Source organism: Panicum virgatum, chromosome 9K (genome assembly GCF_016808335.1).
Source record: "Panicum virgatum strain AP13 chromosome 9K, P.virgatum_v5, whole genome shotgun sequence".
Classification (NCBI taxonomy): domain Eukaryota; kingdom Viridiplantae; phylum Streptophyta; class Magnoliopsida; order Poales; family Poaceae; genus Panicum; species Panicum virgatum.
In genome coordinates, this window is record NC_053144.1 from 70,346,520 (window position 1) to 70,479,546 (window position 133,027).

Below are 133,027 nucleotides of genomic sequence, written 5' to 3' on the forward strand. Positions count from 1 at the left end.
CCAGGCTTCGAACCCCTGATCAGTAAGGCCTCGAAATGCGATTCCTTCGAGGGTAAAGAGACCCCATGAAGGAATATTCCGTCGTGATCTGAAAACGTCGCAGAGTCGCGAGCCACGCGCGTGCGCGGGTCTTCCGCCGGTAGCGGGCGGCGTGGCCCGATTTGTGCGGCACGGTGTGGGCGCGCCTTTTCAGGCGACAGCCTCGGGCAGACGAAGCGGCATGGGCGGCGGCTGACGGATGGGATAGCGCAACAGTCGCACCGCGCCCGCCGGTTACCGTGCCGCATTTATTGTGGCGTGCGCGCGTGGGAGACTCCGCGGTCATGGGGCCCATCCGTCAGCGATAGCAAAATCTACCGCATTCAATCCGGTAGATTTAGGCCGTGGCTACGGATGCGCCTGACTAGGTGGATAAATATGAAGAGAAAGGGGGCGTTTTGGGTTCACCTGGCCATTTGCCTTCATCCTGCTTCGCCTTCTCTGCCTCCGTCGCCTCCTGAACCCATAGCCAAGAGCGAGAAGGAGAAGGGAGAAAGAGAGAGAGAGACTTAGCCATTTCGGAGCCTTCCTTTTCGCATCCCCCCTCGACTCTCGGAGATGTCGGACATCCAGGAGCCCTTGCCATGGGGGAAGTCCTCCGCCACCGTGGCGGTGCTGGAGCAGCTGGTCGCCGAGCGGCTGCTGCCGCGGAACCCGGACTTGGGGGCTCCGGCGTGGATTTCCCCGCGCCCGGACGAGACCGAGCCGAAGCCCCCGCTAGGCTATGTCGTGAGCTTCGTGCGCCTCCACGAGCGAGGCTTCGGCGTTCCCGTCAGCAGGTTCATGCGGGCCCTATGCGACTACTACGAGGTGGAGCTGCATAATTTCAGCCCCAACTCCATCTCGCAGGCGGCGGTCTTCGTCGCCATCTGCGAGGGGTACCTCGGCATCGAGGCCCACTGGGACCTCTGGATCCATCTGTTCCGCGGCGAACTCTTCGTCGAGAACGCGCGGAACCAGCCGAGGCGGTACGCGCGCGCCGGTGGCCTGAAGTTCCACGTCCGCCCGACCCGGAGGAACTTTTACATCACAAGCAAGATGACGACGAACAACTCCGGGCGGAGCCGAGGGTGGTTTTACCTTCGGAACCACAAGGGCGCACTTCCGGAGTTCACCAACAAAGTTCTCCGGGAGCGACCGCCGAAGTGGGACTGGGGAGTGTCGCCCCCAGCGCAATATGCCAGGCTCGAGGACCTTACCGACGCGCTAGCACGCTTGGCGAGGAAGGGGCTGACAGCGGCGGCCGTCATCGCAAACTTCCACCGGCAGAGAGTTATCCCTCTCGTGGAAAGGGCCCTGCTGATTTTCGAGCTCTTCCCCGGGAGCAAGGTTGAGGGCTCGAGGACGTCGAGCAAGCTTCTCTCCCACACCAACGCCGCCCGGAGGGCGAAGTACGCGGTGGCAGAGTTCCCCAAGATCCCGCGGATCTTTGGAGGATCAAGATGCGCCCCGAGCAGGGGTATATTTCCTTGGTAAGTTTTGGCTTCGAACCCGTCGTGCGTCGTGTAGTTCCTCTTTCCTGACCCCATTTCGGGTGTGTTGTACAGGGGTTGAGGTGCGGCACCTCGAGGCCCCCGGTCCCAGAACAGCGCCTGATCAATCGTCTCCATGCGGAGAAGATGAAGAGGCGGAAGGACGTGGCGGAGACGAAGGCCGAGAGGAAAAGGAAAAGAAAGGCGAGGCATGACAAGGCGTGCAAGCTCGCTCGAGCGGAGGGGAAGACACAGCCCGCCACGCCCGAGTCCTCGGAGGAGGACGAGGAGGAGGCCTCGGACGCCGAGGACCACGCTCCGAGGAGGGACGGGGAGGACGCGAGCCCCCCTCCGTTCTACCTGTGGGACGAAGAAGAAGGAGCGACCGTGGCGCCAGAGGAGCCGAGGGCCGCAGGGGGGTCATTGGCAAACCTCTCCCTCGAGGGTGCGGCGCGGGGGTCATCCTCGCCGGCGGCCGGCGAGGGGTCGCCTGCGCCCCAGGTGCTGATCCGTGGCCACGAGGCCGCGGCGGGAGAGGAGTCGTCCGTGCTGGTAGCCTCGAGCCACCGGGCCGACACGAGGGGTGCAGCTTCGGGGCAGTCTTCGAGGGACAGCACGATGCCCCGAGCCCAGAAGACCGCCACGAGGAAGCGGAGTATGAGTGCTCGATCTGGGTAAATATTTCGGATCTCGTTTTTGTTACGTATTTGGCGGATTTCTCGATCCCGCTCAACTCGCGTCTTTTGATTTCCAGCCCCGGTGCCATTCCCAAGGATGCGGTGCGGCTTGCCCCGGCCAAGGCTCTCAAGACCGGGTCTCACAGCACTCCGCACACTGCGCCGCTGCCCCCGCTCGTCGTGGATCTCGAGGCGGCGGCCGCTAGGCTACGGGAGGCCATGGCCCGTGGGGCCAGGCGGCGCAGCAAGCCCGGGAGAAGGAGGGTGACGCTGGTCAGAGCGACGCCGGCCAGCGTGGCGCCGAGGCGGCTGCTCAGGCGGCCGACGCCGAGGAGACCGGTCAGGGCGACGCGGACAGCGCTGCCCGACCGGACATAGAAGGAGAAACTGGCAGGGGCGCGCAGGAGCGCCCTGCCGGCCAAGCAGCGGAGGAGACCCTCGTCTTCGAGCCCTCGAGGGCCGAGGGCGAGGGCCTCGCAGAGGACATGGCGCAAGAGGCGCCAGAGATAGAAGGAGCCCCCATCTCGGAGCCCACCGAGGCCCGGGACGAGGGTACCGTCGCGATAGTGGCCGTGCCAACGTCGCAGGAGGGCGCGACGGCGGTGGTGGAGCTACCGGACAGCAGCGAGGAGTACGGGGACTCGATGGATATCGACCCCGCTGCTGCGGCGAGCGCCGCCGCACACATTGCCGAGTTTGCGTCGGCCAGCGCGGGCGTGCTCGAAGCGGGGGCGTCCGAGGGGAGCCACCTCGGGGTTATCGTCCCGTCCGGTGTCCCCTCAGAGTTCCTTCGCAAGGAGCAGGAGGAGGAGGAGGCCTGGAACAAGCAGATGGGCGTTGGGCGCGAGATCTTGCAGGCCCTCGACCACGCTTATCAGCTTCATCAGAACGCGGATTACCAGGTCAGCCAGGTAAATATTTCCCACCGAAAATTTATCGGATTTGGTTTTAGCTTTTGCGCGTCTTCACCCACGCCGTCCCCCCTTTGCAGCAGCTGAGGGAAATCTCGCGCGAGAAGAGCGCCGAGATGAACCGGCTGTATTCCCAGATGAGTCAGCTCGGGCAACACAACGCCAAGCTGGTACTCAAAAATATCGATGCCAACACAAAAATGGCCGATCTGGGGGCGCGTCAGCAGGCGCTGGAGGAGGAGCTGGCGCGGGTTGCCGATGAGCGGAACGCCCAGAGGGCGGCAGTGGAGCAGAAGGCCCAGGAGGCCGAGGTGCAAGCTGCCGAGCTGCAGCGCCTTCGGACGGCGCTTGAGGAAAGAGCTCGGGAGGCTGAGGCACAGAGTGCCGAGCTGCAACGCCTCAGCGCCACTCTCGAGCAGCAGAAGGCCGAGCTCCTCCACAAAGAGGTGGCCGTGGTTGCGCTCGCCGGGACCCTCCAGGAACAGGGTGTGGCCCTCGAAGAGAGGGAGGTGGCCCTCCAGAACATGGGGGCTAGCCTTAAGGAAAAAGAAGCCTCCTTGTCCTCGCTCGAGGAGGCCGCCCGTACCCAGATGGAGGAGGTGCAGAAGAACATGGCGGGTGAGTACCTTCGATTTTCCGTCGATTTGTTTATTTTCGTAGCTAATGTTGATTTCCTTTACTCAGAGCTGAGGCAAAAGGTGGCGGACGAGACCGCGGCGAAGGAAGCGGTCCACACCACGCTCACGGCGGCACAGATGGAGTTTGCTGAGCTAGAGCAGACCGCCGTGAGTGTGTGTCAAGAGCTCGAGGGGGAAGGTGCCGTCTCGGGTAGTTCGGTGATCAGCCGCCTGCGCGCGCTAGGCGGCCGGATTGCCGAACATGCCAAGAGTACCTTCCGCCTCGGTGTCCTGCGGGCTCTCGCCGTGGCCTCGACGCATTACCTCATGGATCTCCAGAGGGTGTCGTTGGGGTACGTCGTGCCCGATGATGCTGACGCGGACGCCGCATCGGCCATCATGGATGAAGCCGACGCGGCCGCTGAGGAGTTCGCCACCGTCCTTGCCGAGAAGCTCGAGGCGGACATCCCTCCCATCGCCGAATTCGACACCCCTGAAGACCCGCAAGGGGGGATGGTAGACTGTAGGACAGTTGGGCCTTGAAGCCCATGTAAATAGATTAGTGTTTATGTCATAGTCGCACTTTGTAATCGCATCCTATGAGTATATGAGTATAAGAGATTTTATTTTCATAATTTGAATGTGTGGCCCGTCGAGGCCTCGCGTGTTCGAGCCTGTGTTCCTTTACTTTATTCTCGTGTTCTTGTATGCGACTTGGACGAACGTCTGCGGGCAAGCTTGCGTTCATAAGCAACGTAGGCGTAGGGTTGTGAGGGGGGTGCCGTATCCCGGAGGCGTAGGCGGCCCCATGACTCGGCCGGCCCCGTACCGTAGTTGCTTACGCCTTGCGTCCATTTTTTCCAAGGATACGAGAAACTTAGGGTCGAGACAGAAATATTTCAAAAAACAGTGGCGACTTTTTGGGGACATTCGGGGGTTCCCCCCGTGGTAGCCCCCGAGGGAGGCTCGGCTTTGCCGAGGGTAAAGCCGAGCGTACCTCAGAGTTCACGCGCATCGTAGCCTTCGAGGGCCCGGATGGTTCCCAAAAATAAACCAGTAAAGCGTACTTTATTATTTCGGGGAATTGAAGATGCGAGTACAGGCAAATGTACAAAAAACTTGAAATTTCTAGGGATAGAAACGACGTAGCTGTTGTATATTCCAAGCGTTGGTGAGGACTTCGCCTTTTTCGTTGGCCAGCTTGTACATGCCGGGTTTGAGCACCTCGGCGATTATGTACGGTCCTTCCCATGGAGGTGAGAGCTTGTGGCGGCCCTTGTTGTCCTGTCGAAGCCTTAGCACCAAGTCCCCTTCGTTGAGGTCTCGGCGCCGGACCCTCTGCGCTTGATACCTTCGCAAAGACTGCTGGTAGCGCGCAGAGTGGAAGAGCGCCATGTCTCGAGCCTTGTCCACTTGGTCCAGCGAGTCTTCGTGAACTCGCTGGTTTCGTTGCTCTTGATATGCCTTGAGCCTTGGCGATCCGTATTCCAAGTCGGTGGGGAGGATGGCCTCGGCGCCATAGACGAGGAAGAACGGAGAGAAACCCGTAGCTCTGCTTGGGGTCGTCCTCAGGCTCCAGATGACCGAGGGTAGCTCCGTGAGCCACCTCCGGCCGAACTTGTTCAGCTTGTTGAAGATTCTTAGCTTTAGTCCTTGGAGGATCATGCCGTTGGCACGCTCCACTTGCCCGTTCGTCTGTGGGTGTGCCACAGCCGACCAGTCCACACGTATGTGGAAGTTGTCCCAGAACGCCAAGAACTTCTTGCCTGTGAACTGGGTGCCGTTGTCGGTGATGATCGAGTTCGGGACCCCGAACCTGAAGACGATGTCAGTGAAGAATTGGACTGCTTGCTCGGATTTGATCTTGCCGATGGGTCGAGCCTCGATCCATTTGGAAAACTTGTCGACCGCTACCAGCAAGTGGGTGAAGCCCCCCAGCGCCTTCTTCAACGGACCGACGAGGTCCAGCCCCCACACGGCGAACGACCACGTGATGGGGATGGTCTGCAGAGCATGGGCCGGAAGATGTGTTTTTCGAGTATAGAACTGGCAACCCTCGCAAGTTCGCACAACGTCGGTGGCGTCGGCGACCGCGGTGGGCAAGTAAAAACCTTGCCGGAACGCGTTACCCACGAGGGTGCGTGGCGCAGCGTGATGGCCGCAGACGCCGGCATGGATGTCGCGGATCAGCTCCTTGCCCTCGGGGCTGGGGATGCATCGTTGCAGGACACCCGAGGGGCTGCGCTTGTGTAGTTCGTTGTCGATTAGAACGAAGGACTTGGCCCTCCTGGCGAGGCGCCGCGCCTGAGCTCGGTTCGAGGGTAAGATCCCTCGAATCATCCAGTCAAGGTACTGGATGCGCCAGTCTCCCGAAATGGGGGCCTCGTCGACTTCCATTGCTTCGGCTTCGTCCGCGGAGGTGGTCCCCGAGTCAATGTCCATGGGCTCGACCCCGTCCGCCGGGTGGTTCCCGTCGGGGGACCCGGTGGACGAGGGGCCCGGCTCCGACCGGTCCTTGAATTCGGCGGAGGGCTTGTTGATGTCGCGGGTGAAGATATTCGGGGGGACGGTGGTCCGCCCCGAGGCTATCTTGGCCAGTTCGTCGGCGTCCTCGTTGTACTTGCGCGAGACATGATTGAGCTCGAGGTCGTCGAATTTGTCCTCGAGGCGGCGTACTGCGTTGCAGTACGCCTCCATCTTTGGGTCGTGACAGCTAGACTCCTTCATGACTTAATCGACGATGAGTTGAGAGTCCCCGCGTATGTCGAGGCGCTTGACGCCAAGTTCGACGGCAATGCGGAGGCCACCGAGGAGGGCCTCATACTCCGCCATGTTGTTCGAAGCAGGGAAATGCAAGCGGATTACGTACTGCATGTGTTCTCCGAGGGGTGAGATGAAGAGGAGGCCGGCACCGGCGCCGGTTTTCATCACCGACCCGTCGAAGTACATAGTCCAGCATTCGCCCTGGATTTGTGATGGGGGTAGCTAAGTGTCCGTCCACTCAGCCACGAAGTCAGCCAAAATTTGGGACTTGATTGCCTTGCGAGGGGCGTAGGTGAGTGTTTCTCCCATCAGCTCCACAGACCATTTGGAAATTCTACCCTCGGCCTCCTGGTTGCGGGCTATCTCTCCCAAGGGGAAAGATGAGACCACGGTGATGGGATGAGCCTCGTAGTAGTGGCGCAGCTTGCGCCGAGCCAAAACCACTGCGTAGAGCAGCTTTTGAATCTGTGGATAGCGTGTCTTAGTTTCAGACAACACCTCGCTGATGTAGTACACCGGTCGTTGGACGGGCAGAGCATGGCCCTCCTCTTGTCTTTCGACCACGATCACCGCGCTGACCACTTGGGTCGTCGCGGCTACGTACAGGTAGAGGGGCTCGCCGTCCGTAGGCGGTGTGAGAATGGGAGCTCGAGTGAGCGATGCCTTCAGCCTTTCGAGGGCTTCTTGAGCTTCGGGGGTCCACGTGAAGCGCTCGGTTTTCCTCAAGAGTCGGTACAGGGGTAAGCCTTTCTCTCCGAGACGCGAGATAAAACGGCTAAGGGACGCTAGGCATCCCATGACCCTCTGTACCCCCTTCAAGTCTCGGATCGGTCCCATCCGAGTGATGGCCGAGACTTTGTCAGGGTTGGGTTCGATGCCCCGCTGGGAGACAATGAAACCCAAGAGCATGCCACGAGGCACCCCGAACACGCACTTCTCGGGGTTAAGTTTTACCCCTTTGGCTCGTAGACAATCGAATGTGATCCTGAGATCAGCAACCAGGTCGTCCGCCTTCCTGGATTTCACGACAATATCGTCGACATACGCCTCTACGCTCCGCCCGAGATGGTCTCCGAAAACGTGGAGCATACACCGTTGATAGGTGGCTCCGGCGTTTCTGAGGCCAAAGGGCATCGTAACGTAGCAGTACATGCCGAAAGGTGTGATAAAAGAAGTCGCGAGTTGGTCGGACTCTTTCATCTTGATTTGGTGGTAACCGGAGTAAGCATCAAGAAAGGACAAGAGCTCACATCCCGCAGTAGTGTCTACAATCTGATCGATTCGTGGCAAAGGAAAGGGAACCTTCGGACATGTCTTATTTAAACTAGTGTAGTCTACACACATCCTCCAGCTTCCACTCTTTTTCTTCACTAATACTGGATTAGCTAGCCACTCGGGATGGAATACCTCTTTGATGAATCCGGCCGCCAGAAGTTTCTGCAACTCCTCGCCGATCGCCCGGCGCTTGAGCTCTTCGAAGCGTCTTAGGCGCTGCTTCACCGGCTTGGAGTTGGGGCGGACATCAATTGAGTGCTCGGCGACCTTCCTCGGTATGCCAGGCATGTCCGAGGGGCTCCACGCAAAGATATCTGCGTTGGCGTGGAGGAAATCGACGAGCACCACTTCCTATTTGTCGTCGAGGGTGGCGCTGATCTGCAACACCTTGTCGTCGGAGTGGCTTGGGTCGAGGGGTACTTTCTTGATACCCTCGGCGGGCTCGAAGCTCCCGGCGTGTCGGTGCGTGGAGTCCAAGGCCTCGCTCGCCATTTTGTCGAGGGTGGCTGCGAGGGCCTCGTCCTCCGCTTGAGCTTCCGCGCGCTCAACGCACTCAACGTCGCACTCGTAGGCGTGCTCGAACGAAGAGCCGATGGTGATGACGCCCTTTGGACCCGGCATTTTGAGCTTGAGGTAGGTGTAGTTGGGGACGACCATAAACTTGGCGTAGCAGGGATGGCCAAGGATGGCATGATAGGACCCTCGAAATCCCACCACTTCGAACGTGAGCACCTCCTTGCGGAAGTTGGCTGCTGTGCCAAAGCACACCGGCAGATCGATCTGGCCGAGGGGTTGGACTCGCTTCCCCGGCGCGACGCCGTGAAATGGCGACTTGCTGGGGCGAAGCTTGTCCAGTCCAATCCCCATGAGCTCCAAGGTGGGGGCGTACATGATGTTGAGGCTGCTGCCTCCGTCCATGAGCACCTTGGAGAAGCGGGTGTTGCCGATGATGGGGTCGACAACGAGCGGGTACCGTCCCGGATGCGGGACGTAGTCGGGGTGGTCCTCGCGGCTAAAGGCAATGGTATCCTTCGACCAGTCAAGGTAGGATGGCGTGGCTTTGGTGACGGAGAAGACTTCGTGGCGCTCATGCTTGCGCTGCCGAGAAGTCATGTTGCTCCTCCAAAGATGAAGAAGGCGTTCTCCACTGGGGGGAACTCGTCATCTCCACCTTTGTCGCCCGCATCCTTCTTCTTGTCTTTGTCACGATGCGCGACGCGGTTATAATACTTCTTGAGCATTTCGCACTGCTAGAGGGTATGGTTGACCGGCCCCTTGTGATAAGGGCACGGTTTCTTAAGCATGTCGTCGAACTGGCCACCACCGCCTCGAGGGGGGCCTCGAGGTCCCTTGCGGTCCGGGGCGGCTGCGAAGGCCTCCTCGGAGTCCTCTGCCTGCCCCGAGCCGCGCTGGTTCGGTGGGATCGGCCTCTTTCCCTTCCTCCCCCGCTTCTGTTTCTTGGCGGGGGCGTTGGGCTTGACGTTGCAGCCCTCCGCGGGCGCATCGTCCTTGCGCTTGCTCGATTTGTCGTCGAAGATGGCACCAACAGCCTCCTCGCCGGCGGCGAAGTTGGTGGCAGCGTTGAACAACTCGTTGGTGTTAACGGGTCGGCTTCTCGCGAGCTCATGCACCAGATTCCTGCACGTCGTACCTTCGAGGAAAGCGTTAATGACCTCGACGTGGGTGATGCTGGGGAGCTCGGTGCACTGCTTGGAGAAGCGTCGCACGTAGTCACGCAGGGACTCGCGGGGCTTCTGGCGACACCCCTTGAGGTCCCAGGAATTCCCGGGGCGCACGTACGTGCCCTGGAAATTGCCCACGAAGATGTGGACCAAGTCGGCCCAGTTGTGGATCTGATCCGCAGGCAGATGCTCGAGCCACGTTCGTGTGGCGTCAGCAAGATGAAGAGGAAGGTTGCGGATGATGACCGCGTCCTCCATCGCACCGCCTAGCTGGCACGCTAGTCGGTAGTCGTTGAGCCAGACTGCAGGGTCAGTCTCGCCCGAGTACTTGACGAGGGTGTTAGGTTGTCGAAAGCGCGGAGGAAAGGATGCAGTTCGAATCTCCCGGCTGAATACCCGGTTGCCCGGGGGCTCCGGGGACTCACCCCTGTCGTGCTCGGGGTCGAAGCGTCCACCCCGACGAGGGGTGTACCTCCTGCCGTCGATGATGTTGCGGGCGTCGCCGTCGCCAGCGTGCCCGCGAGTGTCGCGGATTCGCTCCCTTACGAGAACTCTTCCGATGCGCTCATGCACCGAGGGTGCCCTCGCACCGGGTGTTGCGTCTGCCTTGCCCTTCCGCGCTGGTGGCGTGTGCACAGAAGCCTCACAGTCCTGATGCGCAGTCCCACCAGGCGGCTCCGGGGCCTTCGAGCGCATACGAGACGCAGAACTCTCGGCCTGCTGCACGGCAGCTTGCTCGATGAACTCCTGTGCCTCGCGGCGCAGGTTGCGGTCCGAAGGCGTCGATGGCTCGGGCATAGCTTGAAGTAGATAGGCCGCAGCGACGAGTTTTTCGCCGGCCGTTTGCAGTTCCGGAGATTTGTCGACGTCGGCGTCGGCCAGGATGCGCTCCCGGGCAACACGTCCCGCCGCCTGGGCATGTGTACCGCACGCGGTACGCTGCTGCTCGAGTGCGGCGCGCAGCTCCTGGGTTTGTTGACGCTGCTCGTCGAGCTTGGCTTGAAGCTCTTTGAGCTGCGCCAGCTGGGCTTGTCGCGCCGCCGAGCTTGACGAGGAAGGTGCTGCAGGCGGGTCCGCCGGTTGCTTTGCCCGCGCGTCCGCCCCAGCGTCCCCGTCGTCGCTTGGGGCGTTGTCGTTCTGCTCGTCCGCCAGGTCCACCATAAAGCACTCCCGGGAAGGATCGAAATCCCCCTCGCTGGAGCCTTCGGAGCAGGTGAGGCAATAACCCGCCGCCAGTTGGAACGAGCGAAGCGCGTCGGGGTCGCCGACCCCGGAGAAGTCCTTGGCCTCCTCGGCCGTGAGGTTGTTCATGAAGAAGTTGACGTCGTAGGCGATCGAGCTCGCCGTCTCGGGTAGGATTCGTCGAGGGACGACGCGATGAGGTTGCGGACCGACAGGAGACGATGACCCGGCAGATCCTCATACTCGGCGAAGTTAGTACTGATCGAAGAGGCGTAGGTGCGAGCGGCAGTGTTGCGCATCCCGAAGGGAAAGGGCGAAGGCGAGGTCGATCCCACCCGGGGAGGCGCTAGCGCCGCTGCCGATGACGATGCCGGCACAGATGATGCCGAGGCACGTGATGACGGAACGGTAGCCCCGTTCGCCTCGATGCTGAGTTGCGACATGCCAGCCTCGACCCACGTGGGGGAGCTGTGGCATGCCGCACGACGCCGCTCCGTGCGTGCTTGTCGCGAACGCTGACCCGAGCGCCTGTTGCGCCGGGCTGGCGTAGTCAGAGCGATGGGGTTGCGTCTGGGCGAGAGGAGCCGCATGAGGTAACCGTTGCCGGTCGCTCTGAACTCGAGACTCCCGAACCAGATCACAAACCCAGCTGGGAGCGGATCCGAGACACCCGTGGGGTATGGGTTGGATCTGCTCGCCATCCCTGGTGATCAAATGGAAAAAAGAGAAAATGTCACGCAGCGACCCCCTACCTGGCGCGCCAACTGTTGGTGTCCCGACCCGGGGGCCCGGATCCAAACTAGTGAATGCTGCGTGTTTTCTCGTCCCAGATGATGATGCAAGAGGCAATCACAGTAACGCACGGTTTATCCTGGTTCCGACCGCGGGGCCGTACGTCCAGCAAAGGGGGTGTGCGAGGGCACTGTATTATCTTGCACCCGGAGTGCTCGTAGTAGGGGATACAAGCGAGGCGAGAGAGGGAGGGAAGCTCCCAAGTCTCTGCTAGAAGTGGAGTCGGTTGAGATGAGTGTTCAGCAGTCCTGAGCGTTCTCTGAGAGAGAAGCGAAAGAAACCAGAACCGAGAGCCCCCTATTCGGCCAGCCCACCTCCTCCTTTTATAGTCATAAGGAAGGGCGGCGTACATGAGTGGGGGCATGGAAGTCGTCGTTTTCCCCTAAATCGTGGGGGTACAGTGGTCGGACACTGTAGGAAGTACACTGTGGGAAGGCGGCGTGCGTCGCTGTCGCCCTGGACATCGTCCTTCGTCCTGTGAGGATTGCGCCGCTCGTCCTGTAGTGTTCCGGCGGTAGTTATGGCGCGGGATGGCCCCGGACCACCTGGTCGGGGTGCAGGCGTGCACACTAGAAGGCCCGGGGGACACGTGGAGGTCCCGGACCTCTGAGAGGAGGGGGGAGGTCCGGGACTCCGACCGTGTGTGATGAGCGCCCCTTCCGGAAGGACGCGTGACATCGCCGGACCCCTTCCCCAGTGGGAGGCGAGTCCGGATGGTCAGAGTCGGCAGAACAGGAACGGGAGCAGTGCCGGGCCCGTCTTATCTCGCACCGCGTGTCCCACAGTGTCGCTACAGCCTTCGGGATGGCGGAGCGGTGACCGAAGTCAGCGGATGGGACCCCGGTCACATCCACTGTGGGAGTGGCAGCCTGACACCGTCCACCCTGGGCGTCGTGGCGAGACGGCTGGCCTTTAATGCCTTCGTACGGCGAGCGGTTGGGCGGCGGAGCCGTTTGTCCCTTGTGCCGAGAGACGGCCTCGAGCGAGGCGGAGATGGGTCACCGCTCGAGGGTAGATCCGCTACCCTCGAGCGAGGAGGAGGTGTGTTGCGTGATCGAGGGTCCCGAAGGGAGCCCTTGAGCGAGGCAGAAAATGAGTTACCCGCTCGAGGGTATATCCGCTACCCTCGAGCGAGGCGGAGATTGGTCACCTGCTCGAGGGTAGTTCCGCTACCCTCGAGCGAGGCGGAGATTGCCCAGCGGACCCGAGAGGGACCCTCGAACGAGGCGGAGATTGTTCCGCGGGTTCGAGGGGAATGTGAATGGGCCGCACGCTGGGCTTCTTTGAGTCATTTCCTTTCTTCCGGATGGGAAGCAGGCCGTGGGCCTTCGTGGGCCCAGTTGCCTTTAGCAGGTGTTTGTGTTTTTAAAGCGATCTTAGTACCCTGATTAGGGTGTCCCTAATTGTGGTATCCGACAATACTATATATATTCTGCTGTGATGCCTCAACTTTGATGCATGCATGCATGCTCCTTGTAGCTAGCTAGCAGCTTAGTAGAATAGATAGTGCGTGTGCTTTGTTACGTTGTGAGGCCGATCGAGCCGGGGTGGTGTTACATCCCTCTCAGCCTTGCTAGCTAGCACCACCAATCATTATCGCACCATGCAGAACATGGACGAAGCTGATTGGATCGGTGCTTTGCTGCCACCTGGGAATCACATTACATATATATATGCTCTATTCTATCTTCAATTCCTTCATTCACTGCCCAGTTATTCTACCACCCATCCATGCATAATAATACACAGCAACTTGCTAGCTACTTAGTATATCAATTAATACCACCACCAGCATATATATATATATATATATATATATATATATATATATATATATATATATATATATATATATATATATATATCATTAAGTGATGATCTATAAATCCTTTTAGTTTTATACATGCATGGCATGCATGTTAAACTAGGAGTGTTAACTTGTTTGATACACAATGCGCCTATATATACAGTGCCAAATATTTACTAGTTACGTATATATACTGAGATTATAATACCTGTAACCATATATACCGATACCGCACGAGGTCCGCCCGTATGTTAATACCCTATATATAATAAGTTCATTGTTAATTTCGTTTAACAAAAAACCATGTGCATGCATACATGTATACAGCCTAACAAAAAAAGTTAATCAAGTGATGATCAGGAGAACATGCATCGCCTGCTAGCTAGTTGTCCTGGTAAAAAGTAGAGAGTTTTTATTCCCGGCCGGGCACGCGCGCGCCTATGTGGACAAGCGCATGTGCATCTTATTTCGGTGCCGTAACCTTTACTGCACTAGCTATTTGCTCAAGGTAGTGATATGATGGTTCAATGCATCTTCCTTTCCTTGATACACAATTAGTTCGTTTAATTTGGCCCTCCAGGGGCACATATATGTATGTCAACAACTTTGGCTAATATAAGATCGAGTCATATCTTTCTATGCTTCCTTTGGGAACAAAAACTTTTAATTGCTTAGGCCATCTTGATTATAGCATATATATCCATTAAGGGATCGGAAGCGGAAAATTAATTAGTTGGGAGTTGCATTGCCAACCACACTGATGATCCGATAGACTGTTTGGCGGCACACACACATACATTTCCATGATCCAAATAAATATCCTACCGCGCGCATCATATGTTTGCCCTACACGGCTCTCGTTTATATATATATATATATATATATATATATATATATATATATATATATATATATATATATATGTCGGTTAATGTCTTAATGACACGTACAGCCGTACACGCATCACTAACTCGGCGCAAACTTTGTACAAAAAATAGTGGATTTCTTATCACATAATAATAATAATAGAGTGTAAAATCATTTAATTACTTGTGAAAATCAACTCACCCACCCACCAAATCCAAATGACAATGCTGCCATGCTGAATGAAGCAGAGGCGAATGGGCGTGTGGATTTGCTGGGTGGGGTTAGCGGGGGCGTGGACATGGACATGGACATGGAGGGGGGGCATGCACGTTGCGCGCCACCTTCTTCTCGCTACCCTGCGGGGCCCAGGGCACAGCTGTTATAGTGTGGCCTTGTCTGGGCCTTTGTTTTCCTCCATCTACCACGCCTACAGCTACTAGTGTACAGTACATTCTTGGCTTGTGAATTTACAGTGAAGGAATATGCATGGCTTGTGAATTTACAGTGAAAGAATGATCTCGATGGATCATCTCTTGTGCAAAACATTTTTCTGTCAGAGTTGTGGCGGCCCTACAGATGCCTGCTAGGATAGATCGATCGATTCGATCGTGAGGGCAGGGCTGGCACGGGCAGCGACAAACCACCTGTGGCAGTGGCAGTCTGCGCCCCCTCCTTTGTTTTCACTCTTGTTCACATATGGGTATTTCGCCTGGCCTGTATGCCTGCCTTTTCTTCTTCAACTACTCCCTCCGTCCCAAAAAAAAAAATATAAATCTCATTTTCGAGGAGTCAAATAATTTCAACTTTAATCGAATTTATACAAGATAGTACTAATATATATTTTACAACATAAATAAGTACTAGTTGGGACGGAGGGAGTACTAGTATTTTTCACTCTTCTTCCTATATATGTACTAGTTCCAACAAGCGGTAACTATTTTTCACCGAATTACCAACAAGAACATGATAATTACTTACTATACGACCATCACGCTCAGGCAGCAGCCAATGCAATCGTATACAGTATATAGCACAGGGGTTAATTTGAGGTAAAAAAACATAACATGGAGGTTAATGAATTGAGGTATAAAGCTAGGGTAGTTTTCTAGAAAGCTAGGTCGTCGTCTCTTTGAATAATTTTACCGCGCGTGGTAGGAGGACATAGAGTACAGTAGTATATCGGAGTATAGCTAGGTAACCCTGCTGCTGATCTCTCTCTCTCTCTCTCTCTCTCTCTCTCCCTCCCTCCCTCCCTCCCTCCCTCCCTGCGCGCGCGTGATGACCTCAACTTGGATGATAGCTAGCTAGATCGATCACCACCGCCGCTGATGATCTGGGGATGCCCATGCTCACCGGTCCTCCTACCTCTTCCTCTCCGCCCCCCCCCCCCTCCCCCTATTATATTTAGTGCTGCTAGCCCTACTGCTACAACTACAGTACTAGTACACCCCTTCTCTCTCTCTCCTCTCGGCTTGTGGGCAGCAGCATCTGCATCTCTTGCCAGCCAGCCAGAGCCAGAGCCAGCCCAGCCCAGGCTTGTACTGCCGCCACTCCCAATCCTAGCTCTAGCTCGAGCTCTCCCTTCTTCTCCATCCTCACCCTCCTCCTCCCTTTTCTTTCCCCTTTTCCTCACACCCCCTCTTTCCAGTTTGTGCTGTCTGCTGTGCCTCCAGCTACCTTTTAATTTCTCCCACCGATCCACCACTCGCCTCATGCGCGCTCATGGCCGCAGTCTTCCCCACCTCAATTCCGCTGTAGCACAAGCCTACTACTGCCGCTGCTGCTACTAGCGCCAAGGACACCAAGCCGGCCGCGCGGCATGCAGCAGCCGGGCATGCCTCCATTCTTCGGGACGCCGGTGGGGGTGGCCCAGAACGCCGCCACGCCCGCACCAGCTCCAGAGGGACAGCAGCAGCAGCAGCAGCAGCAGGTGGACGCCAGCGGCACGGCCTCTGCAGCAGCAGCAGGCGACCATGAAGCGGCAGCAGGGATGTCCATGTCCGCGGGCGGCGACGAGGGCGACCGCGGCGGGCCGTCGGGTAACCGGTGGCCGCGGCAGGAGACGCTGGCGCTGCTCAAGATCCGGTCGGAGATGGACGCCGCGTTCCGGGAGGCCGCCCTCAAGGGACCCCTCTGGGACCAAATCTCCAGGTGAGGTGCATGCATGAAATCTCGCTGTCCAATTCGAGCTCATCTATTCCTTCCTCTTCATTTTCATTCATCTTGCGCCCGCGGCCGGTGCCCATGTTGCACAGATCACGACCAACACAGTGAATTTATTTCCCAATTAAAAATCATACACACATCGCTCTCCTCCTTCACTTTCCACATCTTTTTTCTTTCTTTTAATCCTCTCCCCCGTTGTGTTACCTCATCATCCGTATATCAAAATAAAGCACACTACTAGAGTAAAGTAATAGTTCAGATCTGAGATGGCATCCCAATTCCCAATTCCTCATATATCCAAGCAATTTTCTTCCAAATTGAGTAGTAACTTTTTTAAGAAAAATCTCCTGTTCTCAAATGGAGTGGAGTGGAGCGGTAAAAGGAAAGGGGAAAAGATGGAGCCCGAGCTAGCTAGCTACAAGTAGTAGATGAATGAATGATGCCTCCTTTTTCTTTGAGAGCTACATGTGCGTGTGCATGGTGATGGATGCAATCCCATCCTAGCTGATGGCAACGTGCATGCACGAGCATGCATTGACGAGGTTAAGTTAGTTTGTGCGTGGTGGCCACCAAGAATTCCATATGCTGCTGCTGCTGCTGCAGGAGGCTGGAGGCCATGGGCTACAAGCGCAGCGCCAAGAAGTGCCGCGAGAAGTTCGAGAACGTCGACAAGTACTACAAGCGCACCAAGGACGGCCGCGCCGGCCGCGGCGACGGCAAGGCTTACCGCTTCTTCTCCGAGCTCGAGGCCCTCCACGGCGCTTCTTCCTCGCCGGCGTCCTCTCTCGCGCCGACACCCGTGGCTATGGCGCCGCCGCCCACGCCGCTCCCCGTTCTGCCCGCGCCCGCCATGCATGCCGAGCCGCCGCCTCGTGTCGCCGCCGTGCCGCAGCCGGCGCCGCCGATGAGTGGCACCACCGCCGCGCCTGCAGCGGCCGCCAGCGGCGCGGCATGCATGATGACGACGCCCGGCGACGTGATGAGCTTCTCCTCGGGCTCGGATGGGGAGGACACGGAGGACACAGGCGACGGCGGCAAGCGGAAGCGGCATGGCGGGGACGACGTCGGCGGCAGCAGCAAGATGATGCGCTTCTTCGAGGGCCTGATGCGCCAGGTGATGGAGCGGCAGGAGGAGATGCAGCAGCGCTTCATTGAGGCCATCGAGAAGCGGGAGCAGGACCGGATGATCCGCGAGGAGGCGTGGCGGCGCCAGGAGGTGGCGCGCCTCGCCCGCGAGCAGGACGCGCTCGCCCAGGAGCGCGCCATGGCCGCGTCCCGCGACGCAGCCGTCGTCTCCTTCATACAGCGGGTCACTGGGCAGACCATCCCGATGCCCTCTGTTGCGCCGCCGGCATTATTCATGACACATCCGCCGCCCTTGCAGCCAACGCCGGTGGCTTCCGCCGCCCCGGCGCCGGCGCCGGCGCAGCACCAGCAACGGCCCTCAATAATTCAGCTGTCGCCCAAAGCCATGCCGCCGAAGCTTGCACAACCCCAACCACAGCATCAGACGCCGCCGCCGGCGCAGCCACAGAGCAAGGAGATGATCGTCCGTGCGCCGGCGGCGGAGTCGCAAGATACGACGCCGTCGCCGTCGCCGTCTCGGTGGCCCAAGGCGGAGGTGCACGCGCTGATCCAGCTGCGCACGGAGCTGGAGACGCGGTACCAGGACTCGGGGCCCAAGGGCCCGCTGTGGGAGGACATCTCGGCGGGGATGCGGCGGCTGGGGTACAGCCGGAGCTCCAAGCGTTGCAAGGAGAAGTGGGAGAACATCAACAAGTACTTCAAGAAGGTGAAGGAGAGCAACAAGAAGCGGCCCGAGGACTCCAAGACCTGCCCCTACTACCACCAGCTCGACGCGCTCTACCGCAGCAAGGCGCTCGCCTCCTCGTCCGGCGCCGGCGTTGCCGCGGAGGCGGCTCCTCCGCGCCCGGCTCATCATCAGGCAGCAGGTGGTGGTGTCACCGTGCTGGCCGCGGTGCCACTCTCCCAGACGGCGCCCCACAGCCACGGGGGCAAGCAGGACTGCAGCAACGGCAACGGCAACGGGTGCGCGGGCAGGGGCAGCAGTTCGGACAGCGGCGGCAGCTCCGTCCAAGGCGCCGGCGGCGGCAATGGCGTCGCGTCGAACAACAAGCTGCTGGTATATATGAAATCAATCAATCAATCAATCAATCTTGTAGCCGTATGCTGTAGCATTGCGCCTTGCATCACTTATATACATATTGTGCTTGCATTAATTGTTACATCAGCAAGAAGAAGAAGAAGAAGAAGGCATCACCATCACCAAAGAGACGGCGGCGACGGAGCCGAGGCCGCCGCCGCAGCCGGTGTCGATGAACGACAGCTACGTGAACGACACCGTGGACAGCGACAGCAGCATGGACGACGACGACGACGAGGAGGACGATGAGTTCGACGACGGCGGCGAGGGCAACGACGTTGTTGGCGGCAACAGCAAGATGCAGTACGAGATCCAGTTCCAGCGGCCGCAGCAGGGCCAGAACGCGAGCGGCGGCGGCGCCGGGTCATCTGGCCCCGGCCCGGCAGCGGCAACAAGTGGGTCATTCCTGACCATGGTCCATCACTAGCTGCTAGCTAGGACACACACACCAAAGCGTACAATACGCGCGTGTGCTCCTTGCTTGCACAGGTACGGTAAAAGTGGGCATGCATGAACATCTACCGGCGACATCGATCGAGAGCTCTCCAAAGTAAATTCCGGCTACATATAGCTGTTCATCATCGTTTTCATCACCTGCTCATTCCCCTGCACATACACATACACCGTACATATACAGATGGTACTGGGGTGTACACTACACTGTCGCGTAGATACTATACTACTGCGTGTTAATTTTACCCTGCTATATATACAGTTACCTTGTATGGTACAAAAGCACAAGGACATTGCTTGTCTAGAGCTGAGGGAGAATAATGTGCTCTTGCGGGAATTTCTTTATTTTTTTTGGGTATACTTTTGGGCCTTTCTTTTTTCTTTCCCCTTTTCAGAAGAGTTACTGAACTGTCCATTATGTAATTTATAAATTCGTTATTACATATACTACTGTGGTTATATTAATGACTGTTAAACTATATATATGTACACTTATTAGTTGGTAAATGTAAATTTCTTGAGGTTCTACATGCATGCATGCATGTAACAGCTGCTGATTATTTTTAACTATTTGTATTGAACCTGCCTGCGGTTAGAGTCTCTTGTGATCTTTCAACTTATTTTGATCAGGATGGATGGCTGGGCAATATGGGTACATATAGTTGCATTAAAATACAATCCGAGTTGTGGTTATTCTCTTGGGATCCCAAGTGAGGTTATTCTCTTGGGATCCAAAGTGATCAGTTTAGTTTATTGTCAACTACTACCTTTATATTAATATTCCCCTATAGATCTCAGTACGTAACAGCTCTTGTTAAATATAAACTACTCTAACCATTGGAGCATGGCTTGATCTCAGTATTTACGATGAGGTGGTAATTGTATTTTTTTCAATTTATCTATTTATTACTTATAGGGTTTCCAATGCAAGTAAGCTACAATATTAGAAGAAGAAAAAAACACACACAAGATCTGAGATCTAAAACCAAATTGTACTCGAAATACCCTTTGATTGAGTAAATACTTACTAGTGCGTGACGTGCATGTGAGCGCTCTGGAGGAAATGGAATGCTGGGGGACCTCGATGTTAGTGCCAGGTTAGATTTGGCAGCCTTACAAAATTATAGTTCCGGGTCAGCGCCGGATCCGTATAAACGGCTGCAGGCCAAGCGAGGTGAGGTCCCTGCCTCACCCTCTGCTGCCTCTCTGGTGTGGTGGTGTCATAATAAAAGTGGTTTTTTAATGGCCTGGGAGGGGTAGCTACTAGCTGTGGGATCGGTGCTCGCTAACCGTCCCCGACGCATGGCATGCGCACACTACCTTTTGGAATCCAGCGATGCACAGCATGCAGATGTTAGCAGCACAGCGAGGAGGCCAGCTACAGTGTGCATGGATCGGTAGATCACAGCATGCAGTGATCTACCGATGCCATCTATCTGATGCGAGCAGCGAGACAGGATCGGAGCTAGCTAGAGAACGAAGATGCCCCGATCCGACCATATCCAGCTTCTGCTCTCTTTTTTCCCCCCCTCAGCTCTGCCTCACCGGCACAGTACAGTACTCTCCTGCAACAAGAGATGGTTAAAAACTTACTCCGTAAAAGCCATGCACACATGCTCTCTCTTCCGGCCGGCTGCAGCTTCACGCCTCACAAGCCTGCCTGACATGCATGCATGCTCCAGTAGATCCGATCATCAGAGTATGAGTAGGTACGCACTGATCCATGGCATGGTCCACTGATGAACGAATTCCAATCCGGTGAAAATTCTTCACTTGCCACTATAGCTAGGGAACTGACTGTACAAGTGTACAGCAGTGCAGGCGCTTTCTTGATTGCGTGCGTTCCAAATAAACACGTACGTACGGCTTGATGAATTCGATCGGAATTACTTACTGATCGATAGCAAAGTCTTCTCAAGCACAGTACGTACGAAATACATGCATATATACCGGCCAAAGAAAAGAAAGTAGATATATCCAAATTAATTAAGGTCAAGAATAAAGGCCCGTTTGGATCCACCAAGTGCTAAACTTTTTTTCGTTTTTTGAGAAAGACACCAAAAAGATATCTCATATCTGATTCATATCAAGAAAAACAATTGGTGTTACAAATGAAGAATAACTTGACACAAAACGACATAAAAGAAGTAACTAATAAGCTTCTTTATATGTCACCATTACGTGCTCGTGTCGTGACTCGTGTGGCGCCATCACGCATTATATTGCTGCAACTAATAAGCTTGCTTGTCATGTTCAAAGCATTATATATAGTTGCACTTGCCTCGTTTATATGTCACCAATCACGCACCACTATATGTTAAGCCGCCAACGCTAGCTGGCTTTACTGCCCTTCTCTGCTCGGAAAGCTACAGGCGGACAACTGTTTCATTAACACACTCCGTTCTGCTGGCTGACTGTGGCTGGTACTGATTTGCTGGGAGAAAAAAAGTATTGCTGACTGGCTGGTGGCTATAAAAACTCTGTTTCAAAAGAAACATGGAGCGAGGATTGATTCGGTCTATCCTATCCTAGGTCGCTGGTGGTACGGTGCTGATGGTATCCTCTCGTTTAATGCCGTGCGGGTCAGTGAAAACGATGCGCTCTTTGATTGCAAGGGCAGGATTTGGCAAAAATCAAAGTGTCCCATCTGCCATGATGCTTCCTTCAATTAATTGCCACACATAGTTGTTCGAATAATTGTCCTCCAACGTTGCCCCAAATATATTACTAAGGCCCCATTTGTAGGACTAACTGTCGGTTTGGATCCATGGATTAAACTTGTAAGAAACTATTTTAAACATATGAATGGGTGTGAAAACTAAACTTTAGTCCAAGTTATTAGGTGGATTTTATTGACTAATAATGGACTACACTTTAGTTAGGATGGAACTAAATTTTAGTCCACCTATTTGCATCATCTAGTGGACTAAACTTTAGGCCTAAGATTTAGTCCATGGATCCAAACAGAGCCTAAGATAGCAGTAGCAGTAGCGGCAACAGATTTACCTTGGTGAAGCATCGAGCAAAGGCATAGACAGAAAGGCATCTCGCATGGCTGAGGCGACAAACTGGTAAAGGAAAAGGCCATCGAGAGGAAAAGGTGATGCCAAAATGATGGGGTCACAGACAGCGCAAATGATAAGAGACGAAGGGGGCGAAGCAGCTTGATTCGGCAGCGTGTAAAATTGTACGAACCTGGGGAGCTACTAGTGGGTCTGGGTTAACACGCGCTGCCCGAGCTGCAACGACATCATGATGCATGCATGAGCTGCTTCATTTCATTTTCATCTCCACTGGGATGGGATCGGAGTGCGGCCGGTCATCCCACGCACCTCTCTAGCTGCGCCGCCAACAAGCGTTGAAACACACTTGCTTTTGGGCACGCTGTTGCGTGACTTGCAAGGCTGCACCTGCACATACGGCTGAATGATATGTGTATGCATCTGCCCCAAAAGTACAGAAGCAGATGGTTTTAACCACTATCACAGTCTGTTACCAAGACATACAGAAAAATATAATACTGTAGTAGAAGGTAGCATAGTGTGAATGCTATTAAAAAGACAGTAGATTACAATCGAAAGGTTCGGTAGAATTGAAACATATGATACATTGAAGATCAATAATGCATTTTTACAATGAAGAAGCGCAAAGAGAGGGAGACTGTACCAAGCAAAATGAATGCAAGGGCGCCCATGCTGTAGATAAGCCGTGGCGATCATTCACTTCAGAATAAAACGCCTCAAGGGGGTCCATTTCGGTGCTCGTCCACACAGTACAGCCTAACAAGTGAACCATTATTATTATGCATGGTCCCGTGATGCTGGATGGAGCGCTGAATTATAAGCGCCGATCTGGACATATCTTTCTTTTCTTGTCCTGTTTCAGCGAGGAAGTAAACATGTACAGTCTTGCAAGGAAAGCTTTGTCCATCATGGACCACTAGAGCAGAGATTACTACACCAGTAAATCTATCTGATCTGACCAAAAGGAATCAATAGATGGAACTACAAAGTAGAAAGACTGATAACGGGGTGAACCTAAAGGAAAATGATCTTTCAATTTGCAATTCCATTGAAGCCTGCCTAATAGAAGCTTTAACGACAACCATTAGCATAAGAGTAGATCTCCTTCACCTTTACAAAGTGTTAGGTGCACACTATTAACAGCATGACCTGCTGTGCTTATTAAGTGATGTTAGGAGTTAGGAACAATTGTTCGTTGTTGACTGGGATACTTAAGCAATATCTGTGAATGTTGCTGGCCAATGTATTTGCCATCTGTGTACTTTTATATGTTTGATAAACCTAATGATGTAAATGTAAAACCAGCATGACTGTCATGCAGACATTCTTGAATGACGCTCTATATCTTCCCAACTTCCCCTTTACTACCTGTGCTCTTTTATATGGAATCTGCATGCAGTTCAAGTAATAGTAGTGTTTTCAATACAAGTGGATCTTACAAACACTAAGGTCCTGAAAATCTAATCCAGTCCAAGTAGATCTTACTAGTTACAATACTCTGTTTCATACAGAATATGCCAGATCCCACCCATTTATATGGGCCTCAGTTAAGAGATAGAAGCAAAGTTTCTTATGAAAATATGTGCACACCTATCATTTTCCTCGACATGTAGGACTTGAAATGTTTCACATGTATCCATTGCTCTCTACCATTATTGACTTGGACAGGTTCACTCTACATCTGCAATAAATCAATGATAAATGCTGTTCAGTATTTGTTAAGAGTACAGATGAAAAGAAACGTTCTGCAGGAAGCAGACACCATCTTAGGAGCACAGCTTAATGGTCTAAACTGAAATAGGTAAAGTTGCAGATGGACAGGTTAACTTAACTACTGCAACAAATTAATGATAAATGTTGTGCAGTTTGTTGGGATTACAGTTGAAGAGAAACATTCTGCAAGAAGCCAGCACCATCTTAGGAGCACAGCTTAGTGGTCTAAATTGAAATAGGTAAAGTTGCAGAGTACACTGAAGCAAATTAAATATGCTACTAGCTCACCAAACGAGTAATGTGTTACCACATCTTAAAAAAGAAATGCCCACCCTGCACCCTCCCAATATTCTATGAAGATACCTAAGATGCATGAAACTTGATCTCTCAAGTCTACCAATAGACTGGTGCCCAGCGTTATTCACAACATTTAGAGGCTTCCAAAATGATAAGAGTTGTCCTCGTCCAGGTCACAATAACTGCCTAATCATGCTGTGACCACTTACTCCCTTTTTCTTCTAAGGCCAAAGTGCAAAGGATTTCTCCAATACACACAGATGCTCTTGTAAAATGTAAATGAACCTCCATTCCCTACAGCCCACTTAATAGTACTATTATGATACTATAGTAGAGCATACAAATAACCAGTCCATAACATCGCCGGATAAAAATTTATCTCACCTTAACAACTGCACCAAAATTATTACTGTGGTTGTCATGCATCCTCTGGCAGCTTTTTCAGATATTCACCCTGTTAAAAGCAGCGCAAGATACTCAATCAATATGTATGTAATTGATGTTGCCCACGCAATAATAAGCATGGAAGCCCTTAACTGTGAATCAGCTAGGTTCAATATGAAAGAGACACTCAAGCATTCTTGGTAGTGTTTCTCCCAATTTCATAAATGAAAAGAAAGAAAGGCATCACTGTAGCCCCACTGTTATCTTTGCCCATGGAATAACATAAAAGGATAAAGAGATAAAGTGGAAGTGGGGATATTAAGTTGGTTGTTGTTATTCCCTTGCCAGAGGAGTCCAGCCAAGATTGAAAGCTATACAGAAATACACACTAAGTAACATGGACAGACATTGCTCCAATCCCATGTTACCCCCATCCAACTGTTGCTCCCACTTGTGTCGTTGTGCCCTTCTTTTGCACATGGCCTCATAACTAACATCTTCTGCTTTTCTCTTCTCCCATCGTTAACATTGAATTTGCAATTAAACAGATTGCTTGGAAGTGCAACAACCACAATATACTCCCTCTATTTTTATTTACATGTCGTATTAAGTTTGTCTTAAGTCAAACTTAGCAAACTTTGACCAAATTTATAGAAAGAAATAATAACATTTACAATACCAAATTTGTTTCATTGGATCCACCATGAAATATATGTCGATAGTGCATGTGTTGGATAGTATAGTTGGTGCTATATTTTTCTATAGACTTGGTCAAAGTTAGCCAAGTTTGACTTAGGACAAACCTAATACGACACGTAAATAAAAACAGAGGGAGTAGTAAATAGTTTTATAATGTATGCACTAATTGACTAGTTTCTCTATGAACTGAAACTAACTACATGATAGGAAACAATTCCAAGAAGATCAACTTCAGTGTAAACTTCAGGGAATCCGCAAGAAACAGCATATCTCACATCTTAACTCAGAACAACATGTTAGCTGAAGGGTGATGGCAATGCATGATATTACATACTTGTGGGAGTTCACATTTGTATGAAAGTGACAAGATTTATCACTTCACTTGGATGCCCATCTGTACCATCCTTCGTTTTCAGGCAAACTTTGAGAAGTTGTCATCATGTTACCCATAAGATGTGACAAAAGTGTGTTGGGCAAGTGGGCCAGGTGTTCAATTAGATAACTACAAAAGTACATTATAAGACCAAAAACGGGTCACATGCCACGGTTACAGCAGAGAAAAGAATCCGAGGGTGATAAAAAATATGGCAACACTACAGTAAACAGTAAGAGGATGTGAGAACATTGATTCTGTGAAATTGCTGGCCACATGAGTAGAATAGCCTTTGGTACGTCATTTCTTATGCGCAAACTCAGCTTTCTTGTAGCTTTGATGGAGAAAATGCAAATCATATTATATAAAAGTAGTATCGGATCAAATGTGTTGGCCCAGAACGGACATATCTCACTAAATTTTGTGTGATGGATGATGGGCTGATATGTCCATGTTTCCTATGTAAGCCCAAGTAGCTTCTCAATCAGCAGATGCCCATCTAAGAATATTCATCTGAAGCGAACTTTGGAAAAAATATATCAAATTATCTAAATATGAACTTGGTTGGTTCTGAAAACAAGAAGGAAAAGGTCGAAACATGATAGCTATGTATCCATTGATCTTGATAAGACTCAGTGCATGCTGAGCCAGGAATGCTTTCGAAAGTGTGTCACCTTAGTTTGACACTCCAAACAAAAGTTGGCAATCCTCTACTTGGCATTCCAAGCAATTAGGGAATTTGAGGTCTGAGTATCAAAATTTATATGGAAAAAATCAGATGCAATTGTGCACCCCTTCCGCATTTTTCAGAGCCCAGTTAACAAGCATTTCTAGGAGGTGCGTACCTCAAGAAAGGGCTCAATCAGTAAAGATTCTAATGTTATCCAATAAGAAAGCATTATAAGGTTGTGACTATGTGCCAGATTCAAGAGAGAGACGTTAAGATCCTGAACATAAAACTTGGGTAAAATAAAACAGCAGCAATTCTTATCTTATGTATCGAGCAAGAAAAGGAGATAGTGGCAAGAAGCAAACTCTAGATACATAAAACTTCAACAGATCTATAATAATCTACTGACAATAGTAATCTACTGTGTTGCCAGTATATGATTGGGATTAGACTTGCGTATTTTTCATTTCTTATCAGCAATAAACTTGCCGTAATATTTGAAAAAAAAGAAAGAGAAAATGTGCTCTCTTAAGTTCGAACATGTTCTATGAAATTTAACCACTGCCACTATCCTATACTATAGGATCTCAATTTTTGAGCTTGATGGAAATTTCATAAAGCATCCTGAAGAGATTATCTTCAGAGAGCTTGCTCGCTTTCAAGTTCAGATTCATCTTCAAGATTGCAAACAAACAAAACCATGAATTGGCAATACTATGCAGCTGAATAACAAGCGAATCAGAGCCAAAGTTTCAAGCAGAGGTTCACCTAATATATGACGCTAGAGCTGAATGTTTTTGACTCAATATAGGATGTGTTTTTAAAGCGTTAAGGCGAGGTAAGGTGAGCCACCGCCGCCTTATTGCCTGGGCGACGCCTAGGCGGGCTAAGGCGACACCTTAGGCAAGGCGAGCCACCACCACCTTGTCGCCTAGGCGATGCCTTGAAAACAAACTGCATGTTTTTGTTCATTCCCGGCACATCTAAACTTGTGGATGTCAAGCGGTACTGCTAAATTTACACCGCTCAATTTCGAGGAGAACCCCCAAAAGACAACTGGACTTAATTTTATGAGGCCTCAAACTGTGTGATGACTTCACCGGCTACAGAAATTTGCAGGTCTGGCTAGAATCTTGGCGGAGACACGCAGCAGCCATTGAAACTGTCAAGAGGGGCCAAATAAAGGCTTAAACTGAATGACCATGTAATGCAGGTGGCACTGTAATAAGGATGTCATCCTAAATACATAAGTTTTCAATTGAAATCAGTACGTAAATTATCCATTCAGCAGCTCAAGCGTGAGTTATCCATTCAACTTAGCAGAATAAGCACTGAGTGAAAAGAAATTAAAACAGTGAACATTGTACAGGCCAGCGAGGACAATGTTGGGAGCATAGTGGCATTAATCAACACATAAATGAGGTTACTGATGTCATTGAATACATGAAAATTCATTACTATAGGGAGGTCGCATTGAACCTACTATGCCGTTGCAAGACCGAAATTAGATTGCTAGTGCAGGACTGCAGGTCGGAAGCATAGTGGACGATTTGGAGCATACATGATTCATTACCATTTCAAACGTTTGAAATGTTGATGTATTGCCTCATTATACTTGCAACATAATGAGGCAATACATCACCATTTTAAACGATCCCAATTCCCAATCAAAACTTTGGTAATGTAAACATGCAATGGGGAGAATCGATATACCAAAAACACAGATCCGCACAAAATAGGAACGTCGTACTGAATTCCCGGGGATAAAAAAAATTAACCCTAGATTTGCTCATCAGAAGCATCGAATCAGGGATGACCTCCTGCCTTCATCGACGGCGGTGGTCTGTTGCTCACCTCTGTGCCCCTTCCAAACGGCCCAGGGGTAGGGGCCAGTGAGGATGAGAAGGGGATCGCCGCCTCGCATATTGGCGCGGCCCGCCGTAGTTGGCGCGAGCAGCCGCAGAGCGCCTCAAGCCTAACCTCACCTCACCATCTCCGTCGTTGGAGATCAATCACCTCTCGCCCTCGTTTTTTTTATCCATTCATCTCGCCCTCGTTTTCGTTTCCAACAGAAAGGAGGAGACGAGCTTGCCGTTACCAAGTCATTGGTGGGCTGGGCTGGTGATTCTCTCTGCTGGGCCAATTTCCCTGCTAAAAAAGAAGGAAGAAATCTTGCTATAATGGGCCGCAGCATGATTGGTTTCAAAATATTCCAGTTGTTCTTACAGAATATACTAGAAAACAAGTCCATATTTTCTCAAAAAAAATGACCATATTTGAAAAAAAAGAAATTTCTGTATTTTTAATGGAATAAACTTACATACAGAGCTTGTCTTCTCAAACAAAAAAGAAGATAAAATAAAAGGTAATGACTTCTCTACAACCCAAACTTCTCAAACAAAAAAGAAGATAAAATAAAAGGTAACGACTTCTCTACAACCCGCCGTAATTTCGTTCGATCGTACGGCACCCATCCGCATGCGTGACCCGGGGAACATTATCTTTCTCACCTGCTCTATTTTCCTTCACCCACCTCATCGGCTCTCTCTCCTCTCTCCACCACAAAACATTATCTCCTCACCTTCGTTCTTTATTTTGCTTCCTGCACAGCACCAGCCCTCTCTCTCTGATGCCGCGGCGCATCCTGGTGGCGGTAGCAGCGGCATGGGCATGTGGCGCAGCGAATCTGCTCCCTGCATCGCCTCCCCAACCTTCCATCCTCTACACGTTGGCCCCTTGCCGGCCTTGATCTGCTCCCATGGCTGGGCGTCTAGGTGCGGCTCTGGTTGCGCTCGTGCTCGGATCTCGTGGGGCTTATCCGCAGCGGCGCGACGCGGTCGTGACGGCAGATACAAGCGTGGTGGATTTGTGCCGACGATGAGGTGTAGGGTCACGACCCACGAATGAGGCTGTGAACGGGAGCGGTAGGTACCGGCGCACCATGAGGCCATGTACATGGAGGATGGGGCACTGCTCTTTCACACATCAGCATCGAGGTATATACCTCCCTCATCTCTCTCTAATTTCCCCCAATTTGACTTGGTCCCTATTCTAGGGTTTGGGTTGGAAATGGGTGTCGTTCCTGGGTTCATCTACCGGGATTGGATATCCTCGGGATTTTGGGTTCTGATCCCCTTTGACTTGGTTTTTTTTCTTCAAAATCAGGTGTGTGTGATTTGTTGACAAGCGGAGGACTCCCTGCACAGGAAAGAGCGTGCAAAGGTGAGTCAACTCGATCCCCCCTCCTTAATTTAGCAAGCTCTTTGTGATTGTTGTAGTAAGGGTTTTTTTTTTGTACATTTTTGTCTGTGGTTGGTTGGGGAGGGGGAGGATATATTGGGCTGAATGATAGTGCTGATGAAATAGCTTTGTACTGTTGAAGAATGTTATACTGTGTATAGCTCTTTGAACCATATTAGCTCTTTTGGTTAACAAAATGCTTGGGTTCATATGTTGTGACTTTTTTTACCGACTATATTTTGAGTGTTTTTTGTTTTGATCCTTTGATGTTGTGTGCAAAGTTTTGTAGTTAGCAAAAGGCTCCCTAGTAGAGGAAAAAGCATGCAAAGTTCAGCCAAATCGGATCCAAATATGATTCTCATGTTGGCAATAAAAATAAATTTGTTCAGGAAATAATTAAAAAGGGTTTTGGATTATCCAAAACAATATACTTCACTGTTTCTGATTAGGCCATAATATGATTATGTACCATACAAAATAGTTTACTTGATTAGGCAATATTTAATTTATAGTTTTATAATTTATTTTTCGTTGGCTGCCTAGCATTGGTATTTATCACATAGTATGTGATTGGATGGGAGCTAGTATGTTTATTTTTAGACATGCTCTCGTTTCATCAGCATAATGATAGCTTAACTAAATGATAGCCATGATGAGACAGTTTGGATACGATAGCTAAATAGTGATTTTTATTGGGGAGGGGGCTGTAGCAGGGATACTATAGCTTGGATATTTTGCATATGCAGAAACCTCATACTTGCTTTTTTAATTGTATATACCTCTAGTGTGTAGACAAGACTTTTTAAGTATATTTTTGTGATTCGCCTGATAACCTGGCCAATGCGATTCAAATAACCATACCTAGCATTTTCCATGCAGGCAACATCATCATTTATTGGATATCATGTAGGCAACCTATGCTAAATGAACATGCAAATTATTCATTTTAGTTTAGCATTTTTTGTGTTATGATTTAGCATTTCTATGTGTATATTTCTACAAGTGAAATAGACATCTCACTAGTATTACTAGAAGCATTTCAGCATTTTTCCAGTGGGCAACTTAGTGCATTTATCCAGATAATAATGGTTAAGAATATGGCAAACTCAGTGTATTTTATCTGGGCAATTCTTTTGATTTTTCAGATATGCAACTCAATATATGTATTCAAGCTATAATGTGTTAACGACTAGGCATAATAATGCAAGTCTTTAAGCAGTTTTTATCCCTCATGCCACATTGTGTTTCCACTTGTAAGTTCTCTAATCAAACCATTGTTTTGCTGGTATCCAGCCAGAAAGGAGGAAGGATCGAGGAGGCTAGTGCGGATCTTTCAAGTGCATGATGTGCGCAAGTAATTTCATTCCATTTATCTCTCTATTTCTCTCACAGCCCACTTTGCATTGTTTCTAATTCTCCTATCCATTTTTGATGCATGATGGCGATGAGTTAGCAACTAGTTTCCTTCAACTATTGCAAATTGCAGCTCTTAGGCTGGTGAGCAACTCTATCCCGTCAGATTGCAGCTCTTAGGATGGCGATGCGCTGTTGAATAGATTGCAGCTCTTTGGCGCATATCCATTCCCGTCATGGCTATTAGGTGCACAAACAATTTAATCCATTTTCTCATCCATAGCCCTCCCGACCCTCTCAAATGCCCTTGAGCATACCCTTTTTGCAAATCGAGCACTTATATATGCTCATCATATTTTTGCATAGTACTGGAGATGAAAAATCTGAACTGAACAAGTATCTGATATAGATCATGGTGCACATAATGTGTTTTAGATTCTCCACGAATCGCATGTGATGCATATAATGTGTTTTAGATTCAATACTTTCAACTAATATCAATCTAGACAAAAATTCCTAGGTCATTTTTACAGATCTCAATTGATCATATAGGCTAGACCCCTAAAAGAAATTCAGAGATGACTTTTTTAGCTTTGGATGAATTTTAGATCAGGTAGATTTATGTTCAGTAAATGAACAAGCAATTTATTTATTCTCAGTTTTGGCATGTGTGTGTTTTGACTTTAGCATTTTTTCATATTACGACGTTTAGCCATTTTGGATATGCTTATCAATTTTTAAGTAAATAGTCACATTTAGTTTAGTATTTTGTGTTCTAATATAGCATCTTTTATATTCTAATTACCTGCCTACTGATTCAAAGTCTTGCTTAGTTCTAGGTTCCAGAGGAGGCGTGAAGACTTGTTTTCAATATGTTTAGATGACAGTCACTTTTTTGGTTCATAATGCATTATGACATCTAGCTCTAGCATTATGTGTTCTCCACTGCATGCATGGATTACAGTACTAGCTAGTCATATCTTGATAGGGGCTGTTTGAGGGTAGAATAAATGTTTTGCTTCATACGTTCCTACATTGACTCCTAGAAAATCATAGTTAAATTCTAGTGGGAGTTCATTTAAATACGTAACCCTTCAGATCCTATTTTTTCACCTACAATTCAGTAAGCAAAACAGTGTTATTCAGCAAGCAAATTAGGGGACTATAGCAGGCAAATAGGTGCTATGTAACTAGCAAACAATAAATACATTCAAGACTAGCATTTGATCACAAAATGGGGGGGGGGCAAAATTGTATAATTAAATTCGTAAACTAGTGATTTGCGGTAAGCAAAACAAGTAAATTAATTGGCATTTTTTCTCAGCATATTCATGCACTTATATTGGAGTTCAGTAGTGAAATCTTGCAATTTTTTACTACATCTCTTTTTTCTCTTATGTGGTTGTCACTACATGGAACCTTTTTACTGTCTGCTAGAGAGGAGTTACCTTGTGTAGTTAGTCTTGTGCAATTTCTTCAGGCAATAATTTGTTCATATAAAGGCATAACAGAGTACTTTGTGTAAGCAATTTTCACGACATTACTGCTAGAATCCACAAAAGTAACATGCTGTTTTTCCCCAACTACATTTTGCAGCTTCAACACAAAGGACCTTTTGGTGGGGTGTTTGGGGGGTGGAGCTGGACCAGCAGCTTGCAGGTGGAGTATGGGTGCATGATCAAGCAAGTTCTATTTTGGATAGATGACAACTATTTGTTGCAACATTGTACTGGTTGAGATTCTATTTCTCTTGGGGAAAGGGGGAGTTGCTGGGGACTGGGGAGGAAAACTAAAATCACTGCAGATGAACGCAAAAACTAGATCTGTAGAATCATTTTTTTCTTTGGGAAGTGGTGAAGATGTACTTACTCCTGGTGTAGACAGTCAATTTTATGGCCCTATCTTCGTTTTCCTTCGCATCTGCTTGAGCATTTTTTTTCTTTGGTTGATGTTGTCGGCAGATGGAATTTAGCAGTTTTTAAGCTTCTTTCTCTGTTTGGCGGCAATGGGTATGAGGGAGCCAGCTAATTTATCTTGCGGGCAGGTTCATTGTGCAGGGAAGAAACAGGGCACGCAAGTTAGTGGATGCCTGGCGGGGCCCAGGTAGGAAAGCGACAGTTGTACTTTTTTTCAAAAATAGAGCGGCCGTACGGAAGACTGGTTTTACGGCCGGCCGTAATATATATAGCTGGGTCCAAAATAAAATGTTTGCTTCTAATTCAGCACCAGTTGGTTTGGTAGCCCATCATCATCTTCTTCATCATTTAAAAAAGGCGGCCAGTTTAGCCGACAAAGTATCGTGGCCACAAATCATCCAGGTATGAAATCTAAAGTCGGCGTTTATGATCAATACATTCTTCTAGTACGTACTATATATCCATCGCATCAAACTTTGGCAATCAGTAGCCATTCGATCGATTTTTAAAACCCGGTGATGATTCTTTCCCTCGTTCGATTGGAAGGCGACGCCATTTGAGTATACACTGCTGTTCTTGCTCTGCCTCTCTTTATGAAATTATATCTATAATAATTAAAGAAAACGGAATGCAGCTAGCTAGCACACTGCATGCGTTGCGTTAGGATAGATGTCCTCTTCTGGCATGGGGCCCGACGAGTTTGTACTAATGGCCGGACCACGACTGGAATAAGTAATCAGAATCCTCCTCTCGTCTCATCGCGATCAGTGGACTTCATTTTGTACACGCCTGATGGCGACGCACGGCCCGAAACCTAGCTAGCTTAGAGCATCCACCTTCAACTTCTTATTTGCCTCCGCCTTTCCTTTCCTTTCCTTTCCCTTTCTTTTCTTTTCTTTACTTTTCTTTCTTTTGGGTGTGAGAGAGATGGACAGATCGATGAGGGCCTCATCAGTCGGTTCTTGTTGTGATTGCGCGCTTTATTATCACTTTCGTTATTGGCAATTAGTTTTTTTAATTTCACAGTACAACTGAAACACTCACAAACGCACACTCACCCGTCACTCCTATGCACGCACGAACGCAAAACCTATCTCTATTAGTATCTTCGAAGATTGAGCTGACAAATCTGCTGTTGACAGGAACGTCGTCTACCATTAAAATAACAATACCATTAAATTCAAGAATATTCGCTGCAACGGAAAGTTGAACCGTAGACTTGAGGTGCTACGGAGATTCTTGTAGTTATTGGCGTACAGCCCCTTTCGCATAGGCGGTTAGTTAGAGTTGTCTCTCACTGATTTTCTGCACTATTTTGTAAAAGTACTAATATATAATTCATGTGAATTTGGGCATGCATAATTCTCACATTCTGAATTTGCCTACGCGATTGCTGTTGTTTATCCTATCGATACCCTCCCAAGTCCTAATGCATGCATGTCCGGCGCCAATCAAACTAAACAAATGTTTATAATCCCCATCTTTGTCAAAGCTACTAGTTGCTTATCTAGCCTTTTCAAAGCCCAAAAATACCTGAATGAAGGTGGTTACCTGTACCTAACAAAGCTCTGCAAAACGCCAACGCTCTAGCAGCATCGCCGCTGAATTCACATGATGCTCTCACCGATCTGCTACCAATTCAGTTCAGGTTAGGTCAGTGTAGCTGACGATGACTCTGCGGCATCCTCCTCTCCGCTAACCCAGTACGAACGGATCGAAGGAATCATCAGATGTAAGGTTGGTGGATGCAGGCCCGATCGAAACGAGACATGGACGATAAGGCGATCGTTTAATTTGGATGCAGGCAGCTGCTACCTCTCTGCTGCTCCCCGGTCAAGTCACCGCAGGTCATGTGGTCTCTTCACCTGACCTCGCAATCCCCTGCTGCTTCCTTGTTGCGCGAGCAAGGCTGGTGCTCGGCGCGAGGCAGCGGCCAACCGGCATCAGAGTGGAAGCCATCGCGCCAAACACTTCCAAATAGTAAATTGAAGCACCCTCTTTTCAGTTTTCAGGCTGTGCGGCTGCTTTTGTGCAACGCTCCAATAATGTGATTCGGGATCACCTACCAATGCAAATATGCAATGCCAGAAACAGGGGCTTCCATGAACAATGATTTTTTTCTTCTTCTTCAGATCACGGCGAAATAAAGTTTTACTTGTTACCTAATCCTCACCTGAGAAATAAGTAAGCTCATAAGCATGGTTATGCAGGCATCAACCTGCTTGTTCCTGCTTGCAGTGACTTGAATTATTCTACTATTAGGACGATACCCCCCACCCATATAGCATGGTCGAGAGCTTCCTTAACTTTCCCTGACCGCCGTCATGGGTCAGTTGAAAATGTACTGATAAACCAATTAATCAATCAACTGCGTGCGTGCCCAAGGTGTACACTCTCTTTTTAAATTAAATACTAGTACATCCAAAGAACAAACTAAAAATCGTCTTTTTACACTGGCCGCTGCCGCTCAATCATGGCCCGGGTTTCTACTCGTTCCAAGCTGTTGCTGCTGCTGCTGCTGGAGTTTATATACATATAAATAAATAAATAAACGCTAGCTGCAGCATCATACAGTATATATCACGCGCGCGGGTCCAATAAACCCGCACCGCTCCAACTCGTACGTACGATGATGCTGCTGCAAAGGCGCGGCGGCCTCCTCTGCTGCGGGTGCGGGGGCGGGGGCGGCGTGGCCGTCGGCGGGCGTGCAGCAGCAGCAACAGCCGCCTTTGGCCGGGACGGGGACACCGATGATGCCAAGAGCACGGCGGCGGCGAGGCAGCTGTCGTGGGCGCAGGTGGAGGCCATGACGGGAGGCTTCACGTCGGCCGTCGTCGGCGAGGGCGGCTTCAGCACCGTGTACCTGGCGCGCCTCGGCGGCTCCCTCGCCGCCGTCAAGGTCCACCGCAGCGGCGAGCGCCTCCACCGCGCGTTCCGCCAGGAGCTGGACGCCCTCCTCCGCGTCCGCCACCCGCACATCGTGCGCCTCCTCGCCTTCTGCGACCAGCGAGGTAGTACGGGCGGCGTGCTGGTGCTGGAGTTGGCGCCGAACGGCAACCTGCACGACCAGCTCCACGGCGGCGACGGCGGCGGCAAGCCACCGATGCCGTGGGCGCGGCGGGTGTCGGTGGCGCTGCAGGTGGCCCGCGCCCTCGAGTACCTCCACGATCGGTGCGTGGTGCACGGCGACGTCAAGGCTTCCAACGTGCTGCTGGACGCCGGCATGGCCGCCAGGCTCTGCGACTTCGGGTCGGCGCGCGCGGGGTTGTCCTCGGCCCGCCCGCCGCGCGCCGTGCCCGTGCTGCTGGGCTCCCCCGGCTACGTGGACCCGCACTACCTCCGCTGCGGCGTGGTCACCAGCAAGAGCGACGTCTACAGCTTCGGCGTGCTGCTGCTGGAGCTGCTCACCGGCGTGCAGGCCTTCTGCGACGGCCGGCTCCTGACGGCGGCCGTCGCGCCCAAGATCGCCGACCCATGCAAGCTCGTGGACCAGAGGCTGGGGTGCCGCTACGACACCGACGAGGCGGCGGCCATGGCTGCGCTGGCGGCCGCGTGCGTCGGGGACAACCCGACCCTCCGGCCGTCGATGGCCGACGTGGTGCGGACCCTGGAGGCGGGCAGGCGCCCGGGAAGCAGCACCTATACATCGTCGACCCTGTGACGATAGATAGTACGTATACGGTATACATACCACAACTCCTGCCAGCTGGCTCCTGCAATCAGCACAAAAAAAAATGTATAGATTCTAGTATAAACCTGTTGGATATATATAATGGACGAGATCAAATTTGTTTATTGTTGTCGTGTCACAAAATTGTCCAATGAAAAAAAGTATCGCAATGGCAATGTTCTACCTAACAGTTTTGTCACGCGTGCAGCTCAGGCTCATGACCGAATATGGCACCATCAGTGTCTTGTCATCATACGTGTAGTATAGCTTCTCTCTCTCTCTCTAAAAAAAACTACTAAATGAGAACACAATCTTTAATTCCCAGAAGAAAAACAGATTTAGTATGTGCATAAGCAAGTTTATCATTTTAGCTCCTCCAAAGTCCAAACAGGTCCTATGACGAAGCACTTAACGAACAGAATATATAACCTAGCTAGGTTTGTCTGCAATCCGACCAACATCCAAATGCATCGTACAAGTGTTAATCATTACAACACAGCAGATTCGACATCCAGTGATCATTAGCATTACACGATAGTACGATTAAACTTGGCACAAAATTAAAGGCGCAACCAGGAGCGAGCTTGTTCGATTGCTACACTGTGTTCGGCTGGTGGTTCCAGCTCCAGCTCTACAGTGTTTCCCTCTCACATCTCTCCAGCTCCAGCCTCCAGCCACCAGCCAGATAACAGTGTTTTTCTCTCACACCACTCCAGCTCCAGCCTCCAGCTCCAGTCTGCCGAACAAGGTTAGCACCTGCTGTGCAGTGCAGTCAGAGCTTGCCGATCCCCTACTTCTCTGTCATTAGCATCTGCTACGACAAATAAAGACGCAATTAAAATTATTCTCAATCCTCCATTCTCTTTTGATATGACAGTCCTATCCTATTACCAAAAGAGAATCTGGAGCGTTTCTGGCCCAACTCTTCTAGCATCAGGATCTAGGACATAGTCAGAGTAGATGTAGTCATCTTCAAGATGACCCAGCCTGTCTAGGGCTTTGTCACACCCTGAAATTTTTGAATTTCAGGATGTGATTAAAATTAAAAAAACAAAACAACAATTTTCTCATAATTCTAAAATTTTCTCAACATTTATTTTCTTCACAGGGAATTTAGTAAGAATAAAAATTAGTTGTTTTTCTAAGTCTAAATGAGGTTGTTTGTTTGCACTCATGCCGCTTTGCATTGTTTTATTTTCTTGTGGTTTGATTTGAATTTGAATTCGTGGAGTTTAAATTCAAATCAAATTTGTTGAATCTTTTTGCAAAAAAAAATAGAAAAAAATCTTTTCGGCCCAAACCAGCAGTCCGGCCCGTTTCTTCCCTTGGCGCGCAAGCCAAGAACTCTCGACCACCCCTATATAAGCACCGCCCCTCCCCCTCCTAATCCCCTGCTTATTTTTCCTTGCGCCGTGCATCTGCAACGCCGCCGGCCCTAGCCCTCCCTTTTCCTCCTGCGCCCCCTTCTTCGCTCGGGCTCTCTGCTTGCTAGCGCCGCCGGCCCTAGGCCATCGCTCTCCCTGCTCTCGTCACCCCCTGCTCGCCGGCGTCCACCCTCCCGAGTGCCACCCCTGCAGCAGCAGCGCTCCCTTGCAGCCGGCCTCTCCCTGCACGCTGCTGGGAACAACTCAGGCTGCCGCCTCTCCGATCGATCGCCGCAAGGGCGAGCACCCTCCGTCACGTGCCTCCTGGATCCCTGCAGCTGCGCCCCCTCCTGCTAGGCCCCTGCTCACCTGCATCGCCTCCCGCGTGCACAGCAACAAGCCGACCAACAAGCAATGGCGCTGTCCCTGATGAACTCTTGAAACAGAGCCATCGTCGAAACTTCCAGCTTCGTTTTCTATCTCCACGATGAGTCTCCGCGATGGGTAAGCACCAAAACGAGTTCTCCTCGATCTCCTCTTTCTTTTCCTCCAAATCCCAAGCCCTTAGATGCCCTAGAACGCCGGGAACTCGTGCTACAGTACCCGCCGCCCTCCATGGGTGCTGTTCCGAGCTTTTGCTATTTGGTCCCTATCAAGTTCTGTAATATTTGTAGATTCATTTGAGTCTACGGAAATCTGCAGAAAACCTCCTAGATCTATTAGTTCTTTTCAGTCCAACCCCAACCCTAACCTTTTTCAGATCTAACCCTCTCTTTTATCCAATTTGTGAGCACTATTTTCAGTGTCTTGCCAAAGTTTCCTGCTAACCCCTAAGGTCTACGGTTAATTGCAACCGGGCCCCTAGATCACCGTTTAGCCCATAGAATCTTCATTTTAGATCCGTTTTTGATCGTTCTTGTTGCGTTAGTTTTGTTTTAGTGTAAGCTATCGTTTAGTAGTGCTTTTAAATCATAGATCTTGTTTTAAAGTAAATATAGATTTAATTTGATTAATAACTATTTGAAACTAGCCTTTCTAATTAAAAGTAAATTAGAGCTCTATACCAGTTTTCACTAATTAATGTTAATTCGATTAAATATCAACTTAAATGCATCTTTTATATGACATGTTTAGTTCAAAACCACGTATCATAAAGTTTTACACTTAGATGTTCTCACTTGTCTTTTATTTGCTAGTAAAATAATTAATTGGTATAAGTTATACATAAACTTTATAAATAAAACTTGATTAAGTTCAACTTCATCTTTGTGATATAAATTCATATGAAATATTTATAATTTGAATATTTCTTTCAAATATCCTTTACATGTATTTTTTTTCTTAATTAAAATAAATCCAACTTATAGTTTCTTTCTGTTATAATATAAATCTTTCGGTTGTTGTATCTTTTCAACCCTAGTTTCGTTTTTAGCGTTTCTTGCGCTTTCGTAACCGTAACAGCGAGCCTTGTCTTTTAGTATGTTCTTTTTGAGTTTTTTTTCTTTGTATTGGTGTATTGTTCTTAGTTGTACTTGTTGTTTTGCTTTGTATGGTTGCTCGTTGTTTGCTCCGAGTAGAAGGATCGCTGTCTGAAGATTGAAGATCAAGAGTTTCAAGTGAGCAAAAGCTGAAGAGCAGTAAGAGTAGCTTTTTGTTGGAGAAAGGCAAGTGACCCTAACCATCTTTCTGTCTATGCTTATTTACAAGAGTATTATGATGATTTAATTGGAACATGGAGAACCACCCAAGAAAACCGTACAACCACAATACTAATGGGCTCTGGTCTTGGCTGAGTAATTAGATGAACTATATGTTGTGTTGGGGTTGTTCCGCTTGGTGGTTATGAGTTTGTGTTGTGGAGCGGGTGAAGGAAGCTGCGTCTTCTGAGGGACCGCACGGCAGGGACCAACACATACATATAGGGATTCTTTGTAAAGGCCTCGTAGCGTCCCTATGCAATCACACCTCGGAAGTGTGGTATTGTGCCTAGCTAGCACATTGCGTGGTTGGGTTCAAAGTTCTTCGGAACTTTTACGCGAATTGTGGTGAAAGTGTACAACCTCTGCAGAGTTAAAACTAACCGGTTAGCCGTGCTCACGGTCAAGAGCGGCTTGGACCCTCACATGATTAATAAACTTAAAGATGGATTTAAATCATTTTCTGGTTATTTCTTGTGGTCTTGCTGAGTACCAACCATAAGTGTACTCACCCTTGCTTACTGCTGCTCAGAAGGAGAAGGTGTATAAAGATTTTTGAAGATGATGCTGAGTTCTAGGCGTACGCAATCCCCCAGTCGATTGCCTGTGAAGTTTGAAGCCTTCGTTTCCAGGATAAGCTGTATAACTCTGATAGTCTTTTATTTGTTTTATTTACTCTTTTACGTGATACTGTTACTGATTATTCACTTATGATGTCTCTATATGTATGAAACTTGATCCTGGCATACATATAGTTATGCATTCGGTTTTCTTCTTAAAACCGGGTGTGACAGGCTTTGACATATAGATGATTGTTGGTGTAGGCGCATCCGTCTGATCCACGAAAAAGACGTTCTCCAAGCAGCACCTTCTCAAACTCTATGTCACGCCCATGAAAACCATGGGCAGCGGGATGCACAATCCTAGTCCCTTCCTTCTCGCAGTAAATGCAACGAACATGCTCTGCACACATACAAAATCACAGCACATTAGATAGCATGCCTCACATTCTGGTGATGATAATTTTTCATCTCAAGACAATTTCCGCCTCATTTACACACTATATAAATAGGAAAGTTGAAGGTTTATTCTTGCCTGCCAAAATAATAAATAAGCTTACTTCCTTAATTTTGCATGTTTTTTACTGCAAATTGAAGAAAGTGCCGTGGCATTCAGATTTTAGATCTAGGGGTAATCATCATATAAAGAGCATTACTATGCATTCTACAATTATTCAACTGAAATTAATGTATTGCTACACTATGATTGTTATTTACTGAAAATCTCTCTTAATTTCGTGGATGAACCAGAGCACAAGGTTCCTTGAGATGAGAGTTGATCGTATCTCTGAGTAGCATATCTCAAATTCTTACTATGATTTATTCTGCTTATATTCAGGGTATGCCCTTTCATTTATCCTGGTTACAATGCCGATAGCATCTTAAGCTTGTCAAAATGTCAACTGTTCTCTAATTAACATTTCTCTAACAAGAAAATTCTGTTCTGCACTTTTTACATGGCTAGGTACATTGGTGTTGAAGGCTTTTCACATTGGTGTTTGGTTTGAGGAATGGAATAGTTTGGTCCATCACTACCTCATCGTCATAGGAATATAAATAGTACAACCATGAGGAATGTGGTCATTCCACCAAATTTATGGAATCAACTCATGATGCATCACCCCATCTAGTATGAGAATGAGATGACGTCTCAAAACATGCATCGAACCCATAAATGTTTGAGAAAAGCAGGCAACCAAAGCTGCACTGCTGCGAGCACAGGTCCGCAGCATAGCTTGCTGAGGATCGGAGCAGTTTAATCGTCCGGCAAAACAGGCAACGATTCAAAGTGCTAGAACTGCATCCGGCAGGAACGACATGCGCCCCGCCGCGCCCATGTCTGCTACGGTCGGAGTCAGGGCGAGGCGCTCTTAATCGGGTCATCACCTCATGCCGGAGTCTGCTTTGGGCGCGGTTCAGCGAACATGGCTAGGGTGGCAGCGCTAACACTGGCAGCAATTATGGCGTGATGCACATGGATTGCGGTGCCAAGAAGAGACGTAGGGAGAACAGATTTTGTCCAAATTCTTGTTCATATTCTTATTGAAATGATGCTGAAATAGAATGATAAACAAGCACTACGGGAAACGGTCAGTTTGCCGTGTGCAAATTTTCGAGCACACGGCAAACTTAACCTTTCCCGTGTGTCAAATCAAAAACACTTGGTAAAATATTTGCCGTGTGCCCAGATCTGAGGCACACGGCAAACAACTCCCCCCACCCCCACTTACCCATAATTATTAACCCGCACCGACTCCTCCCTCAGATCGATACGCCACCTCCCTCCCTCCCTCCCTTCCCCCTCCTCCCTCAGATCCGCCGCCGCCCCTACTCTCCTGCCTGCTCGCCGTCTCCCTCCCATGCCTCCCCTCCCCTCCCCCCTCCGCTCGCCCCTCACCGGTAGTGAGGAGCAGCGGCGGGGCGAGGAGCGGCGGCGGCTTACCGGGACCGCCCGCAGGGCGCCGCGTGAACTTCGGCTCGAGCTCAGGCAGCGGTGGCGGACGGCGCGGCGCGAGCTCCGGCAACGGCCGCGGACGGCACGGCGCGAGGTCCGGCAGCGGCAGCCCCTGCTCCTCCTCCTCCGGCACGGCGTGGCGGCCCCTGCTCCTCCTCCAAATCCGGCGCGCGGCCCCCTCCCTCTCCTTCCCCGGATCCGGCGCGAGACCCCTCCCTTTCCTTCCCCGGATCCGGCGCGTGGCTCCTCCCTCTCCTTCCCCGGATCCGGCGCGCGGCTCCTCCCTCTCCTTCCCCGGATCCGGCGTGCGGCCCCGGACCCTCCTTCCCCGGCGTGCGGCCGCACCATCACCGTTAGGCGTGGCGGCGAGGCCGGATCCGGCCAACTCCTCCTTCGGTGCTCGACGTCGACGGTGGAGGGGGAGATGGCTCCAACGGGGGGGGGCAGTGGCTTCCAGTGGTGGCGGTCTGTTGGCGGCGGCGGCGTGCGGCGACCGGCAGGGAGCAGTGGCGGGGTGCGGCCGGCGGTGAGGCAGTGGCCGGGCCCGATTTTTTTATTTACTGTTTATTTATTTTGCCGTGTGTCGGAAACTATGCCGTGTGCTATGAGCACTTTACCGGCCGAAGTATGCCGTGTGCACGTTGCCGAGTGTTGCACACGGCAAAACTTTTGCCCTGTGCAATATGGGCTTTGCCGTGTGCCCCAGGCACACGGCAAACTACTCGATTCCGGTAGTGAAGGGCATATTCACAAAGTTCTAAAAAAGAAGGGGTATATTCACAAGGACAAAATTGTCTTCTTTAACATTGTTATGTGCTGTTGACGGAGTAGGGGTAAAACAAGGCTTCATATCCAAACAACAAGGGTGGAACTGCAAAGTGAAAGAAAGTGGAGGTAAAATCAAAATTGAAGTTCAAAACAAGGGTTAGAACGCCCCCTTATACCAAACATGATGGTGCCTAGCTTCTAGATAAATAGTTTTTGACGCTATGTCCCTTTCCAAGATAAGCTGCTAATCTTTGTTGCATTTATATTGTGATAATCCAAAAAACAAGCTGTGACACACCAATGCAGATGGCTACCAAACATTGAACTAGCAAAGCAAATTTGGCAAAACCAAATCAAATGATTTTCCAGTGGTTTTTAACGCAACTCCTAGGCATTTGGAACGGGGGGTGGGTATCCACACACTCACACCTAGCCTTTCCACCTTAATAACCGTGGATTTCCCACAAGGGTACACAATTTGTTCCATCCAATGTTTTAACCAAGCTTGAACAAATGTCTCTAAATTACATAAATAAAAAGGCATCATTACAGTATAGCTGGTTGTAGGATTATGTAATATCCTATGTTCAGAATTCAACGCTGCAATGCATATGATGACTCCAAAATAAAATTACTTCTAAATATTTTAATATAACAAACAGTAGTCAACTCTATCATGGAAGAAGCATCTTCATCTTTTAATAACTGTATGTCAGGGGCTAGCATCTACTTGACCCTATACAGATCTACTCTAGCATTTCAATTAGTCAAGCTTTAGCAGTGTCACTATTATTATTTAATATCTCTATGTTACACAGCAACCGGAGGGATTTTCAATTAGAGATAAGTCCTAACCAGCTCTTATGTAATTCCAGAACACACAAACTCCTATACGTACGTACACTATATCACAAACACGTCAAGAAATCGATATCACAATGACTCATTAGGGTACGTATTAGCACGGAAATTGTAAGGTTGATAATAGAGCATGCATACCAGTGTCTTGATCCAGATTCAAAGGTAAGCACCAAGACTCATCAGGGCTATAGTTGCCACACTCTGCAAAAAAGAGCTTTGCAGGAGCATGAACAGATTGAGGGTCTTGACAAGTTGCAAGAAAATTGATATGGCTGTGATAATATTTTAGAGGATTCCCCGGATTGTATCCTATGTTCATGTTGTACTCCGGGCCAGATACGCGTTCATTGACACCACATATAAAATGAAGCTTATACTTGTGCACCTTAAACCATAGAAACAAAGAGTTAAATATATTGGAAGGTTGAGCGTACCACAAGCACAGGGGGATCGGAATCGGATCAATAAAAGTAAAAACTTTAATTTGTAGAGTAAAAGTAAGAGAAGAAATCAACTAACCTTGCTGTTGTTGAATTTGGCCAGTGTTACTTGCACCTTCCTGAGGACTAGTTCATGCTGTGCCCAGAACTGTTGGCATCGATGAGAAGACACAAGTAAGGTTGTGTTGTCTACCTTTCGAGGCTCAGGGCGTGGTTGCTGGTTCAACTCATCATCATCAGCAAAGGGAGGCATGATCAAAGTGGCAATGGTCTCGACATTCTCAGAGGAGAGTATGCGATCGTTAGGCATCACCCTCGTACAGGCTAACTGAAGCATATGCACCGAGTGAGGTAGTCCAAGAAACGCTTGCTGCTGATGCGGCACGGGGTGGCTCGCAGCAATGGCTGCCGCATTATATGCTACTTGGACATCGGGGCCTCTGAAAGACGATGCAGCCTGTCGCAGGGCAGCATTGACCTCTTGTAGGCGCTGCAGAATCTGGCCGACTGTACGATCCGGGTAGCGGGCACACATGAAGGACACAAGGCCATAGAATGACCGGGCCACAATTCGCATCAGGCAGCTGGTGCTCATCATTTGTATTGTAAATTGTTTGCTTGGCGGGTAGGCTTTGTCATACCAAATGGTGTTGATGATGATGTTGGAGACAGGGTCCCGCGGGCCATAGCGGTGGCCCGCCTTGAGCAGGCTGTAGTGGTACCGAGAACACAGCTCGTCCTTGGGCAGCCTGGCCAGCGCATCAAGGTAGAAACCATGGATTCTTGCCATGAGCACACGCTTCCTGGCTGCCCGGGTAGGAGGCAATGCTCGGGGTTTTGCTTTTGCGCGCTCTAGCCTAGATTTGGCAAGCTCCCAGGATGTTTCTAGTTGGAGAACTGGATCTGATGATGCTACATGATCCAGGCTCGGCTGGAGGTTTTTGAGGCCGGGTGAAACCAGCTTCCAGACTTGCACGAGCTGGCGCGGATTTGGGTGGTGTGACAGAATCGCTAAATTAAAACTCAAATTAAGCTAAATGGCCATCATTTGAACACATCAGGCACATTTGGCTTAACGGTTTAATTTGACAGTCCTTTCGAAACCGACATTCCGATCGAAACAAACACCAGTAGTCTCACGCGAAGGTGAGCGCAGGCAGTACAAACATGACGAGCACATATAAATACGATTACAATACCGAGTAGCGTACAATAAGTTCTACAAACCGGGTTTAAGTACACAAATAATATACAAGAGCAACTTACTTTAAAACAAAGTCCGATATAGGAAACCTGACGGCTATACTATATGAAGCACAGTATCGAATCACACACTCAGCCCACGGGTGTGTGATTTGGAAACTAGCAATGACTAAGCATCTGGTCCGGCCACCTCGCAACCATCCGCGCCAAGCTGGATGAATTTAGCACAACAAGGACAGAAGTCTATCTCATCCTGACCTGAAATAGTTTGAGCCACAACCCTGAGTATACTAATACTCCGCAAGACTTACCCGACTATGGGTATACATAGCCCACTATCTAGACATGCACGGCTTTCTGACTGTGGATTATTTGCAGAAAAGCGTCTAAAGGTGGATCCTTACTTTCAATATTTTAGCTCACATTCTATATAACTTAATATCCTCTAGGCATTTGCAGAACCCTTTCTAAAACAAACATAATAGAAAATCAATTAGTAATCTCAACATTTCCTTCAACATATACATTAATATTCCACCTCATTACTACGATGCAGTGCTGTGATCAAGGTGCTCATATCCGAGATGCGACGTACGGCGGATCGATCCGATTTAACCTTGCAAGGTGGACCTAACCAACACGGCACGTATTAGCCCCGTCGGACCATACGAACCAACCATTCCCCTCCCCGCCTCGAACTACAGGAACCAGCCCAACGACATATGGTCAGCCGAGCTCAACGTGAGACTATCAAAAGTAAACATATGCATCCCACTTCTCCGCGACTACTCGACTCGCCCCAGGAGTTGGGTGCGGGCTCCTGTACTTTCGAAGCAATGCAGTACTCGGCTTACCGGTTTCGACTACCTCCTACTCCCGGCATGCGGCTAGTACAATTCAAACTCAATCACAGGGCCGGACAACGAACGGTCCTTAACCGACACAGACGGGCTAGCCTTTCCCCGCCCGGTCTCCATTTTCTTTTCTTTCTCCAACCTATTCCATTATTCCATATACTCAAAATAACGATACATCCTATATCTCGCGAGTGACCAGAAATCACTCGACTTCTACCGAGATCTTATTAAGCATAGCATTTCTATCATCCTCTACATACTAGTATAACTCGAGGAGACCTATGGATCATGCAACTAGGGTTTCAAATAATTCCGGAACCTAATGCACAAGTAATAGAAACATAATATAGGTGTCATAGTTTGAAATAAACGGATGTGCACCGGGGCTTGCCTGCGGGCTGCTGCTCAGAGCTAGTGTCCACTGGGCCTTGGGCCGGGTCTTCACGAAACGCCTGCGGGGCTGGCTCCGTCTGCTCCTGCGGCTCCGCGATCACCTCGTATACGACTTCCTCGGTCGCGGATTCTATATGTATGCATATGAAACAATGAGTAAATGTCATGCATATGAGACAACGAGTAAATGCCAACATGACTTTGCCATTAGATGATAATCATTAAACAAATTAACAATTTACATAAAAGGATGCAAGTATGGTGATAAATAACTTTAACCTTAAGTGCTAGGAACAACTAGAGGCCAAATTATCAATTAGAGCATGATTTACTATAAAATAAAATATGACTCGCAAAGACATTATTATTTGCCTCTTATAATTTGTATAAAAATCTACATGTAAAATAAATATTATTATACCTATACACATATTTAAGTTTGGTTACATATTATATTCATATAATAAACTAGGTCCTATGAGTATGAAAATTTTATGGTGGATCACTCATGTTTAAAGTAAGCTACTGTAAAAATTTCACAATTTGTAGATTAACATATCTAGAGAAACTAATTAAGCAAGACTAAACACAATCTAAATTTTTGCAGGGGTAAAAAGGTCATTTTGTCACTGTGGATATTTTTACTCCATAGATCTTACTCTAAAAAATCCAACAAAATTTATTTTATATTTTTCACATTTTTCCTTGAATTTATATGGAATTTACAATCTACAGCAGAAATTAAACACGAAATAAAAGAAAACAAAAACCCCCCTTAACCCCTGACACGTGGGCCCTACTGGCCAGCGACACAAAACAGAGGGGGGGGCAGGCCAGGCGCGCGGCTCGCGGTGGCGCTGGGCCGAGGCCCTGCGGCGGCGGCGGCGGCCGACGGCGAGCAGGGCGGCGGCGGCGCCCTTGGCTCGCGCTTAGACCCGCGGTGGCGGTGCGGCGCGGGGGGTGGCGCAGAGGTGGTGGCAGCGGCGCGCAGTCGCGCCGGCGGCGGCGCTAGGGCAGGGGAGGCGGCAGCGCGCTTGCGCCGGCGGCGGCGGGGCCAAGCGGCGGCGGTGTAGCGTTGGGTGAGCATCAGCGGCCTCGGGCGGCGCCGGTGCGCGCGCAAACGGGGCGGGAGGTGGTGCAGAGGCGGCTCGCGGCGCACGGCGGCGACGGCGCAGTTCGGCCGGCGGCGGCGTGGTCGAAATCGAGCGTGGAAACTTGGTGAACGTGGAAAAGTAAGGGGAGCATGAGCTTCAATGCATCACCTAGGGTCGATTTGAGCTGCTGGGCGAAGAGAACGGTGGTCGGAGGTGGGTTGTCGGCGTTGAGGCGGAGCTCGAGCTCATTGGTGACCGGCGGCCACGAAATCAAGGATTCCCGGTGCTCTGGTCGAGGGGACTCGTGAAGGAGAGGTCGAGGAGGAAGCTAGGGAGATGGAGAAGCTTCGGGTGCGAGGGATTTGAATTCCGTGGAGCGGAGCTCGCGGATTCGATCGATGAACGCGAGTTGCTCAGACGCCATCCATGGCGAGCAGAGGAACGGGAGCGTGAACGAGAGTGAAGGCAGGTGGCGAGCTCGGGAGACGTCGTGGGCGACTTGGCGGCGTCACCGACGGCCGGGAAACCGGGATCGGCCTCCACGACGGCAAGCACAGCGGTGGGGAGCTTCGGGAGAGCTCGGGCCATTACTGCGAACAGGGAGAAGGGAGGTGGGTGTATGACAAGTGGGGTCCACGTGTAAGGAAATTTCTTTATTTGAATCCAAATTTTTGGATTGTTACAGGTGGCGCGCGGCGACTGCTGCACATCGAGGGCCGCCTCGACGGCGACCACGGTGGTGTCGGAGTGGAGGACGAAAGATTGGTGTATCCCGCGGCGATTGATGATGAGGAGGGAGGCGACGAGGGGGTCTGCCTCGGCGGCGTCGAGGTATCACACGGCCTCGACGGTGGGGAGGTAGGGGAAGAGGCGGGTGAGGAAGGCGACGAGGCCATCGAGCGAGCGCTGGATCATCATCAGGTCCGCCGCAGCAGCCTCATCTCCTCCTGTTGCAGTTGCAGCAACATCTGGAGCCATGACGGAGTTGACATAGATGTTGGAGGCGGGATCCAGGAGGCCGAAGCAAAAGCCGCCGCCGTTTCGGAGCTGCCGACGGTTGTAGCGCTTGCCGATCTTGGCAAGAACCGGTCTACTCTCTTCATTCAGGTTGGCTCGGAGGAAGTCATCCTCGAGGTTTCTGGGCCCATAGATCTGGGGACTGCTGCGGCTCTGGCTCTCGTTGACGACGCTCCGGCGGAAGCAGCACAACATGTATCTCTGGTATTTGTGTGCTTGCGTGCTTGCTGTGGCGATGGCGGCGAGAGTTTGCGACATTGGGGGCGTCCCGATGTTGGTGGCACAAACCTCGGGGGTCTAGAAGGAAGTCGAGACCCTGCCCAAAATTTGGGCGTCCCAAGTCAAGCCGTGCAGCCGCGTAGTCATCTCCAAAAAGTTTGATCGATTTCTATAAAATTTTATAGCATGAATGTGAGACTTTAATTTCAGAATCCGGCTCTTAATGTGGAGCATAAGGGGAGTTCTAGCCACACTGCTTTGCACAAAGTAGTTGTCAGTTATATTGAATCATCTCCAACAAATTTCAGTCAATTTCGATAAAACTTTCTAGTGGGAACGTGAGAGTTTATTTTTAGGGTCCGACTTTTGATGTGAGTACACGTGTAGTTCTAGCCACACTGCTTTGTACAGAGTAGCTGGCGGTCATATTAAGACATCTCTATCAAATTTCAGTCAATCTCTTCTCCATCTCTGTATCTCTATACTACTGAAAAGAGATTAAGGATGATGATTTTTCAGTCGTGTTTGGTCCCGATCGCGGGCCTGCACCTTCTCGTCCGGCCTTGGGTGAATTCCAATTGTCTGATCGCGTTACTTTCCTTCGTCGTACATAGATGACATATCTTGGTCACTCTGTAGGGAAGGAACTGCACAGGGTTCTGGTATTCATACAAGCCTATCATCTGTGCGATCAGACATGGCACTGCTATGCGAACATGATCCGAAGCAGAAACCGTAGGATGCAGCGCGTGCATGGGCTAGACCTGGTCGTGGTCATCCCGGTGGTGGTGCTTGGAGAGTTGATATAGCCAGGCAACAAGCATGAACTCAGAGCACCATCAATACATATATACTCAATGTCCGCGGTGCTACTGCATTACTTGGTCTTTCCTGTCCGCGTCGCTCCTAGGGCGGCTCGGACTGAACCTGCCCCACAAGCGCCGCCGCGCCCCAGCCCCGCTCTCCCGTCTCGCCGCCGCCCGAGCGGTTACCTCCCCTCATCCTCTCCTTTCCTCTCCCTCGCCCTCTTTTAGCAGCTTGCCATCCATGGTGGTGGTGGCCGACCCCAGCGTCCCGCGGCCGGATCCGCCTTGCAGGCGGTCGGATCCGCGGCCTCAGGTCCTTGATCTGCCCTCCCAGGGCCTTGGCGCGGTGCCCGCGCGGCGGTGGCGGCGGTGCCTGCGTGGCGGTGGCGGCCCTCGAGCGACCTGTGCGCGGCGACGGCGGCGGCGCCCTTGGATGGCCCGCGTCTCGACCCCCGACGTTGCCTGCGGCATGTTGGGGACATGCGCCGGCAGCCAGCGGGCGGTAGGTGTCGGGGCGGTGCGTGCGCGGACGGGCAGCGAGCGGCGTGTGCGTCGGGCTACGGCTCGGCCGGTGCGCGACATCAACCTGCAACGGGTGCGTCTGCGTCTGTCGACGTGGCTCAGCGCGACTGCTGCCGTCTGTTGACGGCTCTTAAGTCAAACCTGAGCGTCAACTCTTGTGTACGATAATGGCACAATAAATACCAAAACTAGAAATAGGAGTATTAATTCTAACCATTTCCACAAGTTTTGGTGAACTGTTGATTTCAGGAAGCCATGTTTGCAATCGCACATAAAGGGGCAAGAAACACAAGTGAGCAAGGGAGAAAACACACCTTCGATGAATCAGAGGAAAGCACACGGATTCAAGGGCTCACAAACACAAGGAAACCGCCTAAACTTATAGCCAACCACCATGTACCCACTTGGGGACCCACCTGACAGTGTCCTGGATGAAAGAAGGCGGGAGACGTGGCACCCAAGGGTCGGCCGATCCACAGGGTCGCCCGAACCAAGCCTAAAGCCCGTCCAGATGCATCTTGGGGTGGAGGAGCGTATACTCAATCTTGATACTTTCCATATGTGCATATGGCGGGAACTGACCTCCAACACTATAAAAAGGGGAACCTCCTCCCTCTCATTCTACACACCAAAGTTCTCTTCCTCCCTCTCTTGAAGATGTAGTGCTCCAATGCAAAGGCGAGGTCCTGCCTAGGCTAGTGCTTAGAGTAGGACTGTAGGAGGAGGGTGAGGAGTAGTTTAGGGAAGAGCCGAGCCTGTCGGCGGTCTTCTCCAGTCTTGTACCTCTACGGATTCTGGCTTTCTTTAGTATAAGTAAGTTAGTATTTGAGTGAGATCAGTTCTCTTACTCGCGGATTCGTCGCTCTGTATTTATACAGAGTGCTATAGGTTGCTACGGGAATTCATACGGGAATTCAGACGTAGTCAAGCTACGATAGTAATCAGTAGCGTAGACGTGATGTCTAGGCTAAGGGTTACCTTTGTTTGTCTTATATCCCACAGTTTGTAGAGGTAGGCCGCATGTGGTGATAGCCCTGTTGGTCCCTTATAATCCTCCACATTCGGATATAGCGTAGAGCTGTTGGCCAGAGTCTCCTGACCATTTTAGGAGTAAGCCGGTGCCCGAAGAGAGTATTTTTATTCGAGAACTTTAACTCATCCTTAGTGCTACCGCAGGAATCCTCTCCAGTCTTCCCACCTATCCTTGGTGTGTCCTTGGACCGACTAAGTTAGGAGTTAGTGCACACATGTTCTCTGTGGATACGATACCCTTGAATACTCACGGGTGAAAGCTACGACGATATTTGTGCGCTTGCGGATTAATTCACATCGTTAAAATACCCAACAAGCTCTCAGACATCCACGTCGATTGACGGCTGTCATTTTAAGTTGCTTTGCTTCACACGATTGTGAGGAAATGATTGTGAACAAATGGTTGCTTCACACGCTAAGAGCATCTCCAGCAAATAGCCCATACTTTCTTAAGTAGGGACTGGCCCCAACTTTCTGGGGCTATGATTTCATGTTCAACTCCAGCCCCTACTTGCAGCCCCTTCTTTTCCTATGACAAGTGGGACCCACATGTCAGTGTCTATTTTCTTGTCTTTTATTTCTTTCATGACAAGTGGAACCCGCCTGCTTTCCCTCCACTCCTTTCTTCCTCCGCTTTCCTGTGTCCCTGCCCGATCCAGTCCCACCATGGCGAGCTCGGGCGGCGGCCGGCCGGCTCGAGCGGCACAGAGGACGGCGAGCTCAGGCGGCGGCCGGCCCGTGCGGCGGCGCGGATGAGCGGGGGACTGCAAGCTCGGGCGGAGCACGTGGGCGGCGGTTCCATGTCAGCGCGCAGGAACCTGGGGGACAGGGGAGTGGCAGGTCGGCGGCGGGGTGCTCGAGCTCGAGCTCGAGCTCTGCAAGAGAGGAGAAAAATAGGGGCCTCCCCAGGGACCCGTGGGAGAAGGGGATGGATGGGGGAATTTTGGTGCCTCTTTATTTTAGGGACTCGAGTAGAAGTCCTACTGGAGATGAATTTTTAACTCTCAGCTTCTATTTTAAAAGCAGGAATGCAAGTAGGACCTGCTGGATCGACTGGCCCGATCGTCGATGTGTGTGTGTTTTGACACACCGATCGTCGATGTTGGTGGCGCAAACCTCGGGGGTCTAGAAGGAAGTCGAGACCCTGCCCAAAATTTGGGCGTCACGTGCACGCGCAGGAGCGCTGCCGGGTTGCAGGCCGAAGCAGTCAACCCGTGCAGCCGCGTATCAAAATGGCGCCGGCGCGCCCAACCCACCGCCCCTCGCCTCGCGCCGCCCCGAAGCAAGCAATCCAGAAACCACCCGCCGATGGCCACCACGCTGACGCCCACGCAGCGCTACGCGGCGGGGGCGCTGCTGGCGCTCGCGCTCCGCCAGGCGCAGATCCACCAGTCCGCGCCCCTCGGACTCGGCGGCGCCTCCCCCGACGACGACGAGCAGCGCGCCAGCAGCGCCAGCGGGGGCTCCTCCGCCTCTACCGCCACCACCACCTCCGACGCCGCCGCGGACGCCGACCTCTGGACGCACGACTCCCGCGGCCTCCTCCGCCCCGTGTTCAGGTTCCTGGAGATCGAACCCCAGGCGTGGGTTGGCCTCGAGGAGACAGCCGCGTCGCCCGAGGCCAAGCATCACATCGGCGCGGTACGCACTCCCTTGGGTGTCACTGTCGCGGGGCTCAATTTGGGGATTTCGGTGTTCCACTGGGGGGTAACGATTATGCTTGTAACGCTCACCACCACATCAAATTGTTAAAAAAACCCTGCTCTTCAGATGACCATCTCTCTAAAATGCAATACTTAAGCAAGCAGTCCCGTGAATGTTCAACTGACTCTTCCAGTATTGCATTTCACAGTCTCGTTTCACTTCGCGCTTTGCAGTTTCTAAGGATATTCTTCGAAGAAGATGGTGCGAGCTCCTCTGATACATTGGAGCAGGAACACGCCTTGGCCAAAGCAGTTGATGTCATGGTAATGAGCTTGAGCAGTGGTATTGTGCCAGATGACAAGATCAAAAATGAGGGTAAAGACTCGGCGACTTCTACCTCTGGAACCGCAGAATCATCAGAGGCAGGCTCACCTGAGAACCTGCATGGAATTGACAAGTTGTCCTTGGATGACGTTCCTGCTAACCATCACCGGAAGATGGCTTTGCTGTATGCGCTTCTCTCTGCCTGCGTGGCTGATAAACCTGTATCACAAGAGGAAGAGGAGAGGAAGTCGTCTCACTTCAGGAAGGGCTATGATGCTCGGCATCGTGTTGCTCTTCGTTTGATAGCAACTTGGCTTGACGTCAAGTGGATCAAAATGGTCTGTACAACAAACTATTCCTTCTCAATGCAGCAGAGTAATAAATCACTTGCTGTAGAATTTCAACAAACAAAATTGCACTGAGATCATCCAAGGAGGAACTTGATCAGATGCATGTATTTTCATATAGCTTGACTTCTTCTGTAACCAGGAATCTTGATACTGTAGGAAGCTATAGAGGTAATGGTCGCATGCTCTGCCATGGCTGCGGCAAAGGAGCAAGAACAAGCGCAAGAGAGCGCATCACCAAAGAGCAAGTGGGAAAAATGGAAGCGTGGAGGCATCATTGGTGCAGCTGCCTTGACTGGAGGAGCATTGCTGGCTATTACAGGGGGTAGGACTGAGTTCCCAATAATATATCTATTGACGTATAAACACACTGACAGTTCACTTGGACACACTAGCCCCAGGAGGTTGATATGCTCCCAATAATATATCTATTGACGTATGCTCTCACAGGTTTAGCTGCACCAGCTATTGCGGCAGGATTTGGTGCGCTAGCTCCAACACTTGGCACACTTGTCCCATTCATAGGAGCTAGTGGATTTGCTGCTATGGCTGCTGCAGCAGGATCTGTTGCTGGTTCTGTGGCAGTTGCTGCTTCATTTGGAGGTTGGTAGACAAGTTCCTTTGGAACTTCTTTGATGATGTTATTTCGTGCTTCTATTTCTTCATTATATGCCCTGTGCAGTCTAGCACTAAAGATTTAGTTTAGTTAGCTGTGGCCACTTCTCCACTGGTCACAGTTGTTACTGTATTGCTTAGTGAACCTACACAAATAACGAATATGCACACCTCTGTATGAGTACCGGCACATTTTCCAATTAAAATTTTTCCCAGATGAATTCCTTGTAGTAGTTGTAACGTGTTATCCAAAAAGAGAAAGGGAAGTAGTTTGAAATTGTTGTTCTTAGTTGTTTATATTCCCTTTTTTTGATACTTTGTTGTTTATATTCCTTGATTGATTCTTGGCAAATTAGCTGCTGGAGCTGGCTTGACGGGAAGCAAAATGGCGAGACGAATTGGAAAAGTGAAAGAATTTGAGTTCAAACCTATTGGTGATAACCACAATCAGGGTGTGAGTTCCTTTTCTTTCTCTGACTTTCATGTTAACTTTAAGCTGACTAAATGCCATTCACCCATCTTGGAACCAAACTGATTTTGTCTTTGTAAATGGTGCTAACTCTTTCAGCGCCTTGCGGTTGGCATCTTGGTCTCTGGATTTGCTTTTGATGAGGAAGACTTCTGGAAACCTTGGGAAGGATGGAAGGATAACCTAGAGAAGTATCGAATGCCTTCATATCTCTCTCATGAATCATAGTTGCCGTAGTTTATCCATGTGTTTTACATCTGTGCTATAAGGCTGGAGCATTCTTACACTGTCGATTAATGTTTGACAGGTACATCCTTCAATGGGAGAGTAAGCATATAATTGCAGTGAGTACAGCAATACAGGATTGGCTGACATCAAGTAATGCTCAGGGTTTTGTTCTCTACTTTATACTGTTAGTGAACACCTTGTAACTATCACTGTCATTGTTGATGCAGGACTTGCAATGGAATTGATGAAACAAGGTGCAATGAGAACTGTCTTAAGTGGTCTTCTTGCAGCATTTGCTTGGCCTGCCACATTGCTTGCAGCTACTGATTTTATTGATAGTAAATGGTCCGTTGCTATTGACAGGTGCTTGCTAACTCTCGTAGTGCAATGTCTCGTGTGACAGCTGCTTATTTTTCCAGTATTAATATGCTCTGTGGTAATTGCTAAATTTCCAGTTATAATACTTTAGAATACCTATAGTGTATCTACAGCGCACTGGTTGGAAAATGTTACTCTTTTAGGATCACAGCAATTTATTTAGCTAAGCTACTCTACCCTCTCAGATCGGACAAGGCAGGAAAAATGCTTGCTGAAGTGCTTCTAAAGGGATTGCAAGGAAACAGGTAATTCCAGGTGAAGCACTTTTTATCCAGTGGGGTTAGTTTCATGTACATTTTTTTCCTGATTCCAAAATTTTCCCAGGCCTGTGACTCTCATTGGGTTCTCGCTAGGAGCACGAGTTATATTCAAGTGTTTGCAAGAGCTTGCTTTGTCAAGCGACAATGGTATCTGCTCTCTAATTATCTCCACTTAAAGATCATTGCGACTTTGCTCACACATTTGATGGTTCTATAATTATCTCCACCTAAAGTTCATTATGACTTTGCTCATACATTTGATGGTATGAATCAGAGGGACTTGTCGAGAGGGTTGTCCTCCTAGGTGCACCAGTTTCGGTGAAGGGTGAGCAGTGGGAGCCTGTCAGGAAGGTAGGGTGCAAAGCTATGTAATCTTCAGTTACAAATGTCACTAACGCCCTATTTGGCTGCTTCGATCAGTTAACATGCCCTCACGTTTGCTTTGCTGCAGATGGTTTCAGGAAGATTTGTCAATGTGTACTCGAGAGATGACTGGATTCTCGGTGTTACTTTCCGAGCAAGGTAAAGTGGTAAACAAAATAGGATTGATTTTGGATTGGATAGCCATTGCGGGAACAGTTTTGATGTTTTTTTTTCTGTTATTAATTCTCTGATGCAGTCTGCTCACCCAAGGATTAGCTGGCATCCAGGCCATTGATGTGCCTGGTGTCGAGAATGTAAGTATGCTGATGACCATTCTTGTGCCTTTGATCAAGTCTGCTGACCTTCTACTGTTTGCATAACCTTTTCTGTATGATTTCCAGGTTGACGTTACCGAGCTTGTTGATGGCCATTCGTCGTACCTGTCAGCTGCCCAACAGATCCTAGAGCATCTTGAATTGAATACCTACTATCCTGTTTTTGTCCCCCTTCCAGCAGTCAGCAAATAGAAGATGTAGCAATCGCACAGTATGCATTTGGGACAAGATGTAAATATCTCCGTGAGGACAAAAAACTTCTGAATTTACTGAAGTTTTACATATATAGATGTTAAAAGATTTTGGATTGGATATCGACATGTTTGAAGTTTGGATTTTTTGTGATTTCTACTCGTCGTTTCCTGCATCAATCATACGCATGGCATCTGTTTGAGGATTGCTGAGGCGGCCACGAACAGCATGCTGCTATCTACACACGGTTGACGAAGCAATCGCTGACAGGCAAAATGTTGAGTGCATCTGTGGTGCTGAGCCAAGCGGAGCAAGCACGAAGATGAAACCGGGCAGAGACCACCGAATGCACCGATAGCAAGTTCATACATGACAACCAGCTACTCATTTCTCACCTTCGCTACATGGCAACACACAGGTCTACGACACACCACACCTATTTAGTTGGAGCAGCCGTTCTATATTCTATGTAAATTTCTAAAATTCTAAGTGCTATTTCCAAAATAAAGAAAGAAACCATCTTTCCACCAAGTTCGGTGCACAGCTACACTAGGAATCAGAGAATATCATCCAGTAACACCAGAAATATCAGAAGCTAAACCAATCAATCAGACATCACTGTTTCCAACACATCAGGCGTACCAGTGCGTGAAGAGATTGTGGTGGTACAATGGCTGTTCCATCGAACAGTGTCAAGATGATACAGACCATGCCCAAAAGCTGAATCTACTTGTTGGGCAGCACATTCGGTCATACCTCTATGCTAAACATATACTCCTTGCTACAGTTGAGTGGAGCAGATATGGTCATTTACGCTCCGTTGACTACATTGTAATTAGCCTATACAAAGGGGAAAGATATGACAAAGAATTTTAAAACCTATTTCTGCTGCAGAGATCAAGGATGCAGGTAGCTACAAGATGCACCCTTCCTCCCGCTCTCGTCAAATTTACATTAACCCCTAGGTTGCCCTTTCGAAGTTGATCTTGATGACCCACTGCTGCCAAATCTATCAGACCTACTCCTAGAGTGATTTGAACTAAGAAGCCAAGACTCACTGATTTGAGAGTACCTGCCACGATGATGACTCCGCTGGCCGCCCCGATTCGCAATACCAGAAGGTGGGTTCAAGCCCTTTCTGATGTTTCCAATGGCTTCTCCTGAACCAGAAACACTGGAATTTGTGGATTCCTGCTTATTTGTTGCTTCCCAAGTCCTTTTACTTGAGGGCTCTGCCTTTTCTTTGTTAGGCATGTTGGGATTCTGGCTAGTGCTCCATGTAGTACCCTCATTTAAGCTCTGATTGGCTGATGGCTGCCAACCTACAACTCTGGTACTCTCATCTACTGATGATATTGACATATCATGTGGCATTGACGGAACCTGAAGTAGGGAAAAACACAATGTCATATGAAAAGTCATATAGGAGGAAAATGCCATTCAGGTATTACAATACAATTACCTGCTCAGGCAGGACCCAATGTGTGGGAGCACCCAGGTTCACCTGGTTCACACTATCGTCCACTGGCACTGATCCTCTTTGAACAATTTCATCATTACCATGGGCCAGACCTACCTCGTTGATATCATAAGTTTCCTTCCCCTCAGTTCCAATACCTGGTGGAGAGAAAACAGATGATTCCACAATAAAATTAATGGAGAGTTCAGGACATGCTAAGCATTGGCATACAGACTAACCAGATGAAGGTTGGAGCATAGGTCTTGGAGAAAGCAATGACCACATATCGTTGATTGGATCATCTTGGACACCCCATAGTGCAGAATCAATAGCATCACCTTGGTAGTAACTAGGTTCACCCCAAGGAGATAATGGGATAGGGCTAGAGCATTGTGGTTCTTCCTCGGCAGAGGTGGCTAGGAAGTCCTCCAAATCAGTCGTTCCTTGCATGTACGAAGTCCCACACCTTTGTTCTTCCATTAAAGATTCCAAGACATCTGACACATCAATTGACTCAGCACCACAGGAAGGATCAATTAACATGTTCCCTCTTGTAAGAACAGTAGATTCACTTTCACAGTATAGTTCTTTCTGAATATTTTGTTCACATTTAAAATCTGATTTCATGGCATCTAACTCCCCAGTTGGTGGATCAGACTTGGGTGATACAAAAGCATCTGGTGAGTCCATATGATGCTTAATTAAATTTTCAGGTGCTGCTGATGTTAACACAGAGCTGACCACAACAGCCTCAATCTCAGGTCTAGGACCCCCAGTTGGTGGACCAGACTTGGGTGATACAAAAGCATCTGGTAAGTCCATATGTTGCTTAGTCAAATTTTCAGGTGTTGCTGATGTTAACACAGAGCTGATCACAACAGGTTCCTTAGTCTCAGGTCTAGGACCTGTACTAGGAAATTCACGTTCAATATCTAGGACAACAGGAGAAGATACAAGGAAAACCTTGGATTGAGGAGACTGAGTAACCGAACCATTTGTTGGATTTGCTTCAAGTGATCTTTTCTCGTTCAAGAGATCCTCCATCTTGCATATATCAGAAGCAGATGCCGAGGTAGAAGTTAAATTTTCAGGCACTATGAGAGGCTGCTTACTCTCAGATCTTGGAGTTGGTTTAGGATATTCACACTCCATTTCTTGGTTATCAGGACATAAAGTGTCAGTGTGGGGAGGCTGATTAAGTGAAACATTTGATGCATCCGACTCATGTGTTCTTTCCTTATTTGAAATCTCCTCCACCTTGCATGTACCGGAAGCAGGCACAGAAGTTGTCAGTAGATTTTCTGGCCCTACTGATGTTAACACTGAATTGTTCACAATAGGGTCTTTACTGTCAGATATTGGAGTTGGACGAGGAGATTCACACTCAATATCTTGTTTATCAGGAGAAGACACAGGGAAAATGTGAGGATGAGGAGGCTGATTAAGTGGACCATTTGATGCATCCGTTTCAAGTGTTTTTTGCTGATTCACAAACTCCTCCATTTTGCATGTATCAGAAGCAGATGCAGAAGTTGTCATTACAAGTTCAGTAGCTGTCGATGTTATCATTAAGTTATCCAGAAGAGGTTCCTTACTGTCAGATCTTGGAGGACATTCACGCCCAATATCTTGATTATCAGGAGATGCTGGGGAAATGTTAGAATGAGGAGGCTGATGAAGTGGACCGTTCGATGCATCTGTTTCATGTATTTTTTGCTGATTCACACACTCCTCCATTTTGCATGTATCAGAAACAGATGCAGAAGCTGTCATTACATTTTCAGTGGCCACTGATGTTATCACTAAGTCGTCCAGAAGAGGTTCCTTACTGTCAGATCTTGGAGGACATTCACGCCCGATATCATGATTGCCATGAGGAGATGCAGGGGAAATGTGAGAATGAGGAGGCTGATGAAGTCGAGCATTCAAATCATCCACGTCAAGTGTTTTTTTCTGATTCACGAACTCCATTTTGCATGTACCAGAAGCAGGTGCAGAAGTTTCTGGTAGATTTTCAGGAGCCGCTGATGTTAAAAGTGAGTTGTCCGCATCAGGAACCTTATTCTCAGACCTAGGGGATGAACTGGGACATTCACATTCCAGATCTTTGCTATTAGAAGATTCCGGGGAAACCTTAGATTGAGAATGGTTACATGAAGAATTTGATGCAACCGCCCCAGGTACTTTTTGTTGACTCACAATCTCCTTGCGTGTATCTGAATCAGTTGAATTAGTAGTAGTGACATTTTCAGGTGATGTATTCTCAGATCTTGGAGTAGGACTAGGAACCTCACGGTCAATATCTTGGTTATCAGGAGAGGATACATGGAAAATCTTCGATTGAGGAGACTGGTTAACTGAAGCATTTGATGTATCCGCTTCAAGTGTTCTTTGCTGATTCATGATCTCCTCCATCTTGCAAATATCGGAAGCAGATGCCAAAGGGGCTGAATCCGGACTGCAGATTGGAACTCTTTCTGAGTGACTCAGCATGCCGGATGGCGAACTGGAAGCTCTATCTTCAATAGGAGTTGCTGGAGCACAGCTCGTTGGCTTTGCAGAAGCAATAGAAGAATGAAGTTCATCAAGAAAGTTTGGATTGGTTGTTGAACTTAAGCAAGAGCCTTCATGTTGACTTGAAGCGGTCCTAGACTCAGATGGACTCCAAGCAAACACAGGACTGGAGACATCTTTCCCAATTCGTTGAGTAGGTAGATTTTTCGATAGATCCCGCCTTGAATTCAGATCTTTAACAGATCCACACTGTGAACTACCTTTGGAATCATGTTGACATTGCGACCACGAAACATGTTGATTCTGATGAGTTTCCACATTACCACGTCCACAACAACTCATGTGGGCCGTGGCTGGACTCCATAGTGCTCCGCTGCTGTGACGGTGGTTTGATTCACCAGAGTATCCTCCCTGTATTCCACCATGGTGCAAGTCTGTTTGCCCATATGAATTCCCAGGAGATGGAATAAAAACTGAATGCTTTGCCTGGCACTGTGCTTGGCTATTCGCAGTATGAACATCCTTGGGTGGAACCGAACTAGTTGACAGTGACAAGCTATCATCCGGAGAGTACACACTCTCTCTTTCTGGAGCATAATACTTATTAGACTGAACGGTTATTCCAGAAGAACCAGCCATACTATAACCAACAGGGGATAGAGCATTTGTCTGATCCACACTTGGGCTGTTCATTGTATGTCTAGTGCCATCCAATGTTGCCTTGCTACTTGTAAGCGATGCAGCCTGAGTGAAATCTTTCTGCTGTTTCGAAAGCACTTCAGTCAGCAGCAATGATCTCTCTTCACTCTCAAATGTAAGCCAAACTCTCAGATCACGTGGGAAGTAACTTGTCCACTTTGATAGTTGCAAAAGAGTGAATGGGCCTTGAACATTCCCAGCAGGATCCTTGTAGTGCCAGACTTTCTCTGGCTCCGTGTCACCTGACATTGTTACTCCAGACGATGAAAGTGATCCAGCTTCATACATAGCTCTGTTTGCTATGGTGCTGTTCTCAAACTTTATTCCTGCTCCAGATCCATGTATTGTAGCTTCCCAGGATAAGTTTTTTGGATGGCGGCCAGAATCAGAAACTTTTTGTGGATGGTTTTGCATAGTGTATGTATATATTGATTTTCTTCGTGGTATGGATGTGTCTGGTCCTGTCCGATTTATTGACCTTCCAACTGCACATAATAAATAAACAATGCTCAAACACTAAAGTTAATCAACACTTAAACTAAGGAAAGTTTTGTCATGTCAACATCAATGCAAATCTTTTGCCATGTCAAGTGAAATGTTACCGTAATAACAAGAAAAGGTTGCATTGCATCTTTGCATGAAAATTACAATATAAAAACTTATACTAAAGGTTTTACGGACACGTACTGCAACAGACCACAAGAAATTATGCTACAAGTGCCAGATTTATTGGACGCGAGACACCTAGTACATTCTAATATTTATTACTGAACATAAATCATAGACATTTCGGGAAGATATATACCAGCTTTCTTGTCATCCATTTCTTCAGCGGATTCATAATTAGGATCCATATGGGAGTCAACATGCACTTCCAGAACTTCATTTATCCTGCGAGTTCTTTCCTCAGAATTGTTGAGAAGCTGCAGCTTTTCTACACATTCTCTAAGTGTATGATACAGTCAAGGATCACAGATTCATCCAGCGGGGGGTACAAAGTTCAGTGCAATAATACTATAAGAAAAATAAATCTGTCTTTGATCATCATGAATATTCACAATTCCAGACCAAAAGATTACCGGTTATTAGAAGCATGGCCCTAGCATGAACAGACCTACAGCAAAGCTATGACAAGAAAAGGGAGCCGCGAATTGCATAATAAATTATAAACGAAGCCAAAATCAATCTTGGAAGAAGCAAATAATTAGATCCAAAAAAGATAATTCAGCCATAAAGAAGACGAGCACCACAAACATGTAAGTAATAAAGGCGATCACATCATAGTAAAATGGTCTAGAGGATATTCTTTTCTGCGCCCTGTTTCACTTGCACGGTCACGAAGATGCCCCAGCCTTTCCTTTTCATTTTCAAACCACTGTAAGAATAATAAATAGCAGTAAGTTAAATCTGAGATCTTATGAACAAAACAAGATCATTGTATCTACAATTTCATGCAGCTGAGTAGTTCTTACATCATTCACTCTTACAGATTGCAAGATTTTGGCTTTCTCTTGAATATACCCCTGTGTTAATAATACAAAACAAACACAAATCAAACTTACACATGCCTGAGGGGCCAGAAATAAATTAGATCACGAGTGTCAAGCCTCATGTAGCGTACCACTTTTAGTCTGCTAATTAGACCACACTTCATGCTCTGCCTTAAACGTTTGCACTCCTCCTACACAAGTACAAGTAGATATCAAAAGGAGGTGAAAACGAAACCCGATGTAGTTCAACTATGATGCGCACTAGTAATCCGTTGAACAATAACTAGGTCAGAAGTAAATCAAAGAGATAATTTCAGAACATAACTTCTAAGAAAGAACTTGGTGCATGTGAAGCCTTTAATCAAATACTGGGGGAGGAAAACACCCATATGCCCGAAAATCTAGGCATTTGATTATGCTCACCTTACCTTATCATTCTATAACTACCTACTCATAAACGAATGAACATGTGCAATTATAGACCAAGTATTCAATTATACAAACTATACATGAAGGACTTTTAAGAAATGCTAGCAGCACAAACTAAACAAGAAATAGGACACCAAGCAAAAGTATCTAACCTCTGTAAAAGCCTGGTTAGATATTGTATCCATGGTGATAATCTCCTTTTTATCTAAATTTAATATCTCAAGGGCAAAATTTGTCATCTTCTTCCCAATGCTGTACTTTTCTGGAACCTTGTGCGTTCCTGCAAAAAATAAAAAATAGAAAATAGTCAGCTCATGGTTAGAAGAAAACTTTAATAATGCAAGTAAATATCTTACCAACAACTTTTACTAGGCGATATATATCTTGTTTCTGGCCAACACCAGAAATTTTTATCCTCACAAAAGCACCATAAATTTTGTCTGAGAATGTGGCATCATCAATTAAATCCTCCATCAGGCTGCGCCTCACGTAAATCAAATTTATATTATGCATATCAATAGCTGCATAAGCCTCAAGATTAACTTGTGGTTCTCTGTCCATCTTTCTATGCATCCTTCTCCTCTTATCAGGAGACAATTTTACTGCCATGTCACTGTGTCCATTGTTATCTACTTGAGCCAAATTTGGATTGATGGTTACTTGGCTATTATCACTTACTTTTGGAGTCTCATTCATAAGAAAATGCATTTCCAAAAGCTTTAACATCTCAAAGTGAGCAACACGTGATTTCCTGAACAAGCGGTAAAGTCTTGTGTCACAAACAATTTGGCTTTTCCTCTTAGGGTCACGAAGGTTATTCTTCTTAATATATTCCAGCAGAAGGGTCTGAACATCAAATTGAGAAATAAAAGATCGATCGCCGCCTCTCATGTGTCCTACAAACTCCAGCAGCTCTGGTGACGCCCATTTTGTGTCTACTGGCAAGGGCACCCATTCGTTTTGTATTTCCATGTCTACTGGCAAGGGCACCCGTTCGTTTTGTACTTCCGTGTCTACTGGCAAAGGCATCTGTTCATTTGGTACTTTTGTGTCTACAGGCAAGGGTGCCCGTTCATTTAGCACTTCAGTGGGTAGGCCCCCAGCATCTTTAACTGGAAGCTCAACCTTTTTTGCAGCAATGCTACAATCTGAATCTACCTTGCAACGTTTTCGAACCTTTTTCCTTGCAGAATTACCTCGCCTTCTTTTTCTTGAGGAGCAGTCAGAACCAGCATCATCGTCATTATTAACATCGTATAAGTCATCAGATGACTCATCTTTTTCTTTCCTAGCAGAAGTGGTAGGAACATTCCATCTGTTCTTGGCATTAGTAAGTTCTTCCAATGTTAATGAAAGCTTCCCTTTCAGATCTAGCCAATATAGCTTAAACAGGTACTCCCAACTGAGTATGTCATCAAAATCAACCTGTAAGACACAACACATAGCAAAGAAAGGTCACTTGAGTGTAGACAGTGCGCCAAATAATAGGCGAACTATTTAGTTTCGTTACACATGGACCGTACGAGATTGTGATGCTAAGCAGCACATAAAGGCATGTATAGATTATAGAATAAGTGTGAAAGATTTAATCTCTCAAAGAAAAACGGTGAGCAGATGATTGAGTTTGCTAAAAAAATTGCATGCAATAACATAACACCAAGCTGAAATGAAACATACTTACTCCGTTCCAAATTACTTGTCACAACATGTGAATTCCCACAATAACAGATAAATACACTATCAATATATTTTATGGTGGAACTAATGAAACTAATCTGATGTTGTAAATATTGGTACATTTTTCTATAAACTCGGTCAAAGTTAGAAAAGTTTATCTTAGGACAAAGCTAAAGCGACAAGTGATTTGGAACGGAGGGAGTATTTCTGATTTTTTGTCAAATGAATGGAGTATTTTTTTAGATTAATTAGAGGTTTACCTTTGTGGCGCTTTCATCTTTGGATTCTATCAAAAGTATAGTCCCAAAACAAGTGTCGCAGAAGCCCTTGGTCCCCCTGACACTGAAGAATTTACTTTGCTTGATGCAAACTTTGCAGAGGGAATATGTACAAGTGTAGCACATATAGTGCACTGACTTTTCACAGCTGCTGCATATGTGCCAACCTAATATAAAAAATGTCAAGAAACACAGAACAGTTGAGTGGGTTTACTTCAAGTGCCAAGCTATTGAATTCAAGCTTAAAAATTTCATGAAAGTATGTCTCCTATTACCAGCTAAGCCAAACTAACTGAGAATCATTGCAGAACTTTGCATCAGTCATCATCACAACCTCTTACACAACAACAGGATACAATTGAGATGCAAAAACAAACCAATTTCTAGATTTATTTAGATAACAAAAGAGGGGAAAGAACTAAACCACCACAAAGCCAAGTATTGGACATAACCATGCAAAATGCCTACACAGACACATCTCAAAAACTTGTCCAAATAAAACAGGAACTACTTGGAAAGAATAGAAGAAAATGGGCCAACATCTGAGCATTCATTCATACTGACTAAACTAAAGCCTAGTACAACAATCTCTCCCTGAAGAATATACATGAATACAATGAAGCGTGAGAAGGGTGTGATGATCGGGATTTTTTGTTGCCCATAGGATGACACGCAGCAGTTCTCCACCGTACATGACGCATTCGACTTTCATTTCAGACCTCTATCTTTAGTTAGGGAATGTTCTGAATGGGAACTCCAATTGAAGTGATGGAATGCAAACTCATGATGCAAGCCGATTGCGAGAAGGAGAGAGTATTATTGTTCCTCCAATATAGGAGTCTTAACTTTGTTAGCATTCAATGAGGAGGTAGCAGCTCTATATAAACATCATTAATCAAACAGCAGCCCATGATATTCGCCATCCAATATTAACTTTAGACATTTGCTTCCCGTTGGCAAATAAGTATATATATAAGCTAGTAATACAATATCGGCATAGGAGAAGGGGCTTGTTTAAGCAAGGAGGAGAAGAGGCGAGTGCGATGGATGAAGCTCACCGCAGTTCCACTTGCTCCGGGACTGGAAGAAGGCCTCGTCGCGCTTGATGCACGCGGGATGGTAGACCTTAGGGCATCCCCTAGAGCAGGAGGCAAGCAGAAGCAGTCGGGTGAGTGTGGGAGAAAAAGGCAGAGCGCAATTCGCAACCCTGGACGCGTCCCGCGGGCACGGCACCCACCTCCGATCGCAGACGACGAGATTGCCCCCATCGAAGCAGATGAAGCAGACGACCTCCTCCTCGTCCTCCTTCCTCCTGGCGGGCTTGGGCGCCGCGGCGACCAACGCCGCGGCAGGGCCTTCCTTCTTCTTGGGCGGCCTCCCCCTCCTCTTGGGCCCGAGCGGTGCGGGGGCCTCCTGCCGCGGCGGCGCGTCCGGCGGCGGCACCCCCATGATGGAGCCCAGGAACTGCGAATCGTCCATCCCCGGCGCCTGCGGGGGCGGCGGGAGTCGGAGCTCGGGCGGCCAGTCGGTCTCCGGTGGGGTGAGCTGCTGGGCCCCGGCGGGCGCGGCGTCCATGGATCGGGCCCCGGGGGTTAGGGCTGGCGGCGGGGCGGCGGTCGGCGGGGAGCGCGTCGCCGTCGTCGCGGCGGTCTAATCCGGGGGGGTCGCGTGCCCCGACCGCGTGCGTGCCTGTGGGCGCAACGCAGGAAGCAGCTGCTGCTGCTTGCTGCCTGTCCGCCTGGGAAGGGGGAAGGGAATGGGAGGGAGGGACGGGGGAGCAATTTGCAGGGTGGGGAAGGGGGCTTTCGGCATAAAAGCGAGCAGGTGAAGGGTGGGCCCGTCCGCTTTTGTTTCGGGGGGTTGGCTGGCCGGACCGGTGGGGGCGCGCACGCGGACACACGGTCAGCCTCTCTCTTGTGTTTTGCGGTTCAGCCCCTGCTGTCTCGGGGATTTGAGTTAGGCGCGGCGCGGCGCGGCGCGGCGCGGCGCGTGCGGGTTGGCAGTAAAGACTGCAGCTGCAGCTGTCCGTCTGGGCATGGCTGGCTCTCTTTGTTTTCCGCCGCGTGGTTCGCGAGCTTGTTGCGCCTGCGGCTTTGACTGCCTCCTCCCTACTCCTCCGTTGGAACTGCAAGCTGCAAGCTGCAAGGGCACCAGACAGTAGCAAAAGTCATCGATCGGCATCCGCGGAACGGCACCTTGTGGAGCACAGCACCCCGTTGTATAGTAACAGGTCGGCAGTTATTTTTGAGAGGTACCGGTCACAGATAATAAGTTGGACGTATGGGCGCTCGCGTGCAAGTATACAACGGTAGAGATGGCGACGCCTAATCTGTGGTACGTTTTTTTAGGAACTTTCATTCCATTAAACCAGAGATGTGATTATATCACTGGATCCTCGACACCCACCGAAAAATGGTATCATGAGAACACACTTACATCCAAGCGCCGCCACAGCGTGCGCAACTCTATTACATTCTTACGCTAAAAAAAACTCTATTACATTCTCATAATCCACCTGACGTCCTTCCCTCATGTTAAATTAAAAAGAAAACAAGATAAAACAAAAACCAACAGAAATTGGGCCTTGCTAACATTGGACCAAGGCCCAGAGAGAAAGAAAGCCCAGGGGCCGTTAACGAACGCCGCCCAATTGTCCACCAGCAGCATACACACCAAATCTCAAGAATCCCCTCCCACGAACTTCCACCACCAACGCTACCCTCCCATTGGATATCCAAACCCCTGACATTTCCTACTGATACGAATCACTGAAAATTAGAGTATAAATAATTATTAAACAATCGCGAATTTCGCCACATACACACGAGCATAAAGGAAGAGGAAATATGCTAGCGCACAGACCGAGTGCACATAGAAGCACAGTGGCAGCACCAGGCGTACACCCTTCATTTGTTCTCGATGCCAGAGCTTGGGAGCACCCGGGACAGGGCCTGCAACGGTAGAGGCAGCATAAAGGAACAGGAAACCCGCCATGGTAACCTAACCTGATCATTCAGATAGTCCAAAGGATTAAAGCGATGCAACCACAACACACCATGCACAAAACAAGACCTATTAATTTCCTTCCCTATTCCAACCTTATTGGTACAAACTGTAATGCAATGCGCATCAAGGCAACTTTACAATCGGCTTGGTGGAAAATCTAGCACCTTATATAAACGCACAAAACTACTTATATTCACCACCAGACCTGGGCAATCAAGTTTTACAAATAGGCCAAAAGGGGATATGGGATGACAATGACAAACAACAAATTAAGATTACACAATATAGCAACTGCTCCATGGAGGGGCCTTGCAACAGGCCCAAAAGAATCTAGCGCTTTCCCGTTGAAGAATCCGCTCAAGACTACTCCGCCAGCCCTTTCATTGTTCCACGTGTTGTCTTGCCAGAAAGATGCTTGTGGAGATGTTAGATCCTCATATTAAACAACTGTCATGTACATCAAAACTCTCTCGTTTTGCTTTTACTTCTCATTCTCATAGCAATCCAGCAAGCATGGCACCAGGGTCATTGTATGTGGCAGGTGCTGCAGCAGGCAACTGTGGCTGCACCACGGCAGGAGGTGGGGCTGCCTGAGCCCTTGGGATATCAATCAAATGCTCCTTGATGAATTCCTTCAACCTGTTTAGTAAAATCTTTTAATCAACTTTTCTATTCCCATTAGCAAGAAACTATTATTTACGAGATGATGGAGCAAGCTTATACTCGAATGTCAAATATTGGTCGCCAGATGCAACTGTTAGCCGGAGTTGAGTCCTGTCTTGTGGGTCTGTTTCAACTCTTATCTGCAAAGAGTCAAAGATAAGTGACAAAATGTAACATCCTGTCCAAAAAAAAGGTCTTTCTCAAGGGATAAAAATAGGACACCAACATACAAGCATACATCACATGTAAGCAGAAGCTAGAAAAATCATTAAGATATATTGCTGTCTTCACAGTTCATGCTACCCTGGATCCAACTGGACATTTACCCTAGCCGGAAAAAGAACCCTAAATAAAATTTGCTAGGTTGAACCGGCATGTAGTCCGAACAGAGTTGGTTTCGAATCTAATCATATTTTGCTCGCCAGTTACAAGTGGTACTCATATGAGTCAGCTCAACTCGATGGTAGAATATGTTTGAACTGGTATAACAATATTGGGTGAAGGGTGCATTGGAGTTCAGCTGGGGTTCAATTAGTAAAATGGATCAATAGATCAATACCATAATAGCACCAAAAGAATATCAGGCAGCAATCTATTTGCATTCTAAAAATGTAATTCATTATGGAAGAAAAATTACCAAGGTACAAAAACCAAGAATGTAAACCGCAGTCAACCATCATGCTTACCAGACAAAGCATCGCAAGTGTTGCTTCAGAAAAAAATGTAGTGCACGCAACCATATTATTCGGGTTGTTGTCCTAAAACGAACAAGAACTTTAATAGTTTGAAAAAAAAACAAAGGCTCAAATCAAGGAAACAAATATCAGATAACATACAAGTCCAGGAGCGACCGCCAAGTGAAGGCTCATAAAAAGATTAGCCATCTCAGGAAGAGGCATCGGTTTCACACCTTTTACCTGTTTGTTCACATAACAATATTGCAATTAGAAAGATTCTTCCAATAAACACTCAACCCAATAATCATAATGAGATTCTTTCATTTCCCATATCACGCCGAAGACCACTTTTTAACTCGACTTATCATCCACAGTACAATTGAGGTCTTACCACTTCTTGAACCTTCAGCGAATGAACACTCAGTGCTTTCCACTGGGGGAAAAATTCATCAGGGGTAAGAGTTATAGGTTGCAAAAATTTATTCAATACAACAGGGAGTCGAAGTTTGGCATCCACCTGCATAAGCAAAACAAAAAAAACATTGTTACCTTGTGAGGAAAAGAGGAAATGGGTGAGCATTGGGACACTAAGGGAGAAAAATATAATTGCATATAAGAATCACCAGTGCAGTTCCAAACGTATATGAGAAATCAAGAACAGCAACATCTCTACTTGCACGAAGATTCGCAACCTCAAGTGGAACTTGCACCTACAGAAAACAAAAGAGAATTGAATAAGACATGGAAGAAAACATTAAAGGTGCAAAAACATTATACTACATCAAATAATACCTGCGCTCTTGGAGGGATAGTATCTGGAACTGACGAGAGCTCCATTTTTAAATGACTAGGAGGCAAAATCAGAGCCCGCACTGACATTAGGGGCGAAGTATTTTTGTTCCCCAGGAAAAGAACGAGACGGCCATGATGAGCACGCCATTCTGCTTTCAAACCAATCTAGAAACAAAATCCACGAGGAAAAGAAAGTTTGTGTTAATGTTATGGCAAAGCAGATATGCAACATCAGGACTAAAAAAAGTACAGCTATGGGAAGGGAACAAAGTTTATTTATGAAAACCTGAATGTGAGGATCCTCATACAGCACTCCACTATCTTTTGTGCACAATATATGAAACTTCTCCTCAACATTGACAATAGGCTGTATAAAGCATATTTCAGTTCAAGGTGTGAATTGAAGATACATAGTTCAACTTAAGACGGCACTCAATTAGCATACAACCAAAGTGTAGGAGAGAATAATTGCTTGTATTCCTCCAAACCCTAGAAGGGTGGGATATATAGATCCTATACATGGGCCACTATACATGGGCTCACATATACACCAACACCCCCCCCCCCCCCGCAGTCTAAACTACCGGCGCAACGGTGTTCAAGACTGGACAACAAAAAAGCCAACACCCCCCCCCCCCCCCCCCCCCCCCCCGCAGTCTGAACTACCGGCGCAGCGGTGTTCAATCCTTTACAGTAAGGGCAGAAGAATCAAACTCGATGGAACAAGAATTGTCAGCTGTAAACTGACGAATGGAAAGAAGGTTATGAACCATCTGAGGAGCAACAAGGACATTAGAAAGACGAAAGGAACCAGGAGCAGAACCCATGGCGGTGAAAGGAAGGCAAGACCCGTCACCAACCATGATGGAAGAAGGACAAGAGGGGTGTGAGGGTCGGACATAAAAGATGATACTGGCATGTGGTGTGGTGTGGAAGGAGGCACCCGAGTCGGCGATCCACTCGGTGCTGACCGGCGGTGTCCGCCCCATGGCGCTGAAGGACTGCGCCAGTGCGGCCTGGTCACACCCCCCAGGCCAGGTCGGCTGCTGGCTGGGTGGAGTGGGCGGGGTCTAGGACGGCGCAAACAGGGAAGCAGCGGCGGCGAGCATGGCCGCCGGCTGGGGCTGAGGACGAGGCCCCCACCTGACCCTGAAACGGCCACATCGAGATGCGCCCTAGCCATGGGGCGCTGAAGGATGGCCAGGGCGTACCTCCAGGGCCAGAAGCAGGAGTGGGAGCCGGAGTCGGGTCCGGAGTGCCCCGAGCACCACCACCACATCCCAGAGGGCGGAGCCAGGTGGGAGGACGAAGTGCCGTGCTCGGTGAAGGGGACAACGGGTGGGACAAGGGAGTAGGGCTTCTCTGCGGCGACCCGACGAGTGAGAGCGTCGGCCGCAGAACGCTCGCGCTCCCAAGCGAGGGCAGCCGCGCGGGCCCGCTCCTGAGCCGCCGAAGCCTCGGACTTGGCGGCGAGGAGGGTCGCGGCGAGAGTGTCGTCGGCCGTAGCAGCTCCGGCGGCGATCGGCTGCTCGCGGAAGACACGGCGGTGAACGGCGCATCCGCGGGGGGCATACCGAACGCAGGCACGGGCGCCCCAGGCGCGGGCATCGCGGGCAGAGGCACCGCGGGCGCAGCCACGGGCGTCTGCGCCGCTTGCGCGGCGTGCGCGGCGGGCGCTACGGCAGCCTGTGCGGCGTGAGCCCGCGCGAGCTTGGCCTCGAGGTCCCGGAGGGCGGCCGCGAGGCGGGCGGCGGCGGCGCCTGGCGCGCCCGCGCCTGCCTGGAGCAGAGGAGCGGCGGCGGCCACGTCTGCGCCGGCGGCGGCACGCGGCCACGCACCCGTGGATCCAGCGCCAGGGGCAGGCCCAGCTCGCAGCACAGCAGCAGGCCGTGCACATGGCCCCACGCGCGGATGGCAGCCCGACGTGCAGGAACCAGAGGCGGTCGCGCTCGCGCACATGTGGCCAGCAAAGGCACCCGCGGCCGGCTGCAAGCACACGAGCGCGGAGCAGCTGGCCTGGGCGACGGCGGCGGCCTGGGTGGCGACGGCAGGGCCTGCGCCTAGGAGCAGAGGATGCGCCAACACGCGCCCAGGGGCGGCCACGGCGGCTGCATCCGCGCCGGCAGCAGCAATGGCGGCGACGGCCCCGCCTTGGAGCAGGGAAGGCGGTGGCGCGCCCTGGCGGGGCCCCCGCGCCCACGGCCAGAGGAGCGCCAGGGGCGGCGGATCTGGCTGCGCCAGGGGGGCGCAAAGGCTGCGAGAGCGCCCGCGCCGGCCACGGTCGCGCCTCCGCCGGCTAGGCTCGCGCTGGCGGTCAGTGCGACGCCGGCAGCAGGGGCAGCAACGGTGCCCTGGGTCCAGGCGGGAGCAGAGGAAGGGGGAGGGAAGGAGAGGGAAGGGAAGGGGGGAGGGGGGCGGCGGATATACATGTAGGAGAGAATAATTGCTTGTATTCCTCCAAACCCTAGAAGGGTGGGATATATAGATCCTATACATAGGCCTCTAGATGGGCCTCTATACATGGGCTCACATATACACCAACACAAAGGAAATACACTACTACCTGAACTGAGTTGGACTGGTCCTCAAGGGTAGCTAGTGCCAAGTCACCTACTGGACTTTGATTAGCGTCTAATCCTTGGGCAGGATGTTGCTCTACAGCAGGAGGGGCCTCTATTGCAAGAGGACCCAAAAGATCTGCTAGGAGGTCTGCAGGAGAAGTAGAACGGGATGTCGAAGGAGGTTCAACTTTAATCTCATTGTTGATCTCAGTAATGTTTGTGGCATTGCTCTCAACTTCAACGGGACCATTTTCTTTGGGAGCTTCAACAGGTGGGTTGGGAGCTTCTTCATAAGTAGCACTGCTCTCCTGAACATCAGAAACAGTTTGCCTTGGCATCTTCACAAGAGTGAGATGATTAGCTGCTGGAGCTGATCCATTTGCAGAGGGGTGATCAGCTACAACAAGAGCACTGGAAGTTTGCTGCTGACTTCGTAGCTTTATAGCACTTTGCTCGGCTGTGTCAACTTCAGCATCTTCAGCCTTCTTCAGTAAAGCAGACTACATTTAACAAGTAAACCCATAGTTATAAAAAAAAACTTCTCAATGGAATAAATTGACCAAAATATAAGTGTATCCCATCAAAATATAACTATGGAGGTGATAGTTGGCAGTGCAAGTTTTCTTGTTCTTCAACACGCAGGAGAGCTGCGTCTTTCAATAATTATAGAAAAAAATGTTAGGTTATTTGGCCCTAACTGCCTACAAGAATAGCCGGTCATGTATGTTACCTCGCGTTCAGGGAATTTCGGCATTTCGGCCAACACATCTGCCAAAGCAGAGCCTTTCCTGCTTAGTTCAAAATATTCAACTGCTCTCTGTTGTATTTCAACATCAATATAGCTCTCGTACCTAGAATATAATGTAAGAGAAACAAAAGTTTTAACAACACAAAATGTTGTAGCACATCAGTAAGCTGGAACTGAACAATCATTTATTACTTTTTAAATATTGTGAGGATTTGTTGCTGCAATCCAACATCAGGAGGTTGAGTGTGCATCAATATCTTGGCATAGGTTGAGAGAAGAATGGCAACAGTACTTGTCCTGAGGTGAAATTGATAGTACATACATCACAACAGGATAGAAAATGACAAACAAGTTACTCAAGTAGATGCTCTCACAACTTACGATACTGTCGGAAGTTTATCATTTATAATAGCAAACAATTCCTTGGGACTACAACCAGGTCTCCGGGCCAAAAGGTGGCCATACTCCCCAAGAAGGTAAGCACTGACCTGTATTAGTGAGAATGCAAGAAAGAAAATGTGTAGGTACAAATAGGAGGTGTAACAAGATGCCAAACAGATTTCTGTCCATTTTGTAAATAAATAAAAGATAGAACAAAGGTTCCAGTTTAATCAAGGCAATTTCATGTAACCGAAATATGTATCCAAAATAAAGGTAAGCACATCGTAGGAGTGTATACCAGGTTCCAATGAAAATTAATATCTAGTAGCCCTGTAATTCTTCATAATACAACTTGAGCTGATAAAAAAAAATACCTTGACCATTGTCTCATGAATAGCAGGCTTATCAAGATATTCCCTCGCCTTTGCTGCAGCATATGGCTGATAAAATTGCAAAATCAAACCACGAATTTGCCAAACAAAAAGGAGAAGATTTTGTGCAACTAGATATATAAGCCAACCTGCAAATCTTCATTGTTGGTGACAAATTGTACCACTCGATACCATATATCATCACTTACAAAATCTCCTGCTTTATCTATAAGCTGAAGAATAACATCAACATACCTGCACAAATACAATTTAGATATAGCACAAACTAATGATATGAAATTGCACAAACCAAAATGCACATCAAAGATCAAACTGATGACACAATTTGCTACAGTTGTTACCCTACCCTGCATGAAATGTCAAAATCCAGTAATTAAATAACAGGTTGGTCATTGCACAGCTATGGGCACAGTAAAAGGCTGAACTTGATGGCATTAGATACTTCTAGTCTTCGCAAGCAAAAAACCTCAATAACGCCAACAACATCAACAACAACAAAACCTTTTAATCCCAATAAAGTTGGAGTTTAAAACCCCACAAAAGGTAGCATGTTAAGTATGGCACAGTGACAGGAAACGATGTACCCCAATTGTGAAGGAAAGAACAAACCCATTACAAATCACTAATTAGGTATATTCTTCATCAGAGATGCAAGACCCTAGCTCATTCTACAGCTAAGAATTTCAAATCCTAACCAAGATTTTCCTAGTTTTTAATGACTGAATGGTGCTCCTGTTCTAATAAATAAATGAGACCTCTTTCCTGATCTCTTTGCTTCTTAAACATAAGACAAAAGAAGGTAAAATGTGGGAATAAATGAGGACACCGAAATCATTTCATGTTGTGTCTCGATTATTGTGCCAAAAGCTAAAAATGTTTATATTTACAGGGCAGTAAAATAAAACATTTCTATATACTAAAGTTCTAAAATAGAAGCTGAGAATATGTTTCTAACAATTCAAGGCACAAATGTACTAACTTCTAACATGTAATTACATGATTTCAACTGCCACATATATCAGACATAAATAACAATTTGCAACACTAACTGGAAAAACTGGTCTGATCTTGTCATCAAAATATTACCATGAAAGATCTGGAGCAAACTTCTCCGCAAGAATAGCTGCCTTCAGAGAGAGCTCTTCACGCATTGCAAATTCGGCTGTGTTAAGATACTGTGCAGGAAAAAGAAAACATTTTCAATCTAAGGAACCACATGAATGAATCCACAACAGGACAGCGAGGTTAAGTTTTCCCACTGCTGGACCACTCTCACAAGATTAGTTACCTGCAACAACTCCTCAACAATTTCTTTAGCATTTGTAACATCACACATGCCATATAGTAAATCAAGAGCCCTCCGTCTAATGCTGCAATAAAGTATCATACAAATATGAAGTTGCAGAAAAGGCGACTGTACACAGATTATTACAGCAAAGTTGAAAATATGTAGCACTGTTTATTCTTAGTGTGACCTACTGACCTTTACTACCATCCAAAGGCATTCCATGCAAGAGATTGCAGGTGACATCAGACACTCTAGGATGATAAATACAATTGATGGAGTACTTTACTACACTACACCTAAAAATGAATGATTGGTGTAAGATAGAGAATAGGAGAGAATAATGGCTTGTATTCCTCCAAACCCTAGAAGGGTGGGATATATAGATCCTATACATGGGCTTCTAGATGGGCCTCTATACATGGTGTCCAACCCCCCCCCCCCCCCCCCCCCCCCCCCCGCAGTCTGAACTACCGGCGCAGCGGTGTTCAAGACTGGACAAGAAGAAAGCCAACACCCCCCGCAGTCTGATGATATGGTAGATAACAGGATTAGAGGCTACCCGCCCTCACGTTGGAGGCTCTGGGAAGTATTTGGTTCTAATCTTGCTTGTTCTTCATTAATACAAGATAGTCTCTTTTATAGAGACGACTGACTTGACCCCTAAGCAATATCCTAACCGAATCAATCTATCTTATCTCTTTCCTAATAAACCAAATTAACCTAATCAAATAGGATTCGGCACTGTTCACGCACGCGCTACAGTACTCGTGGGCCTAGATCGGCCCATAACACTTCTCACATTTTTCTTCCTCCTCTCATATGTGCGGCCCACAAATGAGTCCACAACACTTCCGCCCTCCTTTCGAAACAGCTCGTCCTCGAGCTGGAATGATGGATAGCGCTCCTTGAACGATTCCAAGGGCTCCCAGGTCGTGTCGGCCGCCGGAAGGCCGAGCCACTGCACCGAAAGCTCCCACACGCCACGATTGAGCCTTGCGCGCAGCACCTTCTGAGTAGGGACAGCCCGGCCGTGGTCGATCGGCGGTAGGGGTACTGGTGCAACAGGAGGATCGCCCACATGCTTCTTGAGGAAGAGCACATGGAAGACGATGTGGATGCGGGCTGAAGCTGGAAGCTGTAGATAGTAGGCGACGTCCCCAATGCGCTCCACAACCTGAAAGGGACCATAGAACTTGTGTGCCAGCTTGGCAGCCGCACTGGATGTAATGCCCGCCGCAGCCCGATGGTTGAGGCGTAACCATACCCAATCTCCGACAGCAAACTCCACGAAACGGCGAGAGCGGTCAGCCGTCTCCTTCATGATGTCTTGGGCTTGGTGAAGGCGATCACGAATGTCGGTGAGGAAGACGTCACGCTCATAGAGCTGGCGATCCAGGGCCACCACCCGCGCCAAACCTAGCCTGTAAGATGCCAAAGTCGGTGGAGAACGCCCGTAGACCACCTCAAATGGCGTGGTCTTAAGCGTAGTCTGGTAGCTGGTGTTGTAGCAATACTCGGCCCATGGCAGCCACCGCAACCATTGCCGTGGTCGATCACCAGCGAGGCACCGTAGATAGACGCCCAAGATTCTGTTCGTGACCTCAGACTGCCCATCCGTCTGAGGGTGGAAGGCAGAGCTGAGGCGCAGCTTGACACCGGCGAGGGAGAAGAGTTCCGTCCAAAACTTGCTGGTGAAAACGGGGTCGCGATCGCTCACGATGGAACACGGCAATCCATGGAGCTTCACGATGTTGTCGAAGAAGGCCTAGGCGACGGAGATCGCCGTGTAGGGGTGCCCCAGTGCGATGAAGTGGGCGTACTTGGAGAAACGATCGACGACAGTGGGCACCACTGTCTTGCCGCCGATCCTGGGAAAACCCTCCACGAAGTCCATGGCAATATCTGCCCAGACCGAGCTTGGCAACTCCAACGGTTGCAGCAAGCCCGCTGGGTGAAGATGCTCTGTCTTGCTGCGCTGGCAGACAACGCAGCTGCGGACGTAGTCGGTGACGAGTCTGGACGCGTGTGGGCTGTAGAAGGATGTCCGCAGGCGATGCAACGTCTTCTGGGCCCCTTCGTTGCCGGTCCCGTGTGCATGCTGAAGAAGAACCGGCCACAAGGATGAGTCGTCGGGGACGAAGATGCGTCCCTTGTGGAGCACCAGTCCGTCCAGCTCTGTCTAGGCTGCTCCGGCCAAGCCGTCGGCGATCTCCTTGTGCTTGGCGTTGAAGGAGGGGAGGGACGCCACCTCCTGCTTGAGCTTGTCAAAGAGCTCAAACTCTGGTCGGGACAGCGCCAAGGCGTTGATGGCGCACTGATCCTCGTCGCGCCGGGAGAGAGCATCGGCGACGACGTTCTGGCGCCCCAGTCGGTACTGCACCGTGAAGGAGTACCCGAAGAGCTTGTTGACCCACGTGTTGAGGGATCGTGGACAGCCGCTGGTCCAGGAGATGCTTGAGGCTGCAGTGGTCGGTCCGGACGATGAATGGGCGCGTCCACAGGTACGGACTCCAGTGACGCACCGCCTGCACAAGACCGATTAGTTCGCGTTCGTAGGCCGCCAGCTTCATGTGACGGGGCGCGACCGTCTTGCTGTAGAACGCGATGGGGCCGTCAAGCTGATGTAGCACGGCCCCGAAGCCCGAGCCGGAGGCGTCGCAGTCGACAACAAACGGCTTGTCGAAGTCAGGAAGCTGTAGCACGGGTCCTGTGGTGAGGGCGTGCTGGAGGGCGCGGAAAGCGTCTGTTGCTTCCTGCGTCCAGCAGAAGGCCTCCTTCTTGAGGAGGCCGGTGAGGGGCGCCGCGATGACGCCGTAGTTGCTGATGAACTTTCGGTAGTAGCCTGTGAGGCCGAGGAAACCCCGAAGCGCCCGTAGTGTCCTAGGCAGCGGCCAGGCCTGAACAGCCGCTACCTTGGACTGATCCATGGCCACGCCATCGCCGGTGACGATGTGGCCCAAATAAGCCATGCTCTTCTCGCCGAAAGAGCACTTAGACTGCTTCAACACCAGCCCGTGTGCCCGGAGGGTGTCAAAGACGGCACGGACGTATTGCAGATGCTCACTCCATGTCTTGCTGTAGATGAGGATGTGGCCCAAATAAGCCATGCTCTTCTCGCCGAAAGAGCACTTAGACTGCTTCAACACCAGCCCGTGTGCCCGGAGGGTGTCAAAGACGGCACGGACGTATTGCAGATGCTCACTCCATGTCTTGCTGTAGATGAGGATGTCGTCGAAGAAGACAAGAACGAAGCGACGGAGAAAAGGGCGCAGTACCTCATTCATGAGCACCTGGAACGTGGACGGCGCGTTTGTGAGGCCGAAGGGCATCACCAAGAACTCGAAGTGGCCATGATGGGTCCGGAAGGCTGTTTTGTCGATGTCGGCGGCGAACATCCGGACCTGGTGGTAGCCGCTACTCAGGTCGAACTTGGTGAAGAATACGGCGCCGCGGAGCTCGTCCAAGAGTTCGTCGACGATAGGGATGGGGAACATGTCGCGGACGGTGACGGTATTGAGGGCGCGGTAGTCGACGCAGAATCGCCATGTCCTGTCCTTGCGCACCAGCAAGACCGGGGAGGAGAACGCGGACGTGCTGGGGCGTATGATGCCTTGCCGCAGCAAGTCCGCGCATTGGCGCTCGATCTCGTCCTTCAGCAGCTGGGGGTATCTGTACGGTCGAACCGCCACTGGAGCCGTCCCGGGCAGCAGGTGAATGTGGTGGGAGAGTTGTCGGCGGCTCGAAGAGGTCGGCGAACGAGTCGAGGAGCTGGAGGTAGTCGATCGCCGCCACGGCCGCAGCAAGGCGCGGTCTAGAAGGAGCGCCCTTGCCCACGAGGCGCACCCGTCGACCGCCGTTCTAGAAGGATAGGCGCTGGCGCGCGCAGTCCCAGTTGAAGGAGCCGAGGGAGCGCAGCCAACGGTACCCCAAGACCAGCTCGTAGCCCTCCAGTGGGATGACGAAGACGTCAATGTTGAAGGGTTCGCCGCCGATGATGACGCAGACCGCACGGCAAACCCCGGATGACTGCAGCCGCTCGCCGTTGGCTACTTTGACATGGACGCCGCTCAAGGGCTCTGGAAATAAGCCCAGGCAGTCTGCTGTGGATGACGCCATGAAGGTGTGCGTGGATCCCGAGTCGACCAGGGCGGTGATGGGGACGCCCGCGATGTCGGTCTCGAGGAGGAAAGTGTCGGTGCTGCCGAGGCCCGTCATGGCGCACATGGACACCTCGACGGCTGGCTCGGAGTCGTTGTCGGAGGCGTCGTCTTCCAGGGGGAAGTCTTCGGATATCTCGATGGTGTAGACCCCCTTGCCCTTGCACACCTTGTTGTGCCCGGGAGCGAACTTCTCAGGGCAGTTGAAGCACAGGCCGCGGGTGCAGCGATCGTCCATCTCCTCTGCGGACAGCCGCCGGAAGCGTGTAAACGGCGGGGCCGCTGGCGAAGGATCTGGCGGCGGTGGAGGGACGGCCGAGGACGCAGAGGACGCCGTCCGATGCTGGGAGGCCGCCGCGGACGCTGGGGCGGCCGGCGACGCCGCTGCTGACAATGATCTGGAACCCCGGGGGGAGAGCGCCACGCAGATCGCGACTCCGTGGCGATCGAAGTCGAACGCCGCTTGTATGCCCGAGCGAGATTCATGGCGTCCTCGAGGTGCTCCGGGTGCTGCATCTCCACATCGATCTGCAGTGTGCCGCCCAAACCGGCCATAAACAGGTCGGTCTGCTGCCGTTCGGAGACGTCATCGCAGCGGGCGAGTTGGGTGAGGAACTGGTCGATGAAGTCGTCGACCGTACCCGTCCGGCGGAGCTGGGCCAGTTTGCCGAGGGGGTTGCTGCGGATGGACGGCCCGAAGCGACGGTTGATGGCCTGAACGAACTCCGGCCACGATGGAACACCGCGATTACGCTCCAGCCGAAAGTACCATCGGGCGGCTGCCTCGTGGAGGTAGAAGGATGCCGTCCAGGTCTTGTTCGCCTCCGGGGTGCGATAGGCTTGGAAGCACTGCTCGCATTTGTGCAGCCAGATTGCCGGATCGTCCTTGCCGTAGTCGGGGAACTTGAGCTTGTGCGCGGGCGATGGGTGGGGGGATGGCGGGTCAGATCCCGAGGCCTCGAACTGGTTTGTGGGAAACTTCTCCAGGACCCGGGTTTGGATCCGATTGACGGCTACGCCCAGTGCTGAATACTGGTTCTTGACTTGGCTGATCTCATGGGTGTTGAGCTCGACCGCGCGGAGGAGGTTGTCGAGCTTGGCGCCGATGTCCGCCGGAACCTGGGCGTCGGCCATGGTGGACAGAGGTGGCGCCGGGTTGAGGGTTTAGCGGAGACAGTGCGTAGGGAGGGGTTGGCGGCTATGGCTGGAGGCGCGGGGATGGTTTGTGTAGGGGTTTTGGCGGCTAGGGTTGGTGGAGGGGTTGGAGGCGCAGGATCGGAGGATCGTGATACCAGATGGTATGGTAGATAACAGGATTAGAGGCTACCCGCCCTCACGTTGGAGGCTCTGGGAAGTATTTGGTTCTAATCTTGCTTGTTCTTCATTGATACAAGATAGTCTCTTTTATAGAGACGACTGACTTGACCCCTAAGTAATATCCTAACCGAATCAATCTATCTTATCTCTTTCCTAATAAACCAAATTAACCTAATCAAATAGGATTCGGCACTGTTCACGCACGCGCTACAGTACTCGTGGGCCTAGATCGGCCCATAACACTTCTCACACATTTTTCTTCCTCCTCTCATATGTGCGGCCCACAAATGAGTCCATAACACTGAACTACCGGCGTAGCGGTGTTCAAGACGGGACAAGAAGAGAATACAAATAGAGTACAAAGGGCAAATACCCCCCCCCCACAGCCACAACTAGCCACCGGCTACGTTGAGGCTGGACTAGAGCGAAACTCCGAGAAGGTCGAGGAGGACAATCACTTGGTGAAGATGTCAGCAAATTGGGAGGTAGTCGGAACATGGAGTACCCGAACATCGCCGATGGCGACTCTGTCGCGCACGAAGTGTAAGTCGATCTCCACATGCTTCGTCCGCTGATGCTGGACGGGGTTGGTGGAGAGATACACGGCGCTGACGTTGTCGCAGTAGACGAGTGTGCTCTGGCGAGCGGGCAGTGGAGCTCCGCCAAGAGCTGTCGTAGCCAGGACGCCTCAGCCACGCTGTTAGCGACGGCCCGATACTCCGCCTCAGCACTGGAGCGGGAGACAACCGGCTGCCGCTTGGACGACCAGGAAACCAAGTTGCCGCCCAGGAAGACAGCGTAGCCGGAAGTGGAGCGACGAGTGTCCGGGCAGCCAGCCCAGTCAGCATCGGTGTAGACCACCAGCTCAGCAGAGGACGAGCGGTGAAGCATCAGGCCGAGGTCCACAGTGCCACGGACGTAGCGGAGGAGACGCTTCAGTGCAGCAAGGTGTGACTCCCGGGGATCATGCATATGTTGACAGATCTGCTGAACAGCGTAGGTGAGGTCCGACCTGGTGAAGGTGAGGTACTGCAAAGCGCCAGCCAAACTCCGGTAGGCAGTAGGATCAGCCACCGGATCACCCAGATCAGCAGACAGCTTCGCCTAAGTGTCAACAGGAGTGGAGCAGGGCTTGCAATCAGTCATCCCAGCCCGTTCCAGAATATCGAGTGCGTACTGCCGCTAGTGAAGGAGAAGACCAGACGAGCGAGGCTCAACAGTGACGCCCAAGAAGTGGAGCTGACCCACATTCTTCATAGCAAACTCCTGCTGTAGAGAGGAAATGACACTCTGAAGCAACTGCTGACTGGAGGCTGTGAGCACAATGTCATCGATATAGAGCAGCAGATATGCAGTCTCATCCCAACGGCGGTAGATGAAGAGAGACGTGTCAGACTTGGCCTCGGTGAACCCCAATGTCAGCAAGAACGTGGCAAACCGAGAGTACCAAGCCCAAGGAGCCTGCTTCAGACCATAGAGAGACTTGTTGAGTCGGTAGACCATATCCGGACGACTCGAGTCCACAAATCCCGCTGGCTGAGAGCAGTAGACAGTCTCTGACAGAGTGCCGTGAAGAAACGCATTCTTCACGTCCAGCTTGTGCACAGGCTAGGAGCGCGAGAGCGCAAGCGAGAGGACCGTGCGCATAGTAGCAGGCTTCACCACTGGGCTGAAGGTCTCATCATAGTCCACACCAAATCGCTGAGTGAACCCCCGGAAAACCCAGCGAGTCTTGTAGCGCTCCAGTGTGCCATTAGCCCGACGCTTATGTGCCCGGATCCACTTGCCAGTCACCACATTGCAACCAGAAGGCGCGGCACGAGATCCCACGTCTGGTTGGCAAGAAGAGCCGCGTACTCCTCTTCCATCGCACGGCGCCAGTGAGGATCCGCCAAGGCATCGCGGACAGAGGAGGGTACCGGAGAGACCCGCGGCTCTCCCTCGGTGGCGGAGAGAGTCGCGACCTGAGACGCCATCCACCGAGTCACCATGGGATGGATATACCGAGGATCCCGATGGACGACGGGCTGGTGGTACACCGCCGGCTCGGCTCGAGAGGGAGCCGGTGGAGGCGGCGGCGGCGACGGCTCCGGTGGAGGCGTCACAGGAGCCTCCGGAACAGGAGGCGGCGCCGGAGTCGGCACCGAACTACGCCGGTACACCTGCACCGACTCAGCGTACCGCGGCGGCGCCGGTACACCTGCACCGGCTGAGCGTACCGCGCAGGTGCAGGGGAAGGAACCGGGGCCGCGCGTGGCGCAGCAGGAGACACCGGGTCCGCGCGCGGCACGATTGGAGGTCCGAGGGCCGCGCGTGGCGCGACTGCGGGCACCGGGATCGCGCTCGGCGGAGCAGGGATCACCGGGAACAGTGCCGGTGTACCGGGAAAACCTGCAGAGAAAGGACAGACAGAAAAAGGTGGCTGAACCACCGGGTCAGTCGGAAACAGAGACTCCAGCTCGGGGTCAGGACAAGGTGTGGAGGAGGTGGAGTAGAGGAAATCCGACTCGTCAAAGACGACGTGTCGGGAGATCAGGACGCGGCGAGAGGTGAGGTCAAAGCATCGGTACCCCTTGTGGTCAGGGGAGTAACCAAGGAACACACAACTAGTCGAGCGGGGCGCCAACTTGTGAGGAGCAGTGGCAGAGGTGTTAGGGTAACACGTGCACCCGAAGACCCGAAGGTGGTCGTAGCGAGGAGGGGTACCGAAAAGAGCGTGGTGTGGAGTGGGAGCAGGAGAAGCAGTGGACGGAAGACGGTTGAGCAAGTAGGTGGCGGTGTGGAGACTCAGCCCAGAAGCGCGGGGGCGGAGAGGCCTGGATCAGAAGGGTGCGCACGACGTCGTTCGTTGTGCGAATCATCCGCTCAGCCTTGCCGTTCTGAGGAGAGGTATACGGACAATACATACGCTGCTGAACACCCCGAGAGAGGAAGAAAGAACGGGAGGTGGAGTTGTCGAACTCCCGCCCGTTGTCACACTGGACGGCCTTAACGGTGAGGCCGAACTGAGTGGACACCCAGGCAAAGAAGTGGAGAAGGGTGGGGAAGGTCTCAGACTTGGCGCGCAAAGGAAACATCCAAGAGTAGTGCGAGAAATTATCAACCACCACCAGATAGTACTTATAGCGACTTGGCGCGCAAAGGAAACATCCAAGAGTAGTGCGAGAAATTATCAACCACCACCAGATAGTACTTATAGCCAGAAAGGCTAAGAACAGGAGAGGTCCACAGGTCACAGTGAACAAGATCAAATGCATGCGTCGCGTGCGAAGAAGAAAAAGAGAGCCGAACATGACGACTGAGCTGGCACGCATGGCAGAGGGGCTTAGCAGGAGCCCTAGTACCAGGAACATCGGTACTACGACTGAGCTGAGCCAGAACGTCGCGGCCAGGGTGACCAAGACGGCGATGCCAGGTGGTGGAAGACGGCGTCGCGGCAAAAGCAGCAGACCAAGATGGCTACGGCGAAGAAGAAGAGAGTGGTGCAGCGGAAGAAGGAAGGCGAAGGGTGTAAAGGGGCCCGTGCTGTCACACCGGAGTAGCGGACGCCGAGAGGCCGAATCCTTTACAGTGAGGCCAGAAGAATAAAACTCGATGGAACAAAAATTGTCAGCTGTAAACTGACGAATAGAAAGAAGGTTATGAACCATCTGCGGAGCAACAAGGACATTGGGAAGACGAAAGGAACCAGGAGCAGAACCCACGGCAGTGACAGAAAGGCAAGACCCGTCACCAACCATGATGGAAGAAGGACAAGAGGGGTGTGGGGGTCGGACAGAAAAGAGGATACCGTCATGTGGGGTGGGGTGGAAGAAGGCACCCAAGTCGGCGATTCACTCGGTGCTGACCGGCGGTGTATGCCCCAAGGCGCTGAAGGACTGCGCCAGGGTGGGGTGGAAGGAGGCACCCGAGTCAGCGATCCACTCGGTGCTGACCGGCGGTGTCCGCCCCATGGCGCTGAAGGACTGCGCCAGGGTGGGGTGGAAGGGGGCACCCGAGTCGGCGATCCACTCGGTGCTGATCGGCGGTGTCCACCCCATGGCGCTGAAGGACTGCGCCAGTGCGACCTGGTCCCACCCCCCAGGCCAGGTCGGCTGCTGGTTGGGTGGAGCGGGCGGGGTCCAGGACGGCGCGAACAGGGGAGCAGCAGTGGCGAGCATAGCCGCCGGCTGGGGCTGAAGACGAGCCCCCCCCCCCCCCGGACCCTGAAACGGCCACACCAGGATGCGCCCTAGCCATGGGGCGCTGAAAGATGGCCAGGACGTACCTCCAAGGCCAGGAGCATGAGTGGGAGCCGGAGTCCCCCGAGCACTACCAGCACGTCCCCTCCACCGACGACGCCCTCGGCCTCCAGATCCAGAGGGCGGAGCCTGGTGGGAGGACGAAGCGTCGTGCTCGATGAAGGGGACGACGGGCGGGATAAGGAAGTAGGGCTTCTCTGCGGTGACCCGACGAGTGAGAGCGTCGGGCGCAGAGCCGCGCTCCCAAGCGAGGGCAGCCGCGCGGGCCCGCTCCTGAGCCGCCGAAGCCTCAGACTTGGCGGCGAGGAGGGCCGCGGCGAGAGCATCGTCGGCCGTAGCAACTCCGGCGGCGATCGGCGGCGGCGAACGGCGCGTCCACGGGGGGCATACCGAACGCAGGCACGGGCGCCGCAGGCGCGGGCACGGGCACCACGGGCGTCCGCGCGGCGGCATCTTGCGCGGCGTGCGCCCGCGCGAGCTTGGCCTCTACGAGCTTGGCCTCGGGGTCCCGGATGGCGGCCGCGATGCGGGCAGCGGCGGCGCCCCCGGCCGGAGCGGGCTCGAGGACGGCCAGGGCGGCGGTCGGAGCACGCCAGGCCGAGATGGCAGCTGCGGCGGCAGTGCCCTCGGGGCGCGCGGCGCGCGCGCGCGTCGGCCGCAGCGCCCGCGGCATGCACAGCACGTGGTGCAGCGCCCGCGGCATGCACGCGGCGGCCGTAGCGCCCGCGGCGGCCACAAGCGCGGTGGCGTTGCCCACGACGGCGGCCACGTCCGCGGCGGCGGCGGCCTCTCCGCCGGTGCCCGGGGCGGCAGGGGCCGTGGCGCCAGCCCCTGCAGCAGGCGGAGGAGGGGCGCCACCCGCAAGAGGGGGGCCGCAGGAGGAGCGCCACCCGCAGCCTCTGCAATAGCGGCCAAAGCGACGGCGGGAGAAGCGAGAGGCGGCGGCGCACCGGCCCAGGCGACTGCAAGCGGCGGCGGCCGCGCACCGGCCCAGGTGGGAGAAGCGGGAAGCGGCGGCGGCGCACCGGACCCGGCGGCGGCGGACGCGCGCCGGCCCCGGCGGCGCCCAGAAGCGGGCCGCGGGCGGCCCAGGCAGAGGAGAGGGAAGCCGGGTCCGGCGGCGCCCAGGCCCAGATCCAGAGCACCCGCGCCCAGAGCAGAGGAGGGAGCGCCAGACGCACCCGCGCCCAGAGCAGAGGAGGGAGCGGCAGCCGCGGCGCCCAGAGCAGAGGAGAGGGGAGGGAAGGAGGAGAGGGGAGGTGGTGCCGGTGGCCGGCGGCCGGCCATGGTGCCGGCGGCGGCGGCGGCTAGAGTGAGGGTGGGAGAGGAAGAAGAAGGCCTAATACCATGTAAGATAGAGAATAGGAGAGAATAATGGCTTGTATTCCTCCAAACCCTAGAAGGGTGGGATATATAGATCCTATACATGGGCCTCTAGAAGGGCCTCTATACATGGTGTCCAACAATTGGATCCCAGTTGCAATTAAAAATAATAAAAATGCATTTAAGTGGTTAATTTGGAACTATAAACGTATGTGGTATGGCGATGCTTTGGTGGTGGAGTGCGCAAGGGAGAAACAAACAAAAGAGCAGATTGAGAAGATGAACAGATGGGGTAGCGAGACGCTGCACGTGGACTGCCCTTGTCGCCGGCGGCAAGGTGCGCCAGGGCGACTGAGGAACAGACCCAGTCCGGGATTCTATTCCTTCGATGAAAATCTCCTAGATACAAACTAGGCTACCTTTATGGAGTAGGTGCCACGAACCAAATCTCCAAACCACTATATCTCCAACTCCTAACAATCGTATCTATAATAAAGGGAAGAATCCCACTTCCTAACTACTACTGCGCCTGATTTGCTGCAGCCGTCTGGACTCTTTGCTGTTGACCTGCTTTTGATCTCCTTCTGTAAACCCGGCCAACAAAGGAGTCCGTAACAGTATGTTGTGATTCTTATGCACTTCCATCTCTATCCTAGCCGAACTTGATTGGGACTAAAAGCTATTGTTGCAATTACTAGATAGTTTAGGTACAGCCTAGTGAAAAAGGTCAGGATGCTCATATTTTTCCATTCAATTCTTTGAGAAGTATAGGAAATTACAGACTGGAAGAGACTCAAACCTGATATCTGGATCCTTCAAAGACGTAATGATCTGAGCCTGGTGCCTTTTGATGATGTCCTGCACATCTGTTACTAGCAGCATCCTAGTCATGTTTTCCTGCGAAGATAGATAAATTACTGTCTCAATATAATTTTCCACTTTCACAGCTTCATGTGGATGCAAGACTGCCAATAAAAGGTATAAATCAAGTGTTAAAAAAAAGGCATGCAATTACCAGACCAAGATACCGAATATTTGGTTCCCGGACTGCAATAAACTTCCCAAGAAGAGCCACACACTGTGACATCATCTCCTTTTCAGCATCCAGATGCATGACCTGTAAGGAAATGCAATACATGCAGACTTTGTTAAAGAAAGTAAGACACCAGGCTAACAATTTTAAATTGGTAAAGCGAAGCATAAACTTCTGCAGAAAGAAAAATGCAAGACCAAATTGCTAGAAATATATATAATTAGCTGTTCAGAAAGTCAGTATAGACTCACCAGAGCAAGAGCTTCAAAGAGAACAGCATGTGAGGCATTGTTCTTGTTAACATTTTTAACAACATCAGTGCCCATCAAAATACGCTGTAAAACCTAAAGAATGACAAGAATATCATTATAGTTCACAAATGTTTGTACAGGTGAGTACAACTGTTAAAAGTAAAGTGTTGTACCTCAAACAAAGCTCGTCTTGCATTGGGATCTTCAATGGTAGGGAAGTACTGAAGAGCTCTCATTGTCTTAACCTGTGAAGATAAAATTTTATTCTTAGTTGAAGGCGAGGACCATTTCCATCTATACACACAGCAGGTATACATATTTTCCTTCAAGGCTTCAACACACAAATGAAGAAGTAACCAGTGCGTGTAAATTCAAATTCGTAAAGGAAATATCTCTACAATTTCAAACGTTGTGTGTTTCTGCCTGATGGACTATGGATAAAAGCCCCCACCCCTCCCACTATAACACCTGGGTTTTATGGTCGGGTTGGCTAGGTGGGGCGCGCTAACATGGTACCAGAGCCGAGGTCCCGGGTTCGAACCCACCCGGCCACGCATTTCCGCTGCGCGATTTCCCCTATGCCTCTCGTGTGCTGAGACCTGCTGCGGGCTACGCCGGGCACTAGAACCTGCTGCGGGCTACGCCGGGCTCGCACGCCGTAGGGGGAATGATGGACTATGGATAAAAGCCCCCACCCCTCCCACCATAACACCTGGGTTTTATGGTCGGGTTGGCTAGGTGGGGCGCGCTAACACTGCCAATGCCGTGCACAGCCTAAAACTACCCTTCAGAACAAGGTTCTATCTCCAATGAAAAAAAGGAATAGGCATTCTAACAATAGCAACTCCACCTGTTTAGTTTCAGTAGTAATTACTAGCAGCTGTTTACTTTTTATACACAGTACAGAATATGTGACGTGGATTTCAGACTTGTAAACCTCTAAAGCGTAGCCTTACATCACAACTTGTCTAAGTAGCTTCAGTGTTACAAACTTGTAGCAACCATTAAAGTATACCATGACTAGTCACTTTTGTTGCTATTTACATATCTCCGCTCACAGATTCACTGTTCTTATTGGTAAAGCATAATAGAAGGTAACGGTTCAATGTCCACTAGTTAAAAACAGATTTGGTCTAATTTTACTGATAAATCAAACTGGATGAAGGAATGACGGCACGAGAAAGTAAAGTACCTGAAGCCAAGGAGATGGGATTCCGTAGTAAGTGTATTCCTGTGGAATATCTTGATTTCTTGCTAACCTCTCCAGTATTCTTACACATTTTGGAAGGCAATTCCAATATGCTTCAGCATTGTTGGATACTAATGAAACAAAAAGGCTCATAACAGATGTCAGCACACCTAGGTCGCGCTCATCTAGAAGTTGTGCCATTCGATCAGCCCTGATATGCAGAATCCAATTAGCATATTATACTAGGTAGAGTATAATATAACACTTCTATATTCTATAATATTAGTACCAGCCATCAATATTCACAACATCAGGATTCTTCCTATAAAGCCGCAGAAGGCATAGAGCAGCCTTCTTTCTGACAACAGGACGGCAGCTACTTGAAATCTGACAACATAAGATGTCTCATTAATAGAATCATTCACAAAACAGTGAAAGAGGAACAGAAGCAATAGAACATCCACTCACAAGAAGTTTCTGGACATCTGGGGCTAGTGACTCAGAAAATTCTTTCCCACCAGTGTTACCTACCTGAAACATATTTTAGTAAAAGATATAAATGGACACAAAATGGTACTAATTGTGCAGGAGAATCAAGTCCAGCATATAAACGTCAAATGTGGTAGCTACTGGCTAAAAGGCGTGCAACGTGCTAATTCATGGAAAGGCTCACGGCCTGGTGGCCGGCGTAACAATAATGACATTTGTCCATATGCCACCGCCTGTTTACTTAGATCACCGTATATAACCAACGCATGCAAAGAAAAGGGCCAACTCGTAAAATAATTATGAAGTTGAAGCCATTAAATTACAACAAAAAGGTAATAAACTAAAGGCGTTCAAATTGCAGAAATGAAATCAGTAAAGTAGAAGCCTTAAAAGCATGCTCTACAATTTCGGCGTACTTGCAGGCTTGGGTTGCTTATTTTTCCTAATGATGGCGACACCAATTTGATGTGCTGAACGCCTTGAGACACAAGTGCTATTTCTAGATCAAATTCGCTCCTTCTGTTTTTAAATATGACATTTAAACTAATTAGCTTGTCCTAAAAAGTGTATATTTAAAAAGGGAATAATGTGTTTCTGCCCCTACTTCAAACCTCAATGGTGATTTTACCCTTTATTTTTAAACTTTGTGATTTTGCCCTCATCATTTTCAAACGAAGCTGCCGTTTACCCCTGGTCAACGCGTTTTTGCCCCTATTTTGACCGTTTTCTTAGTTGATTTTGCCCTTGTTTTGTGAAGACTAAGGGTAAAATCACAAAGTTTCAAAAATGAGGGCAAAATCACCATTTTGGTTCAAAACAGGGGTAGAAACGCTTTTGCCCCATTTAAAAAATGGAGGGTGTATTCGATAGTTTAAAAGGGAAGCTAGGACCAAGCCTGCAGAAAAATTAGAGTAAGATAAGACAGGATGGCATACCATTGTCAATGCTAAGCACTGGAAAGTCTCATTTCGTCCAATTATGTCATTCCGTACTGTATTTATTACCATCCTTAGGAAATCATTATTCTCATTCAGTAAGCAAGATGTCACGATATAGCCAACCTGCAGCATGTGTCAAAGATAGCAATCAAGAAACAGCTAAAACAAATATTTTGAGAAAGAATGCTATGACTAACGATATCATGTTTTACCTGCTTCTCAGGATACTTTGGTGCAGATATCAAAGAAACAGTTTCCGTATGCCCAAAATCAACATCGTAACCCAGCATATATATGTAAAGCATTTTCCACACGTACTTTTTCTTCTCATATGGTGATAAGCCCTGCAAGGTAAGGAAACACAGTGATTTATAGCACGGTTGCAAATTTTTATCAATGATTTGGGGTTTCCAGGCAATTAGGGGGAGGGTTGCAAGCCTACAACAGCATGTTTTAACACCATTACTCCCAGGGAAAGCAAGGTCCTTGGTGATTGAAGTTTTATCTTGAATGGAGATGTTATCTTTGGCATTCTACACTAGGTTAACAGGAACTGCCTACTATGGTCCATATAACATTTGGTGCATTGAGGGAAAAACAAGCGTGTTGTCAACTTGTCATAGACAGGAACACTAGTTATTGGATTTGTCTGTCTTTCCATATGCGGCAGTCTGCGTAAGCTGATGAGATTGACATCCCAACATGAATCAGGTTGTTTAGCAGATGCGGTGCTATTTTAGTTTAGTATAGAACTCCCTAATGCAGATCCATGCATATGAGCACATCTATACATGGCAAGTCTATCAGCAGTTTCATTTCATATGTCTAACATCATGGCAAGTCTATCGGCAGTTTGATTTCATATGCCTTAAAATCATATCTTGTCCAGAAACACATGCTGTTACATCATATCAAAAGTCACAACAATCATTTGCATTCTGTAATCATGCTGTTACAATACATATCTCTCTTTTGGTTATAGACAATATAACTTGTCAAATTTCAACCAAAATTATTCGCAAAAATGCTGCTAATGTAATGTTTTACAAACAGCTTCGTAATTAAACATGTAACTACAAACATGTTGCTCAAAGGAGCAGACAGGAGACCTCAGAGATATGAATGAAAAATATTCATCCCAACATAAGCAGAAGATTTAGCTAGTTGCATGAAACTGTAAATGGAGAGGTAGCTCAAAGCGCACTGGCAAACCCTAGATCCCAGTAGCCTAACTTCCAAGAGAATCCCAAAGTACCAGGTGCGGTGTGAGTTAATTATTGAGCAGTTGGAAACCGTTTCCAATAAATACGAACTGAACCAGAGGCTGAAATGGTTGAAAACCGACCCCTAAATCATTCAAAATGGTCGGACTCCTTGACAGACTGTTGCAATTAGTCACAGTTAAGACTTGAGACAATAGACAGCAATGCTCACGCGACCAAAAGATATAGTTCAACGAAGTATAATCCTATCAGACATCGAACAATTTGAAACTAGGATGGCTCAAAACTACACTGCGGAGCTCCCAGTCCCTAACTGACTAATGACTACCAAGCGGCAATTCAGCACCACGCAGCTCCTCAATCATCGTCCAGCGGGTTATTTGGAGCAAAATCCTAAGCGCCCGACCCCCCACTCACCCTCAATTACGCAAATGCATTCGCAGCTAGCAACCAGCATCACACCAAAAACTCTAAGAAAAGGGAGGGGAACAAGCGTGACCTTCTCATTTTTGAACCGCGTGCGGATGTTGCCCAGCTCCTTGTCGACACGGAGGCGCTCCTGCTCCTTGTTGTGGCAGTTGCGTATGTCGCTGATGAAGACCGAGAGCCCCCGCATCCCCGAGAGCGCCATCTCCTCGTCCCCCGGCCGTCCCCGCCCCCGACGCCGCCTCTAGAGAACCCCAGATCCGCTTACCGCCGCGCGAGATCTGGGGCCCGGATCGGGGGAGTAAAACCCCTCGGGGCGGCGGAATGGATGGGTACCTCCGCGTGTGTAGGCGGTGCGGGGAGGAGGAAGCGGTTTTGATTCGGTCGCCGCGGTCGTCGGAGGTGGACGGCGGGGAGGTGCGGCTGATCTGCCTGCCTGTCTGCCCCGGCGGTGGTGTGCGTGTGCTGGATTGGGGGGCGCTTTTTCGCTGGTTTCTGGAAGGTTTATTGCGTCCGCCGAACAAGAGGAAAAAATTTGGCGTGGCTGCTCGGGTTGAAGTTTAAACTCAGGCCATGAGATTTCAGCAGGTTTGGGGTTGACTTTGATCTTCCGTCCACCAGCGGTTGGCTCCGAGGGTCTACATGCAAACTGTAAACAACAAACATTGCCTAGTTTTGAAAATATATGCTCGTTTGAGTACCAGCGCACATTTGTTCTTTTCTTTGGTCAAAGTTTGGTGCTGATTCGTTTGAGTGTAATCCTTTGAGTATCAAAGTAGATGTAATTGGTTAATCATTTTTTTTCAAATATGTGATAAGGAAATATGTGAACGAGTGGATGCCATACCACTAGCTATATTTTTACAAAATCTACGGCATTTTGAGAGATACTTACTCTATTTTAAATTTTAAGCATGAGAGAAAAGTACTGCCGCTAGCAACCAGCGAAACTAATATTTAAACCTCTGATGTTTAGACTACATAAATAAGGCAATGTGATAAAGTCCAAAGTACCACACCAACTGATGTTTCATTGGGTATACACATTATAGGATACAATTCATTAGTATAAAATACGTTAGTTTCATGCATCCGTATTATTGTGTTGAGCATGGAGCAAGACTAATTTTGTTGGGCTTGCACCGACCGGACAATTCTTAGTGAAATCTCATTTGTCTGGTGATGATCCATGTTGAAGTCCCTAGCTCAAACAACTTTTACTTCAATTCTAGGCATGTCCCTTCTATCGTGCAATACAACTTGATTGGGCGACTCATGTCATGACTCCCAAGGCACCTCAAGCGAAATGTGTACCTCAAATGCCAAACCACATGCACTCATGGGTGATAACAGATCATAGCGCTCTCTCCGTAATCCAATTTGACTCTTATATATTTTTAACTTAAAATTGAATAAAATAAGAGACTGATTCTTTTAAAATCCGACTTTTACATTATCTAGACTAAAATTTAACCTCTTTACCACCGCCATATACACATAACCACATGCTCCATCTTAGTCATATTCACTACATCTAACCACTGATTAATTCCAGTGGTACCCCCCTCTGTCACGTGTAGGAATGTTAAAAGGGCCTTAAAATTTAGCCTAGATAATCTAACAACCGGACCATAAAAAAGACTGGACTATAATCTTATTTAATTTTGAGTTAAAAATATATAAGGATTAAATTGGATTGTGAAAAAAACCACTATGGTCACGATCCGTTACCAACCCTGGTCGCACGACACAATCTACGTGCATCAATCAATCGAACGAACACCTCAAGCGCGCGACAGTAAGCCGGAAAATGCAAAACCGCATGTTGATGACCGTATGCTCTATCTCACGGTACCCTTCAGCACATACACCTTCAACCATTGATGTATAGACATGTGGTTGTGATACACGTGGATGTGGCATTCACTGCCACTAATGATGTTTTTGCTTCAGTTTTAAATGCAGACATCGCGAGCAACGGGTGCGCGCGCTGGCCGGCTTTCGGTTCAGCCGTTTATAATGGGCGCAATGTTACAAACGGCTGTTCTCTACAGAATTGAAATTTGAAACCGATTGGGCTAGAGTCACATTATAAGCCAGCCCTAACCAGAACCTGTGAACCAGCAAAAATCCCCTCGCGTTGATTTCTCCGTTCGTTTAAGCCTTGCCAACAAAACTTCCAACCAGAATTCGTCTCACTAGAGAACTACCATGTACGGATATCCCATGCAAGCACAACGACCCCCTGCAACTATGCGACTTCATAGAATTGCACCATCTTTGTCAATCGTCTTCAGGTGGCGAAAACTCAACCATTTGCATACCCCTCCCAGCAACAGCAATCTGGTAATTTGTCTTTGCTCTGATAAAGACAAACCACCACTACCATCAGAAACATCAAAAGATAGATGTAAGCACACACATTGTTAAAGACTGGCTCACCGGTCATGGAAAACATCTAGAGTTTCAGGCTCAGGCACACTAATGATAGCATGGGAGTATTCCGTGAATTTGCCAGATGATCCTATCTTCCAGCATCTTACTCTTTGATCAAGGCCAGTAGAGAAAGCCCAGGCACCATCTGTCCAGATTCCTAGCGAGAACATGCATATTCAGATATGCTTAACTCCAATGAAACAGAAAGAAAAAGTTCAAGCATACGAACTACATTGATTCGAATGGTGACAAACCTTTAACTGCGGCACTATGAGCTGATGGGACCTTATGTTGATATAGAATTTTAAGTATACCATTGTCATGCGAGTCTAGCCTAGCTGTGGTAGTTGAGCAGTTCTCTAGGGATCCTATTGTGAAGATGAAGCACTGAACAGCCTGATCATCCCCACCACTTATGATGCAGTATGACTTGTCAGGTGTTGAGTATGATATGTGGAGACAATTAACGCCTGACTGATGAACACCAGATAATAATTGTATTGGCCTCAGTTCAGGTATCTCACATGATTGGGTACTTGAAGGAATCTCAGAATTTGAGCCTTCGCTTCCTTCATGCACTACATTCTGAGTGTTATCCACAGCAGAAGTTTCAGACGAATTTTCAGAAACATATGGGGTACTCAGGTTGCTTCCATCAGGGGGTGATATATCTCCATCTCTCTTCTTCAAAGAATGGTTTGCCAGTGAGCTCCACCGGCGACGACCGCCTTGGTTCCCTCTTCCTGTCCTGGGACGCTTTTGACAATCAATACTCACGTGTGGTTGCATCTCTGATATTAGTTGCATAAAACCATGAACTGTCTCTGTCAGGTTCCAGAAAGTAATGCTACCATCTGTAGATCCACTCACAATAAGGTATCTATCTCCAGCATCATCTGAAAATCAGAGTGATAATTTCATTAAGATAAAAACAATGTCACAACAGGAGAAGAGAAAATAGAACTGACCTTTACAGTGGCTAGCATTGATGATAATATGCCGCAGCACAAGAACTGGTGATGCCTGTGGAACCAACAAGGCAACATCAAACCTGTACAAGATGGAAGCAGCAGCTCAGAGATACAGTCAAGAATAGCAAATAAGAAATTTGTTTCAGAAATTTAGAACGTGTACCACAATCGGGAAGGCAACAGAAGAGCACGGAGCACAACTGTTGCGTCCGAGCAAGCAACAACAACAAAGCATACTGTCAACCTGCCACAAAAGGGAAATTACAGGATGCAAAAGAATGAAACAAAGGCCATGCTAGCTAGATTCTGTACTGCAAGCAGCACATGGATTACAATATTGGATCCTACCTGAGAACCGGATGTTTCAAAAGAAATGCTGTAACAGAAAGGTAACGCCAGTCATTTTCCATGTGATCCATAACACCCAGATTTGGCTGCACAACAGAGGAATTTCCTTCCTCACTATGTTTTATATGGCCAGCTTTCAACCTGTTCCTGGTAAGCTTTGGTGGCATGTGGGTAGTCAGCCATTGAAATGACATGGCTAAATCACCACTTTCCAAGTTTTTGGAGCTTTGCTTGGAGTCAACATCTAAGCCATTCAGACATACTTGTCCATTTTCTATCCTAGGTTGCAAAATCCAAGTAGTCAGGACTTGCTTTGATCCAACAGATATGAGTAAGAAAGTCTCGTCTTTGTTTTCAAGTGCAATGTTATCAGAAATGTCGTTCAGACTGTAGTTACATGATTTATCTGTTATTGTGTAGGTCCTCGGGATGAAGCATGTAGCTCGCACAGCGGACCCACCAACATGCTCCCCTAGCAACTTTGAGGAACACCATCTTCCAGAACTACAAGTGAGCAATCTGTAATGGATGTCACTACATCAGTATAAAGATGGAACATACGATTACAAATTGATCACTTAAGAAACAAATTATTTACCCTGTAAGGCGCACAGTTCCATCTTCACATCCTGTTGCTATCAACAGATCTGAGCAATTCTCAAGATTTGAATAACTTGCTGGATCTATGAAGCACAATGAGTGCACTTCTCTACCATGAAACTGCAAATGGAGAACTTGAGGCAGTAATTTCTTATCTTGAGTTGATGCCCAGTGCCTGTGAATGTGAATATCATGATCCTGCTTGAAAGGCATAAACAGCAAAACGTTAAGTATGTGATGAAAAATGTGCAACACAAAATAAACAACAGCAAAACTCAACTATGTGATGGGAAGTGTATAAAATGTAAAATATTGTTCCTTCTAAAGGTTACCCGAGTAAGCCTTAGTCTGTGGCATTTTAGCATTGAGAGTTGAGACATGATTACAGCTCAATACGCAAAAAAATGGAAACTAAAGTTGCCACTCTTGTGACAGTTGGTGTATATTGAGCTCATGTGTATAGAGGCCCATGTATAGGAATTATATATACCCACCCTTCTAGGGTTGGAGGTATAGATCAATTATTCTTTCCATCATGGTATCAATAGCCTAGGTTAGGCTCCTCTCCTCGCCTCCCTCCTCCCAGCCGCCGCCGCCGCCGCCGCCATGCCGGCCAGCCTCCCTTCCCTCCCCTCTCCTCCTTCCCCTACCTCTCCTCCTCCCCTGCTCTGCAGCTCAGATCCGGCGCCGCCGCGTCCTCTGTTCTGCCAGCCGGCGCCTGGGCCGCTCGGCCGCCCTACGCCGCCATCGTGGGGGCTGCAGGGGCCGCCGCCGCCGCGGGAGCCACCGTCCCGGCCGCTGCGGGGTGCGGATCTGCCGCGGCCGCCCTGGTGGCGCTGGCCCAGCTCCCAGATGCCGCCGCCGCCGCCGCTGCGAGCGGGGCCGCGGGCGCCGCTGGCGGGCCGCCTAAGCCCAACGGGCCGCCGCCCCCTGGGCCTCCTCCTCACGGACCGCCGCTACAGCAGGTCCCCGCGGCCGCCGCCGATCCAGCCGATCCGGCCGCCCAGCCCCTGCTGCAGGCGCCTGATCCGCCCGCCCAGCCCCTGATGCAGGTGCAGGATCCGGCCGCCTTGCCTCTGCTGCAGGCGCCTGCCGTCAATCCCGCCGCCGCCGCCCACCGCGCCGCCGTCGCTGCTGGCAAGCAGCCTGCCGCACCCGCGCCCGCGCGGACCGGACTCGGGATGGCTCCCGCAGATGCGCCGCTCGCCGCTGCCGCTCTCCGAGGGCAGCAGGCCGACGCCGCTCTCGCCGCGACCCTCCTCGCTGCTAAGTCGGAGGCTTCGGCGGCCCAGGAGCGTGTCCGCGTGGCAGCCCTCACCTGGGAGCGCGAGCGCGCCACGGCCGACACCCTCGCTCTCCGGGTCGCCGAGGCGGAACGCTTCCTCCGCGTCTCCTCCGGCCAGCCCGTCGACCCCGAGCACGGCGCTTCTATCTCCCACCAGGCCCCGCCCGCCGGATCTAGAGCCCGGTACGACCCGACCGACCCCATGGTCGCCCAGCTCCACCTCCAGGCCGCCGGGGTCCAGAACATCAGGGCCCTGGTCTCCGTGCTCCTCGACCCCGCGTCCTCCTACGGCCGCTGGCGGAACCAGGTCCTCCTCACCCTCCGCCGCTACGCCCTCGACAACCACGTCCTCGTCGACTCGCCAATCAAGGCGCGGGACGTGGCGTGGCTGCGCCTAGACAGCGTCGCCATGTCCTGGATCTTCAGGACCATCTCCCTAGATCTTCAGGACCTCGTCAGGACCCACGGCGGCACCGCGCGACAGGCCTGGGTGGCGCTCGACAGCTTGAGGGGCAGTTCCTCGACAACGCCGAGTACCGCGCCCTCCAGCTCGACGCCACCTTCCGCACCTTCGTGGAGGGGGACCTCTCCGTCGGTGAGTACTGCCGGCGGATGAAGAGCATGGCCGATGCTCTTCGCGACCTCGGGGATCCGGTGTCCGATCGGGTCTTGGTGCTCAATGTCCTGCGGGGCCTGAGCAACACCTACAACCACCTGAAGAGTTGGATCGCCTGCCAGAGGCCCTTCCTCACCTTCCTGCAGGTCCAGGACGACCTCACCCTCGAGGAGATCCCCAGGGGTCTCGCGCCCGGATCGTCCTCGCCCACCCCCGCCGCGCTCGTTGCTGCTCCACAGGCCTCCTCCGCTGCTCCTGCCACCTCCCACCTTGGTGCTGCTCCCGCCGGGCAGACCGGAGGAGGGGGGTCGTGGACGTCGCCGAGGGGGGGGGGACGTGGTGGTGGTGGCACTGGTGGCCCTGCTTCTGGGGGTACTGGTACCGGTGGGGGCCGTCGGGGCGCGCCGACTCCGGCCCCGGCTCCCGCTCCTGCCCTTACCCCTAGAGGTACGCCCTGGCCATCCTTCAGCAACCCATGGTCAGGGCGCATCTCGATGTGGCCGTTCCAGGGTCCGGGCGGGGGGCTTCGTCCTCAGCTCAATCCAGCGGCCATGTTTACTGGCGCTGCTCCACTCTTCGCGCCGTCTTGGACCCCGCCCGCTCAGCCCAGCCAGCAGCCTACCTGGCCTGGTGGGTGGGACCAGGCCGCTCTGGCGCAGTCCTTCAGTACCATGGGACTGACGCCGCCGGCCAGCACCGAGTGGATCGCCGACTCGGGTGCCTCGTCGCACACCACTCCTGATGCCGGTATCCTCTTTTCTGTCCGACCCCCACACCCCTCTTGTCCTTTTTCTATCATGGTTGGTGATGGGTCTTGCCTTCCTGTCACCGCCGTGGGGTCTGCTCCTCGTCTTACTAATGTTCTTGTTGCTTCTCAAATGGTTCACAACCTTCTTTCTATTCTCCAGTTTACTGGTGACAACTCCTGTTCTATCGAATTTGACTCATCTGGTCTTACTGTGAAGGATTCGGCTTCCCGGCGTCCGCTCCTCCGATGTGACAGCCCGGGACCCCTTTACACTCTTCGGCTTCTTGCTTCCGCTGCCTCCCCTTCGGCTTCTTCGTCTACTGCTTTTGCCGTGACGCCTTTTTCCACCACCTGGCACCGCCGGCTTGGTCACCCCGGCTGCGACGTTTTGGCTCAGCTCAGCCGTAGTACCGATGTTTCATGTACTAGGGCTCCTGCTGAGCACCTCTGTCATGCGTGCCAGTTAGGTCGTCATGTTAGACTTCTGTTTTCTTCTTCTTCGCATGCTACGCATGCTTTTGATCTGATTCACTGTGACCTGTGGACATCTCCTGTACTCAGCATGTCTGGCTATAAATATTATCTGGTCATTGTTGATGATTTTTCTCATTACTCTTGGACTTTTCCTTTGCGCGGCAAGTCTGAGACCTTCCCCACCCTCCTCCACTTCTTTGACTGGGTGTCCACTCAGTTCGGCCTCACCGTTAAGGCCGTCCAGTGTGACAACGGGCGTGAGTTCGATAACTCCACCTCCCGGTCCTTCTTCCTGTCTCGAGGTGTTCGGCTGCGTATGTCTTGTCCGTATACCTCTCCTCAGAACGGCAAGGCTGAGCGGATGATTTGCATGACGAACGACGTCGTGCGCACCCTTCTGATCCAGGCTTCTCTGCCCCCGCGCTTCTGGGCTGAAAGCCTCCACACCGCCACCTACCTGCTCAACCGCCTTCCGTCCACTACTTCTCTGGCTCCCTCCACACCACGCTCTCTTCGGTACCCCTCCTCACTACGACCACCTTCGGGTCTTCGGGTGTGCATGTTACCCTAACACCTCCGCCACTGCTTCTCATAAGCTGGCGCCCTGCTCGACTCGTGTGTTCCTCGGGTACTCCCCTGACCACAAGGGGTACCGATGCTTTGACCTCACCTCTCGCCGCGTTCTGATCTCCCGACACGTCGTCTTTGACGAGTCGGATTTCCCCTACTTCACCTCCTCCACACCTCCTGACCCCGAGCTGGAGTCTCTGTTTCCGACTGACCCGTTGGTTCAGCCACCGTTACCTGTCTGTCCTTTTCCTGCAGGTTTTCGCGGCACACTGGCACCGCTTCCGGTGATCCCTGCTGCGCCGAGCGCGGCCCCGGTGCCCGCACTCGCGCCACGCGCGGCCCCCGGACCTCCGGTCGTGCCGCGCGCGGACCCGGTGCCTTCCCCTGCACCTGCGCGGTACGCTCAGCCGGTGCAGGTGTACCGGCGTCGCTCGGCGCCGACCTTGGCGCCGCAGCGGTACGCTGAGCTGGTGCAAGTGTACCGTCGTCGTTCGGCGTCGACACTGGCGCCACCTCCTGCTCCGGAGGCTCCTGCGACGCCGACACCGGAGCCGTCGCCATCGCCGCCGCCGCCGCCGGCTCCCTCTCGAGCCGAGCCGGAGGTGTACCACCCACCAGTCATCATCGGGATCCTCGGCATACCCATCCCATGGTGACTCGGCGGATGGCGTCTCAGGCCGCGACTCTCTCCGCCACCGAGGGAGAGCCGCGGGTCTCTCCGGTACCCTCCTCTGTCCGCGACGCCTTGACGGATCCTCACTGGCGTCGCGTGATGGAATTGAAGTACGCGGCTCTTCTTGCCAACCAGACGTGGGACCTCGTGCCGCGTCCGTCGGGCAGCAATTTGGTGAATGGCAAGTGGATCTGGACGCATAAGCGTCGGGCTGATGGCACACTGGAGCGCTACAAGGCTCGATGGGTTCTCCGGGGGTTCACTCAGCGGCCTGGTGTGGACAATGATGAGACCTTCAGCCCAGTCGTGAAGCCCGCTACGGTGCGCACGGTCCTGTCACTTGCGCTCTCGCGCTCTTGGCCTGTGCACCAGCTGGACGTGAAGAATGCGTTTCTTCACGGCACTCTGTCAGAGACTGTCTACTGCTCTCAGCCGGCGGGATTTGTGGACTCGAGTCGTCCGGATATGGTCTGCCGGCTCAACAAGTCTCTCTATGGACTGAAGCAGGCTCCTCGGGCTTGGTACTCTCGGTTCGCCACGTTCTTGCTGACATTGGGGTTCACCGAGGCCAAGTCTGACACGTCTCTCTTCGTCTACCGCCGTGGGGATGAGACTGCATATCTGCTGCTCTATGTTGATGACATTGTGCTCACAGCCTCCAGTCAGCAGTTGCTTCAGAGTGTCATCTCCTCTCTACAGCAAGAGTTCGCTATGAAGGATCTTGGTCAGTTCCACCACTTCTTGGGCGTCACTGTTAAGCCTCGCCCGTCTGGTCGTCTCCTTCACCAGCGGCAGTACGCACTTGATATCCTGGAGCGGGCTGGGATGACTGATTGCAAGCCCTGCTCCACTCCTGTCGACACTCAGGCGAAGCTGTCTGCTGATCTGGGTGATCCGGTGGCTGATCCTACTGACTACCGGAGTCTGGCCGGCGCTTTGCAGTACCTCACCTTCACCAGGCCGGACCTCACCTACGCTGTCCAGCAGGTCTGTCTGCATATGCATGATCCCCGAGAGCCACACCTTACTGCGCTGAAGCGTCTCCTCCGCTACGTCCGTGGCACAGTGGACCTCGGCCTGGTGCTTCACCGCTCGTCCTCTGCTGAGCTGGTGGTCTACACCGACGCTGACTGGGCTGGCTGCCCGGACACTCGTCGCTCCACTTCCGGCTACGCTGTCTTCCTGGGCGGCAACCTGGTCTCTTGGTCGTCCAAGCGGCAGCCGGTTGTCTCCCGCTCCAGTGCTGAGGCGGAGTACTGGGCTGTCGCTAACGGCGTGGCGGAGGCGTCCTGACTACGACAGCTTTTGGCAGAGCTCCACAGCCCGTTCGCCAAGAGAACGCTCGTCTACTGCGACAACGTCAGCGCCATGTATCTCTCCACCAACCCCGTCCAGCATCAGCGAACGAAGCATGTGGAGATTGACCTGCACTTCATGCGCGACAGAGTCGCCATCGGCAATATTCGAGTACTCCATGTCCCGACTACCTCCCAGTTTGCTGACATCTTCACCAAGGGACTGCCCTCCTCGACCTTCTCGGAGTTTCGCTCCAGCCTCAACGTAGCCGGTAGCTAGTTGTGGCTGCGGGGGGTATTAGCCCTTTGTACTCTCTTTGTACTCTCTTCTTGTCCAGTCTTGAACACCACTGCGCCGGTTGTTCAGACTGCGGGGGGTGTTGGTGTATATTGAGCCCATATGTATAGAGGCTCATGTATAGGAATTATATATACCCACCCTTCTAGAGTTGGAGGTATAGATCAATTACTCTCCATCAGTGACTAATTCAGAATTACCAGCCCCTCAAAAACAAGTAACGATGGCAAGATATAACACATGCAAGTTTTGGAACGGAAGAAATAGTTCCCATGAGGTGTGTTGACTTTCACTAGAACATCAGCTGAGAAAAAGAATCCAGGCGAAAGGGTGCCTAGCTGTAGTGGTTAGGTGGCCTCAGTAGCACTCCTCAGGTCCTGAGTTCGACTCCCCATGGGAGCGAATTTACGGCTGAGGTTAAAAAAATCTCCTCGCCTGTCCCCACACCAAAGCACATGGAGGCAGCGGCCCGAAGGACGGCCCGTTCTCACGAGGGCAACGGCCCGGGTGTCAAGCGGCCTGTGTAAGGGTGGGGGCGGGGGTTCGGGGATTTTCTCGACCTGCGTGAGAAGGCCTCTTCTTACACGTAATGCCCGGGGGGCGGCTTGCCCCTCGCAGGTCGAGTTTTTTTTGAAAAAGAATGCACAAAACATTACTAATTACTAATTACTAATTCAATTTAGAACACAAACCTTTACAAAGGCAAAGCAGTTCTGATACTCAGGAACCATCCCGAGGTAATAAGAATAAGGGCGCCGCCAACCTCCACAGGATACTTGAGCCATCTACAGAAGATAAAAGTTTGATTCTACTGACTAGCTAACTGCTGGTTAAGATTGACCAATTCATACGGTACACGTTGTTCTGTTACCTTTGTTTCATTCTCAAGGTCCCAAATGATAAAATCTGCAGAAGTGAAACCTATTGCATATGTACTCAATTGGCTCTCAGGTGCAAGATTAGTGTAGATGGATTGAATGGTGCCCAATTCTTTTACTTGCCTCATTCCAAAAAAATCAATCTTTCGCACATTTCTACCATACTTAAAGAAGCAAATGCAGCCATCTCCCCCAGTCTATAAAATTTCAAGGATGACGAGCATAGGTCAGAATGAGTCAATAACTTCGCTAATATGAATAACAGTAACATTGTGGACATACAGTGTGAATTTCAATATGATCAGAAATGGAGTCTTTTATATTAACACTTGTGACACTAGAAATGCCATGAGCTCCTTTAAAACGGTCACATGAAGGCATCTTCTGCTGCATCACACAACTGTCATGCAGTACCAATATTTTAGGGAAAGGAAAGGCTGTGATGTTTCCCTTTTTATCACCAGCTATAAGGATCTGCATGGGAAACAAAGAGAGAATTTTCATATCGTATAATCACACCTTTAGTTAGTTTTATGAAAAAAAAAATCAGCTAATTAGCAGTTAATGATACGATGTATTTCGGTCTCACCACAGGGACTGAAACGCCCTGTTCTATTATCTTCATTCTTCTGTTGGATAATCATAGATATATAAACATTAACACTGCTATGATCCCAGAAATTAAAATATAATGTTCCCACAAAGGATTCTAACAATAAAAATTTATGGTTTTCTCTTCAAGTAGAAATCAAACGGGCTTTAAAATCAATACCTCCTCTCGAGGAGATGCATCTAAACACATGATTCGAGCCCCAAATGAGGATTCAAACACTGATATAAGTGGACACTTCTGAGGTGCATTGATAACATCCGTACTTGAGAACAGGGCGTCTCTTATGTTCCATAACTTAAGCACACCCCTAGGATCAGCGGTGAAAATGTGACTGCAAGTGAAAGACAATCTGGTGAGAATAATGATTAGCTGCTAATTAAAATTTTATTCAGAAATTTAACAATTCACGGACCTACATTCGAGTGACTTGCACCAGTATACTCCTAGTAGCTGCCTATCTTTTTCTGCTGGCCAGGTAAAAGATAGTTTCACTTTAGGTTCAATGCTGCCACTGGTTAAACGGACGATAGTAACATTTCCCCGGCCATCTCCAAGGGCAATTACGTCCTCCCTATTCAAAGAATGGTTTGAGTATGTTGGCATGACATCCATGCAGATAATTGGTGCTTTCTCAGTGACCTGAATGATCTCAGTCCATCTTACATCCTCTATGTTAGAGAGTTCAGCATGATGCAGATATCCATTATTTGTGGCAACATACAGAACATTTTCTTCTGCAAAGTGTAGACAACGAACATACTCGCTTTTGCTGTGATTAACCAATGAATAAACAATTTCATTGTCACAACATGAGAGATAGAGATATAAGATATTATGTAAATTGTGGAACCATAAAGAAGTACATCACACCTATCCAGGGGACCACACTGCCCCAAAACTGAAGGAGAAGACAATACGAAGACCTCAGAATCATAGTTCAGACTATTACATACTACTTTGTCTTCCGCTTTGTCATGAAAAATGGAGTCGCGTAGATGGTGCACTTTGATTGCTGAATCAAACCCAGCAGTGACCAGAAGCAGTGAGCTTGGGTCAAATAAACATCGCCATATTCCTCGGCCACTGTAGATTGGAGTAGCACAGTGAATTATTTTCTCCTTAGAATAAAGACTTCTTGGAATTCCAGATAAATAAACAGCAACATGCTAATTTTGCACAAGTTACAACCTAACAAACTACATCTTCCAAACTTACATGTGTTCTCTGAACATCTTGATTAGCTTTCCATCCATTCCCCAAATGCAACAAGTACAATCCTCACCAGCAGTTATAACTATCTAAAAGGAAATTTAGTTATAAACTGTAAGATATCTAAAAAAGCATCCAACTGGATATTTTAGCTAATTACCAGAAAAAGGTTTATTGACACTTTTTCTGTGCTAGAAATACAAGCAGAGCGAGAGAAAAAAGAAAGCACTGCCAAATGATGCAGAGGGAACAAAGTATGACAACTTACAGAATCAGAAACATAGCAATCCCATATCCTCGCATTATGCCCAAAAAGTGTGAGTTTTGGTATAATTTCAACACTGTCTTGACTGGCTGGCTGATTGACAAAACTTGGTGACTTGAAACTCAGCATCCACAGGCGAGCACTGCCACAGAAATAAAATTAAGTGGGCCAACAATATCATAAAAGGCAATCATCTGAAATAAAAAGGTTCCTGATGCAGGCAGTGGGAGCCAAAAGCGAAACAGACCAACCTACGGTCATCAGAAACAGACATAAACTTTGATCCATCAGAGGACCAAGCTATTCGGAATATTGAACCTTCATGTTCCTTGATCCTACCAAGATGAACTGTCATGTACTGATTGTCACCAAGATGTATGGTTTCGCTATCATTTACACCAGAAGTATCCCCTTCATACGAGCGTAAAAAGGAGGATCTGAGATTTTGTGGTGCCAATTTCCATATGAGAATCTGGGAAAGAACATTAACATCAAGAGCTATTTATAATGAAATGTGAACTTCCCCATTCGGATAATTAGGAGATTGTTTAAGATTTTCCTTGAACATTTTTTTTAGGGGTCTTTTCCTTGAACAATTAAAGCGGAGCTAAAACAGAAAGAGCCAAGAGCCTGGAAAGCTTACCTCATTTAAAATGGTTCCGGATGCCACAAGAAGTTGTCTAACGGAGTCACCCCACATTCTCATGGAATACAGAAGGCACTTGTCTGCGTCCAGAAGGCAACTTGATAAGCAATCATGAAAGAGGAATTTAGCACAGATGATGCCATTTGGACGGACCTAGGGAGCACCCAACGAGGTGGTGAACTGAACCAACCTGGAGATTTCACTCGGGTAACCAACACACGCTTGCTCAAATCCCACAGTGCTACTGAATTGTCACTCAGACCGATGGCAAGCAGCCCATCGACCTGCACCGGGAACCGCCGCGACCATTGAGGTAAAATCAAAAAGTTCCAACGCGCGCGCGAGAGCGAGAGAGAGAGAGAAGCAAGCGTGGTACCTCGAGGAAACGAGCGTCGAGCACCCAGTGATCGAACCCCGGGAGCCTCTGGTCCAGCTCCAGCAGCAGGTCGCTGACGTCACTGCCATCAGCACTGACACGTAAGCCGAGGGACAATAGCTTGACCCTCCTCTCGCCGAACACCGCGAGCGAGTGGGTGGAGCAATGGGGCCTTCCTACCCGGAGCTCGATGCCGTGGACGCGCACTCCGTCGAACACTTGGAACGCAGCGAGGAGCCTGGCGGCGCCCACCTCGTACACGAGCAGCTCCGATCCGGTGCCTGCAGCCACAAGGCGAAGGGCATGGATGTTAAGGGTCACCCGCCGCCTACTCATCATGCAGACACGCACGCTCCACAAGCCGCGCGGGCAATCGTATGGGAAGAGGGTACCGGCGAGGAGGAGAGGGCGGGGCGAGGAGGGGAGGAAGGAGAGGGCGGAGACGTCCCCCAGGTAGGAGCCCGGACGGAGGTGGCCGGCGGCGGCCATGGGCGAGGCGGCGTAGCTCGCTCTGCACTGCAATAGGGTTTATTCCGCCGGTTGGGTTGCGCTAGGTTGGGTTGTAGATCCGTCCCTCCATCAGTGATTGGGCCGGGCCGAGCCGAGCACGAAAAATAGGGCCTGCTCAACTCAAGTCAAAGCTGTTACCCCTAAAAAAAAGCCCGACTGGTGAAATGGGCTTATTACTTTCGATTTCTTTTTTTTTTGTTAGTTGGCATGCATGGTCAACGTGGCTCATTACTAGGCTTGGAAAAGCCGAGCTGCAGCTACTAAGGCCTCGTTTGGCAGGGCTTCGGCTCTTCCAAAAACAGCTCCGGCTCTGGCTTCTCAGATGGAGCGGCTTCTCTGGTGGAGTTGGAGCCGTTTTAGAAAATGTTTGGCAAAACAGCTTCACTTGTTAGATTGATGTGTAAGCCGCGTGAAGCCACGATTTCATGGCTTCACCTTGCCTGTGTAAACCGCCGACGGCTTCAGAACCGGTTTCACGTGTGAAGCCGGTCCTGAAACAAACGTTTGGGAGGGCTTCACGTGAAGCCGCTCGTGAAGCCCTCCCAAGAGCCGTGCCAAACGGGGCCTAAGAATACGCTGCGAAAGGGCATGGCCTAAGAATACGCTGCGAAAGGGCATGTAGCCTAGTGATTACAAGAACCTCAGTAGCACCTGAGCTCCTGGGTTTGACTCCCCGTGGGAGCGAATTTTCTAGGATTTAACGGCATTTGTGCTTAGGCGACGTTCCCGTCGACAGCGGAGCGTCTGTGGTGACTTCGTCAATCTCGAGGATTTGCCGGCTCAGTCTCTCAGAGGTGCTCATAGGGGTAGGGTTGCATGCGTGCATTTATAGAGATGAGTGTGCGTGCGTGTTTGTGACCATCTGCATTTTACTGTGTTCAAAAAAAATAGCTACTACGAACATGCAATGGAAGGTCCCAACCAAAAACCAAAATGTTCCGCCACGATTGTATTCTCGCTCGGCCATGATTTTGTCCGGTGCACGATCGTCAAAAGAGGCGGAAAGGAATCTTGAGCGACCACCGACGACGTCACGGTTACGCTGCGCCTGCCGCTGCTTGGACGACCAATTTAAATAAAGTCTTTTCTTCTTCTTCTCCTTCTTCTTTGAAAAAATGGAGTACGGTGTTTCATTTCTTGTGTCCTTTTAATTTTGTGGTGGTACGTCTCATGGGAAAAAAAAGGCTAAAGGTCCCTACAGACGTAGGCTTAGTCATTCTGCAGGCACAACAAAACGTCTCTTGTTCACAATGCAAGTAGTATTAATATATTAAAGAAAAGTCTCTTGATCAGCGGCGCGCCGATGTTGACCGGGAACCCTGCCAGACAGTCTGGCCGACGCCAGGAAATATTGACATGGACATGCTTGTCTTGCCTATGTTTTCGAGAGGAATAACCACCGCACATCTGGATGCTAACCACAGCTTACGCAGGCAGATTAATTAATTTACAGAAAAAAATAATAGATAACACAGCAGCAGCAGCAACAACAACAAAAGAAGAGGGCTACATGTAAGCTCTTCAAATAAATAGCCTAAGGTGAGGCCAAGAGAGGGCGCCCATATGTATACTTAATATATAAACAGTTAAACTCTTCTTGCAAAGAAAAGAGAGAGACAGAGACAGACGGGGCAAGAACCAAATCAACAAAGCGCCTCCTGAGACGAGACGAGCAGTCTCCGTGTGGAAACACCAAGACCAAGACGGTTTTGTTTGTCCTGCTGGTCATCTTGAATGAAGTGGACACATCAACATCCACTCCCTCTTCTCTTCTCCCTATAAGACCGCCAGCAAGGCCACTAGCCAATACTCTTGCCGGGCTCCCGGCCCGCGCGCTGTTCACATTAATATTTCTGCCAAGAAAGGAAAACCTCAGCTCATCTCATCTCATCTATCTAGAGTTGAACCTGAGCAAGCAAGCAGCCAGCAGCCTCTCCTCGATCTGGTGTTCATATGGCTCAGGTAGGTTATTGATGGATGTCTTCTCCTTCCTCAGTTCCTTTTCTGTTTTCATGTCCATGCCCTGTTACTGGAGGCATATGCATGCATGGCGGGTGCAGAGAGCGATTCTAATAATAATTATTAACCGGCCGGTACGGTGTCAGCGCAGAAGGTGGTGCTCCGAGTCCCGGCCATGACCGACGACAAGACGAAGCAGAAAGCCATGGAAGCCGTAGCAGAAATCTACGGTAATTAATTAAGCAATTAATAGTACTAGCATGCATGCATGTTTCTCATTCATTGCTTGCTTGCCAGTTTGGATTATTAATTAAAGAGTTCGATCAGCTGCTGTGTTTGTGTGTGTTTCACAAGCAAGTCTGCTGCAAATTAACCAGCTTAATTAACTAATTAGCTACTAGGGGACTGAAAACGGAGCATGTGAAGTATTTGTGTATACTATATTATTATATCTCTAGTGCAAGTGTTCAAGTTGTGCCGTGTAATCTCAAAAAATTAAAAATCTCTAGAACTGAAACTGCACATGTTGCCTGCTTTCATCCTTCTCATTCACTTGCTCACCTTGTGTTGTGAGTTATGGTATGCTGCCTGTAACTATATTCATCAGAAACAAGATGGCTTGGCGTAGAGACCGATCGGCAGCTGAATTTTTGTGACCATATATAAAGCATGCACGCATGCATGGTCAGAAGCTAATTAGGTTGCTGTTAGGTGGAATCGGATTGCGACGCCTGATCAAACACGGAGCCAATAATATTCCATAGGCTGGCCGGGTCCAGAAGCTAGCTAGAATGCTAGATACATCTGTCAGAGCCTGAAACTTTGCTCGTTTGTTCGATGCAGAAAGTTGGTATCTAGGACGGGACGGGCCGGATGGGCCATTTGCATGCGAATGATCGGCCATCATCAGTTCCTGGCCATCATCACTAGTGGCAAGAATTACTCGATGCTAGAAATACAAATCCGTTGTTCGTGTTTGGTTTTGTTTCAGGCATCGACTCGATCGCAGCAGACCTCAAGGACAACAAGATGACAGTGATCGGCGACATGGACACGGTGGCCATCGCCAAGAAGCTCAAGAAGCTGGGGAAGATCGACATCGTCTCGGTGGGCCCCGCCAAGGAGGAGAAGAAGCCGGAGAAGAAGGACGAGAAGAAAGAGGAGAAGAAGGATGAGAATAGTAAGAAGCCGACGGAGGGGGAGAAGCAGAAGGACAAGAAGTGAAGAAGGGAGGGAGAAAAACTCTCGATCGGTCTGAATATAATGAAGGAAGCCAAGGGGATCACGTATGCAAGAGCACCGTATCCGGCGAAAATATATCTTTTTTATTTTACAAAAATTTATCTTGACTAGTTTGTTTCAGCTGAGACGTACTCCTACTCCTACCTGAGAGTGAGAGCTGATCTCTGTGTGTCCCCGTTATTATTGTTGCCGATCGAATCGCTTTGCCCCAAGAAATCCAGATGTTTACGCTCGCTATCAACGACGGCAGGATTAGAGCCGGGACTTGGCCATGCCATTTTTTAGCAGGTTGCGGCACGATCATTTGGCACGACACGAAATATTTTAGGCCGTACCGGCACAACACGAACACGAGGGCCGTGCCGTGCCTACGGTCTCAGCACGACGGGCTGTATGTCACGGTCCACATTTTGAGCTGTACTTAGGCCGGCACGGCACGAAAACAGCCGATCGGCTGGTACATTGCTCGTTGTTTCACTATGGCAGTTAATATTCCTTGAGTAAAATGCACTGTGGGTCCTTAAACTAGTTCTCCTGTTCTGTTTAGGTCCATAAACTTTGAAAATGCATTTCTAGGTCCAGGATCTATTTAAGTGTGCCATTGATGTCCAAAACGCCCTTGACCTGCTCTGACCGTCTACGTGGATCGCCAAGTCGGCTCTGACGTGGATTTTCTATTTATTGTTCACCCCTCTCTCTCTCTCTCCCTGTCCTCCCCCTCCATCACGCCTCCGCCTCCGCCTCCCTCTAGCCGGCGGCGCCCCCTGCTCTCTCGGCGCCTCCTCCCTCTCCGGCGAGCAGGGGCCCGGCCCTCCCTCCCTTCGTCTCCTCTCTCTCCCTGCCGGCGAGCTGCCCCAGCCCTCCCTTCTTGCCCCGGCCGCGAGCCGTCCCGTCCCCTCTGGCGGCAGGGGCGCGGGGTGGCGGCGAGCGCGCGCGCTGCCCACGGCGGCGGCGGCGCGCGCAGCCCCCTCCTCCCTCCTCCCTCGCCGCGCGGAGCCGCCCCCTCCTCCTCCCTCCCTCCCGGCGCTTCCTCCCGGTGGCCATGGGCTTGGGCGGCGGCGGGTGGGCCGGGGCGCGGCTGCAGCCGCGGCGGACGCGCGGCGACCTCCTCGACCCCGAGCTCCGGCGGCATCCCGACCCCCCTCTCTCCGTCCGCTTCTCCCTGCCCCTCTCTCTCTGTCGGAGCTCTCCCGCACGCCGCCGCTCCGCCCCCTGCTCGCACGCCGCTGCTCGGCCCGCGCGCGCGCACGCTCGCCGTGGCCTCCTCCGGCCTCCCCGGCAAGGATCCGCACAGCCACCACCTTCCTCCTCCCTCGCGCAGCGAAGCAGAGCTCCTAGAAGACCGCGCGCCGCCCCCTTCCTCCTCCGCCGTCCTCGCAGTGCCCGCCTGAGCTCCGCCTGCTCGCGCTCGGCCACAGCCGAGCTCCGCCGTCAAGCCTGTCCTCCGCGGGCGCCACTCCTCCCCCTCCGCCCCCTCAGCTCGCGCGCGCGCGCCGGCCGCTCGCAGTGGAGGCGTGGCGAGGCGAGGCGCGGTCGGCGAGCCGCGAGCTCGCGGAGCTGAGGTAGCACGCGCTCGGGCCACGGCGGGCTCGCGGAGCAGCGGCGGCATGCGCTCGGGCCACCGGCGCACGAGGTCGACGGCCATGTGGTGCTCTCTGCCCCCGCCGGCGGAGGAGGGAGGGAGCAGAGTAGGGGCGGCGGCACGGGAAGGACGCCGGAGGAGGGGATGGGGAGGAAGAGAGAGAGGCAGTCCACGTTGGATCTAAACCCATGTCGGATCCGAGGTGGCCGTCCACATAGACGGTCAGAGGCAGTCGGAGGCGTTTTGGACCTCAATTGACTCACTTAAATAGATCCTGGACCCAAAAATGCATTTTCAAAGTTCATGGACCTGAACAGAACGGCTCAACTAGTTTAAGGACCCACATTGCATTTTACTCATATTCCTTTCTAATTAAGAGCAATCATGGAAGGAAATATTATACATTCAAGTAAATCACATAATTTTTCTACCATTGATAGTTTATGTGCTTTCTAATTGCAATAGTATTATTTCTGCATCGATGCATATAAACACAATTGCAAATATCCGGAGGACCGTGCTTGGACCGGCACGACACAAAGACGTGCCGGCGTGCCGTGGACCATGCTTGAGTTTGATAATAGACTTATCATGTCAGCACGACACATCATGATGTGCCGATCATTCTAAAAATGTAGACACGAGACACGAGAGGACCGGGCCACGCCGGCACGGCCCAAGTCCTAGCTCTAGTCAGGATAACGCTGCCATGAATAATCCTATCCTATCCTACCTACTATAATAAGCGCGTGAATCTAGGGATGGCAACGGGTATGTACCCGACGGGTAGTGGCCACCCATACCTGTACCCGCTAGGACTAAATTTTACCTATCGGGTTTTCCGTACCCGCACACGGGTAGAAAAATGCTTCCGTACCCGGTGGGTAATTTGTACCGACGGGTAACCCGTACCGGAAGTATACCCAAAAATTACATATAAATATTAGATATTTTCATACAAAATAAATCATTCCAAGCTTTATTGCCACAAACTAATAGAAATATGGTAGATGGCTCATTTGACTCATCATCCCAACAAGCTAATAGAAATTGGATTGGGCCAAATTCATGGGCCATAAGGGCCAAAATAATGAGTTAGGCCGCACTTAGGCTAGTTTATTTTTTGCGGGTATTTTTTACTCGCGGGTAGGCGGGTATGGGTAGTATACATCCACACCCGTACCCGCCATACCTGATGGGTAGAAGATTTTATCCAATAATGTACCCACGGGTAGAAAACTCATTTCATACCCATCTTCTTATCGGATAAAACTCGTCGAGTACTTGGGTTTCGGGTACCCATTGTCATTTTGACTTTTTTTTAGTGGAAAGTAGGGATTTTAACATTAATTATGGCAAGATACATTTACATCCAAAAATACAGGAGGGGAACCAAGCTAGACATAACGGCCAGGTCCAAGAGTGCAAACATGTTTTGCAAGACAATGAGCCTCCCTATTGGAATCCCTACTTTCATGTGCAAACCGCACATAATCAAAAGATCTTAGCCTCATATTTATGCCTTGGATGATCATCATGTATGAGCAACTAGTCATTTCCTTAATGTTCTTGATGACGTTTAGACAATCTGAAGCCACTGTCATTTTCTTTATGCCACAGTCTTCAGCCAGAGCCAGTGCTTCTTCACATGCCATTGCTTCCAAAGTTTCAGGTTCAGTTATATTTGGTATTACTAGAGCACTTGCAGCTATGAACTTTCCTTGATCATCTCTACATATAGTCCCAACACTTCCTTAGTTAGCATCCTTGGCAACTGCAGCATCTGTATTTATCTTGCATTGCCCACTTGGAGGTGCTATCCAGTGTCTACTTTTTAATTTTTGTGGCTGATTCTTCTCTTTTAACTGAAATCCCTCAACAATCTCCAATTCGTCTATCAGTGTATTAACCATTGCCATTGTAGACAAAGGACTCTGAAATATTCCATCATAGATTGCTTTCCTCCGTGCTTGCCAAATAGCCCAACAGGTTATAAGAATGTGTATACTATCAGCTTGTGAAAAGTTGCTGCATACAAAGAAAACCCAATGCTTTGGGTCTGGAAAGCTCAGTGTATCCATCACTTCTATTTGCTCCTCATCTAGCTGAGCCCATATACATTTGGATGAAGTACAGTTAAATAAAGCATGGTCCCATGTATCCTCACATGCACCACAAAGTCTGCATTTAGCTGTATCAACCATACTCCTACTTTTTAGCACACTACCAGTGGGCAATGAATTTAAAGCAAGTCGCCAGCAAAAGATTTTGATTTTTGGTGGTAATTTCATATTCCACAATTGTGTCCATTCCTTTTGTCTTTTTTTCACGTTAGAACAGCTTGCACTGCCTTCCCAGTAATCCTCTCTGATTTTCTTTGCAGTAATCATCATTCTGTAAGCAGAGCGCACCGTAAATAAACCATTTCATTCATGATGCCAAGCCCAACAATCCTCTTGTGAACTCATACTTAGTGGAATCTGTAGGATTGATTCACTATCTATATGATTGAAACAATTCTGCACTTTCTCTATTTTCCATGTCATAGTAGTATGGTCAATCAATTTAGAAACAAGTGTCGAAGGGTTTGGTTTCTTTGAATAAAGTGGCCTGAACATTCCAGTTCTTGGAATCCAATTGCATTCCCAAATTCGTGTACTTCTACCATCCCCAATTCTCTTGATCAACCCTTGATTTAGCACCTCTATTCCATCACATATAGCTCTCCAGGTCTTTGATGGATTACTCCCAATAGGAGCATTCAGTAGATCACCAGATGGGAAGTAAACTGATTTTAGGATTTGAGAGCATAGAGATTTAGGCCTGATCAACATTCTCCATGCCTGTCTTGCAAGCAAAGCAAGATTAAAAGTTTCTATATCTCTAAAGCCCAAACCTCCCATATACTTTGGCTGTGTTATTTTGTCCCAACCTACCCAACAAGACTTCCTTTTGCGTTCCTCACTTCCCCCACCAGAATTTCCATATCAACAAATTTAAGTGACGACACAACCCTCTCGGTAATCTAAAACAACCCATGGTATAAACAGGGATTGCTTGGGCAACTGATTTTATTAGAACTTCCTTTCCTCCTGCTGATAATATTTGCTCTATCCACCCCTGAATTTTATTCCACACTTTATCTTTAAGATATTTGAAAGCTCCATTTGTTGATCTTCCAACTTCATTGGGTAGTCCCAAATATTTTTCATTCAGCGATTCATTCTCCACCTGAGTAATAGATTTAATATTATCACGAATAGTTTGCTTGCACCGTTTACTGAAAAAGATAGATGATTTTTCCAGATTTACCTTTTGACCTGAAGCTTCACAATATTTGGTGAGGCACTCTTTGATTGCTTGTGCATTGTTTGCTTCTGCTTTGAAAAAGAAGAAGACAATCATCAGCAAACAACAGATGGTTGATCTTTTTTTATAGGAACTATGGCGGACCCGTTGGGTCAGCCTGAACCATTGCTATTGAAAAGAAGTGTGCAGATTATAGAGAACAGGGGGAGACAAAAGGACAGAAAAATCAATAGGCCTTCTAGAGAGGAAGGGGAGGATAAACTAAGAAAAAAATAAAAATTACATAGAGCAAAAGAAAAGGCTCCAATTATCTAAGCATAGTCGGTCAGTAGCGGAGCATGCTCGGTTGGCCCAGAGCCGAAGATCAGCAGAGCATCGCCTGACCACGATTTCATTGGAGTCATCGAGGTCGCTAAACACCTTGGAGTTCCTGCACTTCCAAACATTCCACAAAATACAGGTGATAATGGTTGAGCGCATTCTCTGGTTGGGGATAACAGGCCCAAGGAAAAGGAGTAGACCAGAGTCGTTCAATGGAGGGGACGGAAGACGAGTCGACGCCCAGCAGGCACCAGAAGCTTTGAGCACGCGGACAGTAAAGGAAAAGATGGGGAACATCTTCATCAGCAGCACAGAAGTGGCAATGACCGGTATTGTTGGCTCGACGGGAGCGTAGGCTGTAGCAGCACCGTCCAAATTAAACCGGCTTAAATGCACTAACCATCATCTTAATACTTAATCAAGTTACTGTGCACTTAAAACGATGTAACCTGACAGGCTGTCGGGTAAAATCCCGATTAAACTACTGTACTCCAGGATCACAATTGCACTTAGACCCGTACGAAGACGAGCACAGGTGTTACCAGCATACAGAAATCTTCAATTTAATTTACAACACAGGTTTTACATAAAAGTCTTAATACAAGCGACAGAGTTTAAAACACAACGGAAGTTTAAAACTGAGTTCGAAATACAATACGATAACTACGACGACGATAAAAGGTGAGCTCCACATCCTGCCCACCGATGTGACGCCAACCTGCCCAACCTTCACGGGGAAGACGGGGCCCACTCGACTGTCCAACCCGGAGGAAGCGGCTGTCCAATCCAGGACGCACAGATCTCCTCGAAGTCCGCAGGGACACAACCTGCTCAGAAGGGTTACAACAACAACCTTGAGTATACTAATACTCAGCAAGGCTTACCCGACTCTGGGTATACTTAGCCCATTACCTAGACATGCAAAGCTTTTTGGCTCTGGAGTTCTTTTGCTGAAAGGCTGCTAGAAGTGAATCCTTACTTTCAGTATTTTAGCTCCATTTAGTATACCAAGTATTAACTAAGTTCGCCTATTCATCTAAAGCACACATGGTGGGACAGATTATCTTTTAGTAAAACCCAAACCAACCTTTTCCATTCCGTATTCATTCCACTTTCTTACTACGATGTGACAAAGTGACCAAGGTTCTCTTAACCGAGAGAGACGGCGAATCGATCCGATTTAACCTTGCAAGGTGGACCTAACTCACACGACACGCGTAAACCCCGTCGGGCCACACACGTCAACTGTTCCCATCATCACCCCGACGTCTGAATCACGCCTGCCAAAACCCGGGTGAAGGGTCCCTCACAGCGAACTCCCAGAGAATTAGGAGGTGACATACACTCCAACACCCGCCATCATCCCACTCCCAGAGTAGCAGGTCGCGATTCAAAGTATCGTTGCAAATCAAGTAATTAGCTTACCGGTTTCGACTACCTCCTACTTCTGGCATGTTGTTAGTACTGTTCAAACTCAGTCAGCACTGCCAACAATGGTACGGTCCTCAATCGACACAGGCGGAGCTTACTTTCCATCCATTCCATACCAAAACCAACTCATTTCCACCCGGTCTCCATTTCTCTTTACTCAACAATTCATTTCAAGCCAAAGCTAAGGGATCAAGATCCTAAACTCGCGAGTGACAGTAATCACTCGACTTCTACCGAAATCCTATTTAGCAAAGCATTTCTATCGACACCAGCATACTAGTATAGGCCCACGGTACCTAGGGAAACATGCATACTATGGTTCCATTCAACTCCTAGAACATAAATGCACAATACTTAAATAAACATTGAATAAATTAAATAATGGTTATGCTCCGGGGCTTGCCTTGCAGGTCAGCGGGGTTACCGAAATCTTCTGCAGCGGGCTCAACGGCGACCTTCTACGGCTCTTCTGCTCGTGGCTCCGGGACCGGCTCAGCGATCAACTCGTGGACAGCTTCGTTCGTGGCATCTACACGAATGAAAATATGCCATGCAACAATTAGAACACAGTGCAATGCATGAGCGCTTAAAGCGATAAAAAGATTAACTCAAATTAGCCTGAAGTGTTTCCTTCCAAAAACAACTACTAACAACCTTTCTATAAAGAAAAGAGCATGGCTAGGGGTAAACTATAAGCAAAACCCTAACTTGCATACATGATCTAGCAACACAATTAATCAGCGTAACGTGAAAGCCGTAAAGCATGCCTCACAAACTTTTCCCACAATTAAAGACGATAGAAAACATTTCTTTTAGCCCTAGAAAAGGAAAACAACACTAACAGATCTACCAACATGCACAGAGGCTATGCACCCAAAACTTTTTCAGTGAATTACACATATCAAGAGTAAACCACTGCAAATTTTTCATAATTTTTAGAGCAACAATATAAGTGGTAATAAATAAACTTGGTTTAACGCAAACCGAATTTTTTAGCAAAGCAAAAGTGATAAAATGCATGCTTAAGTATTTTTCCTCTGAATATCATGATTTTAGAAACCTAACAAAATTTGTTTGGCACTTTTCGCATTTTTCTACTATTTTCTACGCGATTAAGAATTTACAGCCGAAATAGAATAAATAAACAGAATGAAAAACATAAAAAGGGGCTGACGACTGGGCCCCACACGTCAGGGAGCCCAGCCCGCCCCCCTCCTCTGCTTCGGCCGCGCATGGCCTGGCGCGGCGGTGGCGGCGCTGCCGCCCGCCCACGGCTCGCCGGCGGTGGGGGCTGGCCCAGCCGCGGCCAGGGCACGCCGGCGGGGCTAGCGCAGGGCGGAGCAGGGGGCGACCGCGGGGAGGCGCAAGGAGGAGCTGGCGCGGCGGCTCGCGGCGGCACATGCGATTTGGAGTGGTGGCGCGGCGTCGGCGGCGGCGTTCCGTCCACTGCGGCGCAAGGCGGCGGCGGGAGCGGGCGGCGCTAGCACCAGGGAGACCAGGCGGCCCTAGGGCCCGAGGAGGTGGCGCAGAGGGAGGAGCAGAGGGGGCTAGCGGCGTGCGCGCACGACGGGCGGCGCGTTCGCGGCGGCGCGGCGGCGCTTCGACGGCGGCGGCCGCGGATTAGGGTGGGGAGAGGGTCGGGGAGCGAGAGCAGGTTGCGGGGAAGCTCACCGGGGATTTGTTTTGCGTGAAGGAAGGCCGGAAGGGGGTCGTCGACGGGAGGGGCGGAGCTCGGGGCGGAGCTTGACGAAGACAGCAATGGCGGACGACGTCTGGGGCTTGACTTCGGCCGGGGTAGGGCACGGCCGCGCTCGTGGAGGGATGGAGGAGCTTTGGGGCGAGGTCGCGCAGCTCAGAGCGTGAGGAATCGGGGCATGGTGACGATGGATGGTCGGCGCGAACGCCGGCGCGGCGAGCGGCGGTGCTAGGGTTGCACAGCTCCGCTGCGGTGCGAGGAAGGGGAACGGAATGGATTGCACTGGAAGCCTCTCGGCCTAGCGAGGAGAAGAGCAGCGCTCGGACGACGAGGATCGCCGGGATGAACGACGCGTGTACGCGCTCGCCGGCGACCAGCAGCGGTATGGGCGTCGGGGGCGTCACAGTGCCGAGCAGGGGTTCCTCTGTTCACTCGTTTAAATGATTTTTGCCCAAGTTTGACCATTTGAAACTCTAAATTTCCATATGGAAACATGAATTTTGGCCAAAACAAAAGTTGTAGAGGAAAAGAATATCTACAACTTTCGTTTTGGGCAAAAGTTGATTTGGAGCTCGGATCGATGACAAAAATGAGATCGAACATCGCTAAGTAGATGTTTACTAAGCGAACATGATTAGCGCTAACGACGAATTTGAGTCCACACTTAGCGAGTTAACTCATGATTAGCGAGACGATTAACACAGGGGTCTTACAGCCTTCCCCCCTTAAAAGAATCTCGTCCCGAGATTCAGGCATGAAGGAATAAAGATAGATGAGAAGGTTCGAAGGCGAATTACCTGGATGAGCGTTTAAGAAGTTCGGATACTTGGATTTCAGAAATTCCTCCTTCTCCCAAGTAGCTTCATCTTCGGAGTGATTACTCCATTGTACTTTGTAGAATCGGTTGGTTGTGCGACGAGTAACTCGATCCTTGCGATCAATAATCTTGATAGGATGCTCAGGATAGGTGAGATCAAACTCTAATTGAATCGAGTCGCTTTCTACAGCTTCCGTCAGAACTCTAAGGCACAGTCTGAGTTGTGACACATGGAAGATGTTATGAACTGCAGAAAGATTCGCTGGAAGATCCAACCGATAAGCCACAGGACCGCATCGTTCCACAATTGGATATGGACCGATGTAGCGGGGAGCTAACTTCCCTTTTATTCCAAATCTTTGCACACCTTTCCAAGGTGATACTTTCAGATAGATGTGGTCACCGACCTTAAAGACGAGTGGATCTCTTCTTTTATCCGCATAGCTCTTCTGTCGAGACTGTGCAATCTTTAAGTTGGCTTGGATAAGGCGGACTTGTTCTTCGGCCTCTTGAACCATGTCGGGCCCAAAGATAGTTCTTTCTCCGGTTTCAGACCAATTGAGATGTGTACGGCATTGACGACCGTATAATGCTTCAAATGGTGCCATTTTGATGCTTTCTTGATAACTATTGTTATAAGAAAATTCCGCTAATGGCAAACATTGATCCCATTTCTGTGGATAGGTTAAGACACATGCACGGAGCATATCCTCCAATATTTGATTTATCCTCTCGGTTTGGCCGTCTGTTTGAGGGTGATATGCAGAGCTGCGAATAAGATGTGTTCCCAAGCAAGCATGTAATTGCTCCAAAAAACGAGCAACGAACTGAGTTCCTCGATCGGAAATGATAGTCTTTGGCACACCATGTAAACATAGTATGCGATCCATGTACAATTCCGCATATTGCTTGGTCAAGTACGTTGTCTTAACTGGGAGGAAATGTGCCGAATTAGTTAGCCTGTCGACCACAACCCAAATAGAGTCATAACCCTTTTGAGTTCGAGGTAAGCCGACGATGAAATCCATACTTATATCTTCCCATTTCCATTCTGGAATATTCAAGGGCTGGAGAGTTCCAGCTGGTCTGAGATGACTAGCCTTAACTCTTCTATAGATATCACACTCTGACACATACTTGGCAATTTCTCTTTTCATCCGAGTCCACCAGAATCGTTGCTTCAGGTCTTGGTACATCTTGTTGCTACCCGGATGAATTGATAGTCGTGAAGTATGGGCTTCGTCAAGAATTTGTTTTCTGAGCTCAAAATTCTTAGGCACCACTAATCAGTTCTTGAACCATAACACATTCTCAGTATCCTGGTGGAAGCAATTCACTTTAGGATCTACGTCTGATAGTCTTCTTTGAATTTCCTTCACCCATTTATCTTGCTTTTGTGCCGCTATGATAAGATCACGAAGAGTAGGAGTAAGCTCTAGATGAGCCAATATGCCATGTGGTACAATACTTAAGTTCATCTTTTCCATTTCAAAGCAAAGAGATTCGCTTAATGGTATAGCTGAGATGCAATGACAGTGAGCTTTGCGACTTAGCGCATCGGCAACTACATTCGCCTTGCCTGGATGATAATGCACCTCGAGCTCGTAATCTTTAATCAACTCAAGCCATCTTCTTTGACGCATGTTCAAATCAGCTTGAGTGAAAAGATATTTGAGACTCTTGTGATCAGTATAGATGTTGCACAATGAACGTAAAAGATAGTGTCGCCAGATCTTCAGAGCATGAACCACAGCTGCTAATTCAAGGTCATGCGTGGGATAGTTTTCTTCATGACGCTTGAGTGATCGAGATGCATAAGCAATCACTCGGTTCTCCTGCATCAAGACACAACCGAGTCCTGTGCCCGAGGCATCACAGTAGACATCAAATGACTTTGTAGTGTCGGGTTGGGCCAAGATTGGAGCAGAAGTGAGAAGTGTTTTCAATTTCTGGAAAGCTTCCTCACATTGAGCACTCCAATAGAATTTGACACCCTTCTTAAGAAGTTCAGTCATTGGCTTTGCAATTCTAGAGAATTCTGGGATGAATCTTCGATAATACCCAGCTAAGCCCAAGAAACTGCGAATTTCAGGGACTGAAGTCGGGGCTTCCCAATCGAGTACATCCTGCACTTTACTGGGATCCACTGAGATGCCTTCAGCAGATATGACATGATCGAGGAATGGTACTTCCTTCAGCCAGAAGTCACACTTGCTGAGTTTGGCATAAAGCTGGTGCTCTCTCAGACGCTGAAGTACTATGCGAAGATGATGGGCATGTTCTTTCTCATTCTTGGAGTAGATCAAGATATCATCAATGAAGACCACGACAAACTTGTCTAACTCCGGCATGAATACCGAATTCATGAGGTACATGAAATAAGCTGGAGCATTGGTTAATCCAAAGGACATCACCAAATACTCGTATAAACCATAACGAGTAGAAAAGGCTGTTTTTGGTATATCCACCGGTCTGATTTTGATTTGATGATAACCAGATCGTAGATCTATTTTTGAGAATACCTTAGCTCTGGCTAGTTGATCAAAAAGAATATCTATACGAGGAAGTGGATATTTATTTTTGATGGTCACTGCATTCAGAGGTCGGTAATCCACACATAACCTCAACCCGTGATCTTTCTTCTTTACGAACAGAGCCGGGCAACCCCAAGGTGAGGTGCTCGGACGATTAAAGCCTTTATCCAGCAACTCTTGTAACTGGACTTTTAATTCAGCTAACTCACTTGGAGTCATTCTATATGGCCTTCGAGATATGGGCGCTGTGCCAGGCTGTAACTCAATGACAAACTCAATATCCCGATCGGGAGGCATGCCTGGCAAGTCCTCCGGAAACACATCGGGGTATTCGCAAACCACCGAAATTACTTCTAGAATTTTTCCCTCAAGATGGTATATGACAGTGGCTGGTATTGCATGCTGGGAAAGATGAATATCCATAGAACCATGCGTGGGAGAGTTTAACTGAATAACACGAGAGGAGGCATTGATGATAGCACCATGTTCCTTCATCCAATTCATTCCAAGTATGACATCTATCCCCTGGCTTGGAAGGACAATGGGTGTAGTCGGAAAAATCGTCCCGTTCAAGTCAAGGGGCACACCTCGAACGAATTGGCTGGTACTTAAGTGTGCGCCCGGTGCATGAATGATATAAGGTCTTATCATGTGGGTTACTTGCAATTTGAGCCGTGTTACGCATGCTTGACTGATAAAGGTATGAGATGCTCCAGAATCAAACAGCACAGTAACAGGGCAGTGATTAACGGAGAACGTACCCGCCATCACTTGGGTGCCCTCCGGAACTTCCTCCAGAGTGGTGTAGTTCACACGACCAGTCTTGGCAGGTACAACCTTCTTTTTCTGATCTTTCTGGCTGGAACCTTGACTCAGTGCTGGAGTCTTGTAGATATTCTGCCGAGGTGGCAGACGGCAGTCTCGTGCAAAGTGCCCTAGGTTACCACAATTGTAACAGGGGTAGTTGTTGGGGCGTGGAGCTGGTAGCATTAAAGGCCTCTGTTGCTGTATCGGAAAATGGGGTGCCCACTGCTGCTGTTGTGGTGGTGGTCTAGCAACCCAATGGCCCTGCTGTGGAGGACGGTTTGAAGCCTGCTGATTCCCTGTCTGAACCAGCTTGTACCTCTGGGGTGCATTGCTGGAGGATCCAGCAGGTGCCTTTCTCTTCTTATCAGCCTTGTGCGCCAACGTGGCATCTTCCTGAGTGATAGCTTTATTAACCAGATCGGTAAAGTTGTTGCACGTGGTGAGAGCTAGCTTGTCTTGAAGCTTTGTGCTAAGTCCCCTTCTGAAGCAATCCTGTTTCTTCTCATCAGTATCCACATGAAAACCGCCATACTGGGATAACTGATTGAAAGTCTGAGCATACTGGAGCACAGTGTTGTTCCCTTGCTTCAGGGCTAGGAACTTTGCCATCTTTCTCCTCATCAAGCTTGTCGGGATGTGGTGGGCTTTAAAAGCTACCACAAACTCATCCCAGGTGAGACGTGTACCAGCGGGAAGTAGAGCCTTGTGATTGACCCACCATATTTTCGCAGGTCCTCGCAGCTGTTGCGCCGCAAAGGCGGCTTTGTCCATCTCTGTGCAATTGAGGATGCTGAACTTATCCTCAATGGTGCGAATCCAGGCATCAACCTCAAGGGGATCATCGGCCTTATGGAACAGAGGTGGCTGGGTGGCCAGAAAACCGACATAGTCAGTTTCTGCTGGTGCTAGTGGGGGAGCGTGTCGACCTCTGCCGGCATTGACTTGGGATTGCACCAGTTGCCTTATCAATTCCGTTTGTTCGTTGCGATCCGCGATAAGAGCTGCAACGGCTTGAGCCAAAGAGGGAGGTTGTTGGGGCAGTGCTTCGTGATTCTCATTATCATGATTATCACCCATCTGCAAAATAATCATTCCCCCGGTTAGCCATTTCGCCATCAGGACTAATTCATGCAAATAAGAATGTGCATATATAATACGAACACACGGCATGAATCCTTCCCCTCGCGATATGGTTCACCAAGGGAAGATAAATTTACTTGCTTCGGTTGAAACCGTCTCAACTCAACAATTTCCGTCCAGAGTAGCTCTAGCGTAGGTAGCAATGAACATCTCCGGAATAAGATTGTGGATTCGCAGATATCCAAAGCACAGCTTCTCATTGGAGTTCCAAAATTTTCACGTACCCGCAGAATAAATTTTTCAAGAAGCGCAATAGTAAAGACATGGCTATCAAGAATAAGTTTTTATGAAGCGCAACCGAAAGTAACAAAACAAACAACAACTCAGGAATGCAAGATGCAAGATGCATGCCACGATCTAGCGTTTCTCACCCAAACAAGCACCAACATATGGTATACGAGAACAATCGGTGGCACAATTACGTACTCTCCCTATATATAGACTAGTCGTTCCTACGATCAAGGATTTTATAACGCGCTTACGAAGTTAGTTTCCTGCAGAAGAACACAGAGACATATATATTATCCATTTCTGGACCCTTCGTGCCAGCACACACGAACGGCCCCCATGTGTCCTACGCCACACGGGTAACGCATATACAGTTTCTCACATATTAACACATACATTACCATCCACTATAGAGATGGCACCCAGACGTTCGACGCTGAATGGGCAGCGTTGCATATGTCATAACAACGTATTCACTTCCCGTACACTCGCCTTACGGGACATCCAAGGGTAGACGTGTCCCAAGGGTCACGGTCATGGCCAACCGCATGACAGGTTTACATCTCGTAACATTGCCTTACGAAATGGCCGTGATCACAATCACACGGCATGAAATCCGCACTCCATATCAGGCAGCAGATAGCGACAGGCTCATTTGAATTGAGCCTTATCACCTCCTCGTATGCTCATCATACGGGACCCGCGCACGTATGAAACACGTGGGCTATTCTAAGGACTACCAGAATGCTTACCTTGCTTACCTCAACGTAGGTGCGTCGTTATAGAAGTAAGGTTTAACAAAAAGTAAAAGCTGGAAGTGCTGGAATAAAATAGATACTTAGATGCCACCTAACTTATGTAACATAATTAGGGCATACGAACTATCTATCCTATTCCTTAGCACATCTAGCGTCAACTTTTCGAAAAACCCGAAATCATTGCAAGGTAGCAGTTACTTAACGTAATTAAGCACACCAGTAAACACCCCAGTGCAATTTAGAGCTCTGATGCCAGCTGTAGCAGCACCGTCCAAATTAAACCGGTTTAAATGCACTAACCATCATCTTAATACTTAATCAAGTTACTGTGCACTTAAAACGGTGTAACCTGACAGGCTGTCGGGTAAAATCCCGATTAAACTACTGTACTCCAGAATCACAATTGCACTTAGACCCGTACGAAGACGAGCACAGGTGTTACCAGCATACAGAAATCTTCAATTTAATTTACAACACAGGTTTTACATAAAAGTCTTAATACAAGCGACAGAGTTTAAAACACAGCGGAAGTTTAAAACTGAGTTCGAAATACAATACGATAACTACGACGACGATAAAAGGTGAGCTCCACATCCTGCCCACCGATGTGACGCCAACCTGCCCAACCTTCATGGGGAAGACGGGGCCCACTCGACTGTCCAACCCGGAGGAAGCGGCTGTCCAATCCAGGACGCACAGATCTCCTCGAAGTCCGCAGGGACACAACCTGCTCAGAAGGGTTACAACAACAACCCTGAGTATACTAATACTCAGCAAGGCTTACCCGACTCTGGGTATACTTAGCCCATTACCTAGACATGCAAAGCTTTTTGGCTCTGGAGTTCTTTTGCTGAAAGGCTGCTAGAAGTGAATCCTTACTTTCAGTATTTTAGCTCCATTTAGTATACCAAGTATTAACTAAGTTCGCCTATTCATCTAAAGCACACATGGTGGGACGGATTATCTTTTAGTAAAACCCAAACCAACCTTTTCCATTCCGTATTCATTCCACTTTCTTACTACGATGTGACAAAGTGACCAAGGTTCTCTTAACCGAGAGAGACGGCGAATCGATCCGATTTAACCTTGCAAGGTGGACCTAACTCACACGACACGCGTAAACCCCGTCGGGCCACACATGTCAACTGTTCCCATCATCACCCCGATGTCTGAATCACGCCTGCCAAAACCCGGGTGAAGGGTCCCTCACAGCGAACTCCCAGAGAACTAGGAGGTGACATACACTCCAACACCCGCCATCATCCCACTCCCAGAGTAGCAGGTCGCGATTCAAAGTATCGTTGCAAATCAGGTAATTAGCTTACCGGTTTCGACTACCTCCTACTTCCGGCATGTGGTTAGTACTGTTCAAACTCAGTCAGCACTGCCAACAACGGTACGGTCCTCAATCGACACAGGCGGAGCTTACTTTCCATCCATTCCATACCAAAACCAACTCATTTCCGCCCGGTCTCCATTTCTCTTTACTCAACAATTCATTTCAAGCCAAAGCTAAGGGATCAAGATCCTAAACTCGCGAGTGACAGTAATCACTCGACTTCTACCGAAATCCTATTTAGCAAAGCATTTCTATCGACACCTGCATACTAGTATAGGCCCACGGTACCTAGGGAAACATGCATACTATGGTTCCATTCAACTCCTAGAACATAAATGCACAATACTTAAATAAACATTGAATAAATTAAATAATGGTTATGCTCCGGGGCTTGCCTTGCAGGTCAGCGGGGTTAACGAAATCTTCTGCAGCGGGCTCAACGGCGACCTTCTGCGGCTCTTCTGCTCGTGGCTCGGGGACCGGCTCAGCGATCAACTCGTGGACAGCTTCGTTCGTGGCGTCTACACGAATGAAAATATGCCATGCAACAATTAGAACACAGTGCAATGCACGAGCGCTTAAAGCGATAAAAAGATTAACTCAAATTAGCCTGAAGTGTTTCCTTCCAAAAACAACTACTAACAACCTTTCTATAAAGAAAAGAGCATGGCTAGGGGTAAACTATAAGCAAAACCCTAACTTGCATACATGATCTAGCAACACAATTAATCAGTGTAACGTGAAAGCCGTAAGGCATGCCTCACAAACTTTTCCCACAATTAAAGACGATAGAAAACATTTCTTTTAGCCCTAGAAAAGGAAAACAACACTAACAGATCTACCAACATGCACAGAGGATATGCACCCAAAACTTTTTCAGTGAATTACACATATCAAGAGTAAACCACTGCAAATTTTTCATAATTTTTAGAGCAACAATATAAGTGATAATAAATAAACTAGGTTTAATGCAAACCGAATTTTTCAGCAAAGCAAAAGTGATAAACTGCATGCTTAAGTATTTTTCCTCTGAATATCATGATTTTAGAAACCTAACAAAATTTGTTTGGCACTTTTCGCATTTTTCTACTATTTTCTACGCGATTAAGAATTTACAGCCGAAATAGAATAAATAAACAGAATGAAAAACATAAAAAGTGGCTGACGACTGGGCCCCACACGTCAGGGAGCCCAACCCGCCCCCCTCCTCTGCTTCGGCCGCGCATGGCCTGGTGCGGCGGTGGCGGCGCTGCCGCCCGCCCACGGCTCGCCGGCGGTGGGGGCTGGCCCAGCCGCAGCCAGGGCATGTCGGCGGGGCTAGCGCAGGGCGGACCAGGGGACGACCGCGGGGAGGCGCAGGGAGGAGCTGGCGCGGCGGCTCGCGGTGGTGCACGCGATTTGGAGCGGCGGCGCGGCGTCGGTGGCGGCGTTCCGGCCACTGCGGCGCAAGGCGGCGGCGGGAGCGGGCGGCGCTAGCACCAGGGAGTCCAGGCGGCCCTAGGGCGCGAGGAGGTGGCGCACAGGGTGGAGCAGAGGGGGCTGGCGGCGTGCGCACGCGACGGGCGGTGCGTTCGCGGCGGCGCTTCGACGGCGGTGGCCGCGGATTAGGGTGGGGAGAGGGTCGGGGAGCGAGAGCAGGTTGCGGGGAAGCTCACCGGGGATTCGTTTTGCGCGAAGGAAGGCCGGAAGGGGGTCGTCGACGGGAGGGGCGGAGGTCGGGGCGGAGCTTGACGAAGACAGCAATGGCGGACGGCGTCTGGGGCTTGACTTCGGCCGGGGTAGGGCACGGCCGCGCTCGTGGAGGGATGGAGGAGCTTCGGGGCGAGGTCGCGCAGCTCAGAGCGCGAGGAATCGGGGCATGGTGACGATGTATGGTCGGCGCGAACGCCGGCGCGGCGAGCGGCGGTGCTAGGGTTGCACAGCTCCGCTGCGGTGCGAGGAAGGGGAACGGAATGGATTGCATTGGAAGCCTCTCGGCCTAGCGAGGAGAAGAGCAGCGCTCCGACGACGAGGATCGCCAGGATGAATGACGCGTGTACGCGCTCGCCGGCAACCAGCAGCGGTATGGGCGTCGGGGGCGTCACAGTGCCGAGCAGGGGTTCCTCTGTTCACTCGTTTAAATGATTTTTGCCCGAGTTTGACCAGTTGAAACTCTAAATTTCCATATGGAAACATGAATTTTGGCCAAAACAAAAGTTGTAGAGGAAAAGATCTACAACTTTCGTTTTGGGCAAAAGTTGATTTGGAGCTCGGATCGATGACAAAAATGAGATCGAACATCGCTAAGTAGATGTTTACTAAGCGAACGCGATTAGCGCTAATGACGAATTTGAGTCCACACTTAGCGAGTTAACTCATGATTAGCGAGACGATTAACACAGGGGTGTTACAGTAGGCGGACATGTGTGTTGAGTTTATGCGGATGAGTCAACCCGAGGAAAGACCGACAACGAGAGGGGGCGAAGTTGCGCCAAATGAGAGTAGCAAAGGGGTCATCCTCCAAATGGGAGAAAGAAATGGAGTAGCTGACAGCTGTAGAGAAGGGGGAGGAAACTGAGTTACGGCAGAAACGAAAGTCAGCTACAAAAGGATCCAATGTAGTCGAGCTGAGGCAGGAGGTGAGAGCAGCCAGTTCCGAAGAAGCGGCGGACGAGAGACGATATTGGAGGTCCAGACAAAGATTGTCCATAGAGAGGACTCTGGCAACCGAAGCGTTCTTGCGGTGGGAGTGGGAAAAAAGGGCAGGAAAGCGATCCGCTAAAGTTATGTCATCAAGCCAGAGATCAAGCCAGAAGGAGGTAGAGTTGCCGCTGCCCACGGTGACAGAAGTGGTGTCGCGGAAACTCTGGAGTCCCGACACACGGGCAGACCAGACCAGGGTATTGAAATGTTTGATGTCACCCAAGTCACGAGAGGAGGACCAGCCGTAGTTGGTAGTGAACTATGAGTGCCAGGGGGAGGCAGATGGTGTGTGGAGTTTCACCAGGAACTTTTGAAGGAGGCAGCGATTCTGAGTGTAAAGATCCTTGACACCTAGACCTCCTTTTTCCTTTGGGATGCAAACTAATTCCCAAGGGGCTTTGCAGTGACCCCCGGTGCAAGATTTTTCACCCGTCCAAAGAAAGGCATGTCGTTTATAACCGATGTAGTCAATTACCCCTTTAGGGAGAAGGATGGAGCACATTGCGTAGATTGGGAAGCTAGAAAGAACGGAGTTGACCAGGTGTAACACCCCTATGTTAATCAAGCTCGCTAATCACGAATTAATTCGCTAATCGCGGACTCGAGTTCGTCATTAGCGTTAATCGGGCTCGCATAGTAATCCTTGTCTTAGCGATGTTCGATCTCGTTTTTGTCCTTGATCTGAGCTCCAAATCAACTTCCGCCCAAAACGAAAGTTGTAGATCTTTTAATCCTCTACAACTTTTATTTTGGCCAAATTTTATGTTCACATATCAAAATTTGAGTTTTATCCGGTCAAACATGGGTCAAAATCGAGTCAAAATCCTTCGAGTGTTCACTGTGCTCCTCTGTTCGGTACTGTGGCGCCGCGACGCCCATACCGCGACGGACGCCGGCGAGCTCGTCCACGCGTCGACGATCGCGCCTCGACTTTGGCGTCTGAGCGCCGCCCTTATCCTCTCGCGTGCACGGGAAGCTTCTCCTCCCTTCCAGCCTTCTTCTCCCTCGCGTTCGCGTCGCGCTGAGCTCGGGCTGGACGCCGTCACTCGCCGTGCCGGCCAACCCTCGCCGCCACAGCCCGATTCCGCACGCCCCAACCTCCCTAGCTTCGCCTTGGACCTCCTCCACCCCTCCCCGAGATCGGCCGCGCTTAAACCCGGCCAAAATCGCGCACCAGACCGTGCCGCCATCGCCGTTCTTCTTCGGAGCTCCGCCTCTCCGTCGAACTCCCTCCTACGGCCGTCCTACGCCCAAAATCGAGCCTCGGTGAGCTTCCCCGCACCACCCTCGACCTCCCTGACCTTTTCCCCGCCCAAATCCGGCGCTGCCGCCGCCGGTTCGCCTTCGTGCCGCCGTGGGCGCTCGGCGCGCCGCGCGCGCACGCCGCCGACCGCCCTGCGCGAGCCCCGCGGGCCGCGGCCGCGCGCCCCGCAACCGCCGGCCCTCGCAGATCGTGCCCCCGCCACTTGACGCCGCCTCCGCCACCGGCTGGGCCGGAACGGCCGCGCACCGCCGCCGCCGCCGCCGCGCCGCCGCTCCCGCCCGCTTGCGCCGCCGCGAACCGCCGCTCTAGCCCCCCTGCGCCGCCCTTGCTCCGCCCGGCGCCGGCCCCGCCACCGGGATGCCCTGGCCGCGGCCGGGCTGGACCCCGCCGCCGGCGAGCCGCGGGCTGGCGGCTGTGCTGCCGCCGTGGCCGCGCCGACCGGCGCCCTGGCGCTCGCTAGCGGGCAAAAGCAGGGGAGGGGGTGGGCCTGGCTCCCTGACTTGTGGGGCCCGGCTGTCAGCCCCCCTCTTTTATGTTTTCCTGTTATTCTTTTTCAGCTAAAAGTTCATAATTGTGTATTAAATCACAGAAAAATGCGAAAAATGCCAAACAAATTTTATTAGGTTTCTAAAATCATGATCTTCAGAGGAAAAATGCACTTTGTCACTGTTACCCCTGTTAATATTTTGTTTTGTGCTTGAGCTAGTTTAATTATTACCGCTTTTTCTGTTGCTCTAAAAATTATGAAAAATTTGCAGTGGCTTAGTTCTTGCATGTGTAGTTCACTGAAAAAGTTTCAGGTGCTTGTTCTATGTGCAAGTGTGTGGATCTATTTGTTGTTTAATTGCTTTTCTAGGGTTAAGATAAATGCTTTCGATCGTCGTTAATTGCTGGAAAAATTCTATGGCATGCTTTACTGTCTTCACGTTACGCTGTTTAATGGTGCTGCTAAATCATGTAGGCAAGTTAGGGTTTTGCTTATAGTTTGCCCTAGCTAGGCTGTTTTCCTTATTTTAGTGTGGTAGTTAATTTGTTTCATGCATGTATAACCTTAGCAAAGTAAGTCTCGCTTTTAATCCATGTTGCTCTAAGCCGTTAGTAGTTGTTTTTAGAAGGAAACACTTCAGGCTAAATGTTTGAACTTTGTTTTCGCATCATAAGCTCTTATGCATTACTCTGTGTCCTAACTGTTGCATGGCATATTTTATTCGTGTAGACGCCACGAACGATGCTGTCCACGAGCTAGTTGCTGAGCCGGTCCAGGAGCCACGAGCAGGAGCGCAGCAGGAGGACGCCGTTGAGCACGCCCCCGGAGACCTAGTTAACCCCGCTGACCTGCAAGGCAAGCCCCGGAGCATAACCATAATTTAAATTATTCAATGTTTATTTAAGTATTGTGCATTTATGTTCTAGGAGTTGAATGGAACCATAGTATGCATGTTTTCCCTAGGTACCGTGGGCCTATACTAGTATGCAGGTGTCGATAGAAATGCTTTGCTAAATAGGATTTCGGTAGAAGTCGAGTGATTGCTGTCACTCGCGAGTTTAGGATCTTGATCCCTTAGCTTTGGCTTGGAAATACGTTGATGAGTAAAAAGAATTGGAGAGCGGGCGGGAATGAGTTGGAATAGATGAGAAAATGAACTTCCGCCTGTGTCGATTGAGGACCGTACCGTTGTTGGCCCTGATGACCGAGTTTGAACAGTACTAACCACATACCGGAAGTAGGAGGTAGTCGAAACCGGTGAGCTGTGTACCACTTTACAGCGGTGATTTGAATTCTGTCATGCTACGCTGGGCGTGGGAGTTGGCGGGTGTTGGATAGGATGCCGCCTCCGGGTTCTCCGGGAGTTCACCGCGAGGGGCCCATCACCTGGGTTTTAGCAGACGTAGTTCAGATGCCGTGGTAATGTGGAAACAGTTGACGCGCATGGCCCGACGGGGCTTACATGTGTCGTGTGAGTTAGGTCCACCTTGCAAGGTTAAATCGGATCGATTAGCCGTCTCTCTCGGTTAAGAGAACCTTGGTCACTTTGTCACATCGTAGTAAGAAAGTGGAATGAGTACGGAATGGAAAAGGTTGGTTTGGAAGTTACTAAAAGATAATCTGTTCCACCATGTGTGCTTTAGATGAATAGGCGAATTTAGTTAATACTTGGTATACTAAATGGAGCTAAAACATTGAAAGTAAGGATTCACTTCTAGCAGCCTTTCAGCAAAAGAACTCCAGAGCCAAAAAGCTTTGCATGTCTAGGTAATGGGCTAAGTATACCCAGAGTCGGGTAAGCCTTGCTGAGTATTAGTATACTCAGGGTTGTTGTTGTAACCCTTCTGAGCAGGTTGTGTCCCTGCGGACTTCGAGGAGGTCTGTGCGTCCTAGATTGGACAGCCGCTTCCTCCGGGTTGGACCGTCGAGTGGGCCCCGTCTTCCCCGTGAAGACCGGGCAAGTTGGCATCACATCGGTGGGCAGGATGTGGAGCTCACCTTGTATCGTCGTGGTGGTTATCGTATTATATTTCGATCTCAGTTTTAAAACTTCCGCTGTGTTTTAAACTCTGTCGCTTGTATTAAGACTTTTATGTAAAACCTGTGTTGTAAATTAATTTGAAGATTTCTGTATGCTGGTAACACTTGTGCTCGTCTTCGTACGGGTCTAAGTGCAATTGTGATCCTGGAGTACAGTAGTTTAATCGTGATTTTACCCGACAGCCTGTCAGGTTACACCGTTTTAAGTGCACAGTAACTTAATTAAGTATTAAGATGATGGTTAGTACATTTAAGCCGGTTTAATTTGGACGGTGCTGCTACACCAGGACCTCACGTCCACCTTGATTGAGAAGATGCCCACGCCAACCAGCGAATAGGAGTCAAAGCGATCAAGCAGAGGTTGCAGGTCAGCGAAGCGGACCTTTGTGATGGAGAGAGGGAGTCCAAGGTAAGGTTGGGGGAAGGAGGAGACAGAGCACCCAAGAGAAGCTGCCATAGCAGCAGCACTGGATTCTGGAATATTTATAGGAATGAACATGTTCTTATCGAAGTTAATGTGTAGACCAGAGAAGGAGGAAAAGGAGTCCAAAATGTCTTTAAGGCACCCAAGTTGCTGGGGATCTCCTTTGAGGATAATGAGGGTGTCATCGGCATATTGCAGGACGGGGCAAGGAAGGGTGGGGGAGAGAGGGTGTTCAAGCGCCCCATTGCTGGACGCCAAAAGGATAAGACGCTGGAGGGTGTCAGCAATAAGGATGAAGAGGTAGGGAGAGAGAGGGTCTCCTTGTCGGAGGCCACGACGGCATTGGATCCAATTACCTGGCTTGCCGT

General features: G+C 49.8%; 8 protein-coding genes and 1 long non-coding RNA gene across 23 annotated transcripts; 4 read left to right on the forward strand and 5 right to left on the reverse strand.

Annotated features, from left to right (window-relative positions):
* The first annotated feature begins 15,363 nt into the window (after window positions 1–15,363).
* On the forward strand, window positions 15,364–19,414 carry LOC120647584 (trihelix transcription factor GTL1-like). The gene is made up of 3 exons (XM_039924418.1): window positions 15,364–16,235; window positions 16,854–18,393; window positions 18,503–19,414. The coding sequence occupies exons 1-3, from the start codon at window positions 15,904–15,906 to the stop codon at window positions 18,839–18,841; spliced, it is 2,211 nt and encodes a 736-aa protein (XP_039780352.1). The 5' UTR covers window positions 15,364–15,903; the 3' UTR covers window positions 18,842–19,414.
* On the reverse strand, window positions 19,108–28,116 carry LOC120647585. 3 transcript variants are annotated; one of them, XR_005664837.1, is made up of 4 exons: window positions 24,285–28,116; window positions 23,481–23,571; window positions 22,063–22,646; window positions 19,108–21,935 (listed from the first exon to the last, which is right to left on the reverse strand). It is a non-coding gene; the product is annotated as an uncharacterized LOC120647585 (long non-coding RNA). The 3 variants fall into 3 exon arrangements; XR_005664836.1 differs by having other exon boundaries at window positions 22,063–22,743; XR_005664835.1 differs by lacking the exons at window positions 19,108–21,935; window positions 22,063–22,646 and having other exon boundaries at window positions 23,223–23,571; window positions 24,285–28,105.
* Window positions 28,117–34,902: 6,786 nt separating this feature from the next.
* Window positions 34,903–36,395, forward strand: LOC120647586 (salt tolerance receptor-like cytoplasmic kinase 1). Its single transcript, XM_039924419.1, has one exon. It carries the CDS (start codon window positions 35,165–35,167, stop codon window positions 36,194–36,196), a length of 1,032 nt encoding a protein of 343 aa, XP_039780353.1. The 5' UTR covers window positions 34,903–35,164; the 3' UTR covers window positions 36,197–36,395.
* Window positions 36,396–40,041: 3,646 nt separating this feature from the next.
* LOC120648285 lies at window positions 40,042–44,838 on the reverse strand. Its single transcript, XM_039925007.1, has 3 exons — window positions 43,929–44,838; window positions 43,548–43,794; window positions 40,042–40,229 (listed from the first exon to the last, which is right to left on the reverse strand). The coding sequence occupies exons 1-3, from the start codon at window positions 44,637–44,639 to the stop codon at window positions 40,042–40,044; spliced, it is 1,146 nt and encodes a 381-aa protein (XP_039780941.1). The 5' UTR covers window positions 44,640–44,838.
* Window positions 44,839–52,144: 7,306 nt separating this feature from the next.
* LOC120647588 (transmembrane and coiled-coil domain-containing protein 4-like) lies at window positions 52,145–56,286 on the forward strand. Of its 3 annotated transcripts, none has more exons than XM_039924423.1 (14): window positions 52,145–52,551; window positions 52,870–53,298; window positions 53,467–53,632; window positions 53,758–53,910; window positions 54,279–54,376; window positions 54,491–54,582; window positions 54,699–54,769; window positions 54,847–54,982; window positions 55,183–55,242; window positions 55,322–55,404; window positions 55,532–55,608; window positions 55,709–55,779; window positions 55,877–55,934; window positions 56,022–56,275. In XM_039924423.1, the coding sequence occupies exons 1-14, from the start codon at window positions 52,225–52,227 to the stop codon at window positions 56,145–56,147; spliced, it is 1,947 nt and encodes a 648-aa protein (XP_039780357.1). In that variant the 5' UTR covers window positions 52,145–52,224; the 3' UTR covers window positions 56,148–56,275. The 3 variants fall into 3 exon arrangements, with proteins under 3 accessions (XP_039780357.1, XP_039780355.1, XP_039780356.1); XM_039924421.1 differs by having other exon boundaries at window positions 52,155–52,633; window positions 56,022–56,286; XM_039924422.1 differs by having other exon boundaries at window positions 52,217–52,633; window positions 55,864–55,934; window positions 56,022–56,273.
* Window positions 56,287–56,721: 435 nt separating this feature from the next.
* LOC120647587 lies at window positions 56,722–66,400 on the reverse strand. The gene is made up of 12 exons (XM_039924420.1): window positions 65,931–66,400; window positions 65,752–65,831; window positions 64,676–64,860; window positions 63,095–64,163; window positions 62,891–63,018; window positions 62,441–62,500; window positions 62,292–62,342; window positions 62,124–62,194; window positions 61,625–61,770; window positions 57,846–61,304; window positions 57,610–57,764; window positions 56,722–57,530 (listed from the first exon to the last, which is right to left on the reverse strand). Exons 1-12 carry the CDS (start codon window positions 66,266–66,268, stop codon window positions 57,102–57,104), a joined length of 6,171 nt encoding a protein of 2,056 aa, XP_039780354.1. The 5' UTR covers window positions 66,269–66,400; the 3' UTR covers window positions 56,722–57,101.
* Window positions 66,401–67,750: 1,350 nt separating this feature from the next.
* On the reverse strand, window positions 67,751–92,441 carry LOC120647590 (AP-2 complex subunit alpha-1-like). 3 transcript variants are annotated; one of them, XM_039924424.1, is made up of 27 exons: window positions 92,113–92,337; window positions 91,862–92,081; window positions 90,352–90,483; window positions 90,137–90,262; window positions 89,181–89,243; window positions 89,002–89,099; window positions 88,716–88,923; window positions 87,697–87,768; window positions 87,524–87,616; window positions 87,255–87,356; window positions 87,039–87,136; window positions 75,202–75,283; window positions 75,000–75,088; window positions 74,042–74,147; window positions 73,896–73,961; window positions 73,522–73,628; window positions 73,333–73,437; window positions 73,123–73,243; window positions 72,392–72,892; window positions 70,118–70,198; window positions 69,832–69,996; window positions 69,663–69,749; window positions 69,431–69,556; window positions 69,199–69,279; window positions 69,049–69,120; window positions 68,423–68,502; window positions 67,762–68,338 (listed from the first exon to the last, which is right to left on the reverse strand). In XM_039924424.1, exons 2-27 carry the CDS (start codon window positions 91,991–91,993, stop codon window positions 68,194–68,196), a joined length of 3,138 nt encoding a protein of 1,045 aa, XP_039780358.1. In that variant the 5' UTR covers window positions 91,994–92,081; window positions 92,113–92,337; the 3' UTR covers window positions 67,762–68,193. The 3 variants fall into 3 exon arrangements, with proteins under 3 accessions (XP_039780359.1, XP_039780358.1, XP_039780360.1); XM_039924425.1 differs by having other exon boundaries at window positions 67,751–68,338; window positions 91,862–92,337; XM_039924426.1 differs by having other exon boundaries at window positions 72,395–72,892; window positions 91,862–92,441.
* Window positions 92,442–93,645: 1,204 nt separating this feature from the next.
* On the reverse strand, window positions 93,646–106,642 carry LOC120647591 (WD repeat-containing protein 6-like). Of its 8 annotated transcripts, none has more exons than XM_039924429.1 (20): window positions 106,482–106,642; window positions 106,090–106,370; window positions 105,904–105,997; window positions 105,711–105,793; window positions 105,319–105,539; window positions 105,071–105,209; window positions 104,809–104,891; window positions 104,464–104,676; window positions 104,006–104,362; window positions 103,753–103,924; window positions 103,263–103,454; window positions 102,974–103,177; window positions 102,795–102,887; window positions 96,142–96,341; window positions 95,544–96,062; window positions 95,359–95,439; window positions 95,193–95,275; window positions 94,479–95,120; window positions 94,231–94,369; window positions 93,646–94,150 (listed from the first exon to the last, which is right to left on the reverse strand). In XM_039924429.1, the coding sequence occupies exons 1-20, from the start codon at window positions 106,576–106,578 to the stop codon at window positions 94,072–94,074; spliced, it is 3,972 nt and encodes a 1,323-aa protein (XP_039780363.1). In that variant the 5' UTR covers window positions 106,579–106,642; the 3' UTR covers window positions 93,646–94,071. The 8 variants fall into 8 exon arrangements, with proteins under 8 accessions (XP_039780363.1, XP_039780361.1, XP_039780365.1 ...); XM_039924427.1 differs by having other exon boundaries at window positions 94,231–94,381; XM_039924431.1 differs by lacking the exons at window positions 105,904–105,997; window positions 106,482–106,642 and having other exon boundaries at window positions 94,231–94,381; window positions 106,090–106,218.
* Window positions 106,643–108,392: 1,750 nt separating this feature from the next.
* LOC120647592 (heavy metal-associated isoprenylated plant protein 39-like) lies at window positions 108,393–110,037 on the forward strand. Of its 2 annotated transcripts, none has more exons than XM_039924437.1 (3): window positions 108,393–108,561; window positions 108,705–108,788; window positions 109,550–110,037. In XM_039924437.1, exons 2-3 carry the CDS (start codon window positions 108,734–108,736, stop codon window positions 109,780–109,782), a joined length of 288 nt encoding a protein of 95 aa, XP_039780371.1. In that variant the 5' UTR covers window positions 108,393–108,561; window positions 108,705–108,733; the 3' UTR covers window positions 109,783–110,037. The 2 variants fall into 2 exon arrangements, with proteins under 2 accessions (XP_039780371.1, XP_039780370.1); XM_039924436.1 differs by having other exon boundaries at window positions 108,408–108,561; window positions 108,710–108,788; window positions 109,550–110,016.
* Window positions 110,038–133,027: the final 22,990 nt, after the last annotated feature.

Coding starts and splice junctions, on each gene's coding strand:
- LOC120647584 (XM_039924418.1), top strand. CDS start 15,904: ATGCAGCAGCCGGGCATGCCTCCATTCTTCGGGACGCCGGTGGGGGTG. Junction 16,236..16,853: donor CTCTGGGACCAAATCTCCAG/GTGAGGTGCATG, acceptor CTGCTGCTGCAG/GAGGCTGGAGGCCATGGGCT. Junction 18,394..18,502: donor CGTCGAACAACAAGCTGCTG/GTATATATGAAA, acceptor TTGTTACATCAG/CAAGAAGAAGAAGAAGAAGA.
- LOC120647586 (XM_039924419.1), top strand. CDS start 35,165: ATGATGCTGCTGCAAAGGCGCGGCGGCCTCCTCTGCTGCGGGTGCGGG.
- LOC120648285 (XM_039925007.1), bottom strand. CDS start 44,639: ATGGCAAGAATCCATGGTTTCTACCTTGATGCGCTGGCCAGGCTGCCC. Junction 43,795..43,928: donor CCAAATTCAACAACAGCAAG/GTTAGTTGATTT, acceptor CTATGGTTTAAG/GTGCACAAGTATAAGCTTCA. Junction 40,230..43,547: donor GAATCTGGATCAAGACACTG/GTATGCATGCTC, acceptor GTATGTGTGCAG/AGCATGTTCGTTGCATTTAC.
- LOC120647588 (XM_039924421.1), top strand. CDS start 52,301: ATGGCCACCACGCTGACGCCCACGCAGCGCTACGCGGCGGGGGCGCTG. Junction 53,633..53,757: donor ATTGCTGGCTATTACAGGGG/GTAGGACTGAGT, acceptor ATGCTCTCACAG/GTTTAGCTGCACCAGCTATT. Junction 55,780..55,876: donor GGTGTTACTTTCCGAGCAAG/GTAAAGTGGTAA, acceptor TCTCTGATGCAG/TCTGCTCACCCAAGGATTAG.
- LOC120647587 (XM_039924420.1), bottom strand. CDS start 66,268: ATGGACGCCGCGCCCGCCGGGGCCCAGCAGCTCACCCCACCGGAGACC. Junction 64,164..64,675: donor AAGATGAAAGCGCCACAAAG/GTAAACCTCTAA, acceptor TGTGTCTTACAG/GTTGATTTTGATGACATACT. Junction 61,305..61,624: donor AATGGATGACAAGAAAGCTG/GTATATATCTTC, acceptor TATTATGTGCAG/TTGGAAGGTCAATAAATCGG.
- LOC120647590 (XM_039924425.1), bottom strand. CDS start 91,993: ATGGCGCTCTCGGGGATGCGGGGGCTCTCGGTCTTCATCAGCGACATA. Junction 90,263..90,351: donor CAAAGTATCCTGAGAAGCAG/GTAAAACATGAT, acceptor CACATGCTGCAG/GTTGGCTATATCGTGACATC. Junction 69,750..69,831: donor CTATCCCTCCAAGAGCGCAG/GTATTATTTGAT, acceptor TGTTTTCTGTAG/GTGCAAGTTCCACTTGAGGT.
- LOC120647591 (XM_039924427.1), bottom strand. CDS start 106,578: ATGGCCGCCGCCGGCCACCTCCGTCCGGGCTCCTACCTGGGGGACGTC. Junction 104,677..104,808: donor AAGATGTTCAGAGAACACAT/GTAAGTTTGGAA, acceptor TCCAATCTACAG/TGGCCGAGGAATATGGCGAT. Junction 95,121..95,192: donor CAATGCTAGCCACTGTAAAG/GTCAGTTCTATT, acceptor TCTGATTTTCAG/ATGATGCTGGAGATAGATAC.
- LOC120647592 (XM_039924436.1), top strand. Junction 108,789..109,549: donor AGCCGTAGCAGAAATCTACG/GTAATTAATTAA, acceptor GTTTTGTTTCAG/GCATCGACTCGATCGCAGCA.